Genomic DNA, 136,201 nt, shown 5'->3' on the forward strand with positions numbered 1-136,201 from the left:
TCCGGTCCTCACTAACACAGTTCGCTGATTGGTCGCGGCCGCCACCCGCGACCAATCACCGATATTGCCGCCAAATTTAAACACCGTTTTGCTGCTTGGTCGCGGTTGCCGGCCGCGACCAATCAGCGATTTTGGCGGCAAATTTAAGCAACGTTCTGCTGATTGTGCCCGGTCGGCCGCATACATATTCTAGAATACCCGATGCGTTAGAATCGGGCCACCATCTAGTACAGAATAATGGGCCCCACATAGTCCTCCATACAGAATAATGGGCCCACATAGTCCTCCATACAGTATAATGGGCTCACATAGTCCTCCATACAGTATAACGGGCCCCACATAGTCCTCTATACAGTATAATGGGCCCCATACAGTCCTCCATACAGTATAATGGGCCCCACATAGTCCTCCATACAGTATAATGGCCCCACATAGTCCTCCATACAGTATAATGGGCCCCACATAATCCTCTATACAGTATAATGGGCTCCACACAGTCCTCCATACAGAATAATGAGCCCCACATAGTCCTCCATACAGTATAATGGCCCCACATAGTTCTCCATACAGAATGATGGGCCCCACATAGTCTTCCATACAGTATAATTGGCCCCACATAGTTCTCCATACAGAATAATGGGCCCACATAGTCCTCCATACAGTATAATTGGCCCTACATAGTCCTCCATGCAGAATAATGGCCCCACAAAGGGGTGGTGGTTCTGGTGTCATGGGCCAAATAAATCCACCCTGCGGGCTAGATTTAGCCCATGGGCCAGAGTTTGACATGTATGGTCTAAGCCAATCCATATCCATAGCACTAAATGAAATGTGTAGCCCATACTACAGCACAGCCGCGTACATGAACCATTACACCTATTTCTACAGTAATTGGTTATAATGGAAATTATGTGCAAACCGGCAATCAGTCTAATAGAAATCTCCTATTTGTGGGAAAATGTATTGTCCTTCTCAAAAAGGAAGAGTGATAGCGCTGTAAGAAAAGAGTGCCGGAGGGGGCCTGAAATATCTGAAATCTTAGGGGTCCGGGGATGGGTTAATATGGCCCTGAGTGTGATATAGATCACATATGTGCGTGCAAGTGGCAGGAAAAAAACAGTAGTGGAAGCAGAGATGGGAAACTGGGAACTCAATGGCTTGTTTTGGCCCACCACAGTACCAGGCAATCCCCTGGGGGGCCCTACTCATGACCTAATATTAAGCCCCAATGGTTCCTCAGAAGTCAACCCCATTTTGAGCTGGCTATGGTCTTTTTCTCATGGCATGATTCCTAAATAGAGTATTAAACATTGTAATCCCCTTGCTGAAATTCACAGCACACTGTACATATACAGTGCAGGTATCTAGAGCAGGCTCGGGAGCAGAGCCAACTTAATTTATGGCAGATACCAGCTGTGTTACACAGCCAGCACCTGCCTGTAATGGCCATGACTGGAGTTAGCCGCGATCAGTGCAGTTTAGCCATGTAACTGCCATGTCAGTCACTAACGGCAGCATTTGAAGAGATCCTGACAGGCATATTTGACTCTGAAATGCTGCGGGGTTTCAGACAAAAAACATACTTTAAAAGCCGCGATTCGGGCAGCATGAATCACCTGATAGGTTCCTTTTAAAGAGTAATAAACCTATGGCACGAGGATAAAACACGGATGTCATCCATTTACTTAATTTTTCACTGACCCATTGGCGAGTATAATCTGTTCAATAAACCAGACATGTCTTGGGTTTTTGTTTTGCGGACACTTGGTCAGCAAAAAAAAAATGGACAGGTGGACAAGCCTATTGACTGTAAAGGGTATGTGTTCTATCCATGAGAAATGATTGTGTGAATGAGGCATAAGGCCATGTTCATACGTCTAAATTACAGGGTCTGTGTACGGACGGCGATATCCAGACCGGCTGTGAGACCTAAAATGATCAGGAGACCGGTGGCCGGTCTGTAAATCACAGTCTATATACGGACCATGGAACTCGGATGTGTGAAACCAGCGGCGTTTCCGCCAGTGAATTTAGTGTGACAGTGACCCAGACAAGTTAAACAAAACATCCTTTATGGCGAAATACTGCACCCATGAAATTGCTCACCTCCGGATCGCAGCTTGGAATACGTAAATAAAGTCCAGTCCTTGCACCCCTGTAAGGTTGTTGGGTGCTATCGTGGCTCTGGTCTGTGTTAGCTTTACACACCAAGTCATACATCCACAGGTGCAGGTTTAAATGAAAACCGTGTAAGACCCGGACTGGAGGGAGAGATCCGTCCCACTACCATCCTACAGATCTCTCCAAAAATAAAAGCCCAAGGCTATGTTCACACGTTGCGTTTTTGCAGCATTTCTTTAATACTTTTTTTTTAATGCAAATTTTCAGCTGCGTTTTACACTATCCGCAAAGTCAATGAGATTTCAGAGATCTCATGCACACACATTGTTGTTTTTTTCCCTGACTGTTTTGTCAAAGAGCAGCATTTTTCCAAACTGCACAAGTCACTTCTTTCAGCATTTTTCACTCATTGAAAGCAATGGGTAGTGCAAAAATGCAGGTATCAGGTTTTGCTGCGTTTTTTGTGCCCAAACCTGAGGAAGTTGAATAAGGTTTTTTTTTTATGCACTAAACTTTATTAGCATGCACAAGAGACAAATGTATCTGTACCCTGAAAAAAAAACTAAGTAAAAAAATGCACCAAAAACTCAGCAAAAGCTGAAACCAAGATAGCAGGTTTTGCTGCAGAAAAAAAATGCAGCAAAAACGCAACGTATGAACATAGCCCAAGACAGGTTTTCCTAAATTGACTCGGTCAAATATCTGAACCCAGTCCACACTTACTATTATTTCGCTAAGCACATTCTGGGTGATACATAATGGCCCTCACTGTCTCACAGTTTATACATCATTTGTATTTCAAAAAAATTGTGGAATTAAAATATAAGATACCATAAAATCGTCCCGTGTAAACACACACTTATGGAATATAATGTAAGTACATACTATATGTAAATATATATATACGTATATATATATATATATATATATATATATATATACACATTTTTTATCTAAGGCAGAAAAAACGATCATTGGGAGCTTTATAAATGGTCTAAATGAGAAACCTAGTTTTGTTGCCCATAGCAACCAATCACAGTGCAGCTTTCATTTATCCAGGGCACGTTAGGAAATGAAAGCTGCGCTGTGATTGGTTGCTACCTCTGTTGTTGTTCTCAGCTGTTTCTATGGGGCTCAAAATCTATAATTTATACCCAAATTAACCCAGATTAGCCATGAAACCCAAGACCCACTGAAAGTATCATACACGATATATGCAGCCAGATACATCTGTGCCTTATACAGTCAGTCGCTGATTTTATATATCTGCCAGTGGTTACTATAGAAACAGCCGAGAAACTGTGTCAAGTGGATTTTTTCCCGTAATGTAATTATAGGCTTAAGTAGAGATGGCGACTCCTCTCCTCCGATATTATCCCTTCATAAATATTCACAATATCGAATATTTGATGATTTTGCAGCGTTGAGAACCAGGGAGATGCAATATTTGACTTATCTCAGGCTGACATATGGCGCGTTTCAGTCGCAGGCGTAATAATAATAATAGGGCTATTACACCCGGTCAGCTGAGATTAACTCTTTCACTGTGCAGAAGATTACTGGCTCGCTTATCGTAAAGGCTTTGGACGCCCCCCACCATAGGGCATGCGGGGGTTAAGTGGAGGCTGAACGCTTCTATTCCTGTCGGAGTTGTGAATTTGCAGGGTCTCATTCATGCCAATGACATCAGCCGCCTCCCCATGGCAACTAAGAGGCTGTAGTAAAAAATTCCCAGGCAACATTTGAGTCAGAAGGTGCCAAAAAAGAACAGGTTGGACACGGAGTCATTAAAGGGAGGACCGGAATTGTACAGCGAGAGGCGCACCTTTGGAAAGACGGACATATTGCACCAGCTTATGTGATTTTTTTTTTAAGGACAACGCCGAGGAATTGTCCCTTATCGGGGGCTGCGTCTGCTTTGTTCCTCCGTGGAGGGAAGGTGTTGACCTTCGCTTCTCGGTGACGGTCTACAGAGAAGTAACTCAGCAGGTGTTCTGGCTCACAATGAGGAATCCTCTCCGGTTTTCACTCCTGCGCTCTGTTTGGAGAACATTTCCTTGTGTTATTATGGGAATGGCGATTCTACATCCACTATAGTGGATCCAGGACTTCATAGGTCGCAGCCTCCCGGGACACAGGTATCGTGCATCCCGTTAAACACCTTTTCGTACATCCCGTTAAACACCTTTTCGTACATCCCGTTAAACACCTTTTCGTACATTTTGCAGCATGATTTCATTGAATTAGGAAAGGCTGATATTCCTGGAGCACAAAGCATGGTCTAAAACGAGGACAACTGGTATAAATATAATCGTTACAGAAAGACGGGGCTTGTTGTATGCATTGTCATAGCACTTGTGCGGCCGGAGGAGCCCAGCAAGAAAGACAATCTTAGCTGATTGCAGGGATTCGAAATCATCCAAATTTTACAAAAAAATTCAATTTTCAGCAAAGTTGTTCTCCGCGAATTGATTGCTCCTTATTATGCCCTGGGGTCTCTCAAGACTCAAAATCATTCTAAGCGTAAGATGAAAAAAAAGCTAAATACTCACCTCTCCTTTCCCGCCATCCGGTCCTCGGCACCTCTTCTTTTCCCCGTCGAATGTCTTCTCTTCGGCCTCTTCAATCCAGGCCGCAGCTCCACTAGGCCTCAGATGCAAGCCGCGTGGTCACTTGGGTGACGCGAGTCTTAATGGAGTGAAGAAGGCCGAAGAGAATGTGCAAGATAGGGGAAGGAGACAAGAAGAGGCGCCAAGGACCAGGCAGCTGGGACAACAGGACGGGTGAGTATTATTTATTATTTTTTTTAAGAGTTTGGCTGGTTCTCTACGGTGCGAACTGCAAAAAAAAAATCTGTATTCTGGAGAATGCAGATTTTTGTAAAGTTCAAGAAGAATTTATTTCTACTTGAATAACTTAGCTCATCTCTAGTGCCAGCTCATAGGCTATGTTCAGACATCATGTTTTTTTCAGGGTTCATTTTCTGCAGCAAAACCTGATCTCTTGCCAGGAGGTTGTTCAGGATTTTTGTTGTTGTTTTCTTGTATTTTTGCTTTTTTTGGTGCGTTTTTTCAGCGTTTTTTTTTTTTTTTTTTTTACTGTCCTTTTGTCTCTGTTATGTATGTACATAAAGTTCAGTTAAAAAAAAATAATTCTCATTCTGGTCAAATGCTGAAAACTTGACACCTGCGTTTTTAGTGCATTTTTTCAGGTTTTTTTTCCCGCCCTTTACTTCCAATGGGTGAAAAAACGCTGAAAGAAGTGACATGCTCTATTTTGCAAAAAAAACCATGCAAAGCACAAAATCCTGAACAAAAAAAAAACATGATGTGTGCATGAGATTTCTGGAATCTCATAGACTTTGCTGGTACTGCAAAACGCAGCTGAAAATTTGCATAAAAAATGCATCAAAAAAAGCTGAAAAATTATGATGTGTGAACATAGCCTTATACTGTGTCTTGTATGCTGGTACATAGCACAGTATATTTCCCGCGTTGTTTCCTACTGAGCATTGCTGCTGTGATCATTCTCTCATCTGACAACACAGGACGTTGGGGCATCTGTCTGTGCTCAGTAGGTACAGTTAGGAAAAGGATCATTTTCTCTGCCTAAAGATCTAAATGGTATTAATTTTACAGACATATTGTACTAGTATAGTAAAGTATATGTATATATGGAGCATATAAAGTAAAAATTGGAGATTCCCGGGGGGATCATAAGGTTACTAAAAATAGTGGTGTAAAAACAATTCCAATAATCATATTTTTCTAATATTCCTTATAGATGAAGTGACCGCGGGCAAGGCCGCGCATTGGTATCTATAATCTGGCCCAGCAAGATCCCCACACACAGACTCCATCTTGATAACCGTATCTTTACTCGTATACATTTTTAACAGCAAAGAAAAACAATAAATGACAACCGTAAATATGCACAGTAATAACGTGTACTGATAAGCTGACCCTCACTGTCCCTACTCACACGTTACCAGTCCTTTACTCCAGAAGGATGTGTCCCCCGTCGCAGGCCTGTCTGTCTTTGCAGGAGGGCGTCCCAGCCGGAGAAAAAAACAGGAACAGCAAATTACGCTGAAAGGAGGGAATACTTCGGCCTCTCGCCAGAGGACCCGCTTACAGTCTCTCTGATCCGGATAGCAGTTTTGGTGGATCCCTTATGTAGTCCACACTCCAGTAGCAGGGAGTGTAATAGCTGTATCCCTCAGCAGTGAAGAAGCTGGGGAAGGCCCCGAGGATATGGTGTCAGGTAAAAAGAAATCCTGTTGAGAGTCTCTCCTGCGCCACGCACGAGGGCCTGCACACCGTCCTGGCTCTTTTCACAGACCACAGCAGACTCTTCGCGTGCTTTTTCCTGCTTCCCACTTTGGTCACGTGACTCTCTAGGGCCGGACACAGGAGGCTCAGTCTTTTGCTCTGTCATCACACCCTGCGCAGGTGCAACCTCTGGCCACAAGGTGGCAACATCATCCTGTGTAATCACTTCTGTAACAGGCTCTATATCAATAATCACCGAACAGCCAGAGCCTGCCAGCTCACTACACGCCCCCCCACTCAAAGGTTGGCAGTCCCTGTCAACGACCGGCTCCAGGGCGGCGATGGCTGTGGATGTGACAGGGGGCGGCTGGGAAGAAGGCCACACATATTGGTCTCTGTAGGACTGTCCTGGAGGTACCCCTGCAGTGGTCCTTGTTGTCCGCCTAACGGGTTGAATCCCCTCTCTCCTATCAGTCACCCAACTCTCTTTCCCAGTCAACATGTCAGTAGAGGAGGTAATCGGTTCAAGTGCGTCAGTCGGAAGGACAGGGGTAGGCATGCATTCAGTCTCTACATCCCCGGAGTCAGTGTCTCCGACAGTATTAGTGATATCCATCTCTCTAGGTATCACAGTAGGGGAGTCAGGCTGGGAACGGCAGGGGCGCAACATATTACGGTGCAAAGTTTGGATGCTGCCGCTGTCTTCGCCCTGCACTCGATAGACGGGGCCACCGGGGTACGGCTGTCCAATTACTCGATAGACTTCGGTCTCCCACTTGGGCCGGAGTTTCCCTTGCGGCTTTTTTATTCGGACTAGGACCAGTTGACCTACATTCAGTGGGTCTTCTTGTACCGGAAGTGGGTCAGCGTGTACTTGATCCTGAATTTGTCGGCCTACTAGCCGGTAGACAGTCTCCATTCTCTGGCGGTGTGTTTGTAGCCAGGAAGGATAGGTACCACAGGTATCTTCTTCGGAGCTAGACAGTTGCAACTCATGGATGTCTTTGCCTGGACGGCCAAAGAGAAGGGTGTATGGGGTGTATCCGGTGACGGAATGGACCTGATTATTATAGGCCCACAGCAGTTCCGGGAGGAATCGAGGCCAGTCGGGCTTTTTGTCTTCAGCCAAAGTCCGGATCAGTTGTAAGAGGGTCCGGTTAAAGCGTTCACACGCGCCATTCCCTTGTGGATGGTAAGGGGTGGTCCTGGACTTCTTGATTCCATACATCCGTTGGAGTTCTTCAATGACTCGCCCTTCGAAACAAGCCCCCTGATCAGAGTGTAGCCGCTCCGGACACCCGTAGACCCGAACGAATTGCTGACAGATAGCCTGTGCAGCTGATTCAGCAGTCTGATCCTTGGTAGCAACAGCGACAGCGAATTTCGTGAAGTGGTCCACCATCACCAGACAGTACTGGTAGCCATTATTCGCCGTTCCGATCAATAGATAGTCCACCATCAACAGCTCGAGGGGCCTCGACGTCTTAATAGTCTGGATGGGGGCACGCTGCTCCGCGGACTTGTGGAATTCACAGGTACGGCATGCTTGACAGACGTTTTCAACCAACTTACGGAGCCCCGGACAAAAAATGAACTGCTGGGTCCACCGGAGGGTCTTGTCTATGCCGAAGTGGCCGTTCCTTCTGTGAGCTTCGCCCACCATCTCATGGGCCAACTGCACCGGGACGACAATCTGCAAACACTCCTCCAGCATATGGGATAAAAGGGCCCTGCGACACAGGACTCCATCTTTCGCGATCAGCCGATCCCACTGGGCAAGCAGAGCCAAGGCTCCGGTCGATAGTCGGGCTCTCACTTCGGAGGGCGGTTTCTCTTGTTTATTCACATACTGTTTCAGTAAGACGTGCTCGGGATCTCGATCTTGAAGCTTGGCCCATTCTTGCTGGGACAGGGGAGATCCCACTACGGCTTCAATCCCTCCTACCGCATACTGGCGGCTATCTTCTATTTGCTTTGCGAGCCGGGCAAAGTCAGGCATCTCATCTTCCTCCAACTCTTCATCCCGGTCCCCCACTGGCGGGGATGATGTCACTCTAGACAGGCTGTCAGCATTCTGATTCTCATTCCCCGCTCTGTATTTAATTTTGTACTGGAATCTAGAGAGCCTGGCCATCCAGCGCTGTTCCATTGCCCCTAGTTTGGCATTCTCTAGGTGGGCAAGAGGATTGTTGTCCGTCATGACCAGCACTTCCGCTCCTGTCAGATAGCCAGCAAATTTCTCCGTCATAGCCCAAGTCAGAGCCAGGAGTTCCAAGCGGAAGGAGCTGTAATTGACGGGATTCTTTTCGGTGTCACGGAGAGACCTACTGGCATAGGCTATCACGCGTTCTTTATTATCTTGAACTTGAGAGAGGACCGCCCCTAGACCTTGAAGGCTGGCGTCGGTGTGCAACTGAAACGGTAATGTGTAGTCTGCATATGCCAGAACAGGGGGTGATGCTAGAGCAGCCTTAAGTGCCTGAAAGGATTTTTCTCGGTCAGGCCCCCAACTGATGCGTCATCCTCTGGGGCTGTTCGCGGTCCCTCGGAGAACCTCATGCAGTGGTTCAGCAAGCCGAGCAAAGTCCTTGACAAACCGACGGTAGTAGCCTGCTAGCCCCAGAAAAGCCCGGACTTCTTTGACGGTAGTTGGCTGCGGCCACTCTTGAACGGCTGCTATCTTCTCCGGAGAGGGCTGGACGCCTTCGGCCGAGATCCGGTGGCCCAAGTAGTCGATTTCCTGCTGGAACAGACGGCACTTGCTGGGCTTCAACTTCAAGCCGTGTCTCCTCAAGCGCTGGAACACTTGGCCAAGCTTGTGAAGATGATCCTCAAAGGTGGCGGAGTATACCACGATGTCGTCAAGGTATATCAGCGTAAACTCAAAGTTGAAGTCCCCCAGACAGCGTTCCATTAGTCTCTGAAAGGTCCCCGGTGCGTTATTCAAGCCGAACGGCATCCGGTCGAACTCATACAGGCCCATGGGAAGGATGAAGGCGGTCTTTTCCCTGTCCTTCTCACTCATTGGAACCTGCCAATATCCACTGGCCAGGTCTAGGGACGAAAAATATTTGGCCTTCTTCAGGGCGGTCAGTGACTCTTCGATCCGAGGAAGTGGATATGAGTCCCGGATAGTGCAAGCGTTCAGCCTACGGTAGTCCACGCAAAACCTTAGGGAACCATCTTTCTTCTTGACTATCACCACGGGTGCAGCCCACGGGCTCTGGCTTTCACGTACCACTCCGGCGCGTAGCATGGATTCTAACAGGCTTTTCACCTCCTGGTATTGCTGAGGTGGTATCTGCCGGTACCTCTCGCGGATGGGGGGGTATCGCCCGTGGGTATCTCGTGCTGGATACTGGTGGTACACCCAAAGTCTGTGTCATGCTTTGCAAAGGAGTCTTGGTGTTCCCGCAGGAGTTCCTCCACTTGAGACACTTCTTGTTTGGTGTACTGAGACGTGTCTAGCTGCACTTTTTCCCGTAGTTTTCGCCCAATGTCTTCATCGTCTACTTGAGCGTTTATGGCTGAGACGGTTACCGTCCAGTCGCCTTCTGTAGACGGGGTGAATTCTAGGGGCCCAATGGGATTCACTTCCGTGGGTAGAGCATATACCCGGGCAAGTTGAGTGCCGGCTTCAAGGGCTAGGCCTACGTCTGCGGTGTTGTTTAGCCTGACAGGGACTCTCCCTTTCCTCACGACGGCTAGAGTGCGAGCAACTAGTGGGTTTAGCTTACCCCCACTTGGGGTCCTCGGCTCGATCAACACTTCAACCCCCTCAAGTTGTCGGTGGGTGTTAAGGGGTAAGGAAATGACTGTCTCTTTTTCAGCGGGCAAAGTAATCCGGGTACGGCGTGGCACCGTAATGGCGGCTAGGGGAAGTTGTTCCTCTGCCATCTGTTGAAGTCCAACGGTCCGGATTACGCGCTGGAACGCCAGACGAGTAGGCTTATGTTTGGTGACTTTCTGCCAGTATTTGGGTCCTTTTCTTGTCAACAGCATAAGATCCAGGTCTTTCAAAATGTTCATTCCAACTATCACTGGGGTCTCGGAGCCGAAACCTTCCTTGACGATGACAATCCCTAAGTCCTGTCCGCAGGCCTTTGTGTCCATCCAAGCAACTCCGGTCACTGGAATGGGTATATTATTAGCCGCAATAATCTTAATGGCGGTGTCTGGGTCACGAGCAGTTCTTGGTTTGAGGTAATTTTCGTAAAACTGTTCAGAGATCGTGGTCACTTGTGACCCAGTGTCCATCAGTCCCTGTACGGCAATTCCCTCCAGGACAACGTCAAGTGTCGGGCTATTCGAGGCAAGAGCACTCCGCCATCGGCTCTGTTTTTCCACACCCCTCTCCTTGGCCTCCCCTGCTGCGCGAGCCTCAGCTGCAGGGGTGTCTAGTTTAACGGCGACCATTGTGGTGAGGCCCGGCGTGGTAGCTCTGCTTGTGGATATGGCTGGGGTTCAATTCGCTGGTCTGATCGAAATTTCCTTCGCTGGGGTGACTGAGGGTTTGTTCGTTGTGCGACGGAGGCTGTTGCGGAGGGAAGTGTTGAGGACAACGATTTGCCCTATGGCGAGGATCACCGCATGACCAACACTGTCCCACGGGACGACTAGGCTGTCTTCGCTGGTCTCCCTGTCGGTCTAATGTTAACTGTAATACCTGTTTCTGTAAGTCTGCTACCATCTGTTTCAGGTCTTCCGTGTCACTGTTCGGATTTTTAATGTCAGATATGGATCCGCACGCAGCACCTTGAATCCCCACATCCATGACGGGTCCCCTTGAACGTTCTATGGCTTCCTGTTTGACTTCAGCAAAAGTAAGAGCCGGCATCATCCGGATCAAGTCCTGTAACGTGCGGTTAAGATACTGGTCTCTCAGTCCTATTACAAATTGGTCTCTCAGTACCAGGTCACGAGAAGCCATACCAGCTAGTTGCTCCCCTTTTCCACAGGTTTGTTCAAGGAGTACCTGAAGGGCGTTCGCATATTGGGGAATATCCTCCCATTCAAGCTGCGACCGTCTAAAGAACATGTGTCGCAGTGTTCCCTGGTATGTGGTCGGCCCATAGGTGTTCTCCAGCACCCGCACCAAATCATCTACTGTACGCTGGCCCCTGACCGTCTCCAGTCTGACTGTCGTCCATGCCTCCCCCTCTAGCGTCAGTACCGCCATTTCTGCCAAGGTCTTAGGGTCAATATTATACATATCCCCCAGTATCCGGACTTGTTCCGCCCACTCTGGTACAGGGTAGTTTCGTCCGCCAAATTTCCTGACCTGATTCACAATAGACACCGGCGGGGCTTTCTGACTGTACACGTGGCCTGGGTGGGAATCCTGTTGGTCACAGATCCTGCCGACTACGCCAGATGAAGTGACCGCGGGCAAGGCCGCGCATTGGTATCTATGATCTGGCCCAGCAAGATCCCCACACACAGACTCTATCTTGATAACCGTATCTTTACTCGTATACATTTTTAACAGCAAAGAAAAACAATAAATGACAACTGTAAATATTCACAGTAATAACGTGTACTGATAAGCTGACCCTCACTGTCCCTACTCCCACGTTACCAGTCCTTTACTCCAGAAGGATGTGTCCCCCGTCGCAGGCCTGTCTGTCTTTGCAGGAGGGCGTCCCAGCCGGAAAAAAAACAGGAACAGCAGAATTACGCTGAAAGGAGGGAATACTTCGGCCTCTCGCCAGAGGACCCGCTTACAGTCTCTCTGATCCGGATAGCAGCTTTGGTGGATCCCTTATGTAGTCCACACTCCAGTAGCAGGGAGTGTAATAGCTGTATCCCTCAGCAGTGAAGAAGCTGGGGAAGGCCCCGAGGATATGGTGTCAGGTAAAAGAAATCCCGTTGAGAGTCTCTCCTGCGCCACGCACGAGGGCCTGCACACAGTCCTGGCTCTTTTCACAGCCCACAGCAAACTCCTCGCGCGCTTTTTTCTGCTTCCCACTTTGGTCACGTGACTCTCTAGGGCCGGACACAGGAGGCTCAATCTTTTGCTCTGTCATCACACCCTGCGCAGGTGCAACCTCTGGCCACAAGGTGGCAACATCATCCTGTGTAATCACTTCTGTAACAGACTCTATATCAATAATCACAGAACAGCCAGAGCCGGCCAGCTCACTACACAAATATAAACTTCATAAACCAGTGAATAACAAACATTTTTGGCATCTCTGCAATCGTAAAAATCCATTATATTACATTTTTTATGGCTAGTAATGGGTACAAAAATGGGAAGGTGAAAGGAAAAAAAAAGAAAATAATGCTGCCTGGACAAGTACATCACAAATTTGTTTATGGATGTTTTATGTTTATGTGCATATTTTATGTCTGCTCGAGTGCATGTGTGTAATGTGTATATGCATGCGTAATTTGTAAGTGAGTGTGTATATTTTATATATGCGTGTCCAATGTAAACATGCATATGTATAAGCAGGTGGGGTTTGGTGGTGTATGTGTGTGGGGGGCAGACATACTGCACAGGAGCTCTTTGCTGTTAGTGTCCACCCCTCGTCACGTGTATATATACAGTAGATATATACACTATATTCATTGGCGTGTATTCATTGTGGCAGTATACTCCATGAAAATTGGCAATCATCATGGCATACAGATGACTGCCAGACACTTCACTCTGTATATTAGTTTCCTAGTATGCATGTCATGTGATATTTTGAGGCGTATACCTGCCTGCATTGTGCTATTTCGTGTGAGCAACCTTATTGATCCATGACCCCTCTGACATATACACAGTACTGGTCAAAAGTTTGGATACACCTGTTTATGCAATGCTTTTTCAAATGTGCACACTATAATTTCAGACTGAAGGCAGCAAAACCACGACAGAGCACATATGAAAACAAGGAGGAAAGAAACATTTGTGAAAAATAAAAACAGAATAGGTGATAGTCTCTAGGTTCCTCAAAGTAGCCCTCTTGTACTCTTGTGACAACTTTATACCACCCTTGGCATTCTTTCAAGCAGCTTCATCAGGTCATCACTTAGAATGGCTTCGAACAGTCTTGAAGAGGTCCCAAAGTACTTATTTGCTGCTTTCCCTTCACTCATTCCAAACTATCTCAGTTGGTTTGAAGTTGGGAAATTGTGTAGGTCATGTCATCTGATGCAGCTTTCCATCCTTTTCCATCTTGGTCATAAAGCCTCTACATGTAATTGTCCTGATGCATCACAAATTATGGCTCCACTAAGTGAAAACCAGATGCGCTTTGAATTTGCAACAAATTACCAACAGAGTCACCAGCAAAGCTTCCCACACCATCACACCCTTGTGCTTCATAGTGGGCACCACACATGTAGAAACCATCCACTCACCTTCTCTGGAACTCGAAAAGATATGGCATTTGGTACAAAAAAAATCAGAACTTTTTACCCAAAGCCCAGTACAGATTTCCACTTATCTAATGTACAGTCCTTGTGTTTCTTGGCCCAGACAAGTGTTTTCATCTTGTTTGTGGTCATCAGTACTGGCTTCAGACCCAGATTGCTAATCGGGCGCACTGGGCATTTTCCCAGTGGGCCGCAGATGTGTGCATCGTAGTGGGCAGCGGGGCCTGCTAATCCGGCCACTGGCCTCTTAAATCTGGAGGCACAGCCGGGATTAGGAGTGCACAGCTTGCGCACGCAGGGTCCAGTATTTGAACCGCTGCGTGACGTTGTTGTTATGTTCTGCAACTTAGAACTAATGAATAGGAGGGAAAAGCTGTCCCTGCGCTGAGACTCAGCTTTACCCTACGCTGGGGTGGGTGCCCTATTCCTTATGAATAGGCCCACTGAAACTCCTGCACTGAACTCAAACGAAGACCTGTAGGTAAGGGAAAGGGGTCCCTAAAAGATCTAACGAATGGGAGCAAAAGCAGGAGACCTCCTAATAGAAAAGTTAGTTGCAGAAACGAAAATTAAAGGAAACAAAACTGGTGAAACAAGAAGTCCCAGGATAACAATAGTCCAAAGCAAGAAGAACTAAACCAGGCTACTTAGCCAGAGCATGAGCGTTACAACACTGATGTCCAGCAGGGAATGGGGGCCAGGTGCTGGGTAATAAAGAGTGCAGAGATCAAGTGACCAAGAAACCCAGCACCAGAGGAAAAGACTAGAAGCCAGCAAACCACAACAAGATAGCCGATAGTAAAACAACATAGATTCTGACAGTTGTCATGTCAGTGTTTTCTGTGGGAGGAGAGAGCGCGCTCCTCTCTCCCGCCTTTACAACGCCGACTGCAGCTGTTGGTGTAGCGCAGCGGCGTACCGAATTAGGAAGAGGATCTCTGCAGTTCTGCTCCTACCTGGCGTGAGTACTGTGGCATGATGATGTATGCTGTTGTTTAGCCATTGAAAAACTTGTTTCTGGTACCTGGGGGGAGGGGGTGGTTGGGGGCTTACATATGGGACTGGGGGCTAATCTCTAGGGCTGGGGGTTGACCTCTGGGGCTGACCTCTGGGGCTGGGGGCTTACTTATGGGACTGGGGGCTGACCTCTGGGGATGGAGGCTTACTTATGGGACTGGGGGCTGACCTCTGGGGCTGGGGGCTTACTTATGGGGCTTACTTTTGGTGGCTGGGGGCTGACCTCTGCGCCTGGGGCCTAACTGCTTATTTCTGGGGCTGGGGACTTACTTATGGGTCTGGGGGCTGACCTCTGGGGCTGGAGGCTTACTAATGGGACTGGGGGCTGACCTCTGGGGCTAGGGGCTGACCTCTGGGGCTAGGGGCTGACCTCTGGGGCTGGGGGCTGACAGCTGACTTCGGGGGCTGACTGATGTGTTTGTGGGCCTGTGATACATATTCAACAGTCGCGGTGTCTCCTATGTGATGTATTTGTGTCTCCTGCAATGTGTGCATCATAATATAGTATAATGCGGTCTTAATTATAATGTAGAGTAGTGTATATATAATGTAGACATGTTTATATAGTATGTGCTGTGTACATAGTGTAGTATATAGTATGGAATCCACACTATATACACTAGCACATCCATACACTATATAATATATAGTATATACACAGCTCCACTCTATATTCTTTTGCACAGTATATAGTGTGGAGCTGGGTATATAATTGATTGTAGAATATATTGTGGAGCTGTGTATGATGTGTATACTTCTCCTGCCCTGTATACATGGTGTCATTTTCAGTATCTGCTCTTATTATGTTTGCGTGTGTGTATATATACATACATACACGCATAATATAATAATATATACTGTACATCTCAACACTCTGATTAATTGTCAAAAAAAGTGTCTTTATTAGCCCATGTGGTAATGTTTCGGATTCATAACAGAACATTTCTGTTATGGAACCAAAATGTCGTCACATGGGCTGGCTTCTGTGGGGTACAAATGTATATATACACTGCACAGTACCACTCCTCCTGTCCTGTATATATACACTGCACAGTACCACTCCTGTCCTGTATATATACACTGCACAGTACCACTCTTCCTGTCCTGTATATATACACTGCACAGTACCAATCCTCCTGTCCTGTATATATACACTGCACAGTACCTCTTCTCCTGTTCTGTATACTGGGTGTAATTCTCAGTATCTGTATTATTCTGTATATATACACTGCACAGTACCACTCCTTCTGTCCTGTGTGTGTGTGTGTATATATATATATATATGTATATATATATATATATACACACACACATACATACACACACTACACAGTACCACTTCTTGCTTCCTGTATGTATGTATATATATATATATATATATATATATATATATATATATATATATATATATATATATATACACTGCACAGTACCACATTTCGTGTCCTGTTGTCGGAGAGGCAACATTACACTGTGGGGGGTAATATTGGTTTATTATTTTCAATATTCCTATGGGAAAATAAGAATAAATATTGGAAAACCCGTTTAAACGGATCATCCCAAGTAATCCCCTATCCTGAGAACTTTCCAATCACTGGGGGTCCGACCACTGAGACCCCCATGATCCTGGGATCCAGAGCTCTGAAGAGCACCATGTAAGTGGGGCTATGGTGGATCATACACACTGCTGCGCCATTCACATGTGGCTCATCAAATAACTCCTTAAAGGAAGTGATGAGGGGCACGCCAAAGTATAGCTAAATTTACTGACCGGTGGTACTGAGTGTTATAGTATGTGGGCTGGTGGGGTTTGTGTGGCAGGGCTGCTTTTTTGTCCCAGTCTGGCCCTGACTGGCTTGTTTGTATACGTTCGACCTTAAAGGCCTGATTCTTGCTGTCTCCACTGAACTGTTGATGTTGAGATGTGTTTGCTACTTGATGTCTGTGCATTATTTATGAGGGTTGTTATCTGAGATGCTTTCAATTTGTGTTTTCTGACACTGGTAACTTTGATTAACTTATCCTCTGCAGCAGAGGTAATTCTTGTTCTTCTATTCCTGAGGAGGTCCTCGTGAGAGACAATTTTATCACCACGATTGATGGTTTTCATGACTTCACTTGAGGATAGCTTCAAGGCCATAGCAATTTTCCGGATTGACAGATCTTTATGTCTTAAAATAATGATAGACTGTCACCTCTCTACCTAGTGGAGTGTTTTTTTGCCATATTATGGCTTAGAACAGTTGTGGAATAGGGCACAGCCCTGGAACTGTGTACCAACACTGTCTACAAAACATACCTGATTAGACACTATTTCTGAAGGCCTTTGATTTAAAAAATAAACTCTTGGAAAGGCATACCTGTAAATTGGGAGCCATTCCAGGGGACGACCTGATGAAGCTGCACGAGAGAATCCCAAGGGGGATGTAAAGCTGTCATCAGCGTAAAGCAAAACAGGGTACTTTGGGGAATCTAAGGTGTAGCACATATCCTGGTTTGGTGCAGATGTGCTTCTTAACTCCTTGTTTCCATATGTGTTTCTTTGTGGTTTTGCTGCCTTCAGTCTGAATCTACAATGTGCACATCCCAACAAGCGCAAGGAAAACCATTGCTTGAACAGGTGCGTCCAAACTTTGTCATTTAAAGGAATATTCATGCAAATCTTTTTGAAGGTCCGGACACATGGCATCAAAGAACACCCCATGTCATGCATGACCCCTCAAGCCTTGTACGAGTGTATCAGTGTGTAAGCAGAATATGAGGCAGCAAGTAGATTTGTGGCCTACTGGCCCTTTCATTTCGGATGACAAAAACTGTAAGGGGACAGGATGATCCATCTGTCCCCAATGATAATATTTCTGCTGGCTGAAAAAGCATTTTGCTCTTTTGTCAGCCTAATAGTGGTATATATATATATATATATATATATATATATGTGTGCCGATAATCAGCCAATGAGAAGTAAGACAATGTCCACATCGCGCTTTACCTTAAGTTCAATGTCTCCGTCGGGCCCCCTGCAAAACGGGATTCGGGCATATGGCCATTGACTATAATGATGTAGATGGAGTCACAGTCGCACATCATTTTTGGCAGTATACACCTAGACATCTGAAGGTGACTGCACTATTCTGTGGAAAGTCGTATGGATGTTCCTTCCCACAAATGGTCTCAGTTGACTCATCACTTGCGTAGATATTACTCTTTTATATACTTAGAAGTAGGAAAAAATTATTGTTTAAGCCACATGTTACAGAATGTAAGTATTTCTCAGTCCATGCAAGTGCAGAAATTGCCCAATATCTCCAGATCAAGCTAGATCCCCTCCAAATTGAAAGCATGGTGGCCACTCCTTGTCTCTCTTATGGGCTACATAAGTATCTTTAAAATTTTATTTTTTGCCTGTTTATACCTGTTTCACAAATGTCCTACATACAATGTAGACGGCATGAGCTGCTGAGCTCAATGATTAGCTGCAGCGGTGATGTCACATCGGTATCGCTGCAGCCAAACAGCGGAGAGACCGAGGCAGTGGCAAAGACCAGGAGGACAAGTAAAGCAACTGTACGTGTAGGGAAAAGTTTTCTGCAATGGGACAACTCCTTTCATCCTGACCTGATCTCATGATCTCACCAATATCCTTCATCCATCCTTCTTTAGGATCTGTACCGAGCTTTGGCATGTGAGTAAGAGGCAGACATGCCGCGCTGAGCCGTACGCATCCTGTGACTCTTTACACAGGGTTTCCGGTATTATGCAAATTAAGGTTAATCATTGTATAATAAAAGTTTAACTACTTCCTTATAAACGTCGAGTTTCATTTTTTACTATTTTACCAGTCTTAACTGTGGATGGAAGAATCGATTCGCACAGCTATGGTCCCTCGGCCAGGTCAATAACCCGTGACTGCTGGACAGGAGGCCTGCGAATCTCCTTACCGCCAGGCTATTCTTTTGATTTGCCAGGACTAAAGTGACGACACCATTGCGGTGTGACACACCAACTAAGTCACGCCTGCTCGGCTAATCAGAAAATGCCAGCAATGCCATGAGCGAAGAGGAAATTTGCATCTCTCCAGCAGTTACAGATTACTGTCCTGGCCGATGGACCGGAGTCTTGCAAATTGATTCTCCCATCCATAAGATAAGTCATCAATATCAGATCAGTGGAGGTTCAACATCCGGCTGGCACCTTCACTGATTAGCTCTGGCAGCGGCTGGATGTAATCACTCTGAATGGCACAGCTCCATCCAATATGCAGCAGCCACTGCCAGGTACTGCAGAACAGCTCCTATACCCGGCAGCGGCCCCTACACATTGAATGGAGCTACCCTTTACATCCGGTGGCCAACAGACCAATTTTCAGCTGATCACTAGGGGTCCTGGTTGTCGAACCTCCACCAATCTAATACTGATGACCTCATCCCACTGAATACCCACACTTCTTCGCTTTGGGCAGAATACTACTCAGACAACACAGGGTGAGGGTAACACACTGCGGCAATACTTTATTGAATCACCAACAGTTAATAACATATAGAACAGTCCCAGCAAGTACACGAGATGGTGCAAATGACAGAGTCTCATCCTTCTGCTGGCTTGCCAGGGCGACTTCAGGGCATCCAGGGCCAACTACCCCAACCAGTAGCACCCCACTTCTGGAGGGCATCCACTGAGGACAGATAGCAGCAAGCTTAGGAAGCTGACCGAGTGCAGTGAGGTATGTAGCCAGGTGACCTGATTGTCCCAACCACCTGGGTTCTACAAAAGTCTTCGTGGGTTCAGTGATGGGCAGTGGAGCAGATCTGTATTCCTCCGGTTGGAGCCATGGTTCCTCTGCTGATGTCCTGTAGAGTCTCACTGGAGAGGGAGAGAGGCCACTTTTATACATACAGCTCTCATTCAGGGCATCCTCCCACAGAATTGGGAGAAAGTGGGGGGAGGGAATACCTCATTGTTCAATTAACCTGCATATTTGTCCTTCAAGGTGTGTAGACTAGTAAACTGCAGGGAGCTGAAACAATACCTAATCAGCAGGCATACCACAGATTAACATACAACAAGAATCAATGTTCAGGCTCATATGAACAATAGCTCATGTCCCTTGACCTACTGAACAATACGTCTGGCATAATTAAGAATAAACGCTGTGCCATCATACCGGTGCTCTCACTCATTGCTCCTGAGGCGCATTTTTTTTTTTGCAGCGGTTCACTGAAAAAGTGCGATTTAGGAAAACCACAACAAAAAAATGAACCACGGGTGCGACATGTCATCCCAACTCTACACGGTCGAAATAAGCCTATGTCAGCCAAAACAGCAATACCGAAAATTATTGAGGGAGAGGTTTGTGCTTCTAATGTATCTCACTTACAAGCTCCAATTATGGCCTAGTTTGTCTAGGCCGGATTCAGATGGCTGCATTTCACAATCCGTAAATCGACCTTAATTCTCGGACTGTTCTCGGGTCTCTTGACCTGAATTTACAGCCTCGTATGTGAGGTTGTAAGTCCGGGTTAGAATACATGAGGCCAGTCCAGACATTGTGGTCTGTATACAGAACATGAAATCCCGCTGTCTAAATTGAACCTCAGTCTGTACAAATTGCAGACTAAGATACTGTGCTCCCATTCACTGACAGCGAGCCGACCGTTTAGGATTAGAGAAACTTATATAAAAATAAAAAAATTCAAAGAACGTTGTAAAACATGCATTATAAAGCAATTAAAGGGCTTTATAATGAAATTATGACATATGGCTAGGATATGTCAGATCTCGGAATGTAGTTAGTTAAAGGGATTGTCCAAGAATTAGCAAATAATGGTCTGCTTTCTGGAACAATGTATTACGTACGCCATTTTTCCTTAGTTTTACTCTTGTGTAGTAGTGATGCTACTTCTTGCTGCACAACATCGGCATGTTAAGAGGAGCAATAATAATACATTCACACAAATATTTTGCAATATTTTTTTGTTAAAGTCAAAAAGATCAGTTCTTTACATTTAAAAAAAGGATCTGTTCAAAATAAATTTCAAAGTAGTGATCACCAGGACTTTCCGTACAGTCTAACTTACTGCCATTGCTCTGTTATGTCTATCGGCGGGGAAGCAGGAGCAGAGAGACTTCCTGTAATCCAGCCCCACTTTCTGTAAGCTATTGGACAGTGGCTGGAGCAATGCATACTGGTGAGTGAAAGTTCCAGTATCTATAGTACTGGCAGAATACTGAGGAGAAACCACCCACCCAAACAGAGTGGATGTCAAGTTACAAAGCATAAGAATTATAGAAGAACACTTCTTGGACATATTAGACTAGTAGGTTCACCAAAAACAGATTTCAACTGGAGTGTTAGGTCAGTGAGACCATACTTCTACTGGTTTGGGGTGAAATTAACACCAGTCTAAAGTGATCTAAGATCAGTTGAGTAGAACTGTGGAAAATCCAGGCAATATGACTATTATGGACATCATAAAAAAAGTACAGTTGCATGTGGCCATATATTGATCTGTCAGATCTGATGTGGTATGTATTTCATGATTTTATTTCTATATGAATTCAACAGAAAAAAAAGAAAAACACTTTGTATGAAAATGGAGACAAAAGGACGCACTGTAGTGGCCCACATGAATCTATAGATATCGCGTTATGGCCCATGCAAAAGAGCCCTAATATAGCCATGCAGGCTGAGACTGGCCAATAGGGGAAGCAGTGAATTCCCTGGTGGGCCCCCAACGACTAAATTGGCAAATTACACTTGACAGACTATGTATATCTCATCATTCATCTAACAAGCTACTTATTTGTGAATGTGGGTAATGTAATTGTCACGGGCGTATCAAGTGTGACAGACAGTCGTTCTGGATCCGGCTATAGAAGGTCACTGTGCTTGGCTTTGCAGACACCTTGCTGATCCTTTCATCTCTGTAGTGTCGTGATATCTTGCTCCTTCTTGGACCCAGCAGCGACCTCCACCTTCTGCTGCTAATTGACACACCCTTGCTGGATGTTTAAATACTCTCAGTCTCTCCAGAGAGTCGCCGGTGATATGTTTTCCTCTGTCCAGGCCTGGAGTTCTAGTAGTCCTCTTGGAGTTCCCTTGGAGGACAGTTGGCGTGATCTCTCTGGTGTCTTCTCCAAATAAGTGTATCCCCTTTGTTTGTTTACCTTTTTGTCTTTAGTTGCAGTAGGGCTGATTAGTGTTGATCCCGTCGCCTCCCTACATAGGGCCTAGTTCTAGGGACATTCAGGGATTAGGTTTCCTGCTTGGCGATAGGTGTGGAACCTATTTAGGGACGATAGGGCAGTCAGGGTGATATTAGATCTGCCTGGGGGTCTCCATTCCCCCTTTCCCTAGTTGTTGGGCTCCCTTTCCCCTCTTCCTGTCGTTATACACTTTTTCCTTCCCTCACCCCTCGTGACAGTAATATTTGCATGTGGCTGAACAGTGGGCCCCCAGAGTCAATATTACTAGTGGGCCCTTGGGACCTCAGTCCGACACAGCGACTACATGCACAAGACCTCATACTAATCACTGAGAGCAATGCTAAGAGCTTTAGGTGTATTTCTCCATTGTTCTAGCGGAGCCCCAATATCATATTTTAGCTAAAACTTGTTCTACCCATTTTTGAACAAACAATATGAGTAATTCATTTATTTTCGGCACTATTGTTTCATACGTGCTGGTAAAAGTCATACCTTGGAATGGGTTTATGTTTCATTTCCTTTAAGAAAGTGTAGCAGTTTGTCCCTTGCAGGTATAAAGTTACGCCATGTTCCTCCCTGTCTCGGGCAAGCTACAGCGTGCGAGTCAAGTTCACAATCTACAGGTGGGACTCAGTCTGTGGAGACCTTACTGTTCAGGTAACAGAAGGAAAGAGAGGGTTAATAGGAACACATCAGAGGGCAGGGCGGAGCGGCTTCACTTTTTAGGAATTTTTAGCATACCTGCCTCTTGGTGTTGTGTTCGGAACGGTCGACTATGGGAGCTGTTACTTCTACACCTTTCTCAATACATACAGTATATAGGACGGATTAACCTGTTTCGGCACAAACATCATGTGTGTTGGGTTTAACCCATTCTGGGGAGAGGATTCCTGTGATTGATACCAGGTAGGATCGCAGTGCTGTAATGATAGTGATCCATGTGGTTATGTAAGGCTACATTCCCACAACGAGCTTTTGGTGAGTTTTTGATGTTTCTGATTTTCTGCACTCGTTAAGCAAAATAAGTGACTTGCATTTTTTTGAAACTACGCAGCATAAAAAAACCTCATTGTGGGAACTTAGTTAGCCTAAAGGTAATGGCCTCGATTCATCATTTGTTTTTGTTTTTTCTTTTTTTATGTTGTAGCATTTGTTGCTATTTTATTGTGCGATATTTTTCAAAATGGCCTAGTGCGGTTGATGAACGTTGCATTTTTTTTATTTTTTTTTGCACCTTTTTAGAGCACCATCCAAAATGCTGCATGTTATTTTTCAATTGTGCAAAAATATTTTGTAGATTTTGCTCTCCAGTATGGTACCAGAATGTAATTGTACAAAAATTAAAAGAGTCACAAAGAATGAATTCGGGTATGTGCAACACTGAGTTTTTTTGTGGCATTTTTGGAGCAGAAACACTCCAAATCTTACTAAAGAAAAAAATCAAAGCTCCTACGTTTTTGATAATTCTTTACTCCAAAAACTCAGCAAAAATAACTGTGTATACATAACCTTTGGCTAAAAGATCTGAAAAAAGAAAAACATTTTTTTGCCTTATATTACGATTAACTTTTCATTAGTTCAGCTAATTTTAATATCAGGAAAAAAAATTGTATTTCTTTATTTTTTTTAAATGCATTATGCTGCCATTTAAAGACAGATTTTCCAAGTGACTGCACCAGCCTCATCAGGTCTAAGAGTTTTTTTTTTAAAAAAATAATGAATGCAGCAGTTTGTATTGCGAAAAAAGGTTTTGGTAATCACCTCCATTATAATACGTATTCGATTGCTAGTATCGCTATAGCCTTATGAGGCCTAGTTTACATTTCCCTTGTAATATCATAGAACGTTATGTGTCATTTTTGCCGGGTCAGAGGTAAACAATTCATGTCACTGATAAGAGTGTTGACAGTGTCTACATACTACAATCTATCATTTATCATCAGCTCCTGCTCTCTATTGACTATAGTGACTCCACACCCTGTGCAGATAAGTCGTATTTACCATCTAACATATGACCCTGTTCAGCAGATATAGACCCCATGCCTGGCTCCTCTTTACACAGACCCTAAGCCAAGCCCCCTAAACAAGAACTGACCCCTTAAATATGGCTCAAGACCTCACCCCAGAGAGGACCACCTGTACAAGACAGATCCTAGACCAGACTTACTTTGTCGACAGGCCAGATAAGATTTTCCCCCCACTTAAAGACCCCAAACTAGCCCTTTACTGACCTATCTGCTCCTGTATTTAAATCTGCTCTTGGGCCCCCCCAGTAGAGCGTTGTCAGAGGTGAAGAATTGCAGACACCATGGAGAGGCGAGTATGTTGGGCACCCTGAAAATTTGCCAGCTTATCTGGGTGTCCAGTAGATCTTTTTCTTGGAGGGTTGGTAAGAATGACTTTGGAGGATTACACTCCTTATAACGTAGGATTTGGAAGGAAACCAAATTTACTGATGTTCTGCACCTTTTAACATTCACGGGTAATTACATTTTATGGTCTCTATGCCAGCCAGCTTCTTCTTAGTGAGGGACATAGTCTATTTTCCAGAAAAGCATCATGGACATCATTAGCTAACCTAATTCAAAACACCCTCATTTATGTATCAGTAGTTTTTATACAGAGGGTGAAATAAGTATCAAACACCAATTTTCTAAGTAAATGTATTTCTAAAGGTGCTATTGACATGAAATAATCATCAGGTTGTGAAGGTCTTGAGACAGCTCACTGGTGTTACCCATCATGAGATGTTCCTTGGTAATGAGAGACCTTTTTATAGGCCATCAGTATGTTTTGCTACAATAAGGTTGAGATGGTCTTGAGACAGCTCTCTGGCATTACCCATCATGAGATGTTCCTTGGTAATGAGACACCTTTTTATAGTCCGTCAGTTGAACCAGCTGATATTATTTTTCACTAAGAGGCAGGATTGCTTTCTAATTATTGATAGATTTCAGCTGGTGTCATGACGTTCCAGGGCTCTTTGTACCTCTCTTTCTTCACATGTTCAATACTTTTTCCTGTGTCACTTCAGACAACTCCCATACACCATGCTGTAGACTTCTTGTGATTTCAGCTCTGGAAAATAACTTTGTATCGGTAAACCAAATTAAGTCCTACCCAACGAGAAACACAGGGGCAGAGAGGGAATCTATCTTTTTTGTCTGGGCAGTGTGATTGACAGCTAGTTCATGTTGTGGTGTTTGTTGTCCAATGTGACAGCATGTCTTTTTCTGACAAACTGCTATGTCAGAAGGTTGTTTGCAGGGACGTCTGAGAACAGGGAGAGTTGAGTATGTGGTCCACATGGAAGATTTGCCAGCTCTTCCAGGAGTAAGGGGCGGGATTTTACCTTTTGTAAAAGGGAATCTGTCAGCAGGTTTTTGCCAACAAATCTGAGAGCAACATGATGTAGAGACAGCGACCCTGATTCCAGCATTGTCACTTTACTAGACTACTTACTGTAGTTTTGATAAAATCACAGTTTTATCAGTGGATGATTATTACTAGAGGACTAGTAAATCTGCCCTCCATATTCATACAACCCCGCCCCCACCACTGATTGGCAGGTTTCTGTGTGCATAAGCAGAAAGCTGCCAATCAGTGATGTGGGCGGTGTTATACAGGGCTCAGCATTCAGAGAACAGCTAGATCTGAAGCAGAGAAAACAGTGATTTTATCAAAACTACAGCAAGCAGCCCAGTAAGTGATACATTGCTGGAATCGGGGTCTCTGCCCCTACATCATGCTGCTCTCAGATGGGGTAGCAAAAACCTGCAGACAGATTCCCTTTCAAGAATCTACTAGACATTCTGGGAAAGTTTGGCAGATAGCTTTACTTACCCACCACCACTGCCTCCTTTCTTTGTTGATGTGGCTGTAGAGATGATATCACATGACCACTGCAGTCAATCACTGATGTAGACGGCACCTGACTGCTGAGCCCAGTGATTGGCTGCAGCGGTAATGCGATTTCGAGGTGATGACACCTCTGGAACTACATCAACAAACATGAGATTATATACGGGATGTTCGTGTAGACAAGGAGTGTCCCAACACTCTGTCCAATCAGTGATGATTACGTTGCGACACATCCTTTTGGCAAGGGAAATTGTAACGCCCATACATCAGTGATCAAACATGGGGAGGTAACAGGGTGCCAAAGTAGCAGAAAAAAAGTCAAAGTGCAATCTATAATTACATCAGAGTTTTCCCTCAAGTGACAATACACGTGCAATTCTGGACTGGTGGAAGGTACTGCTAACGGCTCCCAGGTTGGAGGACGCTGGCAACCCATGCTACTCCACTGCCATACACAGAGTTGGACTGTCCCACCAGAGGACTGGAGAATCCTCCGGTGGGCCCTGGCTTCTCCTTCAGGAGACTTCATAGTGCAAACCTTGCAGCTGCTATGGGGCTCTTGAGTGGGGGAGAAAGGTGGACCCTCAGAATCAAATCCTCTGGTGGGCACAATGTTCTTCAGTCTGACACTGGCCATACATGTATGCTCACACCGGACATGTCCTCAGTGAATATCACAATCCCATCTAATGAGAGTCACAGTGACTTGTAGGATGACAAATCAAAGGCAAATCATCCTCAAGGTGACAAATAAAATATTCAGCAATAAAAACACAAAAAAACCTGAATTAAATGTATTGCTGATTAACACAAAGCTAATTAAAGTGCGATAAATCCGAGACTGGAAAACTCTGCTTCTACTGAAAATCAGTTATGTCTTTAGTTTTGCTGAGACGCTGAAATATGATTACTGCCTGACGCCTGTTCTGTTCAATATTTCATTTACCCTTAGGCAGGTGAACGTGGCGTGTAAGCACTTAGTGGACGGAGAAAACACCTTAGCTTTGTGAAAGTATGTTCATGTGATCACACCCTGCACTCACGCTGAATGACGGCTGTGAGACATCTATGTCCGGTACATTATAGCACACAGTGCTGGCAGAAACCAAGAGTCAGCTGCACTCACCAAAGTGTTCAAGAGGGTTTTGGATTTCTAATATTAGGAATCAACTCCAAAGACATTGACTGCACCTTGCGCATGCGCCGATTATGGCAGATTTTTGTGCTCGGCTAAAACTGTCCTTAAGTCCCTTTCATATGTTCATGTTTCAACTCTTTGTTCTCAGTTTTTATATTATTATTATTATTATTATACACTGCTCAAAAAATAAAGGGAACACTGAAATAACACATCCTAGATCTGAATGAATGAAATCTTCTCATTGAATACTTTGTTCTGTACAAAGTTGAATGTGCTGACAACAAAATCACACACAAATCATCAATGGAAATCACATTTATTAACCAATGGAGGCCTGGATTTGGAGTCACCCCCAGAATTAAAGTGGAAAAACACACTACAGGCTGATCCAACTGTGATGTAATGTCCTTAAAACAAGTCAAAATGAGGCTCAGTATTGTGTGTGGCTTCCACGTGCCTGTATGACCTCCCTACAACGCCTGGGCATGCTCCTGATGAGGTTGTGGATGGTCTCCGGTGGGATCTCCTCCCAGACCTGGACTAAAGCATCCACCAACTCCAGGACAGTCTGTGGTGCAACGTGACATTGGTGGATGGAGAGAGACATGATGTCCCAGATGTGCTCAATCGGATTCAGGTCTGAGGAACGGGCGGGCCAGTCCATAGCTTCAATGCCTTCATCTTGCACACTCCAGCCACATGAGGTCTGGCATTGTCCGGCATTAGGAGGAACCCAGGGCCAACCGCACCAGCATATGGTCTCACAAGGGGTCTGAGGATCTCATCTCGGTACCTAATGGCAGTCAGGCTACCTCTGGCAAGCACATGGAGGGCTGTGCGGCCCTCCAAAGAAATGCCACCCCACACCATTACTGACCCACTGCCAAACCGGTCATGCTGAAGGATGTTGCAGGCAGCAGATCGCTCTCCACAGCGTCTCCAGACTCTGACACGTCTGTCACATGTGCTCAGTGTGAACCTGCTTTCATCTGTGAAGAGCACAGGGTGCCAGTGGCGACTTTGCCAATCCCGGTGTTCTGTGGCACATGCCAAGCGTCCTGCACGGTGTTGGGTTGTGAGCACAACCCCCATCTGTGGACGTCAAGCCCTCATACCACCCTCATGGAGTCGGTTTCTAACCGTTTGTGCCGACACATGCACATTTGTGGTCTGCTGGAGGTCATTTTGCAGGGCTCTGGCAGTGCTCCTCCTATTCCTCCTTGCACAAAGGCGGAGGTAGCGGTCCTGCTGCTGGGTTGTTGCCCTCCTACAGCCCCCTCCACGTCTCCTGGTGTACTGGCCTGTCTCCTGGTAGCGCCTCCAGCCTCTGGACACTACACTAACAGACACAGCAATCCTTCTTGCCACAGCTCGCATTGATGTGCCATGCTGGATGAGCTGCACTACCTGAGCAACTTCTGTGGGTTGCAGAGTCCGTCTCATGCTACTACAAGTGTGAAAGCACAACCAACATTCAAAAGTGCCCAAAACATCAGCCAGAAAGCATTGGTACTGCGATGTGGTCTGTGGTCCCCACCTGCAAAACCACTCCTTTATTGAGTGTGTCTTGATAATTGCTAATAATTTCCATCTATTGTCTATTCCATTTGCACAACAGCATGTGAAATTGATTGTCAATCAGTGTTGCTTCCTAAGTGGACAGTTTGATTTCACAGAAGTTTGATGTACTTGGAGTTATATTCTGTTTATATGTGTTCCCTTTATTTTTTTGAGCAGTGTATATATATTTATTATATATATATGTTCATCATAGTTTATTAAAAACATGCCCACTTTAGATCCAAGTCATGGATCAAAATCCCCAATACAAGTCTATATGTCAGCCTCACGGAAACTATCTGTGTGCTGTCCATGTGCTCTCCGTGATCAACATTGTAAGAGCTTGTTCACATGACTGTATTTTTGGTCCCGATGCTGTCCGTGAAAAAATGGACCGCACTCGGACCAATGTTATTCAATAGGGCAATTTTTTTCACTGACCAAAAAAAAAAATTGCAGCACGCACTAGTTTCTTCTGCAAATCGGATGAGACACGCCCGTCCAAATCTATGGGTACGCGCAAAAAAAAAAAAAAAAAAAAAATCGGATGCCTGACAAGGCTACAGTTTAACATCCGTTTTTTTACGGATACATTGCAATTCTGTAACATAGGAAACTGCCTTGTAAATAAATAATAGCTGCTGCAGATTATATACGGATGACAAGTGAGAAAAAAATCCACCGAGTTTGAACAATTGTATATTCGCTCATGTGAACCTACCCTAAATGGCAGAAAGCGGTGTTGGTGTAATACACGTGGCTTGTGGACCCACTGTGCACTATCCGGTCTTACCTAGGAGGGGCGTAGATAAGCGGCTACCTGGTTTTCGCTAGAGCTCCTGATGGTGGAGTTAGACTTGAACTGCAGGTAGCCACCAGGTACTACTCCTTGGCAGTCCCCGATACCGCGGCTACTTACCACAAGGGTCAGGTTCGCTGACACGGACTCGGAGTAATTGGCAGGACAGCGGCCAGACCAGGAAGCAGGGAGCCACGACAAGGACCACACTGCGTGGCCGGAATAGTGAGTATGTCAGCGTCCCAGCATGGGAACCACGCAGGGGTGCCGGCATTACTGTTACAGTCGGACTGGAGTGCCAAGGACCCACCAGTAACTCTGTGGTTCCACTGTTCTATGTGCAAATATTACATTTACCCTCATTCACAAATTTACTTATACTTCTATATAATAATAAATTAGGTAGTTTCACAAATGAATGATGCTGCTGATACAGAGCTTACTCCTGCAGAGGGGCCTACCGGGAGCTTCTCCTGTTCCCCTGTGGTCCAGTCCGATCCTGGGCAGGAGAAGCATAGGAATTTATTTATATTTTTTTGCATATGAAAAAAAAAATCACTGATGAAATCACTGATTAGAGACCTAAGTGTTTAAAAATGCTTTCCCAGTGTTGAAATAATATTGTTTCAAGTGAACATGAGTAATGTGGGAGTAAATGGCATCTGGCCAACGTTAAAAAAAACAGCAACCTTTTTTTACATGACTGTGTGAAAATAAATATACAGTACAACGTGCACAATGGAGTAAGAATGATACCGTACAAGCTAAATGGAAAGACCTGTAATTTGGTAAGAGTTGCACGCACGCTACATTGTGTGTTGCAACTCACTGTGGATTGTGCAAGTCAATAATAAATTTGGCACAACCATCACAAGGAGTTAGGCAACACAGAACAAGCCTAAATACGGTGCGTGCCAATTGTGCCATTTTTCTCATAGATATGACTCCACTTTCATTAGATGAGCGGATATATTACAGACCAGTGAATTTTTTCACAGCTCCGCTGCATGGAATGATTAGTGACCATTTTTTGCTCAGTTACGCCCCAAACAGAATGGACTGTTCAAAACAAGTACAGGCGCTCGGTGCACCCTCGGTGTGGCCAAACAGTTAAGTGCACCTTCCCATCTATTTGGTTTCCATCTATGTCTGCTCTTCTTCCTTTGCTTCAAAGTCAGAGCTGTCAATCAAAATAGAGGGGCACAGTGATAGAGGAAAAACAAATAGGTGGGGAAGTGCACTGAACTGCTCGGCCACATCAAGGGTGTCCTCGGTTTGAACAGTCATTCTGTGCTGACAGGTTCCCTTAAAAAGCTATTAGTGACCCTAGCAAATAGTATTCTACTTCAATGTCCCCTTCAGATGGAGTCTTTTACTTTATCTCATTGTCTTTGCTGCCATGATATCCAAAGCTTCGGCCATCTAAACTCTTCCTTGGTCCTTCGGTGGGCCAGTCCTACACCGAGCTCATAAAAGTATTGGCAACACGTCTGAGTTTACACTTATCTCTTTCTGGATATTTCAGGACTATATTGTGCCAAATGTTTTCTCCCAGGGAGAAGACTGACCCATAGTAGCATAATCCCGATTAATAAATTTAGCTTTCTCTTCAGACTTTATTAGATTTCAGGATTAGGCACGTGAAGTATAGTCAGATGGAACAGGTACAACAAGTTCATTCCAATTCCCAGCTCCTTCATTATCCTTGTAAAGTATAAAATCCTGAGTCACATCTGATCCAAAGTTTATTCTATGAGGAGTCAGCAATTCATCCAGTCACCAAACTGGGTCATCCGGATCAATTGTTAGCACTGAATTTAATTGTGTTGATGTGAGTCACCCGGCAGTGATGCAGAGGTAGAGGATCCTGCAGGACGGATGACGCGGGACCTGTGGAGCCGCTAAGCAGTCACAGTACATTATTACAGTGCGATGTTAAAAACGAAAATTTGAGAATCTGAGACCTGTCGAAATCACATGCTCTATTCACAAATCCACGAACATATGTAATAGCTGCTGACCCACTTACTAGGGTGACTTTGTGACCCAACTTTGAACTTCTACATTACCAATCTTTTCTGCTGTTATAGGGTGACAGAAGAAGAAGCCTTCTTCTGTCTAACTACCTAGGCGCAACGTTGGCAATTACCACGGCAGCTAGAGCGTTACGGCAGTAGTGATGTCTTCCAGGTTTAGCAACACACCATGGACCACCTGCTCCAATTATTAATTCCCCCCCCCCCCAAGAGAAAAAGTGAGATAAGCAGCTAAATATTTAATCTGAAGGTGGAAGGCAGTAGAATATGACAATTTGAAATTCAATCTATTAGATTATCAACTAGATTATGGCAGAACCCCCTGTGAAAAGAAATATATAGGATGGATTATTCTTTTAATGGTGTCAACTATCCATGTGATGGATGATAACTCACTGAAAGCTGAGACACCCACTGTTCCCGAGAATGGTCTAAGAAATTTCTGGAGGTGGCCGTTCCATTCTTTGTCTATGGGACTTCCAAAGAAAAGCCTGTAAGGTGCCTGAGCGAGGTAGTCGTGGGGGAGCTGCTGCTTCTGCTCGCTCCAGCACCCTACAGACAACACGTGTCCCAATCCCGGTGTGCCGCTGTGTGTGGGGTGCATCACACTTTCTTCTGACCTATAGGCATCCACTGGCTCCAGGCTTTCATCTTTCACCTTTCAGAGCCTTTCCCAGAAACAATCCAGGGGACATGGAATTCGTAAAAACAATCAAACTTTTACTTGACAGCTTGCAGTCTGTACAATCAGGCATATAGGATAGGGCCCAACAGGTTACAGTCTTTCCCACAGGCACCGGACATAACTTCAGCCTTGGTTCTCAGTATGGTTAGAGCATTCCTCTTGCTATCTCCCCTAGCACTAGGAATTCTTCTCCACCACTAGCAGTGCACCTTTATTCCATCATCCTCCGCCTCTGAGAGTTTGAGTCCATCTTTTCCTACAGCTCCGCAGACTGAGTGTGGCCAAGGACCCCAACATCCATCTTGAGGTTCCCAGGCCGACAGACGGATCCTCACGGAAGGGTTCTTTGGCAATCCACTGCCCTGAGTAATAAGCTCACATTGTCCCTAGCAGCCTATGACCACTGCTGTCACTTCTTCTTACTTCTCTTAACTAACTCTTACACTTCCTGAACTTGGCACTAACTCTCATCAAACCCCCCCCCCCCAATCTGGGCCGGCCGTTACAGTTAACCCTGTCTAGACTAAACTGCAGCCCCAGAGGGTTCTACCTACAGAAACATACATTTAACCCCTTGGAGTGTCAGGGAGCAGAACATCACCTCCACCACTCCCATAGGCCAAGCATTGCCTTCTGTTAATTAGAGATGTCCCATAAGTAGCGACTTAAGCGGTGGCATGTACATGTGCCATTTCAGAGTCCTGTTTTCGAGTTTGAATAACCCCTTTAATAATCAATATTAATCATAATAATCAATAGGAATATAATGCAATCATTGGAAAAATAATTTTCATAATTGCTATGCAGTTAGATTGTATCTGTAATTTGTGTTCAAAGTAATTGGGTATTTAATAGCTCCTAACTACGTCTGGGTATTTGGGTATTTAATAGCTCCTAACTACGTCTTTACTGTAACGTTAGTCACTGAAGCTATTAGCATGGTCAGAATTGTCTGCAGCTATAGTTAAACTTATGGCATTCCGATCCAGGACCTGAACTCAACCTCATTTACACTGTAAATGGCATGCTTTCACATTCTGGCAAAGAAAAAAAAAATTGTGATGACACAAAGGAAGTAGAGTAATGGCTCACGCACCTCTATAGCCCCCTACTAAGGCTTTAGACCAAGGATGTCAAACTCAAATACACAGAGGGACGAAATTAAAAACTTGTACAAAGTCGCACACCAACCTTGAATATTTATATTAAAAAAAAAAGTCTACAATGGACAAAGTTTTTACTTATCTTCTAATATAATGATGAAACTTTTCATATGGAAACAAACTTAAAGGGGTTGTCTTATGAATAAAGTACATTTTAATTAATAGATCTTAGAATAAAAATAGCACATAATCACAAATGGCGCATACTGGAATAATATACTATGTTATGTAAGAGCAGTAAAGAGAATATGGCCCAATGGTGTAAATGATATATGTAATAAAGGATAATAAACCTTGAATTAATAAATAATACAGATAATAAAGTATGATGCCAACAAAAGTGCCCCCCAAATACAATATGACACCTCCAGACGCACAATATGATGACCCTACTATACCTCCCCAGCAAAGTATGGTGACTCCCAACACAGTATGGTGTCCCAATTGTGATCCCTACTCAGACCTCCACACAGTATAATGGGCCCCACATAGAATCCTAGAATGTTAGAGTTGGAGGGGACCTCCAGGGTCATCGTGTCCAACCCCCTGCTCAATGCAGGAGTCACTAAACCATCTCAGTCAGATGTCTGTCCAGCCTCTGTTTGAAGACTTCCATTGAAGCAGGACTCACCACCTCTCATGGCCGCCAGTTCCACTCAATGATCACCCTCACGGCCAAAATGTTTTTTCTATTATATTTAATTTTTTCTATTCTATTCTAGTCCTCCATGCAGAATAATGGGCCCCACATAGTCCTCCATGCAGAATAATGGCCCCATATAGTCCTCCATACATTATAATGGGCCCCACATAGTCCTCTATACAGTATAATGGGCCCAACATAGTCCTCCATACAGTATAATGGGCCCCACTGTAGCGCCGGCGTCCCTGCCCTCTGCCAGGCAGGGACGCTGTTCCCCTCACCTCCCTGCTCCGTGCCCGGCGTCCTCCTCCCGCTCTGCTGGCAGCGCGCGCTCCTTCCCGGCCACTGTGCTTAGGGCGCGCGCGCGCTCTCCCTCCCTCTTAAAGGGGCCGCGCGCGCCGTCCTAAGGAGTCCCCGGGCCAATGGCCGGAGGACTTCACCATATATAAGGCACCTCCTCCAAAATGGAGGTGCCCGAGCAATGTTGTTGCACTGTTCACTACTCTGCTTCAGCCCTCAGGTCCCGTTGCCAGTTACCTGCCAGATTCCTGCCTGATTATCTGCTACCTGCCTGCTAGTCTGAGGTCCGACGGTCTGCCTTACTACTCCTGTCAGTCTGTCTAAGGACTAGCCTGCCCGCTCACCTGGGAGCGCACATCAGCCACCTGCCTGCTTGCCTGAGGTCCGACGGTCTGCCTTCCAACTCCTGTCAGTCTGTCTATGGACCAGCTTGCCCGCTCACCTGGGAGCATACACCAGCTACCTGCCTGCTAGTCTACCTGGAGGCTCCGCCGTCACGTGCTGTGACCACCTGCCTGTCCTGTGACTCCTGCTCGCTCACCTGGGAGCGCTCTTCTACTGCCTGTCTGCTAGCCTACCTGGAGGCTCTGCCGTCACGTGCTGTGACCACCCGCCTGTCCAGAGACTTCTGCCCGCTCACCTGGGAGCGCTCATCTGCCGCCTGTCTGTTGGTCTTCCTGGAGGCTCCGCCGTCACATGCTGTGACCACCCGTTCATCCAGAGACTCTCGCCTGCTCACCTGGGAGCTCACGTCTATCATCAGCCGCCACAGGTCGTACCAACCCTTTACCTAGAGACTGCCCCGGTCACTTGCCGTGACCATCTGCCCGTTCATCCAGAGACTGCCCCGGTCACTTGCCGTGACCATCTGCCCGTTCATCCAGAGACTGCCCCGGTCACTTGCCGTGACCATCTGCCCGTTCATTCAGAGACTGCCCCGGTCACTTGCCGTGACCATCAGCCCGTTCATCCAGAGACTGCCCCGGTCACTTGCCGTGACCTCCAGCCCGTTCACTCAGAGACTGTCCCGGTCACCTGCTCTGACCTCCTGCCCGTCTTCCCTGGTCGCCACCCGCTCCCTTACAAGGACTGCCCCCTTGTATAGTAGCTCAGAGGTTCCGCCTCCCAGACCCGTTACAGTTTGCTCGGGCCATGGAACCCGGTGGCACCCAAGCTCCCTCGCTCTCGGACCTGTGTCATGAACTGTCCCGTCAAAGGTCCCAACAGGAGTCCATCCTGGGTCACCTGCGGAATGTCAATACTCGCCTGGACACTCTGACTGCTCCACCAGCAACCTCCGCCAGTGCCATGTCTCGCAATCCGGCAGCTCCACTGCCCACTAATACCATGGTATCCTACCCCGGACCCCGGCTTTCTGCACCTCCTCGCTTCGGAGGCGACTCCGCCCAGGCTCGGGGCTTCATAAATCAGTGCACCCTGCACTTTGAACTATTGTCCCACCAGTTTAACTCCGACCGGGCCAAAATTGCATTCATCATGTCCCATCTCACCGGGGAGGCCCTGGCCTGGCTAAATCCTCTATGGGAGAGAGGAGACCCCCTGGTGTCCAACTTGCCTGCTTTTCTCACGGCTTTCCGGAAAGTCTTCGACGAACCCGGACGGAAGACCTCATCCGCATCATCACTGCTACGCCTCCGTCAGGGAAGTCTCACCGTGGGCCAATATGCCATACGGTTCCGTACCCTTGCCTCGGAGCTGGCCTGGGATAACGACGCTCTGGTATCCGTCTTCTGGGAGGGTCTGTCCGGCCGTATTAAAGATGAACTTGCCGGTCGGGACATTCCTACCACTCTCGATGACCTAGTAACTCTTGCCACCCGGATTGACCTACGGTTCCAGGAGCGTGCCAAAGAGGTCACCCGTGAGAGGAGGTTACCATGTCTAGCTCCTACTTTTCAGAAACCCGTCACTCCCTCCGTCTCTACCCAGGTACACTCTCCTGAGTCTATGCAGGTCGACCAGACCAAGATGGTCAAAACCCGTCAGGACTTACGCCGTGCCGAGGGGAGCTGCTTCTACTGTGGCAGTAAGGAGCACCGGATCCGTGCCTGCCCGGAGAGGTCGGGAAACGCCTGTGTCTAGGTTCGCTCAGAGAGGTCAACCTAGACAAGAATAAATCCTCTCCATCTCTGCTGCTGTCAGTCTCAATCGTCTGCGGGGAGAACCGTTATTTCGAACTAGCCCAACTTGACTCTGGAGCAGCCGGGAATCTTATTTCACAGTCCCTGGTAGAGAAATACCGCATCCCCACCAAACCTCTGGCTGTACCCTTGTCTGTTGCTGCCGTGGATGGGGGCCTCTTACCACGCCCCATCCAACTCATCACCGAATCCATTACTCTGCAGGTGGGAATGCTGCATTCTGAGAGTATCTCCTTTCATGTTCTGCCTGGACTCTCTCACGCCCTCTTGCTAGGCCTACCTTGGCTCCAGAGACATGCACCCGTGCTTGACTGGCAGACCGGAGAAGTCCTTCGCTGGGGACAGGACTGCCATAAGACCTGTCTGGTTCCCGTCCATCCCGTCCGTCCTTCTCCTACCCCAGCTAATCTACCTGGACTTCCGATTCCTTATTGGTCTTATGCTGTTGTCTTTAATAAAAAGGAAGCAGAGACACTACCTCCTCATAGACCATACGACTGCCCTATCGACCTGTTACCTGGTACTACTCCTCCCCGTGGGCGTATTTATCCTTTATCCGCTGCTGAGACCCGGTCGATGTCCGAATATATTGAGGAGAATCTGGCCAGGGGATTCATCCGGAAATCTACCTCCCTGGCGGGAGCAGGCTTCTTTTTCGTCAAAAAGAAGGACGGCTCTCTCCGTCCCTGTATAGACTATAGAGGCCTTAACCAGATCACGGTGAAGAATAAGTACCCCCTTCCGCTCATTCCGGAGTTATTTGATCGTCTGAGGGGGGCTAGAATCTTCACCAAACTGGACCTCCGTGGGGCGTACAACCTGGTTCGTATCCGTCAGGGGGATGAATGGAAGACGGCATTCAACACCCGGGACGGCCACTATGAATATCTGGTAATGCCCTTTGGTCTCTGTAACGCTCCTGCCGTCTTTCAAGAGTTGGTCAATGACATCTTCCGGGACCTTCTCTACTCCTGCGTAGTGGTGTACCTGGACGACATCTTGGTCTTCTCTCCGGATCTCCAGACTCACCGGAGGGACGTTCGTCAGGTCCTGCTCAGGCTCAGGCAGAATCACCTCTTCGCTAAATACGAGAAGTGCCTCTTTGAGCAGACCTCGCTTCCGTTTTTGGGCTACATTATTTCTCAGACCGGCCTACGAATGGATCCAGAGAAACTGTCTGCCATCGAGAAATGGCCTCGACCGGAGGGGTTGAAGGCCATTCAGCGATTCCTGGGCTTCGCCAACTACTACCGCCTCTTCATACCACACTTCTCTTCCCGGACTGCCCCAATTTCCGCGCTCACCCGTAAGGGTACTAATCCCAAAGAGTGGCCGCCCGAAGCAGAGGAGGCCTTTCTTTCCCTAAAACAGGCCTTCTCTTCCGCCTCGGTGCTGCATCGCCCGGACGGCAACAAGCAGTTCTTCCTGGAAGTTGACGCCTCCTCCTCTGGAGCCGGAGCGGTACTTACTCAAAAATCATCTTCCGGGAGAATGGTAACTTGTGGCTTCTTCTCCAAACTCTTCTCCTCTTCTGAGCGCAACTATTCCATAGGAGACCGAGAGTTATTGGCCATCAAACTGGCATTGGAGGAGTGGCGTTACCTACTCGAGGGGGCTCTTCACCCGGTAATAATTTACACTGACCACAAGAACTTGGCTTACCTCCAGCATGCCCAGAGACTTAACCTGCGCCAAGCCCGGTGGTCCTTGTTTTTTGCTCGCTTTGATTTTGTTCTTCATTTTCGCCCGGCTGACAAAAACGTCAAAGCAGATGCCTTGTCCCGATCCTTTCTGGTGTCCGATCTCGAGGAGGAACCTAAACATATCATCGATCCCGCCAGAGTAATGCAGGTGGCTCCCGTGAGCCTAAATCGTCTCCCTCCCGGTAAGACGTTCGTATCAGTACCTGATCGGGAGAAGATCCTACACTGGGGTCACTTGTCTAAACTAGCTGGCCACGCCGGTCAGAAAAAGACCCTCCAGCTTATTGCCCGGCACTACTGGTGGGCTACCCTGGACAAGGACGTAATAGACTTTGTTTCTGCCTGTGTGTCCTGCGCCCACAACAAAATCCCGAGACACCTGCCAGCCGGTTGCCTTCTTCCGCTTCCTGTGCCTGCTGCCCCCTGGCAGCATTTTGCTATGGACTTCATAACTGATCTCCCCGTCTCTGCCGGTTGTACGGTCATTTGGGTGGTCGCTGACCGCTTTTCCAAGATGGCTCACTTTATTCCCCTGCCTGGTCTCCCGTCTGCACCCGAACTGGCTAAAGACTTTATCCGCCACATCTTCCGTCTTCATGGCCTGCCCCTCCACATCGTGTCGGATCGTGGGGTACAGTTCACCTCACGTTTCTGGAGAGCCACTTGTAAACTGCTAGACGTCACCCTGGACTTCTCTTCCGCTTACCACCCACAGTCCAATGGTCAAGTGGAGCGGATCAATCAGAACCTGACCAGTTACCTCCGGCACTTCGTTAATGCCCATCATTCTGACTGGGTGGATCTCCTACCATGGGCCGAGTTCTCCTATAACAATCACGAGAGCGAATCCTCCTCCAAATCCCCGTTTTTTGTAGTCTTCGGTCAGCATCCTCGGATTCCTTTTCCTGTCTCCACCTCTGTGGACAACCCGGCTGCGGAATCTCTCGTTAGCAAATTTTCCTCCATTTGGGAGAGTACCCGATCCGCACTCCTTCAGTCGTCCGAACGGATGAAAAGACACGCTGACAAAAAACGCCTGGATCCTCCACAATTTCGTCCTGGAGATAAAGTCTGGCTCTCATCTAAATATGTCCGACTCAAGATACCTTCTTACAAGTTAGGGCCTCGGTTCATCGGTCCTCTGGAGGTCATCAGTCAGATCAACCCGGTGGTCTATAAGTTAAAACTCCCGGCCAACTTACGGATCCCTAATTCCTTCCATGTATCTCTCCTCAAACCTGTGGTACTTAACTCTTTTTCCAAGTCTACAGGTACGCCTCCTGCTCCGGTTTCTGCTGAGGACGAGTTTGAGGTAGAGAACATTCTTGCCACCAAAAGGGTAAGAGGAAAGACCTTTTTTCTAGTAGATTGGAGGGGGTTTGGTCCTGAGGAGAGAACGTGGGAGCCCCGGGAGAACATCCATGCCCCTCTTATCCTAGCTAAATTTCTGTCTGGCCTAAAAAAGGGGGGGCCTAAAGGGGGGGGGTACTGTAGCGCCGGCGTCCCTGCCCTCTGCCAGGCAGGGACGCTGTTCCCCTCACCTCCCTGCTCCGTGCCCGGCGTCCTCCTCCCGCTCTGCTGGCAGCGCGCGCTCCTTCCCGGCCACTGTGCTTAGGGCGCGCGCGTGCTCTCCCTCCCTCTTAAAGGGGCCGCGCGCGCCGTCCTAAGGAGTCCCCGGCCAATGGCCGGAGGACTTCACCATATATAAGGCACCTCCTCCAAAATGGAGGTGCCCGAGCAATGTTGTTGCACTGTTCACTACTCTGCTTCAGCCCTCAAGTCCCGTTGCCAGTTACCTGCCAGTTACCTGCCAGATTCCTGCCTGATTATCTGCTACCTGCCTGCTAGTCTGAGGTCCGACGGTCTGCCTTACTACTCCTGTCAGTCTGTCTAAGGACCAGCCTGCCCGCTCACCTGGGAGCGCACATCAGCCACCTGCCTGCTTGCCTGAGGTCCGACGGTCTGCCTTCCAACTCCTGTCAGTCTGTCTATGGACCAGCTTGCCCGCTCACCTGGGAGCATACACCAGCTACCTGCCTGCTAGTCTACCTGGAGGCTCTGCCGTTACGTGCTGTGACCACCCGCCTGTCCAGAGACTTCTGCCCGCTCACCTGGGAGCGCTCATCTGCCGCCTGTCTGTTGGTCTTCCTGGAGGCTCCGCCGTCACATGCTGTGACCACCCGTTCATCCAGAGACTCTCGCCTGCTCACCTGGGAGCTCACGTCTATCATCAGCCGCCACAGGTCGTACCAACCCTTTACCTAGAGACTGCCCCGGTCACTTGCCGTGACCATCTGCCCGTTCATCCAGAGACTGCCCCGGTCACTTGCCGTGACCATCTGCCCGTTCATCCAGAGACTGCCCCGGTCACTTGCCGTGACCATCTGCCCGTTCATTCAGAGACTGCCCCGGTCACTTGCCGTGACCATCAGCCCGTTCATCCAGAGACTGCCCCGGTCACTTGCCGTGATCTCCAGCCCGTTCACTCAGAGACTGTCCCGGTCACCTGCTCTGACCTCCTGCCCGTCTTCCCTGGTCGCCACCCGCTCCCTTACAAGGACTGTCCCCTTGTATAGTAGCTCAGAGGTTCCGCCTCCCAGACCCGTTACACCCACATAGTCCTCCATACAGAATAATGGCCCCACATAGTCCTCTATACAGAATAATGGCCACATATAGTCCTCCATATAGAATAATGGGCCCCACATAGTCTTCCATACAGAATAATGGCCCCATATAGAATAATGGGCCTCACATAGTCCTTCATACAGAATAATGGCCCTATGTAGTCCTCCATATAGAATAATGGGTCCCACATAGTCCTCCACACAGTACAATGGGCCCCACATAGTCCTCCATACAGTATAATGGGCTCCACATAGTCCTCCATACAGAATAATGGCCCCATACAGTCCTCCATACAGTATAATGGGCCCCACATAGTCCTCCATACAGAATGGGCCCACATAGTTCTCCATACAGTATAATGGCCCCACATAGTCCTCCATACAGTATAATGGCCCCACATAGTCCTCCATACAGAATAATGGGCCCCACATAGTCCTCCATACAGAATAATGGGCTCCACATAGTCCTCCATACAGAATAATGGCCCCATACAGTCCTCCATACAGTATAATGGGCCCCACATAGTCCTCCATGCAGAATGGGCCCACATAGTTCTCCATACAGTATAATGGCCCCACATAGTCCTCCATACAGTATAATGGCCCCACATAGTCGTCCATACAGAATAATGGGCCCCACATAGTCCTCCATACAGAATAATGGCCCCACATAGTCATCCATACAGAATAATGGCCCCACATAGTCCTCCATACAATATAATGGGTCCCACATAGTCCTCCATACAGTATAATGGGTCCCACATAGTCCTCCATACAAAATAATGGGCCCCACATAGTCCTTCATACAGTATAATGGGCCCCACATAGTCCTCCATACAGTATAATGGGCCCCACATAGTCCTCCATACAGTATAATGGCCCCACATAGTCCTCCATACAGAATAATGGGCCCCACATAGTCCTCTATACAGAATAATGGGCCCCACATAGTCCTCTATACAGAATAATGGGCCCCACATAGTCCTCTATACAAAATAATGGGCCCCACATAGTCCTCCATACAAAATAATGGGCCCCACATAGTCCTCCATACAAAATAATGGGCCCCACATAGTCCTCCATACAAAATAATGGGCCCCACATAGTCCTCCATACTAAATAATGGGCCCCACATAGTCCTCCATACTAAATAATGGGCCCCACATAGTCCTCCATACTAAATAATGGGCCCCACATAGTCCTCCATACTAAATAATGGGCCCCACATAGTCCTCCATGTAGTATAATGACCCCACATAGTCCCCGGCTTTGAGGACCAAATTTAATCACCCTGAGACCCAGATTTAGTTTGACAGGTATTCTTTAGACAGAACAGTTGCAGTAAAGCTGAATGTGTGCTGCAGCAGCAGTGGCAAGAAACCTTAAAAACTCCTTGTGCAAGTCCTGGCCAGCTCTGCCTAAATACAAATCACAAGAGTGGGGGCTTGAAATCCCCTGGATACATGGAATGGTAGTTAGCATATGCAACCACCATAGACTGTTAATGGAGCAGATGTTTCACATGCTCACTACAGCTCCATGCACACAAGGGACTTTGGGACCCGGTCTTGAGATCAGTAGGGATTCTAGTGGTTGGACTCCAATGATTAAACCTTTATCAATTACCCTGTGGATAGGTGACATGTTGGTTATTTGGCAACCCTTAAACATATAGAATTGCCCAAAACACTACATTTAAAGGGAACCGGTCATGTTGAAACTGGTACCTGGATGATGTAGAGAGGAGGAGCTGATCACATTGATAAACTTTTACTACACAAATGTGTAAAGAAGCACTCCTCCTCCTCTTCCCATTAAAGTTTTTAATCTCTTAATATATTGCACTCATCATAGTATATGGCACTGTGTACTTACAATTGCTCATTTTTCCTTTCTACCCGGCTAATTCTTCTCTTTTCTCTGCTCTATGTAGAAACCGGGAGTATCCTGTCCCTGCAGAAATCATTCCCCTTGACACCTCCTGACCCAGCTCCTCCCTCCCCCCCCATAGACTTTTGCAGTGACTGATGAGTCATGGAGGAAAAATTGACCTCCTGTTTCTACATAGAGCTTAGAAGGATTCAGCTAGTCAGCTTTTAATCACGTGATGTCATAGACCTAATGGAAAAGAGAAGAATTAGCTGGGTAGAAAGGCAAAATGAGCAATTGTAAGTATACACAGTGCTGTATAATATGATGACTGCAATATATTAAGAGGATAACAAATTTAATGGGAGAAGGAGGAAAAGGGCTTCTTTAAGTAAATCTTGCATTTTATTCATTGAAATCCATATATATGAGTCCAGTGGGCGGTCCTACTCAGTGACTGGCAGTCTTCCCTGCAGAGATGGCTGTCAATCACTAGTAGAACCGCCCACTGGACTTGTATACATATACAACACCAGGCAGGGATTTTAATGACTATAATACAAGTTATACTGAATCTTTTCCCACAAACCTTTATATCATTGTGCTCAGCTTCTCCTTCTCTTCTTCTCCGAGAGCAGCAGTTCTCACTTCTTCTGGGTCTCAGTTTTCTCAGAAGGAAGCGAGATTGAAGTGGCCGTTGGTTGACTGTGTAACGCTGGTGTGTGTGAACACACTGCACCTGGGCCAGGCTTACCCTGGAGGGGTGTGACTAAGTGACTTTTTGGTATTCCCTAGAGCCTCTGGTGGTGAGGATAGGCTGGGCTGCAGGTAGTCACTAGGTACCACTCCAGGGCAGTCCCTGGGTCTGCAGCAGCTGACCGGAGGGTCAAAGACATGGTTATGTGTGTAGTACAAAATTGCCAAAAGGAAGTGACATCCAAGATATGCAGTATACAAAGCATCCTACACAGTAAAGATAAGATGGAGTCCCATAGCTTACCCATATCCCTGTGTCAAATCTTGTATCTGCAACCCTGACGCGCGTTTTCGTGTGGGCTTCCTCCCTACAACCACCCCTCCCCACCAAAAAGAGTAACATAAAAAACATAAAATGGATGCAATTCCCTCTGCAGTTTCCTGGTAATTAAAAGGTATCGGTCAGCAGTTTTTGAAATGTAATCTGAGAGCAGCATGATGTAGGGACAGAGACTCTGATTCCCGTGATGTGTCACTTGCTCACCTGCTTGCTGTAGTTTCAATACAATCAATTCTGAGTTCGGATCAGTAGTGAGACCCCAGACAACCACAAAGCTGGGAAACGGAGGAGCTTTGTGCTCCTGAAGAAGATTAGGTGAGACAAATCAATAGGTGGAAAACATGAAAAGCAAATACCAAAGTGATGGTAAAGTGGCCACACTGACCAAAACTGGATCTAAAACACTGATGAGAAACATTCTGAATGAAAGGGATGTCTGAATAAGACCTAACACCGAGGTGTTGCCTTGCAGACTCCGGAGCCGATTTGCCCCACTCGTGGACATGGTCTTCAGCCTCCCCTTGAGTCCAGACCCTTATATCATTGTGTGTACGACCAATTCCAAAGTGACAATATCCTACAGGGAAAAATCTGGATATTTTTGCAATTAAAACAAAAATCCAGCTTTATCACTCCCTGATTATCGGATAATCTGGGCCATCTCTTGTGCGGCTAGAGATCTGCATTATACAGCCCCTTTTCCTGTTGCCCACAACCTTACTTCTGGTGACCTGGCTTAGACATCTTGGGAAGCGTGCAGACTACATGACAGCCTGTGAGACATCTGCGAGCCTCCTCTACCTGTGTCAGATACGCCCCACCCTGTAATCAAACTCCCAGTAAGGTAAAAAGAGAAAAAGTGCAAACGTGAGGTTTCCTCTCTCCTCCCCGCGCTCGCATGCTCTCTCCTTCCTTCTCCTTTTTCACATTCCCTGAGTGAGTGGATTATTTTATGCCGGTGATTCGGTGGCTCCTGTTCTGTGCAGGTACGTGGCCCCATGGTGGGATTTGTCTTTCTTTTTTTTTAATGAATTTTCCTGGCTTTCTCGCTACTCTTGTCTGTGCACTCGGGAAAGGGTTAAACACGCCTTGTCAGCGGAGATCCATCCCCGTCGGTTACTCTTTCACAGGGTTTTTGAATTTTTTTTTAACACTGTCGTCCCCAATTCGACAAGCGGAGATAGGACAATAGCGGTCGACGGGGATCTAATGTGCGCGGCCAGAGAGGGCTACCTGCGAGCGAGCAGCACGGACTGCAGAGATCGCAGCTCATCCGGCCAGACCACCTGTTGGAACACGCGCGACGTCTCCCGTAGGCACTCACTATATCGGAAAACGTAGCAAAAATTATTTTTTTTAGGGGGGTGTAAAAAGTCGTAAGCGATGATATTGGGATTTCATAGCCATGATTGTCATGTAGCCCTGTATACAGCATTGTTTTCTGCACCATGTAAGCATAAAGAAATATGCAGTGCTACTTAAAGCCACACTAAGGCTATGTTCACACATCATGTTTTTGATGCTTTTTTTAATGCAAATTTTCAGCTGCGTTTTACAGTACCAGCAAAGTCTGAGATTCCAGAAATCTCATACACGCCATGTTTTTTTTTTTGTTTTGTTCAGGATTTTTGTGCTTTTGCATATTTTTTTGCAGAATAGAGCATGTCACTTCTTTCACCCTTTGGAAGTAATGGGTGGTGAAAAAAATGCTGAAAAAACGCAGCAAGAAAAACGGCAACAAAAATCCTGAACAACCTCCTGGCAAGAGATCAGGTTTTGCTGCAGAAAATGAATGCAAAAAAAAACCATGATGTGTGAACATAGCCTAAGCGCACTTTAACGTGATTATTATTTTTTTTTTTACAATTTTTTTATATATTTGTTTTTTCATTCCTCGCCGTCAAAGGTGAAAAAACAATTAATGCGATTATACCAATGAATGAATTGTCATGTTCTTGATACTTCCTGTTATTTGGCTTTGACAAAACTTTGATCCAGTCACGCATTACATGTGGTTTTAGTGCGTTTCCACAGCAGAAATACAGTAAAAACGTGTGCGTTTTTTACCTGTGGATTTTCCACACCTAATGCATGGCTATGGGGAAAATCCGCACATAAAGCTCAGCGTACTCGCAAGAGAAATTAACATGGATTTTCAAAAATGTACAGATCTTAGCCATTCTTTTCAATGGAGACTTAAAATCCACAGGTTTAAAATGGTGAACAAAAAAGACCATAAAACCATTTGAATAAGTGCAGAAAATATGCATGGATTTTAGATGCAGAAATGTTGCAGATTTTCAGTTTAGAAATCAGCGCCTAAAATCTGCACCAAATATGCCATATGTAAGAATGTTACGTTCAGATTTTCTAGGTGGAAAATCTGGTATCAACATAGAGAATTTCCAGAATCTCCTCCAAACGGCTGTTGTTGATTTGACTCATATTTCACTTTTTTTTTTGCAATGAGCATTTCCTCAAAACCCACTCAAATTTCATCACTGTGGACCGAAAATCCGCAACAGATAAGTATCTGTGTGGACGCACCTGCGCGATCTTGTAGTTTTCCCACAATGGACTCGCTCAGCTCTGCGATGCACATACAAGTCAGTGTCAATAGGGTGTGTTTTAGGAATTAAGACCTTTGCTCCTTAAAGCCACATTCACATGGTCAGTATTTTACATCAATATTTTTCAGGAGTGGCTGAAAAATATAGAAGTGGTGACGTGTTTCTATTATACTTTTCCTCTGATTGTTCCTCACCTGATTTTGGCTTATACTGATGTAAAATCCTGAACATGTGAACATGGCCCTAAGGATAAAAACCTCAATGTGACTAGAGAAGAACTGACACACCTGGAGTTATTTGATATGTAACACGTGTTGTGTGTGTGTGTATATATATATATATATATATATATATATATATATATATATATATATATATATATATATATATATATATATATATATATATATATATATATATATATATATATATATATATATACACACCATATCTCACAGCAGTTCTAGGATTGTATTCATGTCGCTCTTTGTTGCTAAGCCGCCATTGTCTGCAATGTTGTGTTGACAGATATAAGCAACCTGATATGGGGAAAGCTATTTTACGCCTTGGCTTATGGATCATCTGGTGAAAACCGTTCCATCCAAGACTTTAGCAACACATGTAAAAATGAAATCTGGCACAATATGACTATTCTCTTAAAGGGGATCGTCCAGGATTTGAAAAAAAAAAAAAATTGCTTTTTTTTGTCAGAAATAGAGCCACTTTTGTACGTAGATTGTGACTGCTTTATTTACTTGAATGAGGATGAGCAATGCAATACCCAATATGGCCACTAACAAGAGAAGCGCTGTTAAAAAGAGTTTTTTTCCCCCATAAATCAATAATACATATATGAAAATAAGAAACTGTGTAATATATCTTTATTAGAGAAATTTGCTTCTTTCTCCTGGACTGATCATTCATTCTCAATTCATGGGTAAAATCTGTATTCGGTGATTTTCCCATGACTGAGCTAGGAGATGACGGTTGGTGCTCATATAGTTTTATGCAGAACTGTAACTGTCCAACTTGCAGCAGAATGTCTGTTTCTGCCTCTAGCTCTTCCCTCTCCATACAATTTTAAAAGCACCAACTGTCATCTCCTATCTCCGTATTGGGAAAGTCTGTTTTACTTAGTCCCAGCAGCCACTACCCCCAGTATCCACTGTCACTAGGTACAGTTAATATTCCCAGTCACACAGCAGCCAATACCATCCCCCCATGTCTCGGGAATGGAGAGGTTTAGGAACAGAAGAAAAACCATGCTGGATTCAGTAGATCAGCGGCATTTATACCAGGTAAAAAACTTACAGATTTATGGCAAGGAACAGGTCCTTTTTGGGTGGTGTCCCTAGATCATACACCTATGGGTGTAATCACAGCTGTAGTAGACACAGCCGCTTCTACAAGGTACGAGCTTTAGGTGGAAGAGTGGCCTTTTCTCATCCGTAGTCTGGATATCAATAAAATTGGAAACCCCAGTCTACCCTAAACCATTGACTTTTTTATTCGGAGTACCCGTTTGCACTAGCAGATGAGTTCTGAAGACCCCTGCCCCTCTTTCAACCTCTGTTGTAAATTAACATGTTCTATGGTACAACTCTCATCTGACAGCCTGAATGAGATCTGGTGATCACCGGACAAATGTATCCTTCGTAGGAGTCCTCCACCATTAGTTGGGGAATCCGTGCTCTACCTATGGTTCCCGATCAGTCCTGAAGGATATTTTAAGGAGGCTACTGTTTTTAAAGGGAGTCTGTCAGCACAGAATGACTGTTCAAACCAAGCACAGGCGCTTGGTGCACCCTTGGTGTGGCCAAACATTTAAGTGCAATTTCTCACCTACTTATTTTCCCATCGATCTCCATCCACTCTTTTCTGTGATTGACAGATCTGTCTTTATAGAGGTGGAGATAGAGGGGAAAACAAATAAGTGGGAAGGTGCACCTAGATGTTTGGCAACACCATGATGCACCAAGCACCTGTGCTTGGATGGAAAAGTAATTCTGTGCTGACATTCGTTTTAAAGTTGGCAGCAAATGGTGAAGGTTCAGAAATGTGAGTGACCCATCAGACAGGCTTGGAATGGTTTCCTATAGGACAATGTTATACTGTTAGCAGCTGTAATATCCCTGAGAAAGCTTTCGTTCTGTACATTTTTATGATGAACTGTTTATAACTTTTTCCTTGAATTTCAGTTTGCATTATCTGCTGAGCCCAGAGATTACATTCAGAGTAGTGTCTATTACTGCTGTATGTTCCTGCATTTGTTACTATGTGTACAATGACCTAGTTACACTTTAACATACTGCAGTATCTCGCGAGATCAGTATGCGAGTGTCACTTGCGAGATCAGTATGCGAGTGTCACTCGCGAGATCAGTATGCGAGTGTCACTCGCGAGATCAGAATATACTGTAGAAGGAATCTTTTTTTGTTTACTTTCTTCTGGTGAAGTTTTCAGCCATAGGAGGGAGGCTTCACCATTCAATCCACCCATTTCCTAGAAACTATTGCCAGTATTTCTTTCTACGGGCCTATTTAGACATCTGTGATTTTTTTTTCTTTCTTTTTTTTTGTAGGCACAATTTTCATCAGTATTTGGTCAGAGTGTCCGTTTTAACCAACAGTTTGATCGCTTTTTTTCTGCATACAAGAAGGTTTCCCAAACTTCTCCTATCAAACAAACACAATTGGGCAACACTAGGAACAACTAGCATGGCATCATAGTGATGTCCGATATTTGTTCAAGAACCCATAGGCTTGTATTGGCAAGTTTGATCCTAGACTACAAGAAAAAGCTGCTGCCAGAGATATTTGACAGGCTCTTGTAGAGAGCGCCCCTGTGTATGGGAGAGCCTGCTGAGCTAGTTGCCGGTCAAACGATCAGCCAAATCCTCTTTAGGCCATCAGCTGCCTATTGTGTATGAAGGGCTTTTGAGGTATAACTTGAAAATCCAGGTGACCCATTCTAAATTTGTAACTATGCCGCCCAACTCTAAAATGCCATCTATAATGGTCATCTTCTCATTTACAAGGGCCTTCGGGCCTCCTCCGACACTCAGCCTTTTAGCTTCGGGGGATGTGCTTTAGCCCGGTTACATGGTAATGACAGAATTTGTTGTCACTCATCTTGGTAATAGGGACATCATTGTGTTTCTAAGAGATGAGCAGTCTCCGCATTGTTACCGGAAGCAGTGAGGATTTCATGGTCCTCTATGGCTCCTTGTCAGAAATATGGTAAATCTAGGCTATGAAGTATCAACTGAGATACTTGGATATTGGCTTGCAGTCAGCTGATTGATGGGCTTATAGGATTTCACATAGGAAATATCAATCACATATATTATTAGGATCATGCATAGAGATGAAAAAAACCCAGGTCACTAATAAACATAAAAAACCCCTATTGGTGTAATTAGTGGGGTCCTGTGATCAAACACTATCCCATCATCTATGGATAATATTCATAGATAACCAGTTCATAATGATTAGGGTTTAATCGGTACTATAAGTGCCGGAAGAGGTTAACATTCATGATAGATTGTACCGGTTCTTCGACATTCTTGTCTGTCTGGTCTGTCGTTTGCAAAATATTTATTTTCTTTCCATTTATAGAGTTTTTGGAATTTTGCAGTGTTATCTCCCTTACTTTCTAATTATTATATTGAGCTCTGTGACCATACTATGTGGGATATTTATGGCACTTTGGCATATTCTTTCATCTTGGATGAGACTGGTACTTCTTTACTGTCGTGGGAAGTTTCATGCCCTCCACATGCGCAATCATTGAGCTGATAGCTATCCAATAAGTATATACTCAGGCTGTGAATGCCAGACATATTTAATAGAGGACCAGTCACCAGGTCCCACTCATATCCTTCCATTCATAGGATATCACAACTTTTTAGGAGCACTTTACCTTATTTTGTAGTATCTTCAACTAACTTTAGAGAGGACCTGTCAGTAGGTCAAACGTGCCCAGTTTTTCCCTCTTATTTTGTTTCCGATGCTCCCCTGAGAATTCAGCTTTTATCTTTTTCAAATCCGCCATACATTTCCAGAGCTGTGGGCCTTTTTATTTACTGCTAATGCTATGAAATTAATAAAGGGGCGGGACTCATGGGATCCTCAGGGGTGTGTCTTTATGCTGCTCTGTATTACCATATAAGCACCGCCCCCACAGTAAAGACTATACAAATTAGCACTAAATAAGAGACTGTATATCTCTAGAACTGTATAGGGCATTGAAAAAAAGGAATATTCAGAGGAATAGTGGTGATAAATGTTGCATGCATGCCGCTAGGTTCAGATAGGGGCGAGACAGGTTAAATGAATTCTTTGGAATCCTGGGGGAACCGTTACTCAGGGCGACCATAGACCATGTGCTGAAGCTTCTCTCAGGCACACAGGGGTATTGACCCTCAGGAGCAGACACGTAGGTTTTCACTTGCTGACCAGAAACAATTGACAAGAGTCCGCATAAACGGTAGAACAGTAGCATTTAATAAGAAGCCGCACAGCCAGTGCAAGTTAAGTCTTATGATCAACAGACTCCAGTGACAAACAGTACAGTTTCCTTAGCGGCACAGCAGTTCACAGTCTTCCCAGTAGTACAGGACAGCACAGTTCTAATGCAAAGGCACATTAATGAACACAGCATTCCTTACAGCACCGTGAGATGGAGGAGGGGGGGGAGGGTTTGCTGAGGGGGATGATCCCTGTGACACAATTTCTTCATGTCCTTATCTTTCTGCCTGACAATACTCTGCACTGCTAGTTCAGGAACTCTACCTGACCTGTGCTTAGCTTCACTCCTGACTTAAATCCTTTTCACTTGCTGGGGCGCTTCTGTCAGATACAGAACACACACACCACCTTTCTCTTCAGCTCCAGTCAGACAGTAAACAACTTCCCCACAATCCCCCTGGGGCTCTGCTAAAACACTCCCCTTCTCCTGTGACTGTGGTAACCCCTCTAGTTGCTGGATGCTTTTAAAGCACCAGCACTACTTCTGCATGTCACACTCTGCAAAAGCACTACTCTGCATGTCACATAAAATAAGAGCCAAAACTGTCCATTTTTGACCTGGTGACAAATCCTCTTTTAAAGTTAGTTGAAGATACTACAAAATGAGGTAAAGTGCACCTATGAAATGTGTGATATCTCCTATGTGTGGAGGGGTTTGAGGAGAATGCGGGTGCAGTAATTCTCCTACATTGTCTCTGTAAGACCTACAATTTTTGACTTGGAAAGGACTATGACGTAAAGGGGTTCATGAGCCACAAAAGGAAGAGCAGTATGTTTTTGGACCATTGTACCATCTAATTACAATAAATCTAAAACTCTTAGTGTAGTGATACAACCAGACACTTTCACTACTGAACAGTACCAGACACGTTCCTCTTACCAATGCAAGATACAAGCCCCCATTTGTCAACATTCGTAGAGTCCTCCTCCAGTCAATGTTGCTGGATAGCCTTAAGTTTCCAATGTAAATGACCGGGATCAAGAGAACAGTACCATATTGGAGTGGATATTTTGCACCCAAGACAGCCACTGTTGACAATCAATTTCGACAGTCACCTGAATGTAATTTCCCATTGCATTGACCCCTGCCTTAAAGGTTGCATTTTTGTACTACTGTGTAGATATCATGCAACATCCTCATTGTTTTATTGGTGTTGTATACATGATAAAATGGGTGATTCCACCCTGAAAGGTGTGGGTTTTTATACCTGCATTAAAGAACAATTTTTCTACAACCATTTGACACTCTCCTGATTGGATAAGGTGCCGACCACCAGACCCCTCTTTGTTCCATACTACTATTGTTAGATTTGTGGCTGTATTTCATTTGTCCACTAACTATCCTTAAGTACATCCCTGAGGGTGGTAGTACATGGCAAGGACAGTCAATAATAAAATACTGATGGGATTGTTAAGTCTCTGAGTGTAGATAACCACAAAGCACTAATACAAATACTAGAGAAAAAAATCAATGATTAACAAAGAAGGCTTTTCTTCATGGACATCTATGGGAAGGAGATAAGGAGCAGACTAATCTGTTCAGTACATTGTTCTCAATAGTATTTACGCTTAGTTGCATAGTTCCACTGCTGGGGGGAATAAACCCATATATCATAGATCAATGATGGCTATCTCTTCCGTCTATTCCATACAGGTGCACTCTCAGGTCGGCTGAATGTTCATAAAGGAAGGATACCTTGAGAAATAAAGGCTAAGGGCTTTCATTTAAGAAAACTTGCTGAAACTGGCTAAGTGAGGATGATTTTGGAGTAGATACTGGATTATTTTTCAATTTAAACTGAGTATTAGGTCCTCTTTAAGATCAGAATAATCATTCAATTGCTAGAGCTCCACTTACTCTAGAGCAGTTTTTTTTTTTTCCCCATGCCCTTCCATTCCAAAGTTATGCCCATCGTTAATAAAATGTGTCCAATATACAAATATTCTCCTTCAATCAACTGAGCAAATAGCACATAACTTCTTTGTGGGCGTTTTCCTTCTCTCCTCTATGAGGCTGGCCAATAAAGGCTGCACCTTTTTTAGAGGGGGGGGGGAAGCAAAAGCCCACACAGAAGGTCACAGCTGCTGCCTGGCTTAGATTTGTCTCACGTGATCAGGTTGAGAATTTCGCAGCCATCGTGTCCCTTCCTGCTATAGGAGAGCAGCAGCACTGGAACGCCCGAGCACAGTTAAAAACTAAATCATATATTGCTTGTGCAACCATTGGATTTATCACTCCGGCTCTCTAAGACTGCCTGGCTGTAGCTGTGACCTTCCTTGTTGGCATTTGCTTTCCCCTTCTATATGATGGGCCGTGTTGTGATTGGCCAGCATCATAGAAGAGAAAAATCAAAGGTCCACATAGGTGGTACACACCCAGTTGAATATTTGCACATTGAGTGCACTTTATTGCATAACACTGAAAAAGAGGGGCACAGAAAATAAAAGAAGGAAAAACTGTCCCAGAATCAGCAGAGTTGTGAAAATTGGAGGAGGTACTCAACTTGTTAAAGAGGATCTTTTAATTTAAACTAACAGTCACTGCCCTGAAGGGGTCCCATTAACAAAATTGGTGGTCAAGAATGTGGTCCACCACTTCATTCATTGTCTTTGGGATGGCTAGATAGCCAAGCAGTCATCTCACAACTCCAAAGGGCCACTCAGACCCCCCCATCTCTGAAAGCAGTGGAGTCTCTCCCGATCAACAAGCTACCATCTTTGCTGTGGATTGATAATTTGTTAAAATGAAATTAACCCTTTAAAGAAGCAGTCCTACCATTTTTATCTTGTTCATATATTGCAGTCATCATATTATACAGCACTGTGTACTTACAATTGCTCATTTTGCCTTTCTACCCAGCTAATTCTTCTCTTTTCTCTGCTATATGTAGAAACAGGAAGTCTCTTGTCCCTGCATTTATCATTCCCCTTTTCACCTCCTGACCCAGCTTCTCCTCCCCTGCCATTGACTTTTGCTGTGACTTATGACTCCTACAGGGAAAATTGACCTTCTACATACAGCTGAGAAGGATTCAGCTAGGCTGTTTTTAATCATGTGATGTCATGGACCTAATGGAAAAGAGAAGAATTAGCGGGGTAGAAAGACAAAGTGAGCAATTGTAAGGTGGTGGTGTTCACACCGTGGAGTAACTGAGGCCGTGACCCAAGTAAGTCCAACATAAACAGCTTTATTCAGCAACTCAGGGGTTAACAGAAAGTCCTCCTTTTTGCAGCCGGGTTACATGAGTCCTAAAACAACAGTTGCCGTGGGCAACGGCTGCGCCGGGCTGCTCAGAGCCTGACGGGTGCAGAGCCTTCCCAGGCGTGGGTTCAGCTATACACAGCCCTGCCGAGTTTTCCTGCTATCCTCCTAGCAGGTCCCAATACTGAACAACGCTAATCCTTAGTGCAGGATTTTTAAAGGACCTGTGGCAAGAGCCACTGGAAAACCCGGGTTGGAGGGAGGAGGCCGCCCCACTGCCTCCTGTGACCTCCTCCAAGAAATGAAGTGTAGCACCCTGAGGATTCGGCTGCTACAGGGGTATTGCACCTCAACCCAGAGGTGTGATATTCCACTCCCGGGTAAGGATGGAGTGTGGAACTGAGCTCGGTAGGCTGCATGCACTACACACATCCCATTTCCGGGGAACAGGCCGACGGTACTCCCACTTAGAAATGTGCAGGTACGACCGAGTCTGTTCCTGGCTGGAGTGGGAGGGGGGGTGGTACATCCCAAGTAGTGTAGGGGCAGATAGGGGGAGCAGCCTGGGTAAAGTTAGGAGCTCATTGGGTGCTGGTCACCTGAGCTCACACATAGAGGGTGTATATAAGGTGGGCACCATCAGAGAACAGGGTCAGTCAGTCTGTCAGCCTTTGCACAGAAGTAAGAAGCAGAGGAGCAGAGCAGCCCCAGAGAGAGAGAGAGGAGAAAGCAAGAGAGACCCAGAGGGGGAAACAGAAGAAGAGGACTCTAAGACCCCAAATCCAATCCACGGGTGAAGAGTCGGCATCAGGGTACCGGAACCCAAGCTGGTGGGGGCAAAAACACACCCCAGCCAGAGACCGGAGGCCGTGGGCAGCGTCTGCCACGGCCACCCACCACATCCACCACGAAGGCATACCACGTGGAGGGTCAGGGAACCCAAGGCCAAGGGTCTCCCAACAGAAGGCCCGAGGGAGCTGGACCTGGGTGGATCACTAGTGGGGACGGCCAGAGAAAGGACAGAAGGAGAGCTCAGGGTCACGCTCCGGACTTGCTTGGGGGTTGGCTGGATCCAGGACCTGGTGGATGCAGCACGGCTCGGGAGGTCACTTGAAGCTGGAGTGACCGGAACATCAGCAGTGAGTAAATACCCTTAACTGCATAACCCGACTCTGTCTTCCTTTAACATCTATGCTGCACCACCACAACCCCCATCCTCTGCACCTGACCCCCTGAGGCTATACCCCACCCGTTGGGGGTTATACCACCAAAAGCTGCACCAACACCATCAGCCTCAGTGGACCCTGCTGCAGCGGCGGCCATAGTGACCGCAATACAACGGGTGGCGTAGTCGACATTAAGAACTTAATAACATCTGTAGGACTGCCACATACAACTGAGTTTGACACCCTGGGCACGGACCGGGTCACAGCCACTCGGAAGACTACAACTCCCATCTGATCCGGCTCCGGATATTCCCCCTAAAGAATATGGCCCAGGGGGCGCGTCAGAAGGCCCTGCTGGGTTTTACCTAATCTGCCTTAGCCAGATAGCCTGACCAGGTCAATGCTCACCTTCATTCCTGCATTGCAGCCGCAGGTGAGTTTGTGACTGCAATGCACTCCAATGGATTTAATAGGTCTCTGTACACATTCTGGGAGATATAGAACATCCCTCGTATACGATCCCGGTCACTGCCTCACAGCACACAGTGATATATAATATGATCATTGCAATATATTAAGAGGATAAAAATTTTGATGAGTGTGCTTCTTTAATCTAATGTATATGGGGGCCTGAGTCACTCAATGGCAGTATGGAGCGATCATGAGAAATGTGTTAAAGGAAGAGAATCCTGGGAATAGACTTGTAAACTTTTGTTTGTGCATCAAATATATATTTTTTTATCTAGTTTTGTCTTTTTTTGTGCACAAAAAAATGTCCCTTTTTTTGACTCACCCTGCCATGTTTTTTTCCGCTCTACATTAGGTATATATGTAAAGGTTTGTCCTATAAGGAACATTGATTCCACAGTTGATGGTCTCTCTCTCCTTTTAAAAGCTTGAATTGTCCTGATGTAAAATATTGGCTCAATAATCACGTTATGTAACTGGCATTGTCCGCAGTGCTGCCCAGATGCCATTTTTCTCATTCTCATTTCTTCGTCTCTAAGCATAATTACTGGCGCAATCCTTACCAGGCATTAGGTAATCATCTGCTTGAGTCACTAAGGACCAAGAAAGTCACTTATTCTGTCCTTTTGTGTTCTCTGATTGTTTCTTTGCCTGCAGCATCACCTGTTTGGGTGAATTAGAGTCGTGTAATCCACAATTATTGCTTGACAGCTGAAATTTGAGAAATTAATTCCCCTATTACGAAAACTGCAATTTTCTGGAGGACAGGTTTTACCTTGGGAAAAAAACAACAACCATACTATCATTACCTGAGAAATTGTGTAGATCTGTGGGAAAGGACTGTAGGACTGGTCTACAAGATTCATCCTTGACTACTAAGCCAAGACCTCTTCTATGATTAAAAACCTCCTCTGCGTATTTCAGTACCGAGGATGTGGATGAGATTTCACTAAATCTCTGCAGTGTAGATTGAGCGGCAGATTTGGCCGTCAACCAATTGATGCTGAGGATTTTCACAGTTTTGTACAATGGATGTTACATGTCTATTGCTGTGGCTTACCTTCTAATACAGACTAAAGTAACCCATACACTTTAGATCAGGGATCCCCAAGCTGTGTCTCGGGAGCCACATGTTTCTTACGGACTCATTATGTGTGGCTCGCAGCTGTTTGCCATCTTGTTGCATTAGGTCTTGCCAACCGCTATCGAGCAGGTCCCCAGAAGGTGACTTTTGTGAGTAGCCTGACACACACAAGAGCAGATCTGGACACACCCCATGGAGGTAATGGGGTAATAATTTAAGCTGGACATAGGATGATGCTGCCCGTTAGAGGATTGCTGGATGCGATAGTGTGGTGGGAGTGATGGATGTGAGGCTACTGAATGAAGCATGGTGGGAACCCCTAGGTATCCTGCCTCTTAAGACAGGGCAGCGCAAGGTCTCAGTCTGATGTCTGTGGGGAAGCTTTGGCTTTCATTACACTTGAATGTGGCTCGTGTCCATTTCTTAGAGCTAAATATCTCTCTTCAAGCATGACCGGTTGGGGAAAACTGCTTTAGATGATTGATCACCAATCGTTTTTCCAGCAGCTATCACTCCCAGTTCCTCCATAAGCAGGAGCGTTTACTCTGCCAAGTGCTCCTATATTCTCTGAGAGAGACACTGCCAGGCATCTCTGGTGGCAAATTGTCTTTTCGAAAGCAAGGGTATCTGCAGTCCTAAATCGGACCCTACAATCCTTATCTCCTTGGACATACCTCCCAACTAGAGGGACAGATTTTGCCGCCACGTAGTGTACTGCTGCAAATTTTGGCCACACCCTAATCCGCGCCCATTTCCCATTTCTTTCTCCTCTGGCAGGAGGAGATGTCAGAGGGGCGTTGGCAGTGAGGGAAATTCAACAGACACTCGAAACTGCAGGGTGTAGACCCAAATCCGGGACTGTCCGCTGTATCCGTGACAATTGGGACTAGAGATGAGCGGATGGATTCACAGGTCTCTGGTCCAGCGTCCAGGTCAGTGGCACCGGGCGACTGGACGTGAGGCCGCGAATCTCTTACCTTCCGGGGTCCCCGGCGGCTTTTGATCACCGTGGGCTGGAGCGACGTCATCTGTGCGTCCTGCTCTATTCTAGTTGTGGATTATTTTTTGTTCGTCATTCACAGAACCGCCAGAACTTTCTCATCTCTATGTAGCTTCATTATACGACATCAGGCTTTTTTGTGTCTGTAAGGCCGTGTTCACACGTTGCAGAAATACTGTGTTTTTTTGTTTTCTGCAGCATCTGCTCCAAACTACACAATAACAATCTTCTCCCCCTTTATTTGATGCATTTTTTGGTGCAGATATAAAGCCGTGTTTTTACTGTGGTTTTTCTATAGTACAGAAAAGCTTTGATTCTGCACTTAATAAAGTATCTGCAGTTTTTTACATGTGTTTTTTTAGGCTCCACATAGAGGACAAGAGAGAAAAAAAAAACACCAAAGCCGCAGCGTTCAGCAGCGTCTTTAGACCACAGGGGGCGCAGTTCTCATGAAATCACATTTGCTTTGCTTGGACAGTTAAACAGCAGAATTTTTGTGCAAACAATTCGCAGTATTTACCCTATATGTGAACAAGGTCTAAATGTCCAAGCAAAATGGACGTGAATCCATGAAATCTCCGCCCTCTGTGGTCTGAAGACGCTGCTGAACTCTGTGGTTTTGGTGCATTTTTTTCTTTATAGGTTTCTTCTAAAAAAAAGCGCATAAAAAAAACAAACAAAGAAACGCCGTTGCATTTTTAAGCGCAGAATCAAAGCTTTTCTGTACTAGTAAAAATGTGTTAACTCTTCTCCGAAATCGCATAAAAGAGCTGCAGCAAACACCAATAATCACAATAATCAGAGAAGATTGTTATGGTGTCGCGTGGTGCGGACACCTGCAGCAGAAAGAACGCAGCAATTACCCTACGTGTGAACACGGCCTCAGCGTTAGTTTTATTACTTTTTTTGGGGGGTTTAATAGAGAAAAAATATCAATCACGCCATTTACCGATTCCCGTCTGATCGCTATGTTCTGCGGGTCGTTACGATTACAGGGACACAAAATATGTCCGTGTTATGTGCTGATTTGTGATGTTTATTATTTTTTCAAAAACGCATTAAAAATGAAATTATTTTATTCATTATCAAGTGTTTTTCATTATTATTTTTTTAGTTATTTTATAGGATGAAAAAAATTCTTATTCTCCCTCTAGAATACAAATACAGTTGAAACCAGAAGTTTCCATACACTATATAAAAAGACACATCTGCATGTTTTTCTCAATATCTGACATGAAAGCAGAATAAACCTTTCCCGTTTTAGGTCAATTAGGATTACTATAATTGTTAATATTTGCCAAATGCCAGAATAATGAGAGAGAGAGAATGTTTTAAGGCATTTTTATTACTTACTGCAAAGTCAAAGGTTTACATACACTAAGATTACTATGCCTTTAAACAATTCTGAACTGCCCATATGATGATGACATGTGTTTGGAAGCTTCTGATATTTTTTTGGCAACATCTGAGTTAATTAGAGACACGCCTGTGGATGTACTTTAATGCACACCTGAAACACACTGCTTCTTTGTGTAGCATCATGGAAAAGTCTAAAGAAAACAGCCAAGATATCAGGAAGAGAATTGTGGACTTGCACAAGTCTGGCTCATCCTTGGATACAATTTCAAGATACTTGAAGGTGCCGGGAGACTAAAAGAAAAAAATTGTAATTGCTTATTATTTTGACTACTTTTATAGAGACAAAAAAATATTTTCTTCATCACCCTGTATACAGGGACCATAGAGATACATTATATATTTCTATGGACATGTATAACCTGCTGTTGTGTTCATTGCTGGCAATAGAGTTCAAGATTACCAAATTCTCACTGTGTAGAAGTATAAGCTGTGGCTCATTGGTAGAGCTGCAGCTTGCAAACACGGAGATGTGAGTTTGAGTCCCAGGGAGACCTGATCAGAAAAGAAGCAGTGAATATGTAATTTAATTTATACACTAAGCAGAGAGCAGCCCCGCCCCATAAGGAGGAGGAGGTACGGAGCGATGAAGACGTCGGAGAGGTGAGAATAGAAGCCGCGGGACAGTCATGCTGAACCCGGGACGGTTTGGAGCTATGCTTAGTCTGTCAGTGGAGAGTTGATTGAAACCCGTACTCATCCGACTGTTGGTTGAACCCTTCAGTTTTGGCAGGTTCGGCCCATGTTAGTATAAATTGTATGAGGCCTTAATTCTACAGAAGTGAATTCTAATGTTGGCCGAATCCACTGATCTCAACACTAATTGGTTTGTTGATGAAGATAAGAATCTGCCATGTCCGATCTTGGAGTGCCGATCCTTTTGTTCTTGGTGAGATTAACCACCACCAGAGGGGTCTGACAGTGGCTCTCTTGTACACAACACAGGATCGCTAAGCAGAGCGAGCGCTGCTGTGTATTGGCTAGTCTGGAGAGTTAGCTGCCAGCCTCAATCATGGTTTGGCTGACTACTATGGCTTGTGTGTTGGGTCCCAAATCGGGCTATAGATCTATTAGATCTCTAATTAGAGATGAGCAGATCACTTTTCACATCCATGGTCCAGGTCAGTGCTCTCTGTTCGTGGATATGAGCTTCTCGAATTTCCTTACCCTCTGGGATCTGAAGCTCGTCTTATGATTAGCCGAGTTGACGAGACGTTACCTGTGACGTTAGGCCAGGCCGACAAACCAAACGTCGCCCCTAGGATCTCTGAAAATTTGCGCAGCTCCTGTCCATCGACAATGCACACTAACCTGGACTGGGGTTGTGCAAAGTGATCCGCTCAGCTCTATTCCTAATAAATAGGGTGGGGCTGACAGGAATTCCCCTTTAAGATGTCAACATAAGCTATCTTAGTAAGTTAAGGAATATGGATAGGATATGCTATCGCTTAATGATCTCTGGTAGTCTGATGTTAAAAATGAAGAGGTCACAGCACTGATGAAATGCTGAGCCTCCTTCATAGTCTTTCCTGGTCACCCTGTAGTGCAACGAACTACAGTTGTCACTATTTTGAGTTTAGCTGGTGGATGGGAACATCTTTCCGCATACAAAAATGCTAACAGGGCATCATATTAACTCAAAGCTAATTCATTCTGATTCAGTGGTGGTCTCAGATGTTGAACCTCCACTAATTGACTGATAGCATATCCTAGCTGTATGGTGGTATTTACAGAGATGACAGTACCCCTTTAATTATGCCATATAGAGGTATTGTATGAGACAACTGGGACTTGATACTAAATATATAACTGCACCAAAACCCAAAAATTGAACCGGAGCATATGTTTGTATAAGTGGAATCCATAAGTGCGCATTCACACTGTGGCCATTTAACAAACAGAACCTAAGATAAAAACAAAATGAGCAAATAACATGTAGTGAGTAAATAAATAGTAATAGAACATGTAAATAACATAGGGGACTTAGTTAAAGGGGTCTTCCCATCTCCAAGATCCTGTCCCAATATGTAGTAGGTGTAATAATATTAGCAAATACCTTTAATTAGAAATGTAGTATAGTATTTGATTCGCTATGTCACTTCATGTGCAGGTATTTCGGGACCTTAGGTATCCATGGTTACGACCACTGGCCGATAACTAACTGTCACTATATCAGTGGACGTAACCATGGATACCTAAGGCCTGCACACGAGGAAAAAGACATAGGGAATCAGAAAAAACTATGCTACATTTCTAATTGGAGGTATTTGCTAATATTATTATTAAAAATTTACACCTACTACATATTGGGAAAGGATCTTGGAGATGGGAATACCCCTTTAACATTGTTTTTATCAAGAAAATGTAAAAGCCATTCCACCACGAGAAGGTGACCCAATTGGGACGGTGCCCAACTCTTATAGTTCACCTCATTATGTATCAGCAATCGTCCTACTCTGTTCTTATCTATTTCTACGTCTGCTGACACATGGTGAGGTCAACTATAAAAGTTGGGTACCGTCCCGATTGGGTCACCTTGCCGTGGTGAAATGGCTTTTACATTTTCTTGATAAAAGCAATGTTAGCTAAATACCCTATGTTATTTACAAGTACTATTACTATTTATTTACTTATTGCAGGGTATTTGCTCGTTTTTGTTTTTAACTTATTTATTTAGAACCCAACTGCCCGAAAAATATGACATCTTTAGTAGTACTGCTCTCCTAATACAGGGCATAAGGACACCTTCAGGCTTCAGAACTTGGATGTGGCTGCAACCTCAAGAACTCCAGAAAATGTCTTCATATCTTATAAATGAAACGTGACCTGGTCGTCCTATATCTTATCTAACCTCAAAATCATCAGTCATGTTGACACACTTGCTCTCATATAAACCTTTGAACACATTTTTGCCCTAACTATAGAATGCCAGCTTGCATTACTTTTATTATTTTAATATAATAATTATTTATTCTCTCCCTCTTTCAGTTTAACATCATGTTTCGTAAAAAGAAAAAGAAACGACCCGAGATCTCCGCTCCACTGAATTTTCAGCATCGTGTACATACCTCCTTTGATGCCAAAGAAGGCCGATTTATTGGCCTTCCGCAACAATGGCAAAATGTCCTGGACACGTTGCGACGTCCAAAACCTGTAGTGGACCCTTCCAGGATCACTCCAATGCAGCTAAAGCCTATGAAAGTGAGTACTATATACTGATTTACATAACACTGCATGTCCAGATAAAGTAATGATAAATTACCTACTGTCCTTCAAAGGGGACCCATCAGCTTAAAAAAATTGTGCCTTCTATTTTTTTCATTGACATCCCTGCTCATTCTGGACTTAGGAGTCCAGTGGGTGGTTCTAATCAGTGATTGACAGACTTCCCTGTATAAGTATGTACATGGCGATCTTTCAGTTACTGATTAGGTCCGCCCACTTGACTCCTAAGCCCAGAATGAGCAGGTTGGGAACTTGGATTAAGTAAACATGCAATGTTACTTTACCAAATTACCACCCCCATTTAAGACCAGATTTTTTTAGCATCTCTGGATGAGATTTCAGTGATCGTCTCAACGTGGTTTCATTGTATGTTGCAGCATTTTTTATATGCTTCCCATATGAAAAACTATTCCCAGTCCATATACTTTACAATGACATATCCTACTGCACTCACAATTCATTAACTTGTAAGTGTAATTATTTATCCATGTTCTTCATAGACCGTTGTTCGTGGCAGCACCATTGGATTGGAAGGATACATCTCAGGGATACTGCTTGACATTCAAAAACTTTCTGTAACCAGCTCTAACACTCTGCGGGGTCGAAGTCCCCAAACGCGAAGGCGAGCTCAGTCTTTGGGGGTGCTTGGGGACGAGAGGCCGAACAATGGACCATATGTCGTACCAGAGCCAAATCTACCTGACAAGTGTTCCAACTACATCAATTGCAATGGTACTTCTAAAACCAACAGGAGGCAGACCATGTGGCCAGACTACAAGCCTACTGACAACAGCCCATCCAAACCCAACGGTTCAGTTTGTAAAGCAAAATCCTTAGACCCTGGAGACTTTCAGGACACAGTAGATCGTGTGAGTCAATCGAGATCTCCCAGTGGTCTGCGCAAGAACATTAATGGAGGCTGTAGCTTCGAGCAAGATACACGTACTACAAAAAGACAGCTATCCCACGAGACTCTGCTAGAAGAGGGTCCTGTCTCCAGATCTGTTGAGAGTCTTACAAAACAGGGACTGCTAAGGAGTGGTTTTGTACCTTCGGGCAATGAGAAATGCTTAGAGAAGCCTGTCCCAGCACAACAGAGAAAGGTATGATTGTTTTCTTGAACGGCAGAACTAAGCTGTTTATATAAGCTTGTTATCCAAGGTTGCATTTTTATGGTTTGTGGTGGATTTAGAAGAATGCACGACAGTACAAGAAGCCTTGTTATGCAGTCTCCAGTATGTTTTACGGATTTCCATAGCTTAATGCATGACTGCAAATGTGGAAGTGTTAAATCACCAAAGTCAGTAGGCTCGATGATGGGTTTAGCCGACTATCTGTAGGTTTTAGAACATTGAATATATAGGGATACTAATTGGTGAAGATGCCCAACAACCTTTTTCTCCTAAGAAGCAAAGGTTTGTAAGGTCCTCCCCCATTTATTATCACATTTTATACCAATACTAATTCATACATTTTGGCGCTTTCAAAAGGAGATGGGAAAAGTGGGAAGGGCTTACTTGGGTTGGCCTTGTCAACGCCAGGCCTACAAATCAATCTCTTTCAGAAAATAGAGCGAAAATCAGAGTAACTCTACTCCTGATCGTAGCTGGAGTAGATTTAAAGCAAACCTGTCTGTTGATTCCTGCTGGAGGGCATCAGTCTGGCTGCAATAGTTCAGCCAGGCATAGTTTTCCCTGAAGTGTTTCAGAGAAACATAGTTTAAATATCCAGCTGAGGACTAGACTAGTCCTGCACCGCTCTAGCTGATTGACAGGTCTCTTGCTATGTACAAGCATGGGAGAGATATGTCAATCAACTTTAGAGATGCAGAGAGAAGATAGCCGCAGGTGATGCTAGACTAGTTTCATCTCCGCCTTTGGTCCCCAGCCGGATCTTTAAACTATGTTTTCTCTGAAGCGCTGGAGAATTTCAGAGAAGAACATTATCTCAGAGCCAAGCTCTGATTCATGATACCGAGGCTTGGTCAGCAGGAATCGATCGACAGGTTCTCATTAATTTTCTGGCTTAAAGACAGTCCGAAAGAGACATGTGCCTTTAATCCAACTAAATTAAGATAAAGGCTTAAGTGTGACATGCCAGTCTTTATTAACCTCCCCAGTCCTTTGTCCCAAGTGATCACTCAGCATTCTGTGCCTGGTGGTACATAGAACTTCTAGCATTTCTTCTCTGGTGGTCAGGTGTCAGTCTGGTAATCTGGTGGTTCCTAGCAGTTCTCTACTGGCTCTTACAGCAATAGTAAGTTTTTGTCCACATGTTTGATATGGGTCATCATTTTATTGGTAGAAGCATAGTGGGACAATGCATGTCTTAGCTTCCTACCTCCGATGCTGGCACATTTTAGTAGGACAACTACCGAGATGGATGTTCTGGATCTTTTCGGGCAGCTCATTCCACAACCTGTCCAGTGGTAGAGTTTTAAGTGTAATATTTTTCCTATATCTCTCTGCTGCTTCAGGGACATAGTGAATGTGAGGTTTTTTTTTAATAGAAATGATGGATACACGTGGTGCATCAAGTGTACCTTGACGCACGCTCCAGCTATGGCCCACTTTGAATATTCTGATCATGGATCCCTGAAAGGAAACCTGACAGCAGAATTTACTCCATGGAAGCATTAGGAGCGCTTTATCAACCTCCTAGTACTGTTTTTAATGATCCTTGCTCTATCTGCTCACAGTAGGGCAGTGGACTAGTCTGGGACCGCTATCAATCATTACTACAGCTTGCTGAGATTGCGACTACAGCAGTATGATTGACATCCCAGCGTATGCAGATAGGAGGAGAAATCATTGTGAGAATGATCCCAGCACCTTGCATCTGTGAATGACGGCAGTCCTGGACTGGCCTGCTACTCACAGCAAGGGAGAGCGGAGATAATTAAAAATGGTATTAAATGTCTGATAAATACCTTTTGGGGTAAATCCTAATGTCAGGATACCCTTTGACCTACACACTTTCAACCATAAGGCAGGTTCATAAGATCATTCTGTTCCCGTGGAAGATCATCAATATCTGCAGAACAATCACCCGATTACAAGTAGGAATGTGCTGCCGATAAATATGATTTTTAAGCTCGTTTAAAACTCTTCATACCCAACAAATGACCAATTTGCTCATTCATGAGGTTTATTGGCCTGATGGTTGGGAAAGAACATTCCTCCGATCACTTGTTTACCGACTGGCTGATCTAAATGGGTCATTACAGTATTTCCCATAGTGAAAGTCTCACAGTAGTCCTCAGTCCAAAGTAGTTCTAGCCTTACTGCAGTACTCATTGTAATACCCATAGTACCATCATAACGATAAGCTACAATATACTTTCCTTTTCCAAAAGATGGTGTGTAGCCTCGAATTATCAAACATTATCGCAAAGAGTAACCGGCATTTTTCTTTTTTAATTAAATCAATACTAAGATATATTACACATTTCTTTATTCTATCAGAGAAAGCTGCTTCTTTCTACTCCTGGATTAATCATTCACTCTCAAAATTGTCAATTCATTGGTAAAATCTGTCTTCAGTGAATACAGATTTTTGCCGTTACTGAGATGATAGTTGGTGCTCATAACTTTCTACGGAGAACTGTAACTGTAATTTCATGAGAACTTGCAGTAGAATGTCTGTGTCTGCTTCTAGCTCCTCCCACCCTGTTTCAGGAGAACTTGCAGTAGAATGTCTGTGTCTGCCTCTAGCTCCTCCCACCCTGTTTCAGGAGAACTTGCAGTAGAATGCCTGTGTCTGCCTCTAGCTACCCCTACCCCATTTCAGGAGAACTTGCAGTAGAATGTCTGTGTCTGCCTCTAGCTCCTCCCACCCTGTTTCAGGAGAACTTGCAGTAGAATGCCTGTGCCTGCCTCTAGCTCCTCCCACCCTGTTTCAGGAGAACTTGCAGTAGAATGCAAATTAATTTAAAAGTTATTCTTTAAGTCCTAGCAAAAGAATAATAAAGATCGATTATGTAACGGGTCTGGGAGGCGGAACCTCTGAGCAACTATACAAGGGGGCGGTCCTTGTAAGGAAGCAGGTGGCTCCCAGGGAAGACGGGCAGGTTATCACGGCAAGTGACAGGGACAGTCTCTGGGTAGAAGGGCAGGTAGTCACGGCAAGTGACAGGGACAGTCTCTGGGTAGAAGGGCAGGTAGTCACGGCAAGTGACAGGGACAGTCTCTGGGTAGAAGGGCAGGTAGTCACAGCAAGTGACAGGGACAGTCTCTGGGTAGAAGGACGGGTACTCACGGCAAGTGACAGGGACAGTCTCTGGACAGGCAGGTGGTCACGGAAAGTGACAGCGGAGCCTCCAGGTAGGCTAGCAGGCAGGTAGCAGATGAGCGCTCCCAGGTGAGCAGACAAGAGTCTCTGGACAGGCAGGTGGTCACGGCAAGTGACGGCGGAGCCTCCAGGTAGGCTAGCAGGCAGGTAGCAGACGAGCGCTCCCAGGTGAGCGGGCAGGCTGGTCCATAGACAGACTGACAGGTGTCGGAAGGCAGACCGTCGGACCGCAGGCTTGCAAGCAGGTAAACGGATATCTGGCAGGTATCAAGCAGGAATCTGGCAGGTGACTGGCAGGTAACAGGCAGGAATCTGGCAGGAGACTGGCAGGTAACAGGCAGGAATCTGGCAGGTGACTGGCAGGTAACTGGAAACAGGACCTGAGGGCTGAAGCAGAGTGAAGGCTTTGCAACAACATTGCTCGGGCACCTCCATTTTGGAGGAGGTGCCTTATATATGGTGAAGTCCTCCGGCCATTGGCCGGGGACTCCTTAGGACGGCGCGCGCGGCCCCTTTAAGAGAGGGGGAGCGCGCGCGCGCCCTAAGCATCGGGGCCGGGAAGCAGCACACGCTGCCAGCACAGCGGGAGGAAGACGCCGGGCACAAAGCGGAAAGGTGAGGGGAACAGCGTCCCTGCCTAGCAGGAGGCAGGGACGCCGACGCTACAGTACCCCCCCCTTTAGGCCCCCCCTTTTTTAGGCCAGAGAGAAATTTATCAAGGATGAGAGGGGCATGGATGTTCTCCCGGGACTCCCACGTTCTCTCCTCAGGACCAAACCCCTTCCAATCTACCAGAAAAAAGGTTTTTCCTCTTACCCTTTTGGTGGCCAGAATGTTCTCTACCTCAAACTCGTTCTCAGCGGAAACCGGAGCAGGAGGCGTACCTGTAGACTTGGAAAAAGAGTTAAGTACCACGGGTTTGAGGAGAGATACATGGAAGGAGTTAGGGATCCGTAAGTTGGCCGGGAGTTTTAATTTATAGGCCACCGGGTTGATCTGTCTGATAACTTCCAGTGGGCCGATGAACCGAGGCCCTAACTTGTAGGAGGGAATCTTGAGCCGGACATATTTGGACGAGAGCCAGACTTTATCTCCAGGACGGAATTGTGGAGGATCCAGGCGTTTCTTGTCAGCGTGTTTTTTCATCCGTTCGGACGACTGAAGGAGTGCGGATCGGGTACTCTCCCAAATGGAGGAGAATTCGCGAACGAGAGATTCCGCAGCCGGATTGTCCACCGAGGTGGAGACGGGAAATGGGATCCGAGGATGCTGACCGAAGACTACAAAAAACGGGGATTTGGAGGAAGATTCGCTCTCGTGATTATTGTAAGAAAATTCGGCCCATGGCAGGAGATCCACCTAGTCCGAATGGTGGGCATTAACGAAGTGCCGGAGGTAACTGGTCAGGTTCTGATTGATCCGCCCCACTTGACCATTGGACTGTGGATGGTAAGCGGAGGAGAAATCCAGAGTGACGTCAAGCAACTTACATGTGGCTCTCCAGAAGCGTGAGGTGAACTGAACCCCACGATCTGACACGATGTGGAGGGGCAGGCCATGGAGATGGAAGATGTGGCGGATAAAGTCTTTAGCCAGTTCGGGTGCAGACGGGAGACCCGGCAGGGGAATGAAGTGCGCCATCTTGGAGAAGCGATCAGCGACCACCCAAATGACCGTACAACCGGCAGAAACAGGAAGATCCGTTATAAAGTCCATAGCAATATGCTGCCACGGGGCAGCAGGTACTGGAAGAGGAAAAAGGCGACCAGCAGGCAGGTGTCTCGGAACTTTGTTGCGGGCGCAGGACACACAGGCAGAAACAAAGTCTATTACATCCTTGTGCAGGGTAGGCCACCAGTAATGCCGGGTAATGAGCTGGAGGGTCTTTTTCTGACCGGCGTGGCCAGCTAGCTTAGACGAATGACCCCAGTGTAGGACCTTCTTCCGATCAGGTACAGTTACAAACGTCTTACCGGGAGGGAGACGATTTAGATTCACGGGAGCCACTTGCATTACTCTGGCGGGATCAATGATGTGCTTAGGTTCCTCCTCTAGATTAGACACCAGGAAGGATCGGGACAAGGCGTCAGCTTTGATGTTTTTGTCTGCCGGACGAAAATGAAGAACAAAATCAAAGCGGGCAAAAAACAAGGACCACCGGGCTTGGCGCGGGTTAAGTCTCTGGGCGCTCTGAAGGTAAGCCAAGTTCTTGTGGTCCGTGTAAATTATTACCGGGTGAAGAGCCCCCTCGAGCAGGTAACGCCAATCCTCCAGTGCCAGCTTAATGGCTAACAATTCACGGTCTCCAATAGAATAGTTGCGCTCAGAAGAGGAGAAGAGTTTGGAGAAAAAACCACAGGTTACCATTCTCCCGGAAGATGACTTTTGGGTAAGTACCGCCCCAGCTCCGGAGGAGGAAGCGTCAATTTCTAGGAAGAATTGTTTGTTGCCGTCCGGACGATGCAGCACCGGGGCGGAGGAGAAGGCCTGTTTTAAGGAAAGAAAGGCCTCCTCAGCTTCGGGCGGCCATCTTCTGGGATTAGTACCCTTACGGGTGAGCGCAGAGATAGGGGCAGTCCGGGAAGAGAAGTGCGGTATGAAGAGGCGGTAATAGTTGGCGAAGCCCAGGAACCGCTGAATAGCCTTCAACCCCTCTGGTCGGGGCCACTTCTGGATGGCAGACAGTTTCTCAGGATCCATTTGTAGGCCGGTCTGAGAGATTATGTAGCCCAGAAATGGAAGAGAGGTCTGCTCAAAGATGCACTTCTCATATTTAGCGTAGAGGTGGTTCTGCCTGAGCCTGAGCAGGACCTGACGAACATCCCTCCGGTGAGTAGGAAGGTCCGGAGAGAAGACCAAGATGTCGTCCAGGTACACCACCACGCAGGAGTAGAGAAGGTCACGGAAGATGTCATTGACCAACTCTTGAAAGACGGCAGGAGCGTTACAGAGACCAAAGGGCATTACCAGATATTCATAGTGGCCGTCCCGGGTGTTGAATGCCGTCTTCCACTCATCCCCCTGACGGATACAGACCAGGTTATACGCCCCACGGAGATCCAGTTTGGTGAAGATTCTAGCCCCCCTCAGGCGGTCAAATAATTCAGGAATGAGCGGGAGGGGGTATTTATTGTTCACTGTAATCTGGTTAAGGCCTCTATAATCTATACATGGACGGAGTGAGCCGTCCTTCTTTTTGACGAAGAAGAAGCCTGCTCCCGCCGGGGAGATAGATTTCCGGATAAATCCCCGGGCCAGATTCTCCTCAATATATTCTGACATGGACCGGGTCTCCGCTGCGGACAAAGGGTAGATACGCCCACGGGGAGGAGTAGAGCCGGGAATCGGGTCGATTGGACAATCGTATGGTCTATGAGGGGGTAATGTCTCTGCTTCTTTTTTATTGAAGACATCCGCATAAGACCAATAGGGAACCGGTAGACCGGGTAGACTGACTGGGGTAGGAGAAGGACGAGCAGGATGAACGGGAACTAGACAAGTCCTATGGCAGTCCTGTCCCCAGCGAAGGACTTCTCCGGTCTGCCAGTCAAGCACGGGTGCATGTTTCTGGAGCCAAGGTAGGCCTAACAAGAGTGCGTGAGAGAGTCCAGGCAGAACATGAAAGGAGATGCTCTCAGAATGCAGCATTCCCACCTGCAGAGTTATGGATTCAGTGATGAGTTGGATGGGATGTGGTAAGAGGCCCCCATCCACGGCGGCGACAGATAAAGGTACGGCCAGAGGTTTGGTGGGAATGCGGTATCTCTCTACCAGAGACTGAGAAATGAGATTTCCAGCAGCTCCTGAGTCAAGTTGAGCCAATTCGAAATAGCGGTTCTCTCCGCAGGTGATGGAGACTGACAGCATCAGAGATGGAGAGGGTTTACTTTTGTCTAGGGCGACCTCTCTGAGCGATCCTAGACACAGGCGTTTCCCGACCTCTCTGGGCAGGAACGGATCCGGTGCTCCTTACTGCCACAGTAGAAGCAGCTCCCCTCGGCACGGCGTAAGTCTTGACGGGTTTTGACCATCTTGGTCTGGTCGACCTGCATAGGCTCAGGTGAGTGTGCCTGGGGAGTAACGGAGGGAGTGACGGGTTTCTGGAAGGTGGGGGCTAGACGTGGAAACCTCCTCTCACGGGTAACCTCTCTGGCGCGCTCCTGGAATCGGATGTCAATCCGGGTGGCAAGTGTTATTAAGTCGTCGAGAGTGGTAGGAATGTCCCGACCGGCGAGTTCATCTTTAATACGGCCGGACAGACCCTCCCAGAAGACAGACACCAGAGCTTCGTTATCCCAGGCCAGCTCCGAAGCAAGGGTACGGAACCGTATGGCATATTGGCCCACGGTGAGATCTCCTTGACGGAGGCGTAGCAGAGACGATGCGGATGAGGTCTTCCGTCCGGGTTCGTCGAAGACTTTCCGGAAAGCCGTGAGAAAGGCTGGCAGGTCGGACACCAGGGGATCTCCTCTCTCCCACAGAGGATTTAGCCAAGCCAGAGCCTCCCCCGTGAGGTGGGACATGATAAAGGCTACTTTGGACCGGTCGGAGATAAACTGGTGGGACAAGAGTTCAAAGTGCAGGGTGCACTGGTTTATGAAGCCCCGAGCTTGAGCGGAGTCACCTCCGAAACGAGGAGGTGCAGAAAACCGGGGTCCGGGACAGGATACCATGGTATTGGTGGGCAGCGGCGCTGCCGGGTTGCGAGTCATGACACTAGCGGTGGTTGCAGGTGGAGCAGACAGAGTGTCCAGGCGAGAGTTGACACTCCGCAGGTGACTCAGGATGGACTCCTGTTGGGACCTCTGATGGGACAGTTCATGACATAGGTCCGAGAGCGAGGGAGCTTGGGTGCCACCGGATTCCATGGCCCGAGCAAACTGTAATGGGTCTGGGAGGCGGAACCTCTGAGAAACTATACAAGGGGGCGGTCCTTGTAAGGAAGCGGGTGGCTCCCAGGGAAGACGGGCAGGTTATCACGGCAAGTGACAGGGACAGTCTCTGGGTAGAAGGGCAGGTAGTCACGGCAAGTGACAGGGACAGTCTCTGGGTAGAAGGGCAGGTAGTCACGGCAAGTGACAGGGACAGTCTCTGGGTAGAAGGGCAGGTAGTCACGGCAAGTGACAGGGACAGTCTCTGGGTAGAAGGGCAGGTAGTCACAGCAAGTGACAGGGACAGTCTCTGGACAGGCAGGTGGTCACGGCTAGTGACGGCAGAGCCTCCAGGTAGGCTAGCAGGCAGGTAGCAGGTGAGCGCTCCTAGGTGAGCAGGCGAGAGTCTCTGGACAGGCAGGTGGTCACGGCAAGTGACAGCGGAGCCTCCAGGTAGGCTAGCAGGCAGGTAGCAGATGAGCGCTCCCAGGTGAGCAGACAGGAGTCTCTGGACAGGCAGGTGGTCACGGCAAGTGACGGCGGAGCCTCCAGGTAGGCTAGCAGGCAGGTAGCAGACGAGCGCTCCCAGGTGAGCAGGCAGGCTGGTCCATAGACAGACTGACAGGTGTCGGAAGGCAGACCGTCGGACCGCAGGCTTGCAAGCAGGTAAACGGATATCTGGCAGGTATCAAGCAGGAATCTGGCAGGTGACTGGCAGGTAACAGGCAGGAATCTGGCAGGAATCTGGCAGGTGACTGGCAGGTAACAGGCAGGAATCTGGCAGGTGACTGGCAGGTAACAGGCAGGAATCTGGCAGGTGACTGGCAGGTAACTGGAAGGAATCTGGCAGGTGACTGGCAGGTAACTGGAAACAGGACCTGAGGGCTGAAGCAGAGTGAAGGCTTTGCAACAACATTGCTCGGGCACCTCCATTTTGGAGGAGGTGCCTTATATATGGTGAAGTCCTCCGGCCATTGGCCGGGGACTCCTTAGGACGGCGCGCGCGGCCCCTTTAAGAGAGGGGGAGCGCGCGCGCCCTAAGCACCAGGGCCGGGAAGCAGCGCGCGCTGCCAGCAGAGCGGGAAGAAGACGCCGGGCACAGAGCGGAGAGGTGAGGGGAACAGCGTCCCTGCCTAGCAGGAGGCAGGGACGCCGACGCTACAGATTAGAAATCCAAAAGTGGTTCAATATTATTTATAGAAAAATATCATGCAAGTTCCTCTCCAGTAACAACATATAGACTGTGTAAATACCACTGGGAATATATTTATATATGTCAACTATCTTGAAATGCTCTGGAAGCTTCCCGAAAAAAGGTGGGTACCTCCTGGATGTCAACATCTGTAAAAGTTGGCAAAGTGAAAGATTCCTGTAAGTGATGGCAAGATGCTCTGCCTGATGATGGAAAAGGAGACTTGGGTAAAAAAAAATCCCTAGATCCTCTAAAAAGACATCTATGAAAGTTGGCTAATAAGAATACAAGCAATAAAATGCAAATATTGAAGACTACACACAATCACTTAAATGTCCAAAGCCTCTCACCTAGCCAAATCAGATCTCATACTTTGCACTGAGGGGCAATATCCCGAAACACTGTGTCTGTAACTTGAGATTCTGATTTGGCTTTTATCCGAAGTCACATTTCAAAGCTTGTTAAGGGGTCAATAGTGACTTGTAGGATTGCTGCTTCCAACAGGTGGCGTTATAGAATTCAAGTCCTCTTCCTCTCTGAAGAGGCAATTTTGTATATTAAATACCCATTGTGAGTCAAGAAAAGTAATTTTTCATGAACTCTCTGAAAGAAGTATGCAGTGTTTTAATTGCATCGTGTAGCCAGTCCTCAGGGAAGACATTCTATGTTTTATTTTTCCAGTATGAACAGGCAAGCAGGTGTCTATGGTGTCTTTCCAGTTCAGACAGGTAGTCTCCATCTTAAGAAAAAAAAAAAGAAAAAATTAGGATGCTTCAAAAATCTAAAAATTGCATCTGGAACAGGGCTGTGATTAAATTCTGTCACTTGGGATATATTCTGACTTGTACGGTGAATTCTTGCTTATCTGCAGCTGTGTTATGATTTACATTCACTATAGACAGATAACACCTTGAGGCTTTCGAGGTCTCAGTCATGTAATGGGTGCAAGATGCGTTCTGACACATAATCTCGCAAACAAGGATGAATTTTTAATCTAAATACCATTCGGTTAAGATCAGTCATTATCAACACGTTCAGTAATTACACCATTTCTTAAAATAAATAGGTGTAATTGCTAGGTAAATCATTGTGACAACACTTGTGGCCTAAACAGTGCATAGAAACAGGTCACAATGTAGGTGTGGTCCTATTAACCCAAAAATCAGCTCCGAGCTCGAGGATGGCACAGTGATGGACACAGGCCCAGCGGGGTATTGGTGTTGTCCCTTCGGGAACATTTATAGGATATGCTATAAAGGTTCGAGACTTGCATGTGTCTTGGAATGAGGGCCCTGTTGCCAGCTATCAGGAATGGAGAGGTGCATGGTTGACCAACCTCTTCATCCGACTCCTCCTAGCCACAATCTTGTGGCCAATGACAGAACTGGTGATAAGCATTTAAAGGCTCCCATATAAGTTGTCCAAACTCATTGATTTCTACAGAATTGGGTGACCATCTAGAGTAAATGAGGGTGTCCCATAACAGATTGTCAGGGGACATAAGGATCGTTCGGTTGGCATTCAATAGCCAGAGCCTTTTGTTTGACAAGGATTTTGACAGCAGCGCTCTCCTAGAAAACATAGGAACATTTGGCTGAGTTGAATCTGGAGAGAGAACAGTCAACCGAGTAATCACTTGGCTGACAGCTATCTAATTTATATGGTGATCTTAACACCGAACAATTATCACTGATTCTATGGACAGGTGATAATTTAAGTAGATCGAAAATTTGTTTTATGGTTACACCTCATGTTGAGGCACTCCGCTTGGCAGTTACACCATATTATCAGCAGTCTCTAAATTTAGTGGTTGCACTTCTAGCAGGCACAGAGTCAAGCAATTAAAGGAACCCACAGGACTAGTCTCTTTAACACGTATAGCAGGTAGTTGCCACCTTTTAGATGCCCAACATCTTTGAGTAGAAGGCAGCTATCACGGAATACCATAAAAATATCACAATGGGATCTGTACACCTCAGATTTCACCAGGACAATTTGTAATATGTATTCACAGATACACATTGCAACAGACTTAGGAGACTCTTGGACCTCACAGGTCTCCTGGTGCAGGTCACAGAGGCTCACTATACAGACTTCAGCTGCTTACTGTCTCGGGCCACAGCAGAGTCACAGCTACAGTGGGGAAAAAAGTATTTAGTCAACCACCAATTGTGCAAGTTCTCCCACTTAAAAAGATGAGAGAGGCCTGTAATTGACATCATAGGTAGACCTCAACTATGAGAGACAAAATGAGAAAGCAAATGCTGAAAATCACATTGTCTGATTTGGAAATAATTTTTTTTCAAATTTTGGTGGAAAAAAAAAAAGTATTTGGTCACCTAAAATGGTTAATCTCAATACTTTGTTATATATCCTTTGTTGGCAATGACAGAGGTCAGACGATTTCTGTAAGTCTTCACAAGGTTGGCACACACTGTTGCTGGTATGTTGGCCCATTCCTCCATGCAGATCTCCTCTAGAGCAGTGATGTTTTGGGGCTGTCACTGGGCAACACAGACTTTCAACTCCCTCCAAAGATTTTTTTTTATAGGGTTTAGATCTGGAGACGGGCTAGGCCACTCCAGGACCTTGAAATGCTTCTTACGAAGCCACTCCTTCGTTGCCCTGGCAGTGTTCTTGGGATCATTGTCATGCTGAAAGACCCAACCATGTTTCATCTTCAATGCCCTTGCTGATGGAAGGAGGTTTGCACTCAAAATCTCACGACACATGACCCCATTCATTCTTTCATGTACATGGATCAGTCGTCCTGGTCCCTTGGCAGAGAAACAGCCCCAAAGCATGATGTTGACACCCCCATGCTTCACAGTAGGTATGGTATTCTTTGGATGCAACTTAGCATTCTTTCTCCTCCAAACACGACGAGTTGTGTTTCTACCAAACAGTTCTATTTTGATTTCCTCTGACCATATGACATTCTCCCAATACTCTTCTGGATCATCCAAATGCTCTCTAGCAAACTTCAGACGGGCCCGGACATGTAATGGCTTAAGTAGGGGGACACGTCAGGCACTGCACGATCTGAGTTCCTGGCGGCGTAGTGTGTTACTGATGGTAGCCTGTTTAACGTTGGTCCCAGCTCTCTGCAGGTCATTCACTAGGTCCCCCTGTGTGGTTCTGGGATTTTTGCTCACCGTTCTTGAGATCATTTTGACCCCACGGAGTGAGATCTTGTGTGGAGCCCCAGATTGAGGGAGATTATCAGTGGTCTTGTATGTCTTCCATTTTCTAATTATTGCTCCCACAGTTGATTTCTTCACACCAAGCTGCTTGCCTATTGCAGATTCAGTCTTCCCAGCCTGGTGCAGGGCTACAATTTTGTTTCTGGAGTCCTTCCACAGCTCTTTGGTCTTCACCATAGTGGAATTTAGAGTGTGACTGTTTGAGGTTGCGGACAGGTGTCTTTTTATACTGATAACAAGTTCAAACAGGTGCCAGTACTACAGGTAATGAGTGGAGGACAGAGGAGCCTCTTAAAGAAGAAGTTACAGGTCTGTGAGAGCCAGAAATCTTGCTTGTTTGTAGGTGACCAAATACTTATTTTCCACCAAAATTTGAAAAAATGTCTTTCCAAATCAGACAATGTGATTTCCAGGATTTGTTTTCTCATTTTGTCTCTCATAGTTGAGGTCTACCTATGATGTCAATTACAGGCCTCTCTCATCTTTTTAAGTGGGAGAACTTGTACAACTGGTGGCTGACTAAATACTTTTTTTTCCCCTCTGTATATCACTCTCTCGGGCGTCAGCAGAGTCGCAGCTATATCACTCTGTGTCGGGCCACTGCGCCATTCACCACGGGCCACAGCTTTCCTTGCTGTCTAAAGCCATGCTACCTTGCCACAGTTGGTCTTAAGTTTTGTATAAGCTGCTTTAGGGTTCCTCTAAATGGACTGGCCCAGGGTAAATGACGCGCCCCCTGGGCCATGGGGTACTCTGTGCCGGTCGTTGCTAGGGGAGATGTCACAGTGGTGGTGACCCGGTCCGTGACCCAGGGCAATCAATCAAAAGGGGAATATTTACAGGGGAATTAAAGTTCTTATATAAAGTTTGTGACGCCACCTGTGGTATGCGGCTAAAGGGAGCCGCCGCTGCTGAGCAGGTCCTCTGGAGCTGTTGTTAATGCAGCAGAGTTGGTTTAGCTCTCCACAGGTAGAGCTCAGCTCCAGGGCTGTGCTGAGATGTTATGGATGTTGCTGTAGCACTCATGCAGTGTAGTACAGGGGGTGATGGCGCAGAAATAATTTCACAGACAGTGGGGTGCAGTTTTCAGGGTTTACTCACAGTTGTTAAGTTCCTCAGGTTATACTTTCCGGACTACGACCTCCTACGTCGCGCTGTGTTCACCAGGCAGGGGTTCAGCAAACTCCCAGGTGTTTCAAGAGTGCCTGACAGGACCCCGTTCTATATGCCCTTCTCAGCCGTCTTCCTGCGCTGGCCCTCACCCTTCTTGCCCTGCGCCTCGCCAAACAATGTCCCAAGCCGGTATCCTCGGATCTTTCTTGGCAACCTAGAGTTCCCTGGATCCTATGTGGTTACCTTTTTGGCGACTTGAGTGCGGATGTGGCAACTGTACCCTGAAAGTACAGAAGCCTCCGGTTTCCAGTTGTAATTCTCACTAGTTAGGGGCCGGTCCCCTCTGCGACTCAATCCCTCCACCGCCTGGCAGATTCAGGCGTACGGGTGGCCTCCAGCTCTGCCTGTACCCCTGGGATCCCTTTCACGTTCCCGGAGCCTTTCTCCTGCTCCTCTCTCTCTCTCTTCAGTCTTGGGCCTCTCTGGCTAGGCCCTCCTCCTGAGCAGAGCTCCTGCTCCCACTACTTCTCCTCTCAGATTGATCTCACTGACTGCTCTGACTCCCAAGATGGCTTCCCACTTTATACTATTCCCAACAAGTGCTCCCCTGATTTACTTCCTCCACCCACACCCACTACATGGTTCCCCCCAGTCCAGCCAGAGACAGGGCTCAGCAGGGAATGACGCAGCTTGCCGTTCCTGCTGGTCTGGGGTAGTGTAGTGTTGGATGCAGGTGTTGGGGTCCCGGGCAGTACTCCATCCTTACCTGAGAGTGAGATACCACACCTCTGAGTAAGATGCAGTACCTCTGTGGTGACTGAATCCTCAGGGGCGCCACATAAACATTCTCTGTCAGGGTGTGCCTCCACATCTGAAGCCACCAACAGGGAATCGCCAGGGAGCTGAACTATATGGCTAGGTGCCTGATTTCAGGTAAATCTCTGGAACTGCTAATCAGAGCTCAGGGCATTAACTCCAGATGTATTATTCCGTACTCATATACAGAAAATGGAAATATTAAAGTGAAGTTGACATTTCAAGTGACTTTTCATTAAAAGCACTCAGGTGTACATGAGAAATAACCTGATATCTGGCCATTACCTGACTTGTACTTTGCATTTTTTCACCAGTTTTCCCCTCTGTTTTAGTTAGCACTGAGCTAGTGGGTGGATTCTTCTGTGATGTCTCCTATGCAAAGTATACCCAGACTAAAAATGGAAAGAGATGTTTTCCCTTCTTATCGCACAGACAGAAGCAGCAGTGGCATGGAGGAGATTTTACAGCAATACTGAGCTGTGTGGCTGTGAATCCAGCACTGATGTTAAATATATTTGATATAAGGGGCAATGATAACTCATGCATTTTTCTTTAATAAAAAATATATGCCAAAGTTTTTTATATTCACATTTACTATTGATTTAATGGAATGAACTTAACAGATGATACATGCTCCACGAATCACGGACAGCATGTATCGGACACAGGTTTTATAGTTTCAGCCTAGTCTGTTTTACTCTTAAATGTTGCAGCATTTAGGAGTAAAATATACCTGGCTAAACTGATACAGCCAGTGTCTGATATATGCTGTTCCTGTTTTCAGCAGCATGCATTGCCTGTTAGGTTCCCTTTTAAGCAAACTTTTCTGAAATTACAGTGACTGAAGAAAGGGGACTCCTGCTCTATATTAACAAACTGAAGATTGGTCCTTAACTTTTTTTTGTGGGAAAACCCCTTTATCAGCTATGCATTAAAGAAGTGATAACTTGCTGACCTCACTGATCTAGAGAGCAGGGCTCTAGAGTCCGTCTCCAGCAGTCCTATAGGCAATGACTAGAGCGGAGAATTGCAGGTGTAAGCATTGCTACTCTTCACAGACACTTTTTCGGGTTACAGTGTTCTACAAGTTATCATCAGTCCTATTGATTTGTAATCACTTTCTTTCATGGGAAAACCCTTTTTTAGAGTGAGTCTGTCCTAGGACTGTTTTATGCTTTGTATTTGTCCAGCCTTCTGAGCTCTCATGCTATATTTTGTAGGTGAAATTTGTCAGGATGATAACTTGCTAACGAGAATATTTTTTTTTCTTTTGTGTTTCTTTTAATAGACTGAGGAATATAAGCGTCCCTTATTATCTGCAAGGGGCGTTTTGGCCAAAGCTGCTTCTCTCCCACCTGACCATTTACCCCCAGACTTCCCAAGGATAGTTTCGGGGACCCCATCAGAACGAGTTTCACCTCTCCGGCCATGCAGACCTTCGCCTGCGGGTTCACCACGTAGTCGCCCCATCCAAACCAGCTCCACCAACCTCCATTTAAGTCAGGACTCATTTAATAAAATTCCACTGAGCAACCAGGACTCGACGGTGGTAACCCATGAACAGTTCAAGACAGCACTTCGGATGGTGGTAGATAAAGGAGATCCACGTCTGCTTTTAGAGGATTATGTAAAAATCGGGGAAGGATCAACTGGAGTTGTTTGCATTGCTCGAGAGAAGCACAGTGGGCGCCAGGTGGCAGTAAAAATGATGGACCTAAGAAAGCAACAGAGGAGAGAACTTCTGTTTAATGAGGTGAGTGCTACTGGTCCATATAACCAAATGTTTAAGGTTTGTCGGTGTGGACCTATGTGGTCTGATTTATACACCCTATTAGGGCATATGAATATACTAGAAGGAAGTCGGGAGCTTTAGACCTCCTCTCGATAAGGGAGCGTAGAAGGATACTGCCCGTTCATTTCCGTGAGCACCCTCTAAAGGTATGTTCACACAGAGCTATTTTTTTACCAGGATTTTGGAGCAGATTCTGCTCCACAATTCACACAAGAAAACTTAAAATACAGCATTGAGATCAATATTTCATGACTGCTGGATTGGGAGGCCTGTGAGACGCCTCTTACCTGATGGTATCCCTTGCTCTTTTGATTAGCCAGGCTGACTTGCAATCAATGAAGTTATTAATGGCTGTCTGAGAAATGTTCTGTCATACTGAATGTACTTGGGCAAATCATCAAGATCCGCTGCCAATAGCTCCCTGTGCAATTGCCAACTAAAGACGTCCCAGATGTGCTCGATTGGGGACAAGTCCGGAGATGCTGTAGGACATGGTAGCACATATAGGCCACCAAGCTGCTCACAGTAGCGCGAGCAACACATGTTGAAAAAATGGCTCCTGGGACAGTTTGGAGAAATGGCCGTACCTCTGATTCCATGATCAAATCGATGTAACTCCGAGCTGTTGATGTACCAGGAATTAAGACTAGAGGGTCCACCACACACCATAATCCTGGGTGAAGGATTTGTGTGATTTTATTTAGCCCTCGTGTAGGCCCCATCATGGCATTGCCCATATGGTCTCCAGACCAATCTCCGGCTATCATTGCTTCCAAGCTCACTGAAGAGGACAGACCTCCATTGCCGACTTGCTCTGCACCATGATAGCGGTGGCATGAGGTCAATGGAAAACCTGTAGCTGGACGTCTGGCTCGTAGCCCGATGTCGTACAAACACCTGATGGTTTGTGTAGACCCTGTGTGATGTCTTAGTCTTGGTACGTAACGTCTAATTTCATTTTCAGTACAGAATGGATCATTTGCGTAACCAGTGATGAGGCCATATCTCCAAGAATATAACCGTTTACATACTTAGCGCAGCTCCGGAGATATTATTCATAGAGCATCTTTCTTCGGCCTCGTCTCCGGCTCCATTGTATATTGTTAGATTGACTCGCTTGTTTAGCTTTACATTCCCTTTTCAGTGCATGATACTATTAGTCATCGCGGTTACATTTTCCTTTTATGTTTCTTTGGCAGCGCGTTTCTGTGATTATTGACACAAGGTTGTCCTTTGTGTGGTATGTAGGTTGTCATCATGCGGGATTATCAGCATGCCAACGTGGTGGAGATGTACAAGAGCTATCTGGTGGGAGAAGAACTGTGGGTTATGATGGAGTATGTGCAAGGAGGCGCTCTGACTGATATTGTATCACAAACCAGGTATGAGCACGCTAATGTCAGATAATCCCATGGCATGATAATAATCCGATAGTACAATAAACAATGGTGATATCCAGAACTTGCATATGTCAATAGATACTGGATTATTAAGTGGTATCTCTATCTCAATTTCTCAAATATATATAGCACTAATGGTTCAGCGATGACATCCATAAGTAATCACAAATACATTTTTGTAGTCTAACCCCTTATTGTCCCGATCGTTCGGCCGGCAGCTATGTCTCTAACCTGACTCCCACATATAAGGGAGCACGCGTGTGTTCCCTATGAGAGAGCTGCCACCAGACATATCCGGCGGCTGCTCATCTCTTGGAGAACAAAGGGATTGGCAGTCCAAAATCCGACATGCAGGATCCTTATGTACCCCGATATCTGTTGAGGGAGATTCAGGCGCCCAATACACATTTTAAAGGGAACCTGTCACCAGAAAAAAACGCTATAAACCTGCGGATATGGTGCTAAATTGCAAGTTAATAGCGTTATTAACCTGACAAATACTGTGGCGAGAAAATTAACTTTATTCCCCCCGTCAGCATTCCAGTTTCAGACACGGGGGTGGATCGGGCTCAGTCACCATTCCTGAGTATAGAGCGCGGCGACTGTAACTGCACCCCTGTACTGACTGACACTGATTCCGCATTGGGGCCAGCTGTCAGTCAGGGCCGGCTGTTAGTTGGGGCCGGGGACACTGTTGCAGCCACAGCTTGGTGTGATCAGGAGGGGTGACTGAACCTGGAGCACTGCCAAGGAGAATAAAGTTAATTTTCTCCCCTCAGAATTCGGGTAAGTGCAGGTGACGCGCCCCCTGGGCCATGTTCAAGGGATACCCGGAGCCGGATCTGGATGGGGGTAGTAGTCCTTGTGGCGGTGACCCGGTCCGTGCCCAGGGTGTCAAACTAAGTGTGTGGCAGTCTTGGTAGATGTTGTTTCTGTGTCGACTACGCCACCCGTTGATTTGCGGTCACAAGGCCGCCGCTGCAGAACAGTCCGCTGAGGCCGGTAGTATGTGTGCAGCAATGGTGGTATAACCCCCAACGGGAGGGGTATGGCCTCAGGGCAGCTGGTGCGGATGATGGGGGTAGTGATAGTGCAGAAAGGAGAGTCAGAGACGTGAGATGCAGTTTCAGGGTTTTTACTCACAGGTGTTCCTTCTGTCACTCTGGCCTTGAGTGACCACCCGAGCCGTGCTGCATCCACCAGGTGCGGGACTCGGCTAACCCCCAGGCAGTTCCGGAGCGTGGTCCTGAGCTTCCCTCTCACTCTCTTTCTCCTGGCCGTCCCCACCAGGGATCCACCTTTGTTCGGTTCCCTTGGGCCTTCTATGGTAAAACCTTCTCTGGCTTTCCTGACCCTACTCTTGGTGTACCTTCCTGGTGGATGTGGTGAGGGTCGTGGCAAAACTTGACCACGACCTCCGGTTCCTGGTTAAGGGTTACTTTTGCCTCCGCCAGCTTGGGATCCGGTGCCCTCTTCTGCCAACCCTTCACCCTTTTTAGCTCACTCGTGGGATCTCAGGGTTCCCTCTTGGTCTTATGCCTCTGGGCCTTTCTTCTTCCTCTCTGCTTCAGGCCTGGCCCTGGAGCTGGGCCCAGCCGGAGCCACAGCTCCTTGTCAGCCCTCCTGGCTGAACTCTCCTTCAGCTTCCCCTCAGGCTGAACTCGACCCTATTTCTAGATGGTGCCCACCATATATACTCCCTCTATGTGTGAGCCCAGGTGACCAGCACCCAATGGGCTCCTATCTCTATGCCCAGAGCCCCTCCCCTATCTGCCCCTACACTACTGGGATGTTCCACCCCCCCTCCCACTCCAGCCAGGGACAGACGCTGTCGTACCTGCACATCTACTTGGTGGGAGTACCGTAGTTCTGTCCCCCGGAAATGGGATGTATGTAGTTCATGCAGCCTACTAAGCTCAGTCCCACACTCCATCCTTACCCGGGAGTGGAATACCACACCTCTGGTTTGAGGTGCAATACCCCTGTAGCAGCCGAGTCCTCAGGGTGCTACATTCCCCCCTGGTAAATCACAGCACGTCCTCGGGCTGTAAAAGAATAAAACATACCAAAACATACAAACTTTTTTAAAACATACACCAACATATAAAACATTTTCCTTAGTCCTAATAAAACATCTGACAAATGCCACCGGAACTCTTTTGGCACATTAGACATATTATTGCTCTAGCAGCATAAAATTTTCAATATAACTTTTCCATATAAAACTCTTTTATATAAAATGTTCTTGAATTTCTGGCCACTGTGCACTTGTGACCAGGTAAAAGTGCAACAGTACAAAAACAGTTCCTTATAAAACCGGTAGGGGGCGCCTTAAGAAGCGCAACTATTTACAGGGGTATGGCCGCTCTCAGTCCTCGGCCAATGGGAATAAAGGGATGGCTGCTCACAGTCCTCAGCCTGTTAAGGGATAGGGACACACGGGCAACAGTTTGCTGGTCCCTACGGGGACTATACTTTACTGGTAACAGTTCTTGTACCCTTACGGGTAACTATTTACAGCTTCACTGTACCGTACTTTAGTAACGGCATCCTCCTGCTCCTTCCCGCGGGTAGTCTTCAAACCCGTCCGGGTCCTCTTGACCTTCCTCAAACCGCAGCTCCTCCTCAGTCAATCTGTGCACATGGAGAGCATATGGACCTTTGGCACATTGATGCCGGGTGAAGGTGACCTCATCACCCAGGTAAAGATCACGTCCTCTGTGTCCCTCCGGCAGATGGCTCTCGACGTCCCTGCGGGTGACAAAGACGTCGCCGGGGGTTCTGTGGTCCCGGATAAAACCCCAACCGTGCTGCAGTTGAAACTTGATTACGGTCCCGGTGGCGCGGGGACCATGGGCTGCACGGGGGTTTCGTCTGGTCCGGCTTTTCTGTTCCGCACTCTGTATTTGCAGCCGCTCCTCGTGGACCCGCCTTTCTCGCCGTTCCCGGTCGAAGACCTCCAGCTGTTGCCGGCAGCACTCTGCTCGCTGGGCTGCGGCCGCCCGAGTCTCGTGGGTGAACCCAATGAGGTTTTCTCCGGTGGGGTCCCATTCGAATTGGGCCTCCTCCAACGGGAGCGGGGTGATCTTGGCGGGCGCCGGAGCCGGAATCAGGGGCTCACACAGAGGCCTTTCCTTCCGGAGTCGGGGATGGAGGTACTCCGGTGGCCACTCAAAGGGCTGCCCATCCGGGCAAGTGTGCTGGGCGAACAGGTCTTCACCCAAGGGTAGCACGGTGGAGGTTGAGGGCGCGATGGTAGTAGTGGCGCCCGGATTCACCAGGCCTTGCGACCAGGCCGGTGGCGCTCTAAAGGTAAAGGGCACTGTGGAGACGGCGGCGCCCGGGGGCACTCGGCCCTGCGACCAGGCCAGTGACTTGGTGGAGATAGAGGGCTCTGTTGGAACTGCGGCGCCCGGGGGTACTCGGCCCTGCGACCAGGCCGGAGGCGTCTCCTGCTTGGCCGCGCTCGGGGTTGAGGCGCGTGACGTCACAGGGGGCGCGGCTCCTGCTTGAGGCCTAGTCTGGAGCGGGGGCGGTGCAGCGACGGGCACGGTAGGGGGAATTTCGGGCTCTGCGACGGGGAGCTGGGGCAGACTCACGGTTTCTAGGCTTGGGGTAGTGACGTCCCCTTTACCTGCCTCCATCTCTTCAGCTCCTTCCACGGCGTCGTCTCCGGCCTTCATTCCTCCTGCACCATCCTCAGAGGCGGTCAGACTCCTCGTCTCGGGTGGCGTGCTCCGCTGGCGGGTTCCAGCCTGCTGGGCCATCTCCCTACTCCACTCAGTCAGCGTTTCTCGCTGCACCTGGGCCATCCTCCGTGCGAGGCCCTCCAGCGCGGTCTGTGCACGCTCCCGGTCTCGGGGGAGTTGTGCCAGGATCTCCACCAGGTCTTGTGGGGTGGTGGCTTGCAACAGGCTCCTGACCACAGGGTCGGTGCTGCCTGACTCTCCCTCCATCTCCGGGTGCGACCTCTCCAGACTCCTCCAGGCTGCACCCATCCTCACTCTTTTGTTCTTGATCCGCCCATACTGAGGGCGGTCCTGGGGCAACTTGGTGATTGTCAGTTCAAGGGGCAGACCCCCCACGCTGACGGACATCTCAATCATTGCAGTCTCTGCTGGTGGGGGCGGTTTCCGCTTTTGGCGCCATTCCCGGACCTGGCCCACGATGGGAGGTGGCCTCTTGCCATCCTCTGGCACGCCCATAATGGCGTCCGCTCTGCCAGGGTGGGAAATCGTCTCAGATGGCGGGAATCGTCTCCTAATGGCGGGAAACTCCGTGGATGGCGGGAAAAGGCTGCAGATGGCGGGCAAACGGCGGGAAACGACCCGAGATGGCGTCCGATGGCGGGGACCCTCCGGAACCGGCGGGAGACTTCTTCTTACGGTAAATATGAACTTTTCTTCAGGCACGCAGTACCCGTCGGTTGCGGGCACGTAATCCTGCCGACTACGCCAAAGTTGACGCGCCCCCTGGGCCATGTTCAAGGGATACCCGGAACCGGATCTGGATGGGGGTAGTAGTCCTTGTGGCGGTGACCCGGTCCGTGCCCAGGGTGTCAAACTAAGTGTGTGGCAGTCTTGGTAGATGTTGTTTCTGTGTCGACTACGCCACCCGTTGATTTGCGGTCACAAGGCCACCGCTGCAGAACAGTCCGCTGAGGCCGGTAGTATGTGTGCAGCAATGGTGGTATAACCCCCAACGGGAGGGGTATGGCCTCAGGGCAGCTGGTGCGGATGATGGGGGTAGTGATAGTGCAGAAAGGAGAGTCAGAGACGTGAGATGCAGTTTCAGGGTTTTTACTCACAGGTGTTCCTTCTGTCACTCTGGCCTTGAGTGACCACCCGAGCCGTGTTGCATCCACCAGGTGCGGGACTCTGCTAACCCCCAGGCAGTTCCGGAGCGTGGTCCTGAGCTTCCCTCTCACTCTCTTTCTCCTGGCCGTCCCCACCAGGGATCCACCTTTGTTCGGTTCCCTTGGGCCTTCTATGGTAAAACCTTCTCTGGCTTTCCTGACCCTACTCTTGGTGTACCTTCCTGGTGGATGTGGTGAGGGTCGTGGCAAAACTTGACCACGACCTCCGGTTCCTGGTTAAGGGTTACTTTTGCCTCCGCCAGCTTGGGATCCGGTGCCCTCTTCTGCCAACCCTTCACCCTTTTTAGCTCACTCGTGGGATCTCAGGGTTCCCTCTTGGTCTTATGCCTCTGGGCCTTTCTTCTTCCTCTCTGCTGCAGGCCTGGCCCTGGAGCTGGGCCCAGCCGGAGCCACAGCTCCTTGTCAGCCCTCCTGGCTGAACTCTCCTTCAGCTTCCCCTCAGGCTGAACTCAACCCTATTTCTAGATGGTGCCCACCATATATACTCCCTCTGTGTGAGCCCAGGTGACCATCACCCAATGGGCTCCTATCTCTATGCCCAGAGCCCCTCCCCTATCTGCCCCTACACTACTGGGATGTTCCACCCCCCCTCCCACTCCAGCCAGGGACAGACGCTGTCGTACCTGCACATCTACTTGGTGGGAGTACCGTAGTTCTGTCCCCCGGAAATGGGATGTATGTAGTGCATGCAGCCTACTAAGCTCAGTCCCACACTCCATCCTTACCCGGGAGTGGAATACCACACCTCTGGTTTGAGGTGCAATACCCCTGTAGCAGCCGAGTCCTCAGGGTGCTACACAGGCATGTTAGTAACGCTATTAACCTGCAGATTAACCCCATATCTGCAGGTTAGCGTTTTTTTCTGATGACAGGTTGCCTTTACTGTTGGCCCAAACCTGTCAATATTAGCATGTTTGGCCAAGGTTAATGTAATGTGAATGAGGTCTTCAGTATCATCTGTCCCTTTTTTTTTTTTTTTTTTTAAGTTAATGGGCTTTTGATGTTCACTTCTAGCAATTGATTTCAGGATTAGATTAGATTAATTGTCGGTAATGAGAGCCAGTTAATAATAGAGGAAGTTGATCAGCGCTGTTCCAATGATCGTGATGGAGGTTTGTTCCCTCTCCGGTTGTAAACTTTACATTGTTGTTGGCAGCACATCTCTAGTTTTCAGTATTGTGTACAAGGGGAATAGATGAGGTAAAAAACTGTAGAGTGCAGCTTCGTCCAATAGCTGCTTCAATTAATAGCTGCAGAGCAGGGAGGCTGTTCTGTGCAGCTTCGGCCAATAGCTGCAGAGCAGGGAGGCTGTTCTTCGCAGCTTCGGCCCATAGCTGCAGAGCAGGGAGGCTGTTCTGCGCAGCTTCATCCAATAGCTGCAGAGCAGGAAGTTTGTGTTGTGCTGCTTCAAGTAATACCTGCAGAGCAGGGAGGCTGTTCTGTGCAGCTTCGGCCAATAGCTGCAGAGCAGGGAGGCTGTTCTGTGCAGCTTCGGCCAATAGCTGCAGAGCAGGGAGGCTGTTCTGTGCAGCTCTGGCCAATGGCTGCAGAGTAAGGAGGCTGTTCTGTGCAGCTCTGGCCAATGGCTGCAGAGTAAGGAGGCTGTTCTGTGCAACTTCTGCCAATAGCTGCAGAGCACGGAGGATGTTCTGTGCAGCTCTGGCCAATAGCTACAGAGCAGGAAGTTTGTGTTGTGCTGCTTCAAGTAATACCTGCAGAGCAGGGAGGCTGTTCTGTGCAGCTTTGGCCAATAGCTGCAGAGCAGGGAGGCTGTTCTGTGCAGCTTTGGCCAATAGCTGCAGAGCAGGGAGGCTGTTCTGTGCAGCTTTGGCCAATAGCTGCAGAGCAGGGAGGCTGTTCTGTGCAGCTTTGGCCAATAGCTGCAGAGCAGGGAGGCTGTTCTGTGCAGCTTTGGCCAACAGCTGCAGGGAAGGGAGATTGTTCTGTGCTGCTTCGGCCAATAGCTGCAGAGCAGGGAGGCTGTTCTTCGCAGCTTCGGCCCATAGCTGCAGAGCAGGGAGGCTGTTCTGCGCAGCTTCATCCAATAGCTGCAGAGCAGGAAGTTTGTGTTGTGCTGCTTCAAGTAATACCTGCAGAGCAGGGAGGCTGTTCTGTGCAGCTTTGGCCAATAGCTGCAGAGCAGGGAGGCTGTTCTGTGCAGCTTCGGCCAATAGCTGCAGAGCAGGGAGGCTGTTCTGTGCAGCTTCTGCCAATAGCTGCAGAGCAGGGAGGTTGTTCTGTGCAGCTTCGGCCAATAGCTGCAGAGCAGGGAGGCTGTTCTGTGCAGCTCTGGCCAATGGCTGCAGAGTAAGGAGGCTGTTCTGTGCAGCTCTGGCCAATGGCTGCAGAGTAAGGAGGCTGTTCTGTGCAACTTCTGCCAATAGCTACAGAACAGGAAGTTTGTGTTGTGCTGCTTCAAGTAATACCTGCAGAGCAGGGAAGCTGTTCTGTGCAGCTTTGGCCAATAGCTGCAGAGCAGGGAGGCTGTTCTGTGCAGCTTTGGCCAATAGCTGCAGAGCAGGGAGGCTGTTCTGCACAGCTTCGGCCAATAGCTGCAGAGCAGGGAGGCTGTTCTGCGCAGTTTCGGCCAATAGCTGCAGAGCAGGGAGGCTGTTCTGCGCAGCTTCGGCCAATAGCTGCGGAGCAGGGAGGCTGTTCTTCGCATCTTCGGCCCATAGCTGCAGAGCAGGGAGGCTGTTCTTCGCAGCTTCGGCCCATAGCTGCAGAGCAGGGAGGCTGTTCTGCGCAGCTTCATCCAATAGCTGCAGAGCAGGAAGTTTGTGTTGTGCTGCTTCAAGTAATACCTGCAGAGCAGGGAGGCTGTTCTGTGCAGCTTCGGCCAATAGCTGCAGAGCAGGGAGGCTGTTCTGTGCAGCTTCGGCCAATAGCTGCAGAGAAGGGAGGCTGTTCTGTGCAGCTCTGGCCAATGGCTGCAGAGTAAGGAGGCTGTTCTGTGCAGCTCTGGCCAATGGCTGCAGAGTAAGGAGGCTGTTCTGTGCAGCTCTGGCCAATGGCTGCAGAGTAAGGAGGCTGTTCTGTGCAACTTCTGCCAATAGCTGCAGAGCACAGAGGATGTTCTGTGCAGCTCTGGCCAATAGCTACAGAGCAGGAAGTTTGTGTTGTGCTGCTTCAAGTAATACCTGCAGAGCAGGGAGGCTGTTCTGTGCAGCTTTGGCCAATAGCTGCAGAGCAGGGAGGCTGTTCTGTGCAGCTTTGGCCAATAGCTGCAGAGCAGGGAGGCTGTTCTGTGCAGCTTTGGCCAATAGCTGCAGAGCAGGGAGGCTGTTCTGTGCAGCTTTGGCCAACAGCTGCAGGGAAGGGAGATTGTTCTGTGCTGCTTCGGCCAATAGCTGCAGAGCAGGGTGGCTGTTCTGTGCAGCTTCGGCCAATAGCTGCAGAGCAGGGAGGCTGTTATGCGCAGCTTCGTCCAATAGCTGCAGAGCAGGAAGTTTGTGTTGTGCTGCTTCAAGTAATACCTGCAGAGCAGGGAGGCTGTTCTCTGCAGCTCCGGCCAATGGCTGCAGAGTAGGGAGGCTGTTCTGTGCAACTTCTGCCAATAGCTGCAGAGCAGGGAGGCTGTTCTGTGCAGCTCTGGCCAATAGCTGCAGAGCAGGAAGTTTGTGTTGTGCTGCTTCAAGTAATACCTGCAGAGCAAGGAGGCTGTTCTGCGCAGCTTCGTCGAATAGCTGCCGAGCAGGAAGTTTGTGTTGTGCTGCTTCAAGTAATACCTGCAGAGCAGGGAGGCTGTTCTGTGCAGCTTCGGACAATAGCTGCAGAGCAGGGAGGCTGCTCTGTGCAGCTTCGGCCAATAGCTGCAGAGCATTGAATAGTGTTGGAGAAGGTGGCCTTGACTTGGCAATCTCTCCTGCACAGTCCATTATAACACAGTCTTTTTAGAATCTGCATTGTAATATACCTATAGTGTGCAGGGCACTTTGTTAGTGAACATATGAGGGACCAGTTTGAATTAAAGGAACTGGCATGTTATATGAAGGAACACCTTGTTATCACCGTGTTATCCTGCTTGTTCTTGTTACTCTTCTACATACACCATGATTGCACTGAAGCCTCAATGGACTGCTGGTTTACAGCATTACTATATGGAGGGCGTACTTTGAGTATTTTATAAGAAGTGAAATCTGATTAGCATTGCTTGGATATAAAATCAGGAGAGCTGTATGTAGGAAATGGTCCCAAAGGGTTATGTTCACACATTGCTTTTTTTTTCTGCAGCCAAAACCTGATCTCTTGGTAGTAAAAAAGCTGCAGACAAAAACCAGGTTTTGCTGGCTTTTTGCCGCTTTTCTTGCTGTGTTTTTGCTGCGTTTTTCACTTTGATGCCAAAGTTCAGCTTTGCTTCCACCACACAAGCATTAACAATGCAAAGTGTTAGGCCACTAATACAAGACATATCTGACACCATAAAACATTTTAAAAATAAAGGGCAATTTGATAAAAATTATTTAGTGGAAAAAAGTTTGTCTTTAAAAAATAGTAACTATTCTGAACAAAAAAAGTTCATGAAAAAATACACAATTACAAATGTAAAAAGAACAGGGGGAGGTGAATTGGTCAGGAATAGTTTACCTAAGACATTGGCAGAGCATTGAGTTGGTCAGGCATTGTTTACTTTTATACATAGGTCAGGCATTGCTTTAACATGTATATCGCTAATTTAATTAAACTGTACTAATACTAACATCCATGCTCCTGTGAGGAGACCAAGACACTTTGGTTGAAACTTGGGAAAATCACAAAAAATAAATGGGTTTCACATCCTGCTGTACCTGCGTTATTTTCACTAAAAATGCTGCAAAAATTGATGGCAACATTTTTTGCTGCTGTTTTGCACTTATCCATTGCTTTCTATGAGTGAAAAGACGCTGCAAAAACGCTGAAAGAAGTGACATGCTGCAGTTTTAAAAAACACAGCAGTTTTCCTATTCAGTCAGCAAAAAAAACACAAGCTTGTGCATGAGATTTCTGAAACCTCATAGCTTTTGCTGGTACTGTAAAAAGCAGTGTGGCGCCCCTGAGGGTTCAGTCGCCACAGGGGTACTGCACCTCAGATTGAGGTGGGGTATCTCCTCTTCCAGGTAAGGATGAAGCATCTCTCAGGACACCACTTCACCACTCAACACTACACCACTCCTGTCCTGAAGGGGGCCTAAATGCACCAAGGTGCTGCCCCGGCCCGGTGTAGAGGAGATGGGGGGAGCCATGTAGTGGGTGAGGGTGGAGGACACACTTTTAGGAAACACATATTGTTTCATATTAAATCTACGACCATCTTAAGTTCAAGGTCTTTGATTGTGATCTTCGTCTGTGATTGTGGTCACCCGCCAGAGTCCAGCATAAGGCCGCAGCCGACTGGAGATGCACTGTCCTCGTTCTCTGGCCTTGAGACGAGGAGCAGGTCAGAGTTAACCACTGTCTCTACCCGGTCAAGGTCCTTACCTAAGAAGGCCTTGGAGGGGAGCGGAGGCTCCACAGGCAAAAGGATCCCAGGGGGCATACACCACCTGTATTCTTTACTCTGGCCTAGTCAGAGGGATTCCTGCTGCAAGAGGGGTGACCGGCCCCCGATATCTGACTTTGTCACTTCACGTCTCAGTCAGAAAAGCCCGGAGGCTTAGTGGATCCCAGGGGGATACGGACGGAGCGGCCTACGTCACCTGTATCTCTCTACCTGCGTTTATACAGTGGGACCCGGCCTTACACCACGTTCTAACCACACACAGTCAGGAGAAGACTTAGTGGGAGAACTTACCAAGGAGAGGAACACACACCAGAGGGGTCTAGAGAGGTGCTCCTGATCTACCTGGGAAGTGCGGAACCCCCTTCCCGGTGGCCGCAGTACGCCGTGTGTAGCAGAGAGAAGCTTTGCGGCTGAAAGATCATCCCAAGTGAGTAAAGACCCGGATGACTTCATACACCGTCTCAGCTCATTATTTCCTACGTGACACTGCACCCACCATCACTTCTCACACTGCCCTGAGGCCTGCTCCGCCTGCGGGGAGCCGCCCCATCTTAGCTGCCCGTAACACCGGCCTCAGTGGACTGAACCAGCGCCGGTGCCCATCACCGGAAACCGCAGGTGGCGTAGTCGAAAATACCACTCTTAATTGAAAGCCCATTACATCTATCTTTTATGTGACAGTCCTGGGCACGGAACGGGTCTAGGCCACGACTGCATCCCCTGTACCACCTACACTGACCCGGCTCCGAGTAACCCCATTTCTCAGGGAGGGCTATCAGGTGTCACAGCAGCTTTTATTTTTATTTTTTAAAAAATGCTTCAAAAACGCAATGTGTGAACATAGCCTTAGCCTTTAGAGATGATCTTGTATTTTGAGATATTGTTAGAGTATCCATTTTGCAATCAATAATACACATGAAATTAAAAAACCTTGTAATATATCTTATCTGATCAATCAGTTTCTTTCTCCTCCTGGATCGTTCAGTCTAAAAAGTCTTAATTCATGGGTAAAATTCAGTCAATACTGACTTTCCCATTACTGAGAGAGATTACAGTTGGTGCTCATAACATTCTATGGAGAAGTGTAACTGTCATTTCAGGAAAACCTGCAGTAGAATGTCTGTCTCTGCCTCTAGCTCCTCCCTCTCCATAGAATTTTAGAAGCACCAACTGTCATCACCTATCTCAGTAATGGGAAAATCTGTTTTCACTGAATATAGATTTTACTCATGACTTGAGACTGAACATTGAGTCTTCAGGAGGCGAAAGAAGCAGATTTCTCTGATAAGATATATTACAAGGTTTCTTACTTTCATGTGTATCATCTATTTATGATAGAAAAATGTAAAACCACGGTTACTCTTTTAATGATTTATGCGACGTTTCCAGATGTAATCCTTGGTATTCTTTGTTTCAGACTGAATGAGGAGCAAATTGCTACTGTCTGCAAGTCTGTGTTACAAGCTCTGGTGTATCTGCACTCCCATGGCGTGATCCACCGGGACATCAAAAGTGACTCTATACTTTTCACACTAGATGGTCGGGTAAGGCATTGTGATTTTTTTTTTTTTTGTAGCTGCTGAAATGTAAAGCACAAACGAAAAATAAATATATTTATGAATCCAAATATATTTTTATATAGAATTCTATTTACATAAGCAATTTTAGGAATAGGGGATATATATATATATTTTTTTATAAACTGTTCATATCTTATATACTAGATAACCATACATTTCTTCAGATCGTTAGTGTGGATACCCAATGTGTGCACTTTTTTTTTTTTTTTTCTTTTCTTGTGCCATAAATGTCATAAAACAAATTTTCTATGATTTTTTTTTGTCTTGGTCTTTGATTAATCTTTTTTTTCTTACATTTCTCCCCAATGTTGTACATGTAGCTTCACATTCCCTGGCTGTCTCTGATGGCCGGGGGGACCCAACCTGCTGCTGCTAGGTTGCAGGAGCTTTAATCCTGTACTGTAAATTTACAATCACTCAAGATTAAAATTTTTCGACCAGGTGCCATAAATTTACAGGATTTTATTATTGAGCTAAACCTAACACACAAATATAATATTGTACATGCAGTCACTTTAGCTATATCTAATTTGAGGCCTAAATTCATAGTGAAAGGGAACCTGTCCTCTGCTTATGCCTCCTGTTGTCTTCTTCTCGCACAACTTTGACAAGTCACGCTTTGGTCAATAAACCCATGCTGTTGCTACATATTTTTACCCTTCCACCAGTATGATGCGGAAAGAGTCAATTTTCCTAGATTCAGTTTTTTTTGTTTTTTTTTTTACAATGTCTGACAGAACCGTATACTTCTGGTTGTAGTAATAGCAGATCATTGTCAACCGCAGATGAACTTTGCATGCTCAGAAGGCATTTCGCACAGCTGTGCTACATTTCTCTGTTTGCAGCACTGCCGTCTGTCTGGTAGCCGGTCGTATTTCCATCAGTGTGCAGTAAAGACTGTATGTTGGGATTTTTTAAAGATCTTAACTCATCTGTTTGATAATTCTAGAACCTGCACGCCAAGCGTCCAAGATCATGCCACATACGAAGTTACACAGGTGGCCGATTTTAAGGCTGTAAAGCAGTAGATCACTCAACACGACTAGCTTCCTCATGGACCTTGGTCATTGTGCCTTTGTTCTCATGCCATTATATCGGTTATGATAAGGTGTATGGCACGTTTATAGGACTGTCAAGTGGTGGAGAGTCATAGATAGAGTTGAGCAAAACTATAAAATGCCTCTAAAATGTCAAACATGGATGAGAAAATGGAGAAACCATAACTTGGTGCTGTCGAATACGACCTGTGAGAGGAGAAGTGAAAAAAATATCAAGTAGAGATGAGCGAATCGATTTGCAGGACTGTCGTCCAGCGGACAAGTTGGCATTCTGTGGCCACCGGATGTGATCCTTGCAAACTGCCTCCTACCTGCTGGCATCCCCGGCTCCACTTTTGATTGCCTAGCCGGTGTGACGTCATTCATGCATGAATGATGTCTCGACCAGGCTGGCTAATCAAGAGATAGGGGGAACGCAGGGCTTCTATCCGATGGCCATGCCTTACTGAAGTTGCTGCTGGACCAGGGTTATGCAAATCTTTTCACCCATCTCTAATAATAGGTATGGATGGATAGGGAGGATGATGAAATGTTGGAGAGGACGTGACCAAGAACTTCACGCTCAAGTCTTTGATGGACTCCTGTAGTCACTTATCTTCCAGCTGGGTTGACATGGAAGCCTTCTGTAAACTGATGGAACTGGTTTAGCCATGGATCAAAATCCCAAAATAGAATTTCCTAACAAGCAATGATTTTTTTTTTTTTACAGTTTTGTTTCAGGAAAGGTGGCATGGTTCTTAGATTTCTTAATCCCTGCCCATTATACATGTGTGGACTTTTTTTTTTTTTTTTTTGCTTTATAGGTGAAACTTTCCGACTTTGGATTTTGTGCTCAAATTAGCAAAGATGTTCCAAAGAGAAAATCCTTAGTGGGTACTCCATACTGGATGGCACCAGAGGTCATTATGAGGGCGTCATACGGCACCGAGGTAATTTTAATTAATTATCAGACTTAATATAATTTGTCAGTACAGTGGCTGATGCAGCAATTTACACAATGCATGAAAATGTGACTCTCTACCATGCAACAATGGTATCAAATGGGCCGTGTCATTGGGACAATCCTCTGTGAGCCAGAATGGTGGTCAACTCGACACGTCCATGGCTTGGAGAGCAATCAATTTGAATGGCCACAATTTGATATATGAGCCTCACAGTAGCCAGGGAAATTTATTACATTAATGCAGAAAAAATAATAAATTAATTGATTTACTGCAAATGTGTATATATGATAGTTTCCATATTTCAATGATTCCATCTTATTGTCAAGGTTTCCTCAACTGCCCTTGTTCAATGGAGAATTTCCTCTGCCTAAAGATCCAAAATGCCATTTAGTTTGTGGTTACTTTTACTTGCTCCAAGAGCACATACTATTATTTGCTGAATAAAGATAAGTTTAATGCAGTGAGTGCCGAGACTTTTGTGAACTTAGATGGTTACTTTGTCTCCAGGGGTTTGGTACAAGAGATATAAAGGAGGTTCATCTATGACATTAAGACTCTTCGGAGACTAGTGATGGAATATAATCATTACTAAATTAATTACTTGTACTCTGTCTTGTAATGCTTTATTATTCCTTAGGTGGATATCTGGTCTCTGGGGATTATGGTGATTGAAATGGTGGACGGTGAACCTCCTTATTTCAGTGACTCTCCTGTGCAGGCCATGAAAAGGTTGCGAGACAGCCCTCCTCCTAAACTGAGGAACTCTCACAAAGTAAGTAATTTCAACAAATATTTTACAGATATCCTAATTAATTATTTCCTGGATTTCAAGTTTGTAAAATAGACCTTAAATCGCTCTTTGACTATCTAAAAGACCAACCTTTTTAAGGCAGTTAAAAGCGCATTTACAATAAAACCCAAAAATGTGTCAGGAAGGGGGGAAAAATGGCCCCGGTCGTGAAGTGGTTAAAACTATTTTCTCATGAAAGACATTTCTAAGACTTTCCTTAGTGGGTTGAAAATGACCTAAGTCCATCAAATTTAACTTTTCAGGAACAATCCAAACCTGCCAAATCGGAGCTGGATTTCAGTATCGGGCAAATGTGCCATAAATCTCATGTCCATGCAGTGAATATTTTCTGCGTGGATAAAACATGCAGGATGTGTGTTTTTTGAGATCACAGCACATTTTAACACTTCCAATGATACAGTACATTGGTTATTTCCACTGGGAATATGCCTAGTGTTAGTGAAAGGTATTAAATGTTTATTTTGATAGTCTAAAGAAACCAAAAGACCCCAAAGAAATGAATGGATGGACTTCTAGTAGAAGGGAATGGTCAATAATATCAAGGATTGAGATTCCTATTCTCCCCATGTACTAAAGCGGCAGCTAGGCTAATGATCTTCACCCTTCTCCTAGGCATCCCCAATTCTGCGAGATTTCTTGGACCGAATGTTGACCCGTGAAGCAGCAGAAAGAGCCACCGCCCAGGAGCTTCTCGACCACTTTTTCCTACTCCAGGCCGGCCTCCCGGAATGCTTGGTTCCCCTGATCCAGCAATATCAAAAGAGGAACTCTACCTGCTAATTCTGGGGAAAACAGAAGTACTAGATGTTTTTTTTTTTTGAATCTACACCATCTTGCCTGTTGATTTGTAGACATGGCATTGCACCATGAAGGCATGCACACCGCCCTCCAAGCTAAAACCGCCGCAGGACTCTTCGAGCTCTTCGGACTCCCGGTCTTTCAAAGGGGTTAAATGTGATTTGTTTACAGTAGTTATTAACCATTTCACTGATGGAAAGTACAGTAAACTCGACGCCGGCGGTGCAGGCAGCCGAGCGGTAAATAATTTATTTTTTACACTGGAGAAGAAATTCATAAAATCTGACGAGGACAGAAGCACCTTAAATCTTTCACCCAAGTCTCAGACCTGGCTGTAAAACAATGACAATTGTAACGCCATTTATTTGCGGAGTGTTTTTTTTGGCCTCGTTATGGTCTTGTAAAAGTTAATGCAATGGTCTGACCAGACTGCACACCTTTAAAGGGACATTTTAATAAAAAGCTACAGGTTGTTGTTTAGATGAAAAAAACACAAAAAATATTGCACAACGGATACAGAGCGAGCAGATATTTTGGTGGATGTTTTGTGACAAATGCTAATTCATGGGTGTGGATTGTTTTGCACAGATGACATCGGACTGCTGTAGATCACAAATTTAGAAAATAATATCCTGAAAGTAAAATATAAACTTGTGAAACTTTGCAGGTTCCTCACAAAGTGTCTGCTCGTGTCGCGCACAGTGTATATGTGTGTGTCTGGTCTTTAGTCCGTCGTCTCTAATGGGTCTTAGAATTAGCGGTGCTTAGTGGTGTCCTAGTTCGCAGAACGCCCACGTGACTCCGACCAATCTTACCTTAGAAGTAGATTTTACATGCTTTTATATCACAGTGGCAACAAAAGTATTAAGAAAACTGTTAATGTGTCACAATGAAGACACTTGAGCTAAAGAATAGTTTCCAACAGAACTTGGGCAAGGAGTCAGCCATCTTTAAATACGGATCTAAGGGTCCCCTTATGCGTTAGGTAAGTTTCCTCAACTTGATGATTTCAGAAGACCATCTAATGTGTTTGTGGGCCTATGGATCATCCTCCAACAAATCAGTAGGATGGGGTGGTTGGAATTCATGCTCACGATCCTTTTTGTAGTTGTGAGACTCTGGCGGTGGCTTTCACGTAGAGAATGCTTAGGAGAGCATGGGGGAATTGGGAAAGATGGTCGTAAGCCAAACTATCAAACATAACATGTATGCACAATTTTGGAGAGAAGAAAAATTGTGAAATATAGTAGTTCTCTACCAGCTCTGGTATTGAACTGGTTGTCTATACTTGTCTATGGATGGCCTATCCTTTTGGAGACACCTAAAAAATCCTTTCCCAATCGGTAGAATCAAAAAGGGCTATTGCTGTTCCAGACACAGTGGCACATTTATAATTTAGGCTGGCTCATAATTGCACATCAGCTAATTCTAAGGGTATGTCATCCAATGAATAAACCTTCAAAAGTTGTTTAAAGGGAGTTGGTCACCCCCCAAGCTCAAAATAAACCACTTGTACCCTCATGTAGGGGACTCTATTCATTTAGAGTTGAGAGCGCGGTGACAGTGTGTACAGGTAAACTCATCTTCCTCTCCTGTCTGCAGCAGTAAATCGATGTACACCAGAGCAGGTAGCTGATGCTGACAAAAGGTGGATGAGAGCACGCCCACACTGACAGTGCACGTAAATGCGCTTGGCCCCTGAAGTGTCAGTGTGTGTGCACTCTCATCACTCGCTGCTGTGCGATCCCGAGTGCAGCCAGCGGCCGCTGCAGAGAGGAGAGATCCGGGCCCGCTGTGTGTTCTCTGCTCCTTCTGTTATCTGCAGGTCTGGGGATTCAAATCTGGCAGAGATCCAAAGCGAATGCTGTCTATCAATATAAGGGCAGAGACACACTGCCATATTTCTCGTGCGAGGATCGCATCATAAACCTCGTACTGGCCGGTACCTCTCCTGCCCTGACCTTGACTGCTGCATCACACATACATCACAATGTCAGGTCAGGTGAGGTGCCGGCCAGTCTGTTCAGTGCGATGTGATCCTCGCACAAGTTATACGGCAGTCTGTCTCTGCCCTAAGATGGTAACTGATGCAACACCAAGGCTGCACCGAGGACACAATTAACAGATGTATGTAATAAAATGGTTCTTATGTAAAACAATATTAGAGACATCTGTACCTCAGGTGTGATTTTTATTGGGGCTAAGTCATCTATAGGAATAAGTAAGTGGTTTAATTTGACTATTCGGGGGTGACAGACCCTAAAACGGGCTACCAACAAATCCATTTAAGAACATGTCAAAAGGATAAGACATAAGGGCCACCATGATGGATTTTCAACATTTGGGACCTCCTCAAAGGACACTGGATTTCATGGACAGATTGTAGATGCCTGGTCCCTTATCTGTGGGACTTGGGGAAACCTAAAGGTAAGTTGGGCGGACCCCTTTATTGGAGTGATGTTCACCCATCAGAATGTGCATAAAATTATACAGTAGCTCTGTATTATATTATACTGTATAATATACAGCAATCCTATCCTGATCACTACTTTTTACTAAATAGATCTCCAAGGCGAGTCCAGGCTTAACCTAGTGATGACTTATCCACTGTATTGGTCGTCTGTAGCGATCGGTGGAGGTCTGACACCCACATTCATTAGCTGTTAACTATTATGCAGCTGGAACAGTACGACTCCAACATTGTTTAGTAGTACTGCTCCTTATACCCCATTAACTTTAATAAAGTTACAGGACAAGAGACTGGCCACTTAAAAATGTTCGTAGCTGTGCTCTTCCGCTTCCAGACCCCAGAGTAGAGATCGGCTCATCCTATGGGTTGGAACACCACCAATCTGATACTGATAACCTAAAGCCGCCATACATATTAGGAGGCTTTGTTCGGCTGACAGACATCTCTGCCGGCTCTCCCACACACAGTTGAGCTTGTTCTGCCAAGCGCTCCCGTGTTCTCTATAAAAAGCAGTAGTTGAATGTGTCTAGCGATGGCAAATCTGCAGGAGAACAAAGTGATCAGCAGCCCAAAAATCGGATGTGACAGCTTGACATCTCCCCTGGGGATCATTTGGCTGGTGCCCCCATACATATTCGACTGTTAACCGAACCCATCGATTAGCGCTTGGTTCAGCCGATATTAGTCTGAGTATGAAGGCCTTAAGTCCTGGACAACCCCAACTACATGACAGTTTGTATCAAATGTAGGACTTTTGGCTTAAGATTTGTCTATTTTCAGCTGAACTTCTAAAGGGACATCGTCATTATGAAACGATCAGTCATAACATTTGACCCACCTTACTATGTAGATTCCCCTTGTGCAATCGAAACAGCTCTGACCAGACCAGTTGAGCTCCACAACACCTCTGAAGGTGTCCTGCCATTTTGGAAATGGTTGAACCGTTTAGCCAACATAATTTGGCCCTCGATAAAATTGCTCAGAACCTTTTGACTTGCCCATTTTTCCTTCTTCCAACACATCAATCCTAAGAATCAACTGTTTTGTTGCTACCTAATGTATTGTCACAAGATTTAAAAAAAAAAAAAAAGGTGATAAGGTGAGCTGCATGGTGCTATATAGGGGTGCAGTACCTTATTGAGGCCTTATATCAATGCAGGGTTCAGAGTCTGCCCCGAAATCCTCTCTGAGTGTATCGTTCTATGATGGAATGAGGGACCAAACTGGATGGAAGTAAAGCCTTGATGAAAACTTCTACTATGGTTATGGCCACTGATGACTATTCATGACAAATGTCAGAAAGTCGGGTCACACAATGACAAAACAGTATCATAGTATAATAATAAAGTGTTGTAAGTGAAAACTATGAAAATGAGATGACAGTTTTGCCACAAAAAACAAATAGCAAAAATTAGATGCTTGAGCTGGAGACGTGGAGATGGGTACAATCCTACCCCAGCCCAACTTGTGAGTGACTGCTGAACTTCTTCAGATTAGCTGCATTTATATAGTATGTAAGTTTACACAATGCGTTTTATTTTGTGCCAAATTATTACAGTTTTGTACTTTTTTTTTTGTTTGTTTAAAAAAGAGTTAATGTTAATACACGTATCCATTAATCCACTCCTGGAACCAACCAGAGAGCATAAATGAAAAGTCTGCTGCACTGCTGCTATCCGATGTAACGTGTGTACAAACACCAAGCACTTTCTACAAACCTGTTTTAATAAAAGCAGTGATGGTCTGACGTGGTTTGTTATTTCTGATCATTGTATTTGCAAGGAGTCTGTCTCTATTTCCCTTCTTTCCTGTGTTAGATGGTGATTTTCTCCAGAATGCATTTCTCTTAAGAGGGTTGTCTGTCTAACATTGAAAGCTGTTACTCGCCTATGTCTGCTTCATTGCTGGCTCCTGCTCCTTTTGTTTCTCTACATGTTGGGTTACAATAACAATCCAACATCCATCTCTTAGATAATGCACTCCAGCCTCGCATGACTGCTCAGGCACCGGCATGCTGCTTGAGTATTCAGGTAGATGCCATACTAGACCCTTCTTTACATATATATGATGTTGCACTTGCTGTACAATTCTAAAAATGGGTTATCTGATATACCAAGCTCTGCTATACAGCTGGGCTCTGCTTCAACATGGAGGTCTGCTACATTCATGGGCTCTGCTACAGCATTACAAGCTAGTCACAAACCTTGCTAAGCTCTGCTACACTAACTGGCTGGCTGTCTTTAGTCTCTGCTACATCATTATTGTAAGCCTCCTGAGCTTCTCAGCCCTGCTACACTAATGCGTCTACTGTGCTGTTCAACTCTGCTTCATCAGTTTCCTTTTGCCAACGTCTACTACTCTTCTCCTCTAGTTGCCATCAAGGAATTACAGCCTCCATTGCTCCTGCTTGCACCAATGTCATCTATCAACAGCTGATCGCCCGGACCGAGACCTAAGAATAGGTCATCATGTTTGTCCATGACAACTTCTGAAACAGCTTATTTGTCTTCTATGACTACACTATATAACCTTCATCCGCAGGCAAAAGGTCTCTCTGGAATTAGGATATTTATCTACTTTCTTATGATGTCTGAGAATTTTCAGCTGGAACCAAAACTTTTTTATTTTATTAAACTCTATGGTACAAAGCCTTTATCCATCCTCAACGTTGTTTTTAATCACGCAATACATCTAGAATAAACTTTGCAATAGAAAATGAATGTTGTGTGTGATGTACATGGTTGGTTTGCTTTGTCTAACACTGGAGACACTGGTCTGGACATACAGATAAGAGATTAGTGCATGCCGGCATCTGAACAACTCTACTCAATAACATTATATTTCTCTCTCTATCTCTCTCGGGCAGTCGCCGTTCAAAGTGAATGAACAGAAGAGAAATCTACATCAAATCAATATTTGATGTAACCGCCCTTTGCCTTCAAAAGAACATCAATTCTTCTCGGTACCGTTGGCAGTTTATGAAGGAACTCAGCAGGGAGGTTGTTCCAAACATCCTTGAGACCTAACCACATATCTGTGTTTGAGGCTTGTGCAAATCCTTGAGTAACACCCCTTTAAACTGCCTCTGGGGGCAGGGTGTCCAGTAGTTCTCACCTCAATATGGCACACTGTCTCCACCTGAATCTTGCTGGGAGCTGTAGTGGGATGCAGGAGGGTCTTCCTCTTCTGCCAGGGGTCGACTCGGGAACCCCCTGCCCACACTCCGTACACACTCACAAGAGATGAGGTTGAAGCAATTAACAGGATTATTTACAGAGGAATAAATGGTGTTAAATTCAGAGGGCATAACAAGGAACAGCAAAACATAATATCACACAATCTATGATACCGCTTCAAAATGTGCTTTGCAGTAGGTCTGAACATTAATGATGATGACGCGCCCCCTGGGCCAGTGCTGTTTGGGGATTACCCGGAGCCGGATCAGATGGGGGTTGTAGTCTCCGAGTGGCGGCGACCCGGTCCGTGCCCAGGGTGTCAAACTCAGTGTGTGGCAGTCTTTACAGATGTTGTTAAATGTTCTTTAGTGTCGACTACGCCACCCGTTGATTTGCGGTCAAAAGGCCGCCGCTGCAGAAGGGTCCGCTGAGGCTGGTGGTGTGTGTGCAGCTGTGATAGTATAACCCCCAACGGGAGGGGTATTAGCCTCAGGGGGTCAGATGTAGAGGATGGTGGTTGTGAAGGTGCAGGATGAATCAGCAAGAAGACTCAGAGTCGGGCTGTGCAGTTCAGGGGTTTTTACTTACGGGTGTTCTTATGGTCACTCTGGCCTGAAGCGACCACCCGAGCCGTGCTGCGTCCACCAGGTCCTGGACTCGGCCAACCCCCAAGTAATTCTGGAGCGTGGTCCTGAGCTCCCTTTCTGACTTTCCCTCTCTTCTGGCCGTTCTCACTAGGGATCCACTTATGTCCGGCTCCCTCGGGTCTCTTGGTGGGTGCACCTCTTCTGGGTTCCCTGACCCTATACTTGGTATGCCTTCCTAGTGGATTTAGTGAGGGTCGTGGCAGATCCTGCCCACGACCTCCGGTCTCTGGCTAAGGTGTGCTTTTCTCTCTGCCAGCTTGGGATCCGGTACCCTGGGTGCCAACCCTTCACCCTGCTGTTTGTATTCTGGGGTCTTGGGGTTCCTTCTTCTTCTCTCTGGGTCCTTCTGACTCCTCTCTCTCTCTCTCTCTGACTTGGCCTTGGAGCTGGGCCCAGCCGGAACCACAACTCCCTGTCAGCCCTTCTGGCTGAGCTTCTCTGCTCTGCTCCTCAGGTTAAACTCTGACAGACTGACTCACTCTACAAAAGACTGACCCTGATCTAAGATGGTGCCCACCTTATATACTCCCTCTATGTGTGAGCTCAGGTGACCAGCACCCAATGAGCTCCTAGCCTTACCCAGACTGCTCCCCCTATCTGCCCCTACACTACTGGGATGTTCCACCCCCCTCCCACTCCAGCCAGGGACAGACACTATCGTACCTGCACATAACTTGGTGGGAGTACCGTTGATCTGTCCCCCGGAAATGGGATGTATGTAGTGTATGCAGCTATCTGAGCTCAGTTCCACTCTCCATCCTTACCCGGGAGTGGAATACCACACCTCTGGCTTGAGGTGTAATACCCCTGTAGCAGCCGAGTCCTCAGGGTGCTACAATGACACTTCCCCTTTAAGTGACAGCAGACATACTCCTAACTAATAACACATAACCCAATAATGGCTACAGCAATGCCAGTAACACAGTCCAACGATGGGGCCCAGTTTCCACGGTCGTTGTCACGCTTGTAGAAGCCGTTGGTGCACATAATACAATAGGCACAAAATCCCCTGAGCAACAGTTCTCTTATTAACTCCTCCACAGTGGAACCATAAGTCCCATAATAGCTACTCCTTGATGTCTGTGTAATCCCAGCAGCAGCAGTCTCTGTACACACAGGTCTCACTGCAGGTGTTACACTTGTCTCTTCATGTAATCCCAGACAGATGTGGCGCCCCTGCGGGTTCAGTTGCTACAGAGGTACTGCATCTCACCCTGAGGTGTGGTATCTCACTCTCAGGTAAGGATAGAGTGCTGCCCAGGACCCTAACACCTGCATCCAACACTACACTACTCCAGACCAGCAGGAGGGGCAAGATGCGTTGCTTCCCTGCTGAGCCCTGTCCCTGGCTGGAGTGGGGGGGAACCATGTAGTGGGTGTGGGTGGAGGAAGTAAATCAGGGGAGCACTTATTAGGGATAGTATAAAGAGAGAAGCCATCTTGAAAGGAGAGTCCAGTCAGTCAGTGGAGTCTGAGAGGAGAAGTAGAGGGAGCAGGAGCTCTGCAGGAGCTCTGCTCAGGAGGAGGGCCTACAGAGAGGCCCAGGACAGACGGAGGAGGAGAGGAGCAGGAGGAAGGCTCCAGGACTGAAGAAGGGATCCCAGGGGTACGGGCAGTGCTGGAGGCCACCCGTACGCCCGAATCTGCCATGCGGTAGAGGGATTGAGCCGCAGAGGGGACCGGCCCCTAATCAGTGTGAATTACAAAGTTCAACTGGAAACCAGAGGCTTCTGTACTTTCAGGGTGCAGTTGCCACATCCGCACTCAAGTCGCCAAAAAGGTAACCACATAGGATACAGGGAACTCTAGGTTGCCCAGAAAGATCCGAGGATACCGGCTTGGGACATTGGCGAGGCGCTGGGCAAGAAGGGTGAGGGCCAGCGCAGGAAGACTGCTGAGAAGGGCATATAGAACGGGGTCCTGTCAGGCACTCTTGAAACACCTGGGAGTTTGCTGAACCCCTGCCTGGTGAACGCAGCGCGACGTGGGAGGTCGTAAACCGGAAAGTGCATCCTGAGGAACTTAACAACTGTGAGTAAACTCTGAAGACTGCACCCCACTGTCTCTGTGAAATTATTGCTGCACCATCACCCCCTGCACTACACTGCACAACGAGTGCTACTTCCATAACAGCAACATCTACAACATCTACACTGCCCTGGAGCTAAGCTCTACCTGCGGTGAGCTAAACCAACTCTGCTGCATTCACACCAGCTCCAGAGGATCTGCTCTGCAGTGGCGGCTCCGTATAGCCACATACCACAGGTGGCGTCACAAACTGTATATAAATAACTATAAATCCCCTGTAAATATTCCCCTTTTGATTGACCGCTCTGGGTCATGGACCGGGTCACCGCCACTGTGACATCTCCCCTAGCAACGACTGGCCCGGCACCGAGTACCCCACGGCCCAGGGGACGCGTCACAGACACTGGATGATGTTGAGATCAGGGCTCCGTGGGGCCGTATCGCCACTTCCAGGACTCCTTGCTCTGCTGTAGAATAAATTTGGAGCCAATCAGATGCCTCCTTGATGGTGATGTATGATGGATAAGTGTCTGCCTGCATTTCGCAGAATTGAGTACACCAAGAAATGAGCAACGTTGAAGATTCTAGACACGGTGGTCTGCCAAGAAAAATTAGTGCAGGAGCTGAAAGATACAAGTATATCATTCTTACTTCCGTTTCTAAATCGGAAAATGTCCAGCAGTTTTATCAGTTCAAAACTGGCAGCAATTAATGAGTCCCAGCTACGTCCATTTACTGTTCGGAGAAGTCTGGCCAGAAGTGGTCTTTATGGAGGAATTGAAGACAAAAGACAGGTTGGAACACATGGAAACAAGTCCAAGTGACTCAACTGTGCAAGAAAACATAGGAACTGGGGTGCAAAAAAGTGTTAGCGGACGCTCTGCACTGAGGGGTCAAAATGTGAAATATTTGGCAATAACAGAAAGCAGTTTCTCCCTGAAGGGCTGGAGAGTGGCACAATAACAAGTGATTGCAGGAACAGTGAAGCATGGTGGAGGGTCCTTGCAAGTTTGGGGCTGCATTTCAGCAAATTGAGTTGGGAATTTGGTCAGGATTAATGGTGTCCTCAATGCTGCGAAATACAGGCAGATAATTATCCATCATGTAATACCATCAGGGAGGCTGATTGGCTCCAAATTTATTCTGCAGCAAGACAAAGACACTGAACTTCCAGTCAATGTCATTAAGATTGATCTTCACCATATAGTAGAACAAGGAGTCTTGGAAGTGATGCTATGGCCTCAACATCATCAAGCCTACATCCACTGAAGAGCTGTGGTTATTTCTCCAAGATGTTTGGAACAACCTCCCTGCTGAGTTCCTTCTTAAATTATTGCTAATGTACTTAGAACAATTGATGCTTTTTTAAAGGTAAGATGATGTCACACCAAATATTGATTTGATTTAGATTTCTCTTGTTTATTTACTTTACTACTTGATAAAAATAAACCAATTAAACACTTCTATTTTTTAAAACATTCTTAATTTTCAACATGTTTTTTGCACACCTGCCTAAAACTTTTCCATATAATATTTACCAAATGGGTAATTGTAATATAAAGGTTACAATATACTTAATATCCGCTAGGTGGCACATGGAGACAACTAATTGTACATGAAGACACCATAAACCGCAGAGTATACAAGTGGATCGCTACACAATACTAGGATACACTCCGCCATTACAGTGTTTATAACCTGCTGCACAATCAACTTAACACTGCAGAGCAGGGGTGGGCAATCATTTTTCCTGAGGTGCTACATAAAACTGACTGTTGTGGAGGGATTCAGAAATTCATTTTGCTCAATAATATAAAATGTTATGCCTTAATATTAAACAGAATTAAATATGTTGGCTAGATGCTACTGCTAATAAATGTGACGATAGGGTTTATTATAACACGTATTCTTACCTCTAGTAGCTAATCAAAACTATATAATTTACTGCTATTTATACAGTGCCTTGAAAAAATATTCCTTCCCCCGTGAACTTTTCTACATTTTTTCGAGCTACACCCACAAACTTAAATGTATTTTATTGGGCTTTAGTTATTAGGACCACTTTTACTGCAATTACTGCTGCATGTCTTTTCTGGTACGTCTCTACCAGCTTTGCACATCTAGAGGCTGAAATTTTTGCCCCTTCTTTGCACCCTCGCTGTAGCTCGGTGAGATTGGATGGAAGCATCGGTGATCAGCAATTTTCAAGTCTTGTCACAGATTACCAATGGAATTTAGGTCTAGGCTGTGAATGGGCCGTTGACACACATAAATATACATTGATGTAAACCATCGATTTTAGCTCTGGCAGTATGTTTAAGGCTGTTGTCTATTGGAAGGTGAACCTACGTCTTACGTCTCAGCCTCAAGTCTTTTGAAGCCTTTAACAGGTTTTCCCAAAAAAAACACCTGTAAAGGCTTCCTAAGTGTTTAAAAAGGTCCCTTAATCTGTTTCAGGAGGCTCCACCATCATGGGGGAAGACTGCTGACTTGACAGATGTCCAGAAGGCAGTCATTGACACACTCCACAAGGAGGGTAAGGCACAAAAGGTCATTGCTAAAGAAGCGGCTGTTCAGAGTGCTGTATCCAAGCATATTAATGGAAAGTGGAAGGAAAAAGTGTGGTAGAAAAAGGTGCACAAGCAACCGGGATAACCGCAGCCTTGAAAGGATTGTTAAGAAAAGGCCATCCAAAAATTTGTGGGAGATTCACAAGGAGTGGACTGCTGCTGGAGTCATTGCTTCAAGAGCCACCACACACAGACGTATCCAGGACATGGACTACAAGCAGGGACAGACTGGGACTGAAATTCAGCCCTGGCATGTAAAAGCACACAGGCCCATGCTGTCCCCGCTCACGAGCCCCAGATGGAGATATCTATTATTTATATTACCCTCCCTGGAGGAAATCAAGATTTTCAATATGTCCAGTAATACCGCTATATAAAATTGAATAATAATAACAATATTGCAATATAACAGATAAATACCAACAAACCATAACCAAATATTACCAGTATATTCAGTACTGATAATACCACCATACTGATTGTTAAAGGGGTTGTCCAGGCTTGGTGTTAAAGTCTATGTGACTTCAGACTTCTAAATCCTCACAGCACGCACTGTCAGGATTCTCCGGTGCCAGTGTTGGGAGAGGCCATCATGTGACCACACGTATGGGATTTCCACACCTCCGGCCACATTCCAACTTCATGTTCTCTGCTTTGCTAAATTCACTTGTATTGAGAGAGGCCGTGCACGTCTAGTCAGCACGTGATCGCATGAATTCAGATCATACTTGTGGTCACATGACCGGCCGCTCCCGACACTGGAGAATCCTCACAGCACGCGATGCACACACTATGAGGATTCAGAAATCTTCAGTCATACACAGTCACTGCAGACTTTAACCCCTTAAGCCCCGGAGCATTTTTCGTTTTTGCATTTTCGTTTTTGCTCCCCTTGTTCCCAGAGCCATAGCGTTTTTATTTTTTGGTCAATATGGCCATGTGAGGGCTTATTTTTTGCAGGACGAGTTGTACTTTTCAACGCCATTACTAGTTTTATCATATCCTGTACGGGAAAACAGGAAAAAAATTCCAAGTGCGGTAAAATTGCAAAAAAAGTGCAATACCACAGTTGTTTTTTATTTATTTTTTTTACCACGTTCACTGAATGCTAAAACTGACCTGTCCTTCTTATTCTACAGGTCATTACGAGTTCATAGACACCAAACATGTATGGGTTCTTTTATATTTAAGTGGTGAAAAAAAATTCCAAAATTTGGTAAAAAAAAAAATAAAAAAAATAGCGCCATTTTCTAAGACCCGTAGCGTCTCCATTTTTCGGGATCTGGGGCTGGGTGAGGGCTTATTTTTTGCGCGCCGGGCTAACGTTTTTATTGATAACATTTGGGGTAGATCCGATGTTTTGATCGCCCGTTATTGCATTTTATTGCAATTTTGCGGCGACCAAAAAACGTAATTCTTGTGTTTAGAATTTTTTTCTCGTTACGCCGTTTACCGATCGGATTAATTCTTTTTTTATATTGATAGATCGGGCGATTCTGAACGCGGCGATACCAAATCTGTGTATGTGGTTTTTTTTTTATATATATTTTATTTTGAATGGGGCGAAAGGGGGGTGATTTAAACTTTTATATTTTTTTATTTTTTAAAACTTTTTTTTTTTTTACTTTTTGCATGCTTCTATAGTCTCCATAGGAGACTAGAAGCAGCAACTATCCGATCGCCTCTGCTACATACAGGGGACGAGCAGGTCCCCTGCATGCAGCAGAAATGGTCCTGTGCTATGAGCGCCGACCACTAGGTGGCGCTCATAGCGACAAGATCATGACAACCACAGGCGTCTGCTGCAGACCCTGGGTTGTCATGCACGCCCATCGGCGACCCGCGATCACGTGACGGGGTCGCCGGTGGGCGGGGCTTATGACGCGCTACCCGGAAGCGCGCGTTAAATGCTGCTGTCGGAGATTGACAGCGGCATTTAACATGTTAACAGCCGCGGGTGGATCGCGATTCCACCCGCGGCTGTTGCGGGCACATGTCAGCTGTAAGAATCAGCTGACATGTGCTCCGTTCAGTGAGGGCTCAGCGCAGCAGCCCTCACTGAACGGAGGGTACGCAAATATGCGTACTAATACGTCCCCGGTAAGTAAGGGGTTAACATTAAACCTGGACAACCCCTTTAACTAAAACTACTGCACTAGGACTGGTATCACGACCATACACTGACCATATACTGGTATTATCAGGTCTACACCAGTGCTCTACAGACCATATATGTGTGTACTGTGCAGATTCTCACCAGTGCTGTTCTCGCAGGTTGGTGTCATTCGTTTTCCCTCTTCTTTTTAATTCGGCCCAGACCGCCATGACCTCTTCTTCCGACCATAATTCGTCCTGGTAAAATATAACAGAGGCATCTTTACTTTACTGCTTTTCCAAGACCCTCCTCTCATTCTACCACCTCTACAACTTGTGCTGCCTTATAATAATTCCCCTGTGACCCCTTATAATAGTGACCATGCACCTAGTTCTAATAATACAAACAGCCCCTGTGCTTTCTTATAATAATAATAATAATAATAATTCCTCCTTGCTTCCCAATAATGACAACGACCCCCCATTGGGCCTTCCAAGGGGAGTACATAGAAATAACAGGTCCCATAGAAAAAGTCCTATCATGTCAAAGAATGGCATATCTCCCAACTTTCTAAGAAACGGAGTATATGTATTGCAGCACTTACATTTATTTTCCCTCTACTAAAGCTCACCCACTATGATACCCCTTTCGTGACCCTCATAGAGTATTATGCCCCACATGGTATGATGACCCCACAAACCCTATACAAAGTATGATGCAGCACAGCACCCACATATTAAGATGGTCAACACAGCCCCCCATACATTATGGTATTCAGCACAGCCCCTAATATACAGTATGAGGTGCACAACAGACCCCTATGTAAAGCATGATGCCCCTCATAACCACCCCATTAAATCTGATGTCCTCCTTAATCACCCCAAACAATATGAAGGTCATCACAGCCCACCACATAGTATAATGTGCCCCATAGACCTCCACACAGTATAATGTCCACCACAGCCCCAACACAAGATGAAGATCCCCCACAGACCCCTATATAGTATGATGGTTGCCCCAAACAGCCCCCCATATACTATGATGGTCCCGCACAAACAGCCCCCATATAGTATTATGGTCCCCCACAAACAGCCCCCATATAGTATTATGGTCCCCCACAAACAGCCCCCATATAGCAGGATGATCCCCCACAAACAGCCCCCATGTAGCATGATGGTCCCCCACAAACAGCCCCTATATAGCAGGATGATCCCCCACAAACAGCTCCCCATATAGCAGGATGATCCCCACAAACAGCCCCATATAGTATTATGGTCCTCCACAAACAGCCCCCATATAGTATTATGGTCCCACACAAACAGCCCCCATAGAGCAGGATAATCCCCCACAAACAGCCCCATATAGTATTATGGTCCCCCACAAACAGCCTCCATATAGCAGGATGATCCCCCACAACGAGTCCCCATATAGCAGGATAATCCCCCACAAACAGCCTCCATATAGCAAGATGATCCCCCACAAACAGCCCCCATATAGTATGATGGTTCCTCACAAACAGCCTCCATGTAGTATGATGGTCTCCCACAAACAGCCCCCATATAGCAGAATCATCCCCACAAACAGCCCCTACATAGTATTATAGTTCCCCACAGCACCCAAAAATAAAAAAAAAATCTTTATACTCACCTAATCCTGTCTCCTCATCCTCCTCAGGGTCCATCACCTCTTCTGTCCCGTCTCTCAATGGACGCTGGCGATGCAGTGACGTCATCGACCGCCGACATCACATGCATGTGACGGCCTCCAGCAAGCCCCCGGCTGAAGGGATGCCCACGACCCACCTGCGCAAGTGACACGCAAGTGCGTGTGAAGCCTTCGGCTTTGTGCTCCATCACAATTGCTAATAGCAGGTAATGCGACCCATGGCCGGACCGGCCCATCTGGCATTTGCCAGAACTGCCAGATGGCCAGTCCGGCCCTGGCTACAAGTATCACATTCCTTGTGCCAAGCCAGTCATGACCAATAGACAATGCCAGAAGTGTCTAACCTGGGCCAAGGAGAAAAAGACCTGGACTGTTGCTCAGTGGTCCAAGGTGTTGTTTTCAGATGAAAGTAAATTTTGCATTTCATTTGAAAATCAAGGTCCAGAGTCTGGAGGAAGCGTGGAGAGGCCACAATCCAAGCTGCTGGAGGTCTAGTGTGAAGTTTCCACAATCAGTGATGGTTTGGGGAGCCATGTCATCTGCTGGTGTAGGTCCTCTGTGTTTTATCAAGACCAAAGTCAGCGCAGCCGTCTACCAGGACATTTTAGAGCACTTCATGCTTCCCTCTGCCGACAAGCTACCATTTACCCACCCATACAATATGATGACCCACTACCCCCACAGCCATCCACCCACTAACCCACATAATATAATGGTGTCACGCAAGGTGTAGGAAGGTGTAGGAAAGACTAAGTGCAACACGAAGGGAAGAGGGGGAGGAAGCCCAAACACTAGGGAAAGGGGAGTGGAGACTCCTAGGCAGATCTAATATCACCCTGCCTACCCTACCGTCCCTATATAGGTTCCACACCTATCGCCGAGCAGGACCCTAAACCTTGGATGACTCTAGAGCTTGGCCCTTGATAGGGAAGGGGAGGGGTGAGCACTGGTCAGGCCCCACTACAAACAAAAGACAACAAGGTAGACAAACAAAGGGGATGAACTTAGCTTGAGCAGACACCAGAGGAGTAACGCCAACTGTCCTCCAGGGGCACCAGAGAAGACGCTAGCCGACTGCTACTGCTCTAAGCTTGTACATAGAAGTATCACCGGTGATTCCCTGGAGAAAACTGAGTGTTTTTAACTCCCAGGCAAGGGTGTGTCAGTCAGCAGCAGGAGAGAGGTCGCCGCTGGGTCCTAAAGGCAGAACGATTTAGAAGGCATCTGTAATGCCAAGCGCAGTGACCTTCTACAGCCAGATCCAGAGCGACTGTCTATTACACCTGACACACCCGTGACAAATGGCTCCCACAGGTACCAACAGGCAATGTGATATTGCCCACAGGTACCCACATGCAATATGATGTCCTTCACAGGCACCCAAACACAGTATGATGGCGCTCCAAGTATCCATCCATTCACAGAGTATGCTTGCCCCCACAGGTACCCTACACAGTACGCTGGCCCCACAGCACCCACACAATATAATGGCCAACACACACATTATGATGACCCCCACAGCAACCACCCACTTATTATGATCCCTTGACGCAGTATGCTGGTCCCACAGCAGCCACAAACTTAGTATTATCCCTTAATCCTGCATGATGGCCCACAAAGCTCTCCACACAATATTATCACCCAAAGAGCCACACAGTATGATGGCCCCAACACAGTATAATGAACTCTACAGGTACTCATCCACCATAATAGACCCCACAGCTTCCCAAACAGGATGATAACCCCAAAGCCCCCACACAGTTTGATAGACCCAACCTCCCCCAGAGTATTGTGGCCCATCACAAACAGTATGAGAGCCCCACAATCCCCAACAAAGTATGATGGTCCCTATAGGCACACACACATTAACACAGTATAATTGCCCCCCAAAGGTACTTACACACAGTAAGTACTCACAGTATGATGGTCCCCACTGACGAATCTATACAGTAAGATCCTGCATAGCCTCCCACATGGTATGATCCGCACAGAGTGTATGATGTCCCACACATAGTATGATGGTCCCCAAAAGGTATACAGTAAGATGACACCCCCAGTACCCATCCATTCACAGAGTATGATGGCCTGCAACAGGTTCCTACACACACTGTATGGTGGACTCAGCAGGTAGCTACACACAGTGTGGTGCCCCCACAGGTACTCACACTAACACAGTATGATCCCCATAGCCCTCCAAACATTATTATTCCTTGCACAGTATGATGCAGCTTCCCTTCAACCCACAAAGTATATTGGTCCCTACTGTTACCTACACACACTATGATTAACCCCCCATTCCTTGAGACAAACAATAAAATCCCCAACAGCCCCCCCAACACAGTTTGATGCCTCCCCCCACAGAGAATGATGACCCTCACAAAATATGATCCTGCACAGTCCTTCACACAGTGTGATGGTCCCCACAGTTCCACATCCATATAGTATGAGGACATCCACAGCTTCCCTCTCACCCACCCACATGGTAACATGGTCCAAAGAGCTCCTCACCCACATAGTATGGTGGCCTCCACCATAATACACACACCAACACAGAGAGTATAATGGTCCCCACAGGTGCCTCCAAACAGTATGATGGCACCCAAAATCCCACGCACACAATATGATTCCCTACAGTCCCCCAGGACAATATCAACCCTCACAGCCCCACCTGAGTATGACCGTATTAACAGTATGATGGCATACACAGTCCCCCCCCCCCACACAGTATGAAGACCCCCACAGGTAGCAGCACACAGTATGGTGGCATTCACAGCACCCACGAGTATGATCCCCCGCAGCTTCCCATACAATATCATATCCCCCAGAGCTCTCCACCAATCCAGACAGAATGGGGTCCTCACAGTTACCAATTTACCCAACCACAAAGTATGATGACCCCCACAGGTACTTACACAGTATAATGGCCCCCATTCCATATGATGATGCCCCCCCCCACAGCAGTGTAATCTCCACTTCCCCTGATACTATCACGCAAGGTGAGGGAAAGACTAAGTGCACGATTGGAAGAGGGGGAGGAAGTCCAAACACTAGGGAAAGGGGGAGTGGAGACCCCTAGGCAGATTTGACAACACCCTTACTCCCCTAGCATCCCTAAATAGGTTCTGTACCTATTGCCGAGCAGGAAACCTAATCCCTGACTTCCCCTAGTGATAGGCCTTAGGTAGGGAGGGGACAGGGTGAGCGCTAGTCAGCCCCCACTGCAACTAAAGACAAAAAAGGTAGACAGACAAGGGAAACACTTAGCTTGAGAAGACACCAGAGAGATTACACCAACTATCCTCCAAGGGAACTCCAAGAAGACACTAGCCGACTGATAGTACTTCAAGCCTGGACAGAGGAAAATAGAGTTATTCCTGGAAACTCTCTGGAGAGACTGAAAGTATTTAAACATCCAGCAAGCGTGTGTTAATTAGCAGCAGAAGGTGGAGGTAACTGCTAGGTTGTAGAGGGATAAAGATATCACTACACTACAGAGAAGATAAGATCAAGAAGGTGTCTGCAGAGCCAAGTGCAATGACCTTCTACAGCTGGATCCAAGATGACTGCACAGAAAGCTTTGACTCAAATTGTACACAAACTCCAATTGTATTGGATTTATCCTGGTTGGTGAAACATAATCCTATAGTGAATTGGCAAGCCAGAGAGAATGTTGAATGGGGAGATTACTGCCATGAGAACTGCTTAAACATTTTCCTTTCTGCAGTCTCTACGGAGACCTTACCTGCGTTTTGGTCTGGGTTTGAGGATGTTTTTTTCTGAGAGTGGGTGTCAGGATTTGCCTCCTCATTATGCATATGACTGTCCTATTAACCTGACCCCTGGAGCTAAACTACCAAAGTCCAGACTGTATAATCTCTCTGACCCTGAGAGAAAAGCCATGAAGGATTTCATCGCGGGGAGTCTGGAGAAGGGACATATCAGACCCTCATCTTCGCCTGTGGTGGCAGGGTTCTTCTTCGTGAAGAAAAAGATGGTGGTCTTCGTTCTTGTTTAGATTTCTGGGAATTGGATCAAATTACCATCCGAGATCCATACCCTCTTCCTCTGATTCCAGATCTATTCAACCAGGTTAGGGGGGCTAAGGTGTTCTCCAAGTTGGATTTAAGGGGAGCCTACAACCTGGTTAGAATCAGAGAGGGGGATGAATGAAAAACAATGTTCAATACTCCTGAGGGACATTTTGAGAGTCTGGTTATGCCTTTCGGCCTGACCAATGCACCTTCAGTGTTCCAGCATTTAATAAATGATATTTTTCATCATTTAGTGGGCAGGTTTGTGGTGGTCTATCTGGATGATATTTTGGTTTACTCACCTGATTTTGAAACACATCAGGGGCATGTTAAACAGGTGCTTAAGATATTAAGGGATAACAAACTATATGCCAAACTAGAGAAATGTGTTTTCGCCGTCAACGAGGTGCAGTTTTTGAGGTACCTGTTGTCATCTTCGGGTTTTCGGATGGATCCGGAGTAGATCCATGCTGTACTTAATTGAGACCTTACCGAGAACCTGAAGGCATTACAGCGCTTTCTGGGCTTCACTAATTTTTACCGGAAGTTTATTCAAAATTATTCAGTAATTGTGAAACCCCTTATTGACATGACAAGGAAGGGGTCTGATTTTTCTAAATGGTCGAATGCCACCCAGCAGGCTTTTTCCTCACTAAAGAGTTGTTTTGCCACAGCACCTATACTCAGTCAACCCGATGTTTATCAATCTTTTATTGTAGAAGTTGATGCTTCGGAGGTGGAGGTTGAGGCTGTGTTGTCTCAGGGTCCGTCTCCTGGTAAATGGCGTCCATGCGCTCTCTTTTCCAAGAAATTATCTTCGGCTGAGAGAAATTATGACGTGGGTAATAGAGAGCTTTCGGCGATTAAATTGGCATTTGAAGAATGGCGGCATTGGTTGGAGGGGGCAGTTCATCCTTTTACTGTTATCATGGACCATAAGAACCTGTCATATCGTCAGTCAGCTAAATGTCTCAATGCTAGGCAAGCCAGATGGTCCCTGTTTTTTACTAGGTTCAATTTTGTTTTCACTTTCCATCCAGGGGTTAAAAATATCAAGGCTGATGCTTTGTCCCGAAGCTTCCCTGGTTGTGGTGACCATGTGAACCCTGCCCCTAGTTTGCAGAATGGGGTAGTCATTTCAACATTGTACCCTGACCTGGAGGGTGAGGTGTTGGAGGCTCAGGGGGACGCCCCTGCCTCCTGCCTTTCGGGGAGGTTATTTGTACCATCTAATTTGCACCGTAAAGTTATTAGGGTACATCATAATTCGGTGTTTGTTGGTCATCCAGGTGATAAGGCAACCGCAGTTCTCCTTTCCCATCGTTTTTGGTGGCCAGAGTTGCATCGGGATGTAATTGAACACGTAGCTGCTTGTAGTATTTGCGCACGTTATAAGGTTTTGCATACCTGTCCTTCTGGTGCTCTTCTACCGCTTCCTATCCCTAGCAGGCCATGGACATACTTGTCCATGGATTTTATTACTGACCCACCGGTTTCTGCAGGCAAAACGGTGGTTTTGGAAGTAGTAGATAGGTTCAGTAAAATGGTTCAGATTGTTATTGCGTCGTGTGGTCCAGACACCTGCAGGAAAAAGCATCAGAAAGAACGCAGTATTTACCCTATGTGTGAACACGGCCTCAGCATTACTGTTTTATTACATTTTTTATGGGTTCAATAGAGAAAACATATCAATCACGCCATTTTTTTTAACGTAATTTACCGATCTCCGTAAGTAATCTTATCGCTGTGTTGTGCTGGTCATTATGATTACAGGGACACCAAATATGTCCGTGTTATTTGCTGATTTGTGATGTTTATTATTTAAAAATGACAATTTTTTTTCATTATGAAGTGTTTTTCATTACTATTTTTTAGTAAAAATCTTTTCATCTCTCTCTAGAATAAAAATACATATATTGTACCCAGCAGTGTATTTCTATCAGTATAATCTGCCTTCTGTACAGATCAAGTACACAAAATGCCCCTCGTTACATTATCAGGGCTTGTGGCTCAGTAGCTTAACTGCCTGTCTGTAATGTAAAGGCCGTGGGTTTGAGACCTGGGGAGAAAATACTTGCATTGCATTGACAATCCAACACAATGGGCAGCACTTTGAACACATTTTAGTGGTCATAAACTTGTAAATAACTCATGAAGAATAAAGTTATGTTAAAACCAAGCACACCATTGTTTTTCTTATGAAATGCTCAATAAGTTTGATGTGTCACATGATCCTCTTCCCATTGAAAAAAATAAAGTTGAATCCAAAATGTCCGACTTCAAAATGGCCGCCATGGTCACCACCCATCTGGAAAAGTTTTCCCCCTCCCATATACTAATGTGCCACAAACAGGAAGTTATCACCAACCATTCCCATTTTATTTAGGTGTATCCATATAACTGGCCCACCTTGTCCTGTATGGAGGACTATGTGGGGTCCATTATACTGTATAGAGGACTTTTTGTGGCCCATTATACTGTATGGAAGGCAATATAGGTCCATTATACTGTATGGAGGACAATATGGGTTGCATTATACTATATGGAAGGCAATGTGGGCCCATTATATTTTTATTATTTATTTACAGTATATAGCACCATTGATTCCATGGTGCTGTACATGAGAAGGGGTTACATTCAAAATACAGATATCACTTACAGTAATGAATAAACAATTATAGACTTATACAGAGGGAAGAGGACCCTGCCCTTGAGGGCTTACATTCTACAGGATGGTGGGAAAGGAGACAGTAGGTGGGGGGATGCAGCAGCTCTGATGTTCGTGAGGCGCAGGTCCGTTGTTGGTAAGGCAGCTGCTCCAGTGGAATTTAGGAGGCAGTGGGGTCAGGGCAGGCTGTAGGCTTTCTTAAAGAGATGAGTTTTCATGTTCCGTCTGAAGGATCCGAATGTGGTGGATAGTCGGACGTGTTGGGGTGGAGTGTAACATGGTGACATGTCTTTCTAGCAATGAGCTCATATTTATGACAGTGTAAATTTCTCCTGCAATGACTTAGTCCGGCCATTAGGGGTCAGCAAGAAACAAGTAAAGAAAAAGCCCAGGGATCTGTAAAAAAGCCCGGGAAAGAGAGATCCAGGAAGTCCTAAGAGAAGGCGACATGCGTCTGAATACTGAGTGACGTTGGAGAGCTTATACAGACTGCAGCCAGACGGTGTGTCCAAGAAGAAGCTGTGCCTTGTGAGTAACTGAGATATGTGACCGGTCACCAACTGTGTAGTCCGTTAGGGAGAGCTAGTTAGTGATTCCAGTAGTGCTGAGAACTGCCTGGTGTATATCACTGCTGATGGACTGATCAGGCTTGATCCAGAGATTGGGAAGGATCTGGTACTCTAAGACTCTGTGCACGTGGATACTACTAAGGAGCCCTGTTGGGAACTATACTTTGGGACTGAGATTGATTCCAATTCCTGCTTACACCTGGATGTGCTGGAGAGCTTGGTGAGAAGGAGAAGCTGATCAAACCCTGTGGCCGGAGATCAGGGTCTAATTAAAGGTTTAATTTGTTAACTGTTTGTATATGTATTAAGTCTGAGAGATTTCTCTTGGCTCTTGTAAGAAGAGAAACTGTACACTGTATAGGTAACGCGTTGGTTAAACAAGGGTACCCAGATCCCATTGTATTAGTGTGGGAGGGAGGGTGTAAGGTTATATTTCTGGGAGGATCAGGTGCCATGTCCACGGTAACATCCTGGGTAGGCCCTGTACTGAATAAGGGTGGGAGCGGCATAGCCCAGGGGTAGTTTGGCTCATTCCCGCGAGATTGACAGTTGGGCTCTCTCGGGCTGCATAACTTGTATTTTGTGTTAGTGGCTATTGTGGCCCATATTTTGTAGAATTGTTTAACCCTGTCATTTTTGTGACCAGTATAAAGAAAGTTATTTGCCACTATACAAGGTCGGAGTCATTCATAGCAGCGCCGTATTCCTCATACACATTCGACCGGCGTTCCGGTCGTTACAGGGGCACAGAATTCCAGAGGATGGAGGATATTCGGGAGAAGTCTTGGAGGCAATTGGGTGAGAAACTAATAAGTGTGGAGGAGAGAAGGAGGTCTGGGAGGACGGGAGATTATGTGTGACATGCAGAAGTAGAGCTGTTGCTTTAAAAGCATCCAGCAACTAGAGGGGTAACACAGTCCCAGGAGACAGGGAGGGTTTTAGCAGAGCCCCAGGGGGATTGTGGGGAAGTTGTTCATTGTCTGTCTGGAGCCGAAGAGAAAGGTGGTGTGTGTGTTCTGTATCTCACAGAAGCGCCACTACAAGTGAAAAGGATTCAAGTCAGGAGTGAAGCTAAGCACAGGTCAGGTAGATTTCCTGAACTAGCAGTGCAGAGTATTGTCAGGCAGAAAGATATGGACTGGAAGAAATGGTGTCACAGGGATCATCTCCCTCAGCAAACCCTCTCCCCCTCCTCCATCTCACTGTGCTGTAAAGAATGCTGTGTTCATTAAGTTCATTAATGTGTCTTTGCATTAGACTGTGCTGTCCTGTACCACTGGGAAGACTGTGAACAGCTGTGCTGCTAAGGAAACGGAACTTTTGTCACTGGAGCGTGTTGCTCATGAGTTAACTTGCACTGGCTGTGCGGCTTCTTATTAAATGCTACTGTTCTACCATTTATGAGGACTCTTGTCAAGTGTGTCTGGTCAGCAAGTGAAACAAACTACGTGTCTGTGTCTGAGGATCAATACCCCTGTTTGCCTGAGAGAAGCTTCAGCACATGGTCTATGGTCGCCCTGAGTAACGGTTCCCCCAGGATTCCAAAGAATTCATGTAACCTGTCTCGCCTCCGCCTGAACTTAGCGGCGTGCGTGTAACATACGTGAGGGAAAATATCAGGAGATTAGTTCAGAGATATACTGAGGAGACAGGTATAGCATTGTAGGTCAGTGTTAGTAATTTGAATTGGATACCCTGGGGAAATGGGAGCCAATGAAGAGATTTGCGGAGGCGAGGAGCAGAGTAGTGAAGAGACAGAAAAATTAGCCAGGCAGCAGAATTAAGGACGGACTTGAGAGGTGCGAGAGTGTTAGCAGGTAGGCCACAGAGGAGGATGTTGCAGTAGTCGAGGCGGGAGATGATGAAGGCATGCACAGTCATTTTTGCAGATTCTGGAAAGGAAGGATTCTGGAAATATTTTTGAGCTGGAGGCGACAGAAGGTGGAAAGAGCTTGGATGTGCAGCTTGAAGGACAGGGCAGAGTCAAGGAGTACTCGGACGCAGCGGATGTCTAGTACAAGGGATAGCGTGATGTCTTTTATTGTGATAGATAGATCAGGTAGGGAAGATACGTGAGATGGAGGCAAGATGAGCTCAGTTTTGTCCACATTGAGCTTGAGGAAGCGAGCGGAGAAGAATGAGGATATGGCTGATAGACACTCTTGGACTCTGGATGGAGAGGTGATGTCTGGGCTAGAGAGGTACATCTGAGTGTCATCAGCATATACAGTAGGTGATTCTGGAAGCCATGTGAATTTATGAGTTGTCCCATGCCAAGGGTATAGATGGAGAAGAGTAGGGGTCCTAGGACAGAGCCATGAGGGACTCCAGCAGAGAGGGGGCGGTGTGAGGAGGTAGTGTCAGAGTGGGAGACGCTAGATGTACGGTTGGAAAGGTATGAGGAGATCCAGGATAGGGCAAGGTCTTTGACGCCAAAGGAAGAGAGGATCTGTAGTAGGAGGCAGTGGTCAACTGTGACAAAGGCAGAGGACAGGTCTAGAAGGAGGAGTATAGAGAATTGTCTTTTAGCTTTGGCTGTAAGTAGGTCGTTAGTAATTTTGGTCAGGGCAGTTTCAGTGGAATGATGGGGACGGAAACCAGATTGTAGGTTGTCGAAGAGCAAGTTAGATGAGAGATGGGAGGGAAGTTTAGCGTGGACATGCTGCTCAAGAAGTTTGGAAGCAAATGGGAGCAGCGATATAGGGCAATAGCTGGACATAGTGACGCGCCCCCTGGGCCGTGGGGTACTCGGCAGCCGGGCCTCTGTGTATGCCGGTGGGGGATATCACGGTGGCTGGCCCGGTGTGTGACCCAGGGCGGTCAGTAAAAAGGGGGATATTTATAGGGGATTTGGAAAGTTTGTGACGCCACCTGTGGAATGCGGCTAAGGGGTGCCGCCGCTGCGGAGCAGTCCTCTGGAGCTGGTGTTACGGCAGCAGGGATGGTGTGGCTCTCCACAGGTAGAGCTAGCTCCAGGGCAGTGTAGGTGGTGTAAGTTGCACTGGGCATTGTAGTGCCGGGAGGGAGAGCTGGCGCAGATGAAAGAATAGACGGAGGCAGTACGGTGCAGTCATCCGAGTCTTTACTCACAGTTCTTATGACAGTTCCACTGGTGCACTGTACAGGTGTCAGTGTGGCACCCCAGGGGTCTGGTTGCCACAGTGATAGAAATATCACGTCTGAGAGCAAGTGGGAGGTTCCCTGGTCAGGAGCCCTTGAACATGCAACACCTCCTGTCCCACACCAGATAGGGGAGGAACCTGCCCTATATAAACTGGATCTGGAGCGGGGTTAGAAGAGAAGGTGAAGCTCCAGAGAGAGTAGAGAGTGAAGTTCCAGACACAGGGAAAGCAACAACTAGGAGCTCTGTAGGAGCAGGAGCTGAGTGCCAGGGACTGGAAGCAGATATAGCTCGTCCTGGCTGAAGACACTAGGACCGGACTACGGAGTCCGAGGCTGTGAGGATCTCTAAGTCCAGCAGCAGAAACCAGCCGGCAGGGGATTTCAGGTCCTCTGGCCATAGAAGCCCGGAGGCTAAGTCACGAGCAAGGCACCAGCACCGCCATCGAGGAGCGGAGGCTATCAGAAGGCCCCAAGTCACCAGCAATACGGGTGAGCACTACACAGTATGCTCAGGGACGTGGGCTACTTCCACTCGCTTACAGCAAGGTAGCCAGGAAGAGTGCAGACAGACGGGGAGGCCTACAACTCCACCTGGCCAGGGGAACTCCTGTTTGTTCACAGACTGACCAGGCCTCTTATGCTAGCCAGTACTCCAGGGAGGGTCTGCCTTATCATCATCAGTAAAGACCCTGAACTGCACTGCAAAGACTCTGAGTCGTTCCTGCTACACCCGTGCACCATCACTCCCATCATCCACACTCACTGCCCTGAAGCTATACTCCTCCCGTGGGGAGTTGTCCCATTCTCTGCTGCGCACACAACACCAGCCTCAGCGGTCTGCCTCGCAGTGGCGGTACACCCTGACCGCAATCCACGGGTGGCGTAGTCGGACATTAACCTAAAATATATAAAAGACTGCCACTGGTTTGACCATCCTGAGCCACGGGACCGGGTCACCGCCACGGAGACTACAACCCCCAGAGACCCGGCTCCGGGTAACCCACACGCATGCACACACGACCCAGGGGGCGCGTCATCAGCCTCCCACGTTGCGCTGCATTCACCAGGCAGGGATTCAGCACTTCCTCAGGCAGATTAGGAGCACCTGACGGAACCCCACTTTTTTGTGTTCCTAGCTAGACCGTCTTCACCCTGGGTCTTTGACGCACCCCTGGGCCTGTGTCGCACAGTGTTGCGCATGCAGGAGCTTACCCGGAGCCGGATCTGTTGAGGGTTGTAGTCTCGTGGCGGTGACCCGGTCCGTGCCCAGGGAGTCAGACTAAGTGGCGTTGTATTAGCGGTAGATGTTGGACGACTACGCCACCCGTTGAATGCAGCGAAGGAGCTGCCGCTGCAGGGCAGACCGCTGAGGCCGGTGGTAGGATTGTGCAGCGTGATAGTATCACCCCCAATGGGAGGGGTATGGCCTCAGGGCAGCCGACGTGGATGATGGGGGTAGCAGGAATCATTCAGAGACGATGCGGTGTAGTTCAGGGTCTTTACTGGTGATAAAGATAGACCCTCCCGGAGTACTGGCTAGCGATCGGGGCCTGGTCAGTCCTTGAGCAGATGGGATCTCCCCTGGCCAGGCGGAGTTGTAGGCCTCCCAAACTGACTGTACTCTTCTGGCTACCTTGCTAGAGGCGGGTATAAGTAGCCCACGTCCCTGAGTGTACCGTGTGGTGCTCACCCGTATGGCCGGTGACTCGGGGCCTTCTAGTGGCGTCCGCTCCACGACGGCGGTGCTGGTCCCACGCGTGTGACCGTGCCTTCGGGTTTCTTGGCCGGAGGACCTGAAATCCCCTGCCGGTCGGTTTCTGCTGCTGGGTAGAAGTTAGTCCCCACAGCCTCGGACTCCGGGTCCGGTGATAGCTTCCCAGTCAGGGCGAGCTCTGCAGCTGCCAGCCCCTGACTCCTTATAGCACTGCTCCCACAGAGCTCCTGATGTTCTTTTCCTATATCTGCTTCTCTTCTCTGTCTCTACTTCTTCTCTACACACTAACCCTGCCTCAGCCCTAGGTTTATATAGGGGAAGTTCTTCCCCTCCCAGGACTGGGCAGGAGGTGTGGCATGCATAGGATCCCTGACCAAGAGACCTCCCACCTGCTCTCAGACATAACATTGCTGTTACTGTGGAAACCAGACCCCTGGGGTGCCACATCTTTCTCCCTCCTGCCCTGCGCTTCCCACTCTCAATCCCAGGTGCTCAGAAGTCCCTTCTGTCTTGTCGGAGTGCCCGGACCTGCTTGACCCTCACGGGGATTAGAATGAGGCTTCGGCAACTGACTATATAAGCCAGAAGACATAGAGTAACACGGCTGGAACAGGGGCCGGTCCCCTTCTTGCGGCCTACGATCCCTCTGTCTTCTGACAGATTCGGGGCGTATGGGTGCCGTCCTGCACTCACCGTACCCCCTAGGATCCCTTCTGTAGATCGAAGCCTACTCCTCTGTTCCCCTCCTGAGCCTCTAGGACTGGGCCCTGCTTGTGGAGCAAAGCTCCTAGAGAGACTCTGCTCCCTGACTGACTGTCCTCACTCACTGATCTGACTGATCTGCCACCCTAAGATGGCTTCCCTTTTTATACCTCACTCTATGGTGCTCCCCTAAACTGCTTCCTCCACCCACACCAACTACTGGTTCCCCCTACCTTTGGGTTCCCCCCCACTCCAGCCAGGGACAGGGCTCAGCAGCTGCGCTCATGCATGTTGCCCCTCCAGCCGGCCTGGAGCAGTGTAGTGTTGGATGCAGGTGTTGGGGTTCCGGGCAGTACTCCCTCCTTACCTGAGAGAAGGGGATACCACACCTCTGGGTGAGGTGCAGTACCTCTGTGGCGACTGAACCCTCATGGGCGGCACAATAGCAGTCGGGTTGAGGAATGGCTTTTTGAGGAAAAGCATGATTGTGGTATGTTTGAAAGCAGAAGGGAAGGTACCAGAGGTTAGTGATAGGTTTAAGAGGTGGGTTAGGGCCGGGATAAGTGTGGTAGTGAGGTTGGGGAGGAGGTGGGATGGTATGGGGTCAAGTGCACAAGTGGTGAGGTGTGATTTGGAGAGGAGATGAGTAAGCTCTCCTTCAGTGATGTGGGAGAGGGAGGTTATGGGTGAAAGGCATTGGTCTGGTATACAAAAGGTTTGTGGTGGTCGAACAATACAATAAAGACTTGTCTTGTTTGGTCGTTTGATATTATATTATATGGAAGGCTATGGTATAGCCCATTATACTATGTAGACGGCTATGTAGGGGCCGTTATACTGTTTGAAGGATTAGTGGGGCCATTATACAGTGTGGATGTTTGTGTGGGGTCTATGAAACTGTGTGGTGGCCATTATACTTTTTGGAGGGCTGTGTGAGGACCATCATATTGTGTGAAGGGCTTTGGGGTCACAGTTGGGGCATCATACTGTGTTGGGGTCACCATACTTTGTCAGGTGGGTACAGTAGGGTCAATCATATCATGCATGTGGAGGGTACTATGTATGAATTCACTGTGGGGGTATCATACTGTGTTTGGGGGACACTTTTGTTGGCAGCATACTTTATAGGGACAATGAAAAACGAATCTAGGGGCTTCAATAGGAGAAAATACTCTGTAAGGGTTACAAAAAGTTGTGAGATATGCTCTTCTTTGCTCCACCAAATATTTTTTGTGTGTGTGTATGGGGGTTGCTGATAGGCATGGCATCTAGTATCTCGTGCAGTCTTCCACATTTTGGCAGGAACCCCTGTTTCTAAGAATAGACTGCACATTATCCCTCCTGTGTGCAGAGAGGACGTGCTGCTGCTCACCTCAAGTCTCTTCCACCACCCACCTTTCGAGATTGATCCCTGACTGTATGCCATCCACCTTTTGAAGCGATAAGATGGGTTCCTGACTGTGCATAGAACAGGAAAGGTAGGTTCACAAGAAGCAGTCGTAGTGCATTTTTATGGTAAAAACACACTGTGACCACATTGTATGAACCCAATTTTGTAAAAGATATAAAGATCTCATAGGATAGCCCTTATAGGATTAGGTCCCAGGCGGCAAGTGTTTATTGGGTTTACCAGGCACACAGCGAGGGAAGGAGGTTGGGGAAAGAATTTGCTGAAAGCGCAGACTCTTGTTGTATATATGTAATGCTTAGAAATGTAAATACTGACAACTTGTATAGTATAACAGACAAGGTGCCAACATTTACACTTCCAAGCGTTACACATATCCAATAGGGCCACCATACATTATTGGGCTAGCGCCTTCTTTTTGTCTAGATTTTGCCACACCATTCATCATTTGCAATTTTTTTAAGTCACTTTTATTGTTTTGTCTTCTGGCATTCGATGCCAAATTCTTCCAAATGGCGCATGTAGTTGTTATGGTTTTACACAAGATATTGCGCTGCAGAGATCTTTTGTGCAAACCAAAACAACATTCCACCTGACGAACAAGCAGTTTGCTTGTTTATTGGATGATCGGCAGCCTGTTTTCTCTGCACCATTATTGTGCATCAAGCGTTCCTCGCACTTAGTAGCAGGTAACTTTGGAGCCCGGAACATTGCTGTTGTCCTTCAGAACTTTGGAAGACCTTCCAAAAAAGGTAGATCCAGGTCCACAAAGATTAAAATCTTCAATGCTGTATTTCAAGTCATTAAAAATATTGCAACAAATCCACAGAATGTCCGAACAAACCATCGCGTTTCTCTCTATTAGGCCACGGCCACACTATCAGCATTTGGTCAGTATTCGGTCAGTAGTTTTTCTCAGGAGTGGGAGCCAAAACCAGGTGTGAAGACACAGCTTTTCTTCTTAATTATGCCAGACATACATTCCGTAGGCCAGGAGCAATACACCTTTATTTTTATGTTGACTTTTGAACTTGTGTTCTTCTTTGGGTGGTCAACACAGACTATTGTTCATATAAACCTGAATGTTGATCACTTGAGTTGATATTTGGTATTTGATGAATGGCTGTTATTCACATATTAGCACCTACAACGTATCGTCTGACAGTTTTGCAATACAGGGACTCTGAACAATGGATGTTTGCTAGATATGTTAAATACCATTGTCGGGGGTTTGCAAGTCAACATTGGGGAATGAGCTGTGGATACTCAAACATAGTGAATTAATATCATGATCCCTGACCCTTGACCTGTGAATGATGGCTTAAAAGGACAAATGTGAACTATAAAAAGGGGGTCTCTGCGTCTGTTCTGAGAGACTCTACAGGATGACAGCCTAAGAGACCACAGCCCTGGCTGGAAAAATACAGAACTGCTCCATTGACCATTGCTAAACTCTCAGAGACAATTTGAAGAAACCAGGTTGGGACAATCAGGCCACCTGGCCACATATGTCACTGCCCTAATCCCGGCAGGCCAGCAGGAGGATGAGACTCTGTAATTTCACCATCTCGTGTATTTGCTGGGACTGTTCTATATGTTATTGATTGCTAGTGGTTCAATAAATTATTGCCACACTGTTTACTATCACCCTGTGTTGTCTGAGTAGTGTTCTGCCCACGGTAAAAGAAAGCGGGCCTTCAGTGGTATGAGCCCTGGTCCATTCGGTCTTTCTAAAGACAGCCGGGCCAGCGGACAAGAGCACCACTGACCCGTGTCTTCATTCCAGGTTGGGAACAATCCGAGAAAAGGTATAATAGAAACAAGTGCACCAATTCTGCATTTATCACCCACTCCTGGTTTTGGCTCCCACTCCTGAGAAAAAATGTTGAACGAATACTGACCAAATACTGATAGTGGAGCCGTAGCCTAACTCATGGTGTCTATAGTACAACCCTGTCACGCTCAGTGTGGGAAAGACTAAGTGCAACACGAAGCGATGAGGGGAAGGAAGCCCAGACACTAGGGAAAGTGGGAGAGGAGACCACAAGGCAAATATAATGACACCCTGCCTACCCTACCATCCCTATATTGGTTCCACACCAATCGCCTAGCAGGAAACCTAAGCCCTGTATATCCCTAGAGCCAGGCCCTAGATAGGGAAGGGGGGGGTGGGGTGAGCACTGGTCAGTCCCCACTAAAAACTAAAGATAACAAAGGAGACAAACAAAGGGGGGAAACTTAGCTTGAGCAGACACAAGAGATAACACCAAACATCCACCAAGGGCACCAGAGAGGACGCTAACCGACTGCTATTGCTCCAAGACTTCACAAGCGGAAATGTGAATATCACCAGTGACTCCCTGCAGCAGACTGAGAGTTTATAAACACCCAGACCAGGTGTGTTAATCAGAGCAAGAGGGAGGTTGCCGCTGGGTCCAAAAGTGAGAAGGATTTAGGGAGACATCTGCAATGCCAAACGTAGTGACCTTCTGCAGCCAGATGCAGAGCAACAGTCTGTCACATTTGACACACCCTTGACAGACCCATCTTAATCCAGAGTGCTGAGCATATTGTCTAAATGCAAAATACATACACTTAAGGTTGCATTCAAATAAAAAACTCAACAGTCCTACACAGACAAAGTAGCACCGAATTTCCCCTGGGGCACACCGCTACACCATCCAGAGGTTTAACAGGTGCCAACTTCGATGCTTTCTCCAAACAGTCACTTCGAGTTATAGAGGCTCCTGGAGGTCAACAACATCAGTTACAACATTTTTACCCAGGTCATCCATAAGGCCACTCTTGAGGCTCAGACCTCAGACACTCTTAAGGACCTCACACACATTAGACTAATGTTGGCCAACCAGTCTAATGTGCATGGAGGCCCCTAACAACTGTTCGTGGGGGAAGGGGAGATGTTGATCAGGCATGTCCAATTTTGGACTGCCAATCGCTTTATTCTCCCAGAGATGTCTTCATCAGACGTGTCTAGCGATGGCTTTCTTAAAGAACACAGGCGCTCTCAGGCAAACCAGCTCTCTTGTGTATGGGAGAGCCGACCGAGATGGCTTTCGGTTGAATGATCGGCTGAAACATCATTGGGCCGACAGCCATCTAATGAGTATGGCTGACCTTAGCCCGGGAGTATGGCTTTGGAGCCCGGGAGCTTCATGTTACACCATTGGAAGCAAAGCAAAAGAGAGCTGATGCCATTTAGTCACAAATTTGTGTTGCTGTTTAACGTCATCCTAAAAATCTTGCAATGAGAAATCTCCGTGCCTTCATGTCTCAGAGAGATCCAGGTGCTGGGTCAGACTGGTACTTTATGGAATGGGCTGCATTACTTTGGGTAGTTTCTTGTTCAGTTGGTGCTATGGTGGTGCACAATGTAGTTTTTATTTAAAGTGAAGAGATCGTTTTTATTTGGAAGCCTGACGTACTGTAGACAGGTGTGCCTTGTGTTGGACTTTACAAGCTGTCACTGTATCTGTTGGCCTCAGTACTGGCTGAGCTCACAACCATTTGCAGATGGCACATGAGTCATAACTGCTAATTTGAGCTAAACCCCTTTCTGGATAGTTTTCAGGTTCCAGGGGAAACTCCTTCCTATAAACACGGCGAAAATATCAAAGCTGTGTGATACTTTATTTGGATATTGTTCCTTTACTTGATCACACATATAGACACTATGCAAACCAAAACTGACTACTGCAGCACGCTTTGAGTTTTCAGGAACTTTTAAAGTTTTGTTGGGCCACGCCATCTTGGGCATATAGTGGACACATATTAGAAAAAATGCACATGACAAAACAATTTCTTGCACTGAAAATATTTTACTGTAGACGATGATATACAAAAAATGTATATTTTATCCAGTGTATTCACCAATATCATAAAGTCCTTAGGTAGAACTTCATTATCCATCATCCATACTGTTAATTAGCAACATAATTGATGAGACTTTCTCAGTATCCATGAAGTACAGCACTCACAGATAGGATGAATGACGTAGAAGACCTTATCTGTGAGGAAGGTCCGTGCCCCGCGCCAGTAGAAGTCCATGACCCGCACTAGTAGAAGACCATAAGCAGCGCCAATAGAAGACCATAAGCAGCGCCAGTAGAAGACCATCACCAGAGCCAAACCAGGGAGATGATCCGGCTGTAGCAGAGGACCGTTCCTGTGGGCCATTACTTCCAGCGCAGATGTACGGTACAGGGTGTGGGTTGGGGCCGTGCTTCAGGGAACGGAGACGGCCAGTGAGGCAAGCACACTGTGTACCCAGTGACTCTCATATCTAGGACTTGCAGCCTAGTGGGAAATACCGGTGACCCCAACTAGGGCCAGTGTAACGATCAGACATGTTTATAGAGGCTACAACAGAGATGGGCCTAGTACTGAGAGTGATGCCCATTAAGCTGAGACATAAAGGCATTAATAGTCATTTAACTGATAGATTATAAGAACATTAAGTACAATGTATATAATAGAACGTTAGATATTATATTTTGTCTCATCGCTGGGTTCTGATAGTGTCATAACATACTGCATTGACCTTGCTACTGTTACCCATAATATAGTGCTTTCTTGTATATATTCTGACAAAGTCACTGGCAAAGAACTGGAGGGTAGATATGTGTCACTCAGGTTATTAGCTTCAGTGATATAAACCTAGGAAAATGCTCCAGCACACTAGTACTGAGAGGGGTTAATCGGCCATGTTAAGGGCTGGGTTTAGTGAACAGTTGTAGAGTGGTTGGGAGGATGTTCACCATATCTCTGTAGCGTCGGCGTCTCTGCCTCCTGCCGGGCAGAGACGCCGATCCCCTCACCGCCGCGGTCTTGGTCCGGCATCCTCCGACTCCCCTGCTGCATCTGCCTGGGGTGCTCGCACCACACGCAGTTCCCCGAGCACTGTACTTAGGACGTGCGCATGCTCCCTCCCTCTTAAAGGGGCCGTGTGCGCCGTCCTAAAGAGTCCCCGGCCAATGGCCGGAGGACTGCCCCTATATAAGGCACCTCCTCCAAAATGGAGGTGCCTGGGCAAGGATGTTGTTTGTATGCTAACACTCTCTCTAGCCCTCAGGTTCCAATGCCCGCCAGGTTGTCTATCAGCCGTGCCCGCCAGCCAGTCTATCAGCTGTGCCCACCTGCCCGTCTATCAGCTGTGCCCGCCTGCCTGTCTATCAGCTGTGCCCGCCAGCCTGTTTATCAGCCGTGCCCGCCTGCCTGTCTAGCAGCCGTGCCCGCCTGCCTGTCTATCTGCCGTGCCCACCTGCTTGTCTACCCGCATCACCTGCCTGTCTACCAGCCATGCTCATCTGCTGTGCCTGTCGGCTTTGGCCATCAGTCCCGTGGGAGTCGCCTGCTCTCACACAAGGTCGGTCCCAGAGTGGCACCTGGTTCACCTTCCCGGTCCCTCCTTGGTTCACAGAGTCGACTAAGCCGCCATATGGCCAGGGTCGGTCCGGGTATGCACTTAGTTATGCCCCTCTAGTCCCTCCTTGTATCACAGCACAGAGGTTCCACCACCCGGATCCGTAACAATCTCCACCCAAGGGTGGAGTCTAGAGGATAAATACACAGCCTTCTGGCACTTTCAGTGTTGGGTGTGCCTGGAGATGAGAGATCCAGAGCTGTATTTTTGTGTCAAGGAAAGCTGAACCTTTTTATATTTGTTCCTGTGCGGGCGAATCCCAGCAGCAACACGGACTGAGCTATACGCTATGTTCTTGTTTTCCCGTTAGGTCAGAAAGGCTGTGTTTATTTTGCTAACACTGCACTGGTTTATGCAGTACCTTTAGTAAACCAGTGGAAGATTTAAAGAGACAACGTTCCTGTGTCTACCTCTATGTGCAGCCCAGTGAGCTACCACCATATATACTGATAGATTTTCTTTGCGTGTTAGTCAAATAAATAGTGTTGGTTAAGTACCACTGCTCCTCATTGTCTGCGCTGTTGCATCCAAGTAACCTGTTCACACCGAGATGACGTTTTTATTGATACTATTATTGGTTGAACAAGATTGTTTGATCTCTTTTTATTGCATTTTCTTTGGGATCTGTTGTGACCAAAAACATTTTGGAGTCTTGTTTTTTTTTCTCTTTACAGTGTTTTCTGACAACATTTTTTTCTTATTTTAACAAATCAGCTTTATATATATACTAGCTGTACTACCCGGCTTCGTCCGGGTTAATAACTGCTGTTTGCAAAATAGAATGTGTTAACAAAAATGTATTCTCCACACAAAAACCACAAAACACATTGGCCCTTGAGGAAGCAGCTCTTCTTCTCTTATCTGCAAGCCTCGCTTCCCTCTCCTCAGAAAGTTCATTGGCTCTTGAGGAAGCAGTTCTTGTTCTCTTGTGTGCAAGCCTCGCTTCCCTCTCCTCAGAAAGTTCATTGGCCCTTGAGGAAGCAGCTCTTGTTTTCATGTCTGCAAGCCTCGCTTCCCTCTCCTCAAAAAGTTCATTGGCTCTTGAGGAAGCAGCTCTTGTTTTCATGTCTGCAAGCCTCGCTTCCCTCTCCTCAGAAAGTTCATTGGCCCTTGAGAAAGCAGCTCTTGTTTTCATGTCTGCAAGCCTCGCTTCCCTGTCCTCAGAAAGTTCATTGGCTCTTGAGGAAGCAGCTCTTGTTTTCATGTCTGCAAGCCTCACTTCCATCTCCTCAGAAAGTTCATTGGCCCTTGAGGAAGCAGCTCTTGTTCTCTTGTCTGCAAGCCTCGCTTCCCTCTACTCAGAAAGTTCATTGGCTCTTGAGGAAGCAGCTGCTGTTCTCATGTGTGTCAGCCTTGTTTCTCGGTCTTCACATTTTTCATTGGCCCGTAATGCAGCTTTTCTTTTTGCATCAGCTGACATTCGTGCCATGAAATTCCTTTTCTTATGAGGCATTATTGTGGTAAAAATAGTCTGTAACTGGCAGTTTCTATATCCTCTCACATAGAAGTAATGTGACTGACATCAGCCTTTCCACCAACACACCCTAACTGACTATTACCTTACACAAGCTTTGTTATACTGAGAATGTCCTTTGTTGCCTATATTAACCAATCACAGCTCAGATTAATTAACTGTAGCAAAATAGAAGCTGAGCTGTGATTGGTTGCTATTGGCAGCCTGATAAATCTTTGTGAGATGAGTTTTGTGTGTGCTGAGGGTGGTATATGTGTTCAAGCTCGTGGTGGTGTGTGGCGCATTTTGTGTGTGTGTTCATATCCCCGTGTGTGGTGAGTATGAGTATCCCATGTCAGGGCCCCACCTTAGCAACTGTACGGTATATACTCTTTGGCGCCATCGCTCTCATTCTTTAATTCTCCCTTGTTCACATGTGGCAGCTGTCAATTTGCGTCCAACACTTTTCCTTTCACTTTTTACCCATTATGTAGATAGGGGCAAAATTGTTTGGTGAATTGGAACGCGCGGGGTTAAAATTTTGCCTCACAACATAGCCTATGACGCTCTTGGGGTCCAGACGTGTGACTGTGCAAAATTTTGTGGCTGTAGCTGCGACGGTGCAGAGGCCAATCCGGGACATATACACATACACACATGCATACATACATACATATACATACATACACACATACATACATACATACATACATACATACACACATACACACATACATACACACATACACACATACACACATACATACACACATACATACACTCATACATACACACATACACACATACATACACACATACATACACTCATACATACACACATACACACATACATACACACATACATACACTCATACATACACACATACACACATACATACACACATACATACACTCATACATACACACATACATACACACATACATACATACACACATACATACATACATACACACATACATACATACATACATACATACACACATACATACACACATACATACATACATACATACATACACACATACATACACACATACATACACACAGACATACAGTACATACATACATATGTAGCGCCCCGAGGGTTCGGCCGCTACAGGGGTATTGCACCTCTTCCAGAGGTGTGATATCCCACTCCCAGGTAAGGATAGTGTGTGGACCAGGGCTCGTTTAGCTGCATGCATCACACACACCCCATTTCCGAGGGACAGCTCAGCGGTGCTCCCATTAGACAGTAATGCAGGCACGACAGAATCTGTCCCTGGCTGGAGTGGGGAGGGGGGAGGAAAACCCAGTGATGTAGGAGCAGGAGGGGACGGTCTCTGGGCATAGGTAGGAGCCCATTGGTTGCAAGTCACCTGGGCTCATACACAGAGAGGGAGGTATATAAGGTGGGCACCATCTTAAAACAGTGTTCAGTCTGAGAGAGGAAGTGACAGAGCAGGGCCTCTGTGGAGCTCTGCTCCGGAGGCGGGCCTAGCCTGTGAGGCCCAGCCAGCACTGAAAGAGAAGAAGTCAGTGCAGAGAGTTGGAGAAGAGAAGGAGTTCAGCCAGAGAGGGCTGACAGGGAGCTGTGGCTCAGTCTGGGCCCAGCTCCACGAGGCAGGCCTGGAGTGGAGGCCAGAGCCAGAGGAGAGGAACGGAAACAGAAAAGAACAGAAAGGAAAGTAAGGAGGAACAGAACACCAAGAGAGGCCCAGAGACACGAAGGCAGAAGGAACCCTAAGGACCCAGGAGATTGCGGGTGACGGGTTGGCAGAACAGGGTACCGGATCCCAAGTTGGTGGAGGCGACTAATCCTCAGCCAAGGACCGGCGGTCGTGACCATTTACTGGTGCGACCCCTCACTACACCTACTAGAAAGGCACACCACATAGGGTCAGGGAAGTGGACACCCAGCCTCCCAAGAGAAGACCCGAGGCAGCTGGACTGAAGTAGTGTCACTGGTGGGGCACGGCTGACGAAAGGATAGAAGGGAGTCCTGTGACACACTCTGGAATTGCCTGGGGGTTGACCGAGCCCCCTGACTGATGGACGCAGCACGGCTTGGGCAGTCATTGCCCGCGGAATGACTTGGGACATAAAGAACTGTGAGTAAAGAACTTGAACTGCAACCCCATGTCTCTGTGCTTCATCGCCGCACCAGCACTACTAGTGCTGGGACGCCCGCGCACCATCACTCCCATCATCCACATTCTCTGCCCTGGGGCTGCACTCTTCCCGTGGGGAGTCACACTACCTCAGCTGCATACACCATCAGCCCCAGCGGTCTGCCTAGCAGCGGCGGTCCGCACTGACCGCAATCCACGGGTGGCGTAGTCGGACAATTAACCTAAAACCCACAAAATACCGCCATTGGCCTGACCACCCTGAGCCACGGGACCGGGTCACCGCCACGGATTCTACAACCCCCAGAGACCCGGCTCCGGGTATCCCACACACGTCCACACTAGGCCCAGGGGGCGAGTCAGCTTTGGCGTAGTCGGCAGGATCGTTACCAACCCGCCACAAACGGGTATGGCGTGCCTGAAAAAGACTTTGCACTTACCTGAGAGAAGTTTCCCGCCATCCGGAGTCGTCTCCCGCTATCTTCAGTCGTCTCCCGCCATCTTCAGCCGTTTTCCCGCCATCGGACGCCATCTTCAGTCGATTCTCGCCATCTTCAGTCGTTTTCCCGCCATCGGACGCCATCTTCAGGGCGCCGCACGGAAAGAAGAGGGGCGTGGACGTCCAGGGCGCACGAGACTTGAAGCCCCGCCCTACGCACCGACGCTGCGCAAGGTCCTGGAAGGGAGAGAGAGCGACACTGACAGCAGAGCGTGACGCCAGGTCCTCAACGCAGACCATCGCGAGCGGAGCCGCGGCCTACAGAAGAGGATCGCCGGAAGGTAGGCCACGGTTAACCGGGGGGGAAGAAGACATCAGGAACAGAGGGCAAGATGGCGGACCGGCAGCAGCCTGAGCTGCCCAGCATCGGCAGTGCCCCAGCCGTCGCGGGCCCCGACCAGCGCCAGGAGAAGACGCGTGACGCAGGAGCGGTCGCGGGAGCAGGTAAGAGGAGTCTCCCTGTTCCGGACGCTGCCAGCGTCAGCCTGCTCCCGAGCCCCCTGGTGGAGCCGCCGATCCCGGGCGCTGCAGACACCGACCTGCTCCAGACCCCGCAACAAGCCCTGCAGCCGAGCCCTCCAGCCCAGGGCACTGCCGCCACCAGCCCGCGCCCAGGCCCAAAGTCGCACCCTCTGACCCCGGGCGTCATCAACAGCGGCCTTCTCCAGACCCCGCCGCAAGGCCTACTGCATCGCAGCGCAAGGGGCGGGTACGCCCTCCACGTCCATAGAGTGGTAGGAGAGGAGGAGCAGTACCACTCAGACCCCGAGTACCAAGAGGACCCGGAGGGGTCTGAAGACTACCACCAGGAGGAGCAAGGAGCATCAAGAGGACACCGTTACCAGTGAACGGTAAAGTGTAACTGTACATGGTTCCAGAGAAAGTGTGGTCCCCGTTGGGGCTGATATAGAACTGTGTAGAAGTTACCCCCTATATCCCTTATCTGGCTGGGGACTGAGAACAGCCATCCCTTTTCCCTAATCTGGCTGGGGACTGAGAGCAGCCATTCCCCTAAGAAGAAAAAACACCTGGTCGCAAGTTGCACAGTGGCCAGTGAAGAAGAGAATCTACTAAAAAAAAAAAAAAAAAAATGTTTTACCTGAAAAAGTTTGATATACTGAATAGTTTTATATGCTGCTTGAAAATGTTATATGACAAAAGAGTTCCAGTAATATTAAAAGTGCAGTATAATGTCTAGTAAAGAGAAAGTGTTTCCCATAAAGGGAAGTTGAATAATGCCGGCCGGTTTCTAATGTGAAAAGTTTTGAAAAAGTATTGCATGTTTTTGAATTGTCTTTACTCTTTTCCAGCCCGAGGACGTGCTATGGTTTACCGGGGGGGAATGTAGCGCCCCGAGGGTTCGGT

At 46.8% G+C, this 136,201-nt stretch overlaps 1 protein-coding gene and 1 long non-coding RNA gene across 8 annotated transcripts; one reads left to right on the top strand and one right to left on the bottom strand.

The window, feature by feature from the left end:
• The first annotated feature begins 3,449 nt into the window (after window positions 1–3,449).
• Window positions 3,450–100,662, top strand: PAK6 (p21 (RAC1) activated kinase 6). Of its 7 annotated transcripts, none has more exons than XM_073639191.1 (10): window positions 3,450–4,259; window positions 59,121–59,250; window positions 61,989–62,201; window positions 62,726–63,328; window positions 78,999–79,463; window positions 80,751–80,884; window positions 92,675–92,801; window positions 94,699–94,824; window positions 95,477–95,611; window positions 96,263–100,662. In XM_073639191.1, exons 3-10 carry the CDS (start codon window positions 61,998–62,000, stop codon window positions 96,428–96,430), a joined length of 1,962 nt encoding a protein of 653 aa, XP_073495292.1. In that variant the 5' UTR covers window positions 3,450–4,259; window positions 59,121–59,250; window positions 61,989–61,997; the 3' UTR covers window positions 96,431–100,662. The 7 variants fall into 7 exon arrangements, with proteins under 7 accessions (XP_073495292.1, XP_073495290.1, XP_073495296.1 ...); XM_073639194.1 differs by lacking the exon at window positions 3,450–4,259 and adding an exon at window positions 22,685–22,886; XM_073639190.1 differs by lacking the exon at window positions 3,450–4,259 and adding an exon at window positions 44,402–44,551.
• Window positions 19,377–22,793, bottom strand: LOC141153917 (uncharacterized). Its single transcript, XR_012247370.1, has 3 exons — window positions 22,722–22,793; window positions 22,473–22,629; window positions 19,377–19,637 (listed from the first exon to the last, which is right to left on the bottom strand). It is a non-coding gene; the product is annotated as an uncharacterized lncRNA (long non-coding RNA).
• Window positions 100,663–136,201: the final 35,539 nt, after the last annotated feature.

The sequence above is a fragment of the Phyllobates terribilis genome, unplaced genomic scaffold, assembly GCF_046119375.1.
Source record: "Phyllobates terribilis strain yellow unplaced genomic scaffold, ASM4611937v1 Scaffold_7__3_contigs__length_470593459, whole genome shotgun sequence".
Classification (NCBI taxonomy): Eukaryota; Metazoa; Chordata; class Amphibia; order Anura; family Dendrobatidae; genus Phyllobates; species Phyllobates terribilis.

What these genes read in the sequence shown, in the direction of transcription:
- PAK6 (XM_073639191.1), top strand. Translation starts at nt 61,998, where the DNA reads ATGTTTCGTAAAAAGAAAAAGAAACGACCCGAGATCTCCGCTCCACTG. An exon ending in TTTTCACACTAGATGGTCGG is followed by an intron (nt 92,802 to 94,698) that starts GTAAGGCATTGT and finishes TTTGCTTTATAG; the next exon opens with GTGAAACTTTCCGACTTTGG. An exon ending in GGGCGTCATACGGCACCGAG is followed by an intron (nt 94,825 to 95,476) that starts GTAATTTTAATT and finishes ATTATTCCTTAG; the next exon opens with GTGGATATCTGGTCTCTGGG.